General features: G+C 36.0%; 3 protein-coding genes across 13 annotated transcripts; all 3 read right to left on the bottom strand.

Moving 5' to 3' along the window:
• Nucleotides 1-6,099: 6,099 nt before the first annotated feature.
• Nucleotides 6,100-13,768, bottom strand: LOC127876460 (protein C1orf43 homolog). 5 transcript variants are annotated; one of them, XM_052421764.1, is made up of 8 exons: nucleotides 13,619-13,768; nucleotides 12,516-12,604; nucleotides 11,017-11,118; nucleotides 10,258-10,357; nucleotides 9,526-9,579; nucleotides 8,066-8,226; nucleotides 7,160-7,218; nucleotides 6,100-6,969 (listed from the first exon to the last, which is right to left on the bottom strand). In XM_052421764.1, exons 2-8 carry the CDS (start codon nucleotides 12,579-12,581, stop codon nucleotides 6,639-6,641), a joined length of 873 nt encoding a protein of 290 aa, XP_052277724.1. In that variant the 5' UTR covers nucleotides 12,582-12,604; nucleotides 13,619-13,768; the 3' UTR covers nucleotides 6,100-6,638. The 5 variants fall into 5 exon arrangements, with proteins under 5 accessions (XP_052277724.1, XP_052277722.1, XP_052277725.1 ...); XM_052421762.1 differs by having other exon boundaries at nucleotides 13,623-13,751; XM_052421765.1 differs by having other exon boundaries at nucleotides 12,516-12,598; nucleotides 13,619-13,745.
• An 8,634-nt stretch (nucleotides 13,769-22,402) lies between these two features.
• On the bottom strand, nucleotides 22,403-27,402 carry LOC127876465 (uncharacterized protein y4mH-like). The gene is made up of 7 exons (XM_052421771.1): nucleotides 27,261-27,402; nucleotides 26,193-26,428; nucleotides 25,807-25,964; nucleotides 25,588-25,635; nucleotides 25,241-25,354; nucleotides 24,738-24,804; nucleotides 22,403-23,454 (listed from the first exon to the last, which is right to left on the bottom strand). The coding sequence occupies exons 1-7, from the start codon at nucleotides 27,283-27,285 to the stop codon at nucleotides 23,266-23,268; spliced, it is 837 nt and encodes a 278-aa protein (XP_052277731.1). The 5' UTR covers nucleotides 27,286-27,402; the 3' UTR covers nucleotides 22,403-23,265.
• A 2,802-nt stretch (nucleotides 27,403-30,204) lies between these two features.
• Nucleotides 30,205-103,162, bottom strand: LOC127876445 (OTU domain-containing protein 7B-like). Of its 7 annotated transcripts, none has more exons than XR_008047868.1 (11): nucleotides 103,056-103,162; nucleotides 80,009-80,153; nucleotides 60,435-60,784; nucleotides 50,534-50,933; nucleotides 47,120-47,344; nucleotides 44,913-45,011; nucleotides 41,707-41,834; nucleotides 41,107-41,249; nucleotides 38,849-39,159; nucleotides 31,901-37,741; nucleotides 30,205-31,755 (listed from the first exon to the last, which is right to left on the bottom strand). XR_008047868.1 is itself a non-coding variant. In XM_052421736.1 (10 exons), exons 2-10 carry the CDS (start codon nucleotides 80,097-80,099, stop codon nucleotides 36,546-36,548), a joined length of 2,943 nt encoding a protein of 980 aa, XP_052277696.1. In that variant the 5' UTR covers nucleotides 80,100-80,153; nucleotides 103,056-103,162; the 3' UTR covers nucleotides 30,205-36,545. The 7 variants fall into 7 exon arrangements, 4 of the variants coding, with proteins under 4 accessions (XP_052277696.1, XP_052277698.1, XP_052277697.1 ...); XR_008047867.1 differs by having other exon boundaries at nucleotides 30,205-31,900; nucleotides 32,046-37,741; XR_008047869.1 differs by having other exon boundaries at nucleotides 32,046-37,741.
• Nucleotides 103,163-106,770: the final 3,608 nt, after the last annotated feature.

Genomic DNA, 106,770 nt, shown 5'->3' with positions numbered 1-106,770 from the left:
TTGTATCTTGTCTATCTTTTAACGAGAATTCTTGTCTTTAGTTCAGCAGTTTTGCCGAAAAGGTGTACCTCTCGTCTGATCGAGATACTTATCTCATATTCTTATCTTCTGTTGTGTTCCAACCGTTCGTTTTACATATTCTAATAACAGGGTAACTTTATTTATATATACATGTACAAAGAAAACGTCAAAACATCGTATGTTGACGTTTATTGTTAATATTGATTTATACATGATATTTTGCCTTGCACTTTGATAGAAATCGATACGTTACATATTTACATGTACGTTTATTCCATTTGACAACTGAGGAGCTGCGCCATGAGCGCATGATACGCCCGTCGTTCGCCAATGAAGTAGTAAGGTAATAAATAACCCTTTGAATCATTTTTTTACTTCAGTTGGCAGAAGACAGCTGGAATATTTGTCAAAAAAATATGTTCAACTCACCCATTTGAGTATGTGTGTATGGAATTCCAATTTTCCAGTCAAATCTCATCCAGTTGAATATGTGAATACTTGATAATTTAACATTGTAACATGGTAAATCCGATACGGTAGGACAGTCAATGAAATCACGAAATTTTGACGAACAAAGTCGCATAACTCTGGAACGACAATTCAGAATTCCGTCAAAAATGAAAGGGGATCAGGGTTTATGAATATTAAGATTGTGTTAAAATTTGAAAAAAATCCATCGAAGGATATTTGAGCTACGGTAGGACATTCAATGAAATCACGAAATTTTGACGAACAAAGTCCCATAACTCTGGAACAACAATTCAGAATTCCGTCAAAAACGAAAGGGGATCAGGGTTTATCAATATTAAGATTGTGTTGAAATTTGAAAAAAATCCATCGAAGGATATTTGAGCTACGGTAGGACATTCAATGAAATCACGAAATTTTGACGAACAAAGTCCCATAACTCTGGAACAACAATTCAGAATTCCGTCAAAAACGAAAGGGGATCAGGGTTTATCAATATTAAGATTGTGTTGAAATTTGAAAAAAATCCATCGAAGGATATTTGAGCTACGGTAGGACATTCAATGAAATCACGAAATTTTGACGAACAAAGTCCCATAACTCTGGAACGACAATTCAGAATTCCGTCAAAAACGAAAGGGGATCAGGGTTTATCAATATTAAGATTGTGTTGAAATTTGAAAAAAATCCATCGAAGGATATTTGAGCTACAGTAGGACATTCAATGAAATCACGAAATTTTGACGAACAAAGTCCCATAACTCTGGAACGACAATTCAGAATTCCGTCAAAAACGAAAGGGGATCAGGGTTTATCAATATTAAGATTGTGTTAAAATTTGAAGAAAATCTGTCAAAGGATATTTGACGTAGCGTACGACATTAACAGACGGACGGACGGACAGACGGACGGACAGACGCGGGGTATACCATAATACGTCCCGTCATAGACGGGCGTATAAAAACTAAACAAACTATTACAAAACAGTGGTGAGTAAAATCATTTATAACAATTACTTTTTCAAGCCATTTTACCTTGAGGGTAACGCTAGACAAATGGTCAGACTATACACTATAATATATGATATTCAAACAAACCAATTCAAGTAAATACGTAAATGTATAGTATATATATACACTAAGTGTTGTATTATGCAGTTATAATTACAAGTCAACGATATATATTCATAACGACACATATCTTTATATAACATATTTTGTTTTAAAGAACACAACAGACATACGGTTTACTAAGACCTTTGCATCTTTAATGCATACCTAAGAGTCCTAAACAGGACACGTCTAGTGACAGTGGATAAATTTTGCAGCAAATTTTGAAGCGTTTGGAAAACCTTGAAGGTAGGTCGATGAAAATAAGCGGGGAGAAAAGAAGCATGAAAGATGTTGAATGCTACCGCTGCCATGGCAAAGGGCACTTTGCTCGAGAATGCCTAAGTGGTGAAATAAAGAGCGAGGTAGTTCATACAGAGCCAGAGTTTGGGCAAAGCAGTCTTCCTTTAAACGAGAAGAGGGAGAGATAGGCCACACAAGCAAATCTGAAGAGTTCTTGGGTAGAGAGAAAGAGATAATTAGGTAAGAGATACATAGGCAGCTTGCTGATGGGGTGTATATTAAATGGAACGTAAATAATATACCCGTCATCTTTACAACCGACACAGGTGCGACTAGGACAATTGTCTCGAAGAGAGTATTTGATCAATCGGTCCCAGCGAATCGACCTGTGTTACATAAGACGGCCAGTTTGATATGGGCAGGAGGCGCCCCCATCAAAGAAGCAGGTTAGGCAAGTTAGAGCTGTGCTTAGGTCCTGTTAATCTGATCCAGGATGCGATTGTGGCGGATATCGAGGGCGGGGCTCTGTTAGGATACGTTATACTAAGAGGAAAACAGGGCCGACCAGCGATTATGTGGTTGAGCCAACAGAGCACTTCAAAGAGAGATACCCCTTGTAAATGGCCTCAACCCTTGTCAACATTAACCAGTCCCCAACTTGTGTGATAAGGCTGTTAAACCCATTCACAACCGAAGTTAAATTACGTAAGGATGCTGTCATTGGTGACGCTGAAAAGATTGATAGAGTGGTGTCAGTGCTGTCAAGCAAAGAAAACGATAACGAGGAAAGAAATTTCTTTGCGGTACGCAGAGTTGTGACCAGTCAGTCGGATACTTTAACCGAATGCGCCAAGTTGACTAAAACAAAAGAAGTAAGTCAGGTGCCTACTCATCTAAAATCTCTCTTAGAAAGGTATACTAAAGGAAAGACAAAAGCTGAAATAGACGCAGTCGCTGCATTATTGATAAAGTACCTGAATACATGTTCAACAAATGAATGGGACTAACACATCTAACTGAACACCCAATTAACACTGGAGCGGCTGCACCGATAAAACAGAGGCCTCACTGCGTGCCACTCGCATATGCCGCTAAGGAGAAGGGGGCATTAGAGGATCTGCTGAGAAAGGGGGTTAATCAAATGAGCTTCTCCCCGTGGGCCAGGCCTACTACCGCCGCTTCATCAGAGATTTTGCTAAGGTGTCGAAGCGTAAAGATGTGAAGTTTGAGTGGAAGGAGGCGCAGGAATATGCGTTCAGTGCAGTTTATCAAGCCTTGGTCAGTCCCGAGGTGATAGGTTATCCCCGGAAGCAGGAGGGATGTTTTACTTGGATGTAGATGCATCCGGAGTCGGCATCGGCGCGGTTTTGGCACAGCTCCAAGAGAACCGGGAGCGCGTAATTGCGTATACCCGTCGAGCGCTAAGCAGATCTGAAAGGAACTACTGTTTCACTGAGAAGGAGTTACTTGTAGTAGTATACTATGTACAGTACTTCTGCCAGTATCTGGCTGAAGGTTCACTGTCAGGACCGATCACCAAGCTCTTGTCTGGCTATTAAAAATGAAGGAGCAGAGGGACAAAATAGCTAGGTGGACTGCCATATTGGCCACTTATGCTTTCGCAAGTGAGTACCGCTCCGGATTGAAGCAGCCACATTGTGATGCTCTCTCGAGATGTGAAGGGCCGGAATATTGTGACTGTCCTCTAGTTGACACCGGCGAGCCGCTCAAGTGTGGGCCTTGCACCAAATGTAGGAAAAGGGCAGCAGTAATGGTGGCTCAACTTCGAGGCTTACTTAGCAAACCCCAGGATGACGTATCGCATGAAGCAGAGTCAAACAACTTAGCGACAAAGGATGCCATACGAGCGGTGCTACGATCCAAACTCTGGAGTAGCCAGTACACATAAGAACAGAAAGCAACAATGCAGGATGCCGATAGCGATATTGGCGTTATTGCAAGGGCCGTCAACTCTGGCAAAAAACAGACAGTGCTGACATGACCAATCAAAGCCCAGAAACAAGGCATTACTGGGTAATCTGGGATCAGCTATTGTTAAAAGATGGAGTGCTATTTTGCCATAGAAAGGATGATTTGCCAGCCTCTGAAACGTTGCAGCTCATAACGCCAAAGGTTATCAGAGAGGCAGTTGTACACCAATCACGCGACCCAGTTACTACTGGACATCAAGGTGTTAAAAAGACAAGGCGATGTTAGTAAAGTCATTCCACTGGTTCATTTCAAAACTGATATCAGGTTAAATATACAAGCCTGCGATGTCTGCGAGAGAGACCAAACTCCCTACAAGAAACCTACGGCTGCTATGGGGCATCTACAGACAGAAGGTCCATGGGATATGTTAGCAATGGACTTTGTTGGCCCTCTCCCAGTGACTACCGCTGGTAACAGTCAAATCTTGGTGATGACCGATCACTTCACCAAGTATATTGAGGTAATCCTCGTCAAAATGCACACAGCAGAGGAGTGCGCGGAGAAAATTGTAGAAAATTTTGTCTCCCGTTGGGGGACCCCTCTCACTATTCATTCAGACTAGGGTTCATCATTCAAGTTTTTCCGACAAATGTGCTCTCTGTTTGGAATTTAAAAAAGAGCCGCTCAAGCCCACATAACCCAAAAGGGAATGGCCAAGTGGAAAGATTTCATCGTTCCATCTTAAAACTTATTAGGGCCTACATTGCGGATGAGCAAGCAGAATGGGCAGCCTTGCCAGAGCCTACAGAGCAACTCCCCACGAGAGCACTGGCCAGTCACCTAACATGTTGGCAACTTGTCACCTGAACCGGTCTGAGAACCTCTCAATAAACCTAAGAGGTCCCAGGGTGAAACGGCCGACGCAGATCCTGCGCAACCTTCAAAAGATGGCCTCCGAGGTGGAACGCATCACAAGAGAGATGAGCCGCCAGAACCGCCTGCAGGACAAACAAACCGACCTTCTATACAGGATCACTAAAGGGGTTCTCCAGATACGCGACGACCTTAACCAGAAAGAGTCGCAAGGAAAATCAGCCTCCTATAAAAAGTGTGGCAAAATCTGTAAAGAAATGACATTCTCAGAATATAGTTCATATTGACAATCAGTTAATGTACTGTTAATAAATTATTTCAAAATTTAATTTAGATGTTTATTTATAAAAGTTAAAAAAATAAGTATTTAACAAGGGCTGTTTGTAAAACATGCATGCTCCCCATATGGGCTGTCAGTTGTAGTGGCAGCCATTGTGTGAATACGTTTTTTGTCACGATGACCTTGACCTTTGACCTAGTGACCTTAAAATCAATAGGGGTCATCTGCCAGTCATGATCAATGTTCCTATGAAGTTTCATGATCATAGGCGTAGGCATTCTTGAGTTATCATCAGGAAACCATTTTACTGTTTCGAGTCACTGTGACCTTTACCTTTGACCTAGTGACCTGAAAATCAATAGGGGTAATTTGCCAGTCATGATCAATGTACCTATGAAGTTTCATGATTCTAGGCGTAAGCATTTTGTGTTATCATCCGGAAACCATTTTACTATTTCGAGTCACTGTGACCTTGACCTTTGACCTAGTGACCTGAAAATCAATAGGGGTCATCTGCCAGTCATGATCAATGTACCTATAAAGTTTCATGATCCTAGGCCTAAGCATTCTTGAGTTATCATCCAGAAACCATTTTACTATTTCGAGTCACTGTGACCTTGACCTTTGACCTAGTGACCTGAAAATCAATAGGGGTCATCTGCCAGTCATGATCAATGTACCTATGAAGTTTTATGATTCTAGGCCGAAGCGTTCTTGTGTTATCATCTGGAAACCATCTGGTGGACGGACCAACCGACTGACCGACATGAGCAAAACAATATACCCCCTCTTCTTTGAAGGGGGGCATAAATATGAAAACTTTCATTCATGATTAACATACATTGACATTTGTTAATTGACTCAAGAGAGCCAATTTTGTGTGAGGGGGTAATGAAATGCCCCAGCATTTCTGAATGCCTTTGAAGACGTTTGTTTTAATAGTTCTTACCTTTTCAATGTTGTTGTTTTGGTCATCTGTGTGACCAGATTAATGACTAATTTGTATTAATACTGGAATATACCCAGATAGACACTGTAATAAATCAAAATGTACGGCCTTGCTAGGTGGCACCATTCTGCAACATTAAATGAGCTTCAAACACAACATTACAAACTTTGGTTCTCGTCCCATCATATAACTATGTGTAGCAAATTAATGACACGAAAGGCATGTCTTTTTTTCCTGCTGCATACTACAGTATGATAAAGAGGACAATTTATTTTTAGATCTATGTATTCACATACAAGTACATTAAAATAAACAGATATGTACATATATTGCACAAGAACTTATTCATATTAATCGTCCACAACTGCAGCGTTCCCGCAAGGAAGACTGAAAGTCCTGCTGGATTTCAAAATATCACCACGACCCGGTTGTATAAAAGTAAAAGCACAAGTTAAATTACTTTACAGGCAATTTAAGTTAAATACTGCAGAAATGGTCTATAATTTGTGCTTATTTGGGACATTGTCAAATGGACACTGTTGTTCATATGACATACAAAAGCATGTTATTAATATTATACCTGTAATTATTTTCAACTTTACATCACCAAAAACTATCAAATGATAAGCCATAGAAAATAAAAACACAGTTATCATTAACGATTTATATCAACAAATATCTTTCCTAACAAATTAGCCCGAGTTGAACAAATTTGCTCGAGTTGGACAAATTTGCCCGAGTTGAACAACTTTGCCCGAGTTGATCACAATTCTGGCATGGTGTTCATGTTTACTTCAACGAGGCGAATATTCTCCTCGGAGCTGTCTCGCGCTGTGACGAGCCCTTCGATGCTGCTGCGCTGACTAGAGGGTGCGCTCTCCAACAGTCCAGCCTGCTCGCTACTATTAGCCCGTGTCCGGTAGCGTGTCTGCCCGCGACTCATGCTTTTGTCTGACACCATGTGGTTATACGGAATGGAGGTCTTGGACTTGCCCATACCTCGAGATTTTATTTTTACGTCCGTGTCTGCTAGTGGAAAAGCACTGGCATCCTCACGGCCTTCCTCTTTCCTCAGATGGATTCCTCGCTCCAAGCTGAAAAATAACAGGTTTTTATAAAGAAATTACATAATATGCAACACTTTTTGGCTTTCAAATGAACAAAATTTACTTTGAGAAAGAAATCCTTTATCTTGTTTATTATCTTGTGAACAAACACTGCATATTCGAATGTGTACAGGTTATTTAAAGTATAGGGATATCCAGAAAGCAATCTCTGACTTACTGGTTGACTATTTCATTTAAGGCCGATTCGTACTGGTTGAACTGATCCTCTCCAAACATCTGCAAACAGCAGTGGCATAATTCACTTTTAGCAATAGCCATGTGCGTAAACAATTTGGAAAACTAAACTAATATTCAAAATGTTTATAACAAGCCTTTATGTTTTGTTCACCTTACATGAATAATTTTAAATACTTTCCTGGAACTTGAAGCACAAACATTATACAAATTTAACGATTTTACTTTTGAAGATTACTGGGACTGTGTACAGTAGCTTGCTATTGAAATGGATTTGCCCCTTATTTACCAAATGAGACTTTTAATGTTCTCTTGCCAATACTTGATGAAGTTAAATGCCCTCTTGTGGTAGATGCAGTTGCATACTATATAGGGCTTTCTTTAACATTTCAAGAGTGCACATTTTGGCCTTTGAGTTAGGTAATTTTGTTGTGAGTATTTCAAATGAGTAAACACTTTAAACAGATATATATATCACAATATAAAAATATTCACATGGTATCAAGCTATTCTTTACCTATGACTGCATTTTTGAATGAACATGGCTTGAGATTGCACATGGATGATAAAAAACAAGTGTTATTAATGGTTTAAGTTATCAAGGTTTCCATGTCATAATTCAATTATGGAGTTATGGAGGGTAACTTCAATATAAACAAGGACCAAAATATGAATTTGAATTACCCAGTTATAAATACTGGAGTGAAAGGTGATAATTTTCATTTTAATGTATGAATGATTTTTCCATGACAGCGAGATTTGTTCCAGTTACCATAGGTATTCAAATATCTATGTTTAAGTAAAAGAAGTTTTATATAACATTTCTAAGAAACAATTAAAATTTTGCCGCCATTCTATTTTATACCATGTAAGCATGATTGCTACCAACCTCAGGCCTGTGTCGAGCATGTTCGTACATGTTGATGAAGTTGTTCACGAGGTGAGAGGGTGCCGTGGTAAGATACATGGGGTAGATCAAGGTCAGGTAGTCTCGCACACTCTGACTGGGGTGACGACAGGCATTCGACATCTCAAGACGTAAACAATCGTCTGGTATTACAACAGCAACATAACTTAATGTGAAAATAACCATAGCTAAACTTTCATTTTGATATTTAAGAAATCCTTTTGAAGTAATAGAGAACAAGGTACAAAATTGTCACAAAACCAGGTTTCCAATTTGAAAAAAAAGTCTGATAAATGGAGACAAGTCAAACTGAACTTATTGTTTAAAATTAACCCCCTTTGTTTCAAAATAAATCTATTTTTAGTCGTGGCGACCTTGACCTTTGAGATATTGACACAATTCTTTTGTGCGACACACCATCCAATGATGGTGAACAAATGTGCCAAATGATTTCAAACTCTCACAATGAACATCAAAGTTATGGCCCGGACAAGCTTGTTCCGCCCGCCCGCCAGCCCACCAGCCGACATTCGCCAATCTAATAACCAGTTTTTTCTTCCTTCGGAAAACCTGGTTAAAAATTGCAAAATGAACATTTTAACATGGTTCTTGCTGTTGTGGATATAAACGAGCGCACCGCATAACGGATGCCACGCTCGGCTACGGGTGTGGTTTTGAATAAATGAAAGCTTGTCAGATTTTTTTTTTAAGGTCACAGTGACCTTTCCCTTTGACCTAGTGACCAAAAATTGGGTGTGGTTTGTAGGTGCATCAAGGTGCATCTACAAATGAAGTTTCAAAGTTGTAGGTGGAAGCAATTTGATTTTAGAGCCAATGTTCAAAACCTTAACAAAATGTTAAGGTTTTAGCACGACGCGGACGGCAGACGACACGACGAGCTGGCTATGACAATACCTCAGGTTTTCTCCAAAAACGCCGAGCTAAAAAAGAACAAGTTCGCAGTTGATGAATTGTTTAATAAACTATGAAAAACGAAGTAACTACCATAAGTGCAGCATAGTAAAATTAGGCTCTGATTTTAAATTAATTGCAACAAATTAAAAAACAAGCAGATTCGTAAAAATTATATCCCCCGCCAAAAATAAATAATAAATTTTGTGACAAACGGTGGACACCAATGCTATATCCCTTCTCCTTCGGCGGGTGATATAAAGATAAATAAACCATTGAAAAAGTTTGTATTATTGAATTCTTTGTAATGTTGACATGCATTTACTAAACAAACAAGGCTAGTGCTCTTGTCATTATATGAATCAGAACTTCAAACTCACAACTAAAGGCTGTTTAATAACTTTAAATAATATATTATTTCTTAAATATTAAGCATATTTTTAGTATAAAATCGGAGGCAAAAAGACAATGTCGTTATAAATTCTATGAAAAAACAGAAAATGTGATAGCAGAAGCACGAGATTATTTACCGAATCTTGAGAAAGCATCCATGGCCTTCATTCTATAATAGAAATTGTTGTCTCCTGAAATGCAGAATAAAATACAATTCATATGTATCTAGAGTTACCAATAGAGGTAATTACTACCCACACCTACCCTTTTGATGCAGTTCTAAATGTTTTCACATCTTATTGAAATAATTTGGCCTCTGGTCCATTGTCAAACATTAATACTTTTTAAGAAAACAAAGTCTTTAGGACTTGGATATATATAAAAAAAAGATTTGAAAAAGTGTTTTTGAAGACAAGAAATACTATGCAGACCTACCAACATAAAGACAAAAGTATTTCCCCCTTCTGAATTTGTTTGTAGAAATGTTTTTGTTTTTAGTTGGGATTTTTTTGCGTATTCAACAGTATTACACTCATATAACAACAGTAAGTGTAACTAAAAAACTGTTCATGGGTAAACTGGTTTGCCATTACTAAGTGCACATACATAGCAACTGGCCTACTTGAATCAGAGATAGAGGGTTATAATAATGATGCGCTGCCGGTAACAATTGCTGACAAACTAAACTCAATTATAGTGGTGTAGTAAACATGCAGTTGTGTTAACATTTATCACATGTAAATACATATTTATAAACATTATTGTGCAAGTTTATTTTCAAAGGTGGTGTTTGATGAATTGCTTATTGAATGTTAATGTTACAAATGTTTAATGCAACAGTGTTGAAACTATGCTTCAAGTACATGTACCTGATTTTGCTAAAGCTTCGATAGCAGGATTAACCAATTTTGGCTCATGTTTTATATCTGGTACTCTGTTGATGCGTCTAAATATCTCGGTGCGAAGTTCCTAGAAAAATGTGAAAACAACTAGGTACTTGCCAAACAAACATATCATGCTGTTACAGTGTTTACAGCCCAAATGACTTTATAGCCATACTTCTGGACTTTATATGCATATATTACATGCTTGAATTGTAGCATACAATCATGCTTGATTTTGTTTGTACACATGAGTCATGAGACAAATGACAACATAACAATGACTACATAACAACAATTTAGTGGAATTACGTATTCAGCATTTAGGTTCTTCAATATTTTATGCATATCAGTGAGTGTCTGGTTTTTGCTGGAGAGATATTCAAGTAATATTCTTCCTTTAATTGAATTACTGAAAAAACTAAAACGCTAGTCTGATCATACTCGGGGCCCTTATTCACCAAACAATACTTGGACTAAAGTCTAAGAATAAAGAAAATTCTTTAAATCAGAATATTCAAGAATTTCTTTAATTTTGAGTCAAACTCTGCAGTAAACATCTCTATCTATATTATTCTTCATATAGAACATTTTGTTAATGACATAATCACCAGTGGAGGCCTGTATATATTCAAACACTGAACACATTTTTCTTGGTTCCAAGTCTATTCTTTATTCTTAAGTCTAAGAATCGGTTGGTGAATACGGGCTCTGTTCTTGCAGACAAAAAAACAAACCATCATTTACCTTTGGAACATTTGAGCCTATCGAGACGTAAGGGCCCCTGCGGGATTTTAAAGTGAATCTCATTATTTGGCGCTTTGCAAACAGGAAAAGCAGGAGAAAGATCTGAAAATGGTACAGCAAAGGTAATTATAAACATAATTGAATCAGAGTTTAAAGGTACCCAAATAATTAATTTACAGAATGAGAGACTGGAAAAAATAATTTGCAACTTGTAAAATCAATAGAAACCTGAGCATCACTGAACACTCAATTGAGAAACTGTAGCACAGTGGTACCATGCTCGAGACCCCTGATTTGGGGCTACTTTTGACTACAGGGCTTAATTGTAATAAACCGGTAGAAGTGGACCACTAGTCCACACAAAGTTACCTACAATTATTTACACAACTGGGTCTTGTCCTTTTGAGACTTTTCAGTTAACTTTGATACACAAATCTATAAAAAAACAAGACATGTGTTTTTTAGAAACACAATGCCCCCTATTGCGCCGCTTTGAAGCCATATATTTAACCTTTGACCTTGAAGGATGACCTTGACCTTTCACCACTCAAAATGTGCAGCTCCATGAGATACACATGCATGCCAAGTATCAAGTTGACAGGCCAAAAACAATATACCCCCGATCATTCCATCCGGGGGCATAAAAATCATGATACTTTTGAGTTTGATCAAATTTGAAAACAGAGGCACGATTAAACAAACACATGTAGGACCACTGACTATATGATCTTATAAACCTTTGAATATTAAACCTTTAAGCCTTGGGGTTTATCACAATTTTTTTACATTTTTATTTCATTTTTTAATATTCTTAGCTCTGTTGACCTGCAGCAACCTAAGATGATTTCAACATGTGGTTCGCCAATGGATTCTTTGTGGCCTTTCTTAATTTTGTTTGTTAAAATATGGTAAATGGCCTAAACTGGGTTATTCAAAGTTTCATAAGCCTTAATATATATAAAACATTTTTTTAATTTGTTAAATATATTTCATAATTGGGGTCAAACCCGTGACTCCAATAATACATCCACTGATGATCCTAGGGGCATTATTTGATCAAAATTTGTAAAGGACCTCTAGATGATGCTAGATACCAGTACCAAATGTTAAAGCTTCTTGCTTTGTGGTTTAAGACCAGAAGATTTAACGATTTTCCTTACACAAGTTAATATTAAATTGTACTCCAAGCAATGTTACATACCAAATACTTATGATAATCTATACCTCTGGGCCTTACCGATTCTAAGAATAATATTTATAATGTCTGTGTTCATGTTTTAAAACCCTTTTTTGGCCCTGTGACCTCATAAATCAATCAATATGAATGATTCGAAGAATTTCACATAGATTTGTTTTGCCCCATGCTTCAGGTGGCGATGTTGTCTGAAGAAAAAGTTGATGGACTTCTGGAATTACAATGTACAATACAGTTTCACAATAAGCACATTACCGGTACTATAAGGTTAGCTAATAAAAATATTCAATTAAAAAATTCTTACCAGAAAGCCAGCTGCTATAATCCATATAACGCTGACAACGGAGAGTTTGCTCAGAACATCAACCATTTTTGTGGAACATCTAACTGAAACTTATGAAAGAGGACACACATAAAAAATAGCCAGTATTTGTCAATATTTATTGCTATTTTAATTTTTTCACAACAAACCTTTTCCAGGCATGTCTACCGTTCTGTTAAACAGACCCATTCCCAACGCAAAATGTTAAAAATAATTACAAATTTGAAACAGATTCTCAATGTCCAAAAATCAATATATTAATTTAAGAAAGAAGTGTAAAATCATCTCAATTTTATTTGATTAACATCTAGCAAAGTATATAACTATAAGTTATATGATTTTGTTTTTCTAATTTGTACGATTATTAAGAGTAATATTAAGTTAGTTACCGGTATTTCAAAATTTAATTTTTTACTTTTATACCTATGGTGCCACCTGATATCGTGCTATTTAACTTTTGATTTAATGCATATTTATGTAAATTAAATTAAAATACAGCAATTTTAAGTGTTGAATGGTTGGTGAAAAGATCTTCTAAAATTAACCTTTTTGCCCAAAACGATGCAAAATTCCCCCCTATCAGGGCCCCGGCCCTAATCCCCCAACGTGTAGCAAGGGCCCTGCATGAATCGCATTGGGTCAATGTCGACCTTAAATGGCTTGAAGTCACCCGGAGGTGACTAGAAGCAGATTCATGTCACCCTAGGGTGACTTCAAGCCGACGCTAGGGTGACTAGAATCGGCTTGAAGTCACCCTAAGGTGACAAGAATCGGCTTCTAGTCATCCCCGGTGAACTTGTGGGCCATTTCAAGTCGACAATGACCCAATGAGCAAAAATATGTGGTAGTTCTCTTGATTTTTTTTACTATACTCATATTCATCTTCAACAGATATATAAGTATTGAGAGCAGATTCTTGGAACGAGGTAAAAATGTTAGATTCTAGCCATTTACTTACATACTACATAGATCATGATAAATCAGTCCGATTCTTAAATATCCGGATTATAGCCACTTTTCTCACGTCATTAAATCCGTTTTCTACCAACCGTTCATATAAATTCGATGAATATAGCAGTACTTACTTACGCATATATTAATATAATGAATATAAAGTCATTTTTTTAGGAATAATTGGTGACTTTCTAAGTAAAATAAGCGAAAGTTCTCTGCAGCTATTGTTGTTGTTGTAGGTTGAGGGTTACATTACACAAAATAATTGGGTCATGCAGGTCATATACAACGCAGAGATTAAACTGGAACCAGCACAGCCCAATCAAATCCTCTCCGTTAGACAGGGTGCAGCAATCTCCACGCAGAGTTGTCGTTCCTTGCTATCACATACAAATATAATGTGACCGTCGTGCAAGAGATATAGGGTGCAGAAGCAACGGGGTTTTCAGGGGCTTACACTAGGACTGGACAGAATGTAAATACACCGCTAAGAACTTTATTTTTGCAAATATCTCATGTTATTGAAATACATTTGCAAAAATCTTTAGTGCCTAAAAAACAGGGTTTTTTGCAGTTCGTGCGGATATCTCAAGGTATAAGAATATATCATTGAAGTTGAATATGGATGAACTCGGTGACAAAATTTGATGTCGCGTGAAGCATAACCGTATACATCTATGAAGTAAATATATTGTTTTGAACAAGAACATATGCTTATTAAATTAAGTACTTCTGATGTATTTCAAATTGCCATGAGCAGCATATATAATAAAACAGCTGTGATTTATGCACTCGTTGAAATTCTAAAGAAAACTTGTTAAAAAAAGTTATTTAAAAGAAGCATCGATTACCGGTGTGTTTAGATCCATCAACGTTTAATTGGGAACCCCACAAAGGCACGTGATCTGCACTCCGTATAACTAAACACGCAATGATAGCCGAGCCTGTTATTTTACAATAATTTTCCCGTTGTTATTTTTCCCCGTTAGTGTTGGTCAACTGGGTCGTGATAAACAGTGTAATTGTACATGCTGCGTATAATTTTCATAATCTTGTTTGTGATGTCATTATGTCGACGGATCCATTAAACAACTGTCCTATCCTGACATAAAGCGGGGATCGCCAATCAAAGGCCTTTTCGATGAAGATACGCAATGTGTTTCTGGTCTGTATAAGACAGTCCTGGTCTGAAAACTTTTTGTTCTTCTGTCAAGGTGGGGTCCAATGCATCCTGTATTCTTCCTAAAATGATCCGCGTCAGTATTTTGCCTGGTAGGACAATAGCTTAATGGCCCTCCATATTTGGCTGTCGCTCAGATCTCCTTTCTTGGAAAGCGTAACAATGTACCTATTCCTCCATTCCTGTGGCACCCCTTTTTCATCCAAAAACTGACAGCAGAAAATAAAATGTTAAGTCATCCGTTGTTTTCGGTGAAACCTTCAACGCCTCTGGTGCGATTCTGCCTCGATCTGGGGCTTTACCATTCTAAAGTTTTCTTACAGCTTGTTCTATCTCCTGTCTGGTGATGTGTCCAGAGTCTATCACCAGCATGGGTCCTGCTATCGGGGATTGATCTGTAACAGGGGTGAGTATCATCTGTAAGTGTTCTCTTCACCTATTCATCTTGCCGGATTGTTTGGCCCCATCTGTAGCTCATTTTGGCCTGTTTGTATTTCATTTGCGTCCTGTTTGCTGTTTTGTACTGTTGTACAGGGTTCTCATATCGTTACCCTGTGCTGATTGACGTGCTTCCTCTGCAAACTTTCTAAGAGTCGGCATGAAGGAGCGTCGAGTCTCCTCTGTGTTGAGATTTGAAATGTCATACCTTGGACTTCGTTTCATTCCTTTTTTATTTTCACTTGCAATCTTGACTCACGGCTTTGATATAACAAGTTTATGGTCTGAGCTTGCAACAGCTCCCCTGTTTGCTCTTATACATCTGAGTGGGCCTTTCTCCAACTTCGTGATAGCATTGAATGTTAATACTTTTATGCCCCTCAAGCATACTTTATGTTAATGAAAGTATTTAGCTGCACATATTAAATGAGCACTCATTTCTTGATCTTTCAGGATGCCTCGTACGAAAAAATGTGGGTGTAGTACACAGAAATACAGATGGTAAAAGCTAGATTCAAAATCTGCAAGGCTGAATAATATCCGAAGTATCGGAATCTTTACATGACATGTGTAATGACAAATCTCCAAAGTTCGGTTATACATGTGTCTGAAAATTTCACGAAGAAAGTGATCGTGTTTTATGTGTTCGTTTTGATGAACAATCTGACGATGATTAATTGTCGCTGAATACGGGGATTATTGAGAATGGTCCAGATATACTGACCATGGGTTTAATCGAAGATGAGGCTGACATACTGAATCATGGGCCCATGTAAGACTTGGAACAACATGCAAATGTTAGAAAGACTCTAAACAATCATCAGGAATGTGACATTGGGGTGTTGGAATAATATGGTTCGTAAAGACATATGTAAATTGTCGTTACTGGTGATGTTTCATGGGTGACATTGTTTTCCAGATAAATACGACACAAATAACAGATACCAAATAGATATTACTATCTATTTCACATCAATTAACCCCTAACTCTTACCATTGCCCTAACCCTAACCCTTACTCATGACCCTAACCCTTCGTGAGCGGAGTTAACACCGCACTTTTAAGTGTGCAATTTCTCTTTGGGTGTGAATCTATTTGGCGTAGAACTGTCTATAGAGTTGAATTGTGACTTCAAATGCAATTTGTGAATAAAAGACAGCACCTCATAGTTTTGCAATATGGGCCAATTTGCAATTGTTATTTGACATAGTGTCTGTGATAATGGAACTTTGTAGGATACTTGGCTTGCATGAAATTTGTACATGAAATCCGGATAGGGACTTTGTTGATTAAGTATCGGAACAGAACAGATATTTTATTTGATGTGTACATAGTACATCATCATATACATATATTATTATATGACAATTTATAACATCAAGTATATCAGTATAACATATAAACACGAATTAATGGACATTTCAATATAACATAACACAGCATGTAAAGAGGATGATCAGTTTGCGTTAACATTTATAATTTCGTTTCTTATTTCCAAGCTTTCTTTAATATATTTTGCAAATTTAATCAATACAGATTTGTTTTTAGTTTGCAATAGCTCAATAAATTTGGACATTGATGGTCGTACATAATAATGTTTCTTAATATATTTGTATACGAATATTGCTAAAACAAGGACAAATAAGAGTGAAATGGTACTCGTCTTCAATATCAAGGGAATTACAACATTTACAGCATCGCTCATTTCTTGGTATTCTCTTTCTACCGAATCTACCAGTTTGAACTCTTAAAGAATGCGCAGATAATCTTATTCTAGTGACAAAGAACCTTAAGGACATATCACTCTCTGAAATGGTCAGAAGGGTAATGTCAAATAATAATTCCTCATATAAGCATTCTATATTAAGTTTGGGACACTATGCAGAACTAAAATAACATATACTTCAGTGATACATGAACCTATTCTGATGAAATCTTTCAAAAAGAGTAAATAATCACATGTTTTCGCCCTATAAACCACTTTCTTCTCGGGTGTTGTAGGTCATTATTTTCTTTTTTGTTCATAAATTCATTGACACCAGATGAAACCTGCACTACTGTAGAAGATAATGTTAGAGTATTATTAAATATAACACACCAGAAACACTGAAAAGGGATCCTTTCTTGTAAGACAAAATGTAAACAACTTGATATTCGTGTTTGTATCTTGATCAAACTTATTGTATACCGTGTTGCCAGTGCATTGAACTAACCATTTTCACAATGATAAGCATTCTTATAGATGTATCTACTGCACATTTGCTTTAATTGTATGAGTAAAGTTGTTTTAATGATTATATTGTGTTGAGATTTTAGCTGTAACATATTTTTAGATAAATGAAAAATATTAATAGTATTTAAAGTAGGCTAGACAAATGTAAAAAACCTGCTTATCATATTCAACATTTTATTTAAAAGTTATATTTTTATACTATTTTTCATAAATTTGGTTAACAACAATTTGTTTCACTTATAATTCATAAATATGTTTTAGTAAATGAACTAGAAATTTGGTATTGCAAGTATGTTATTATGTGAAAAACGTGACAAAATGACATGTTTTCTATGGAAATATTTTATTATATCTTTCTTACGCGCAGCAAGCGTTTGCCAACATTGTATATATGCCTTAAATATGGTCAGATGACCATTGCATTACTGCTTTTACATAAGGGTGTATAGTTTATTTAGTGTTCGACATTTACTTAAATGTTACACGTAAACTTGAATATGACTGCGTCATGTTTTCGTTCTTTTGTTTCTTAATTTGTTGACTATATATTTCTCTTTTGCATGGCCGCTAACTCTTACCTAAAATGTCTTCAATTACTTTATATGTACATGTTTCTTGCTCTTCAGTTACAGTTTATAGAATGCAGAAAATGACTTTTCCTTGTAATGTCATGTCAGCCACCGTTTCTTCGGCGACCAGACATAAAACGCTGAAGTGTTTATTTTTCGTATCACTACTTATGGTAGTGTCATTAAAATCCTTTCCAGTCGGACAGTTCTATACTACCACAGCTGATGGAGCGAACATTTAATTTTATTGAGATTTTAACATTGTGAATAATTGCGATTCTTTAAACTGCTAACTACTGTCTGCATTACTAATTAGGCATAGAGAGCTAAGGTATTCATAAAGAATGTCATAAAGAATGAGGCACGACGAAATTCGTAGACTGGAAAGACGAATTTTCCACTTCAGTTTATTGAACAAGAGGGTCATGATGGCCCTGAATCGCTCACCTGACTCATTAAGATCAGATGAAAACTATGACCTCTATTGTCTACACAATGTTTTTCTATGATTTGACCTAGTGACCTAGTTCCTGACTCTAGATGACCCAAATACAATCCCAATCCAGATTTCATCAAGATAAACATTCTGACCACAGTTCATAAATATTGGATGAAAACTGTGACCTCTATTGTCAACACAAGGTTTTTCTATTTATTTGACCTAGATTTTTACCCCAGATGACCCAAATACAATCCCACCCAGATTTCATCAAGAATTCTGACCAAATTTCATAAAGGTTGGATGAAAACTGTGATCTCTAATGTCTACACAAGGTTTTTCTATTATTTGACCTAGTGACCTAGTTTTTGACCCCAGATGACCCAAATAAAATCCCAACCCAGATTTCATCAAGATAAACATTCTGACCAAATTTCATAAAGATTGGATGAAAACTGTGACTTCTATTGTCTACAGAAGGTTGTTCTATTATTTGACCTAGTGACCTTGTTTTTGACCCCAGATGACCCAAATACAATCCCAAACCGGATTTCATCAAGATAAACATTTTGACCAAATTTCATCAAGATTGGATGCAAACTGTGACCTCTACTGTCTACACAAACAAATTGTTGACGGACGGACGCACGGACACACGCAGGCACGCACAACGGACGCCGGACATCACACGATCACATAAGCTCACTGTGTCACTTCATGACAGGTGACCTAAAAATATGTGTCGGAGATAAACATGAACAGTTGTGGTTAAAATCCCATAGAAACAAGGGCTGTTTGTAAAACATGCATGTAGTAGTAGTAGTAGTAGTAGTAGTAGTAGTAGTAGTAGTAGTAGTAGTAGTAGTAGTAGTAGTAGTAGTAGTAGTAGCAGAAGTAGTAGTAGTAGTAGTAGTAGAAGTAGTAGTAGAAGTAGTAGTAGTAGTAGCAGTAGTAGTAGTAGTGGTAGTAGTAGTAGTAGTAGTAGTAGTAGTAGTAGTAGTGGTAAAAGTAGTAGTAGTAGTGGCAGTAGTAGTAGAAGTAGTAATAGTAGACGTGGTGGTGGTGGTGGTGGTTGTGGTAGTAGTAGTAGTAGTAGTAGTAGTAGTAGTAGTAGTAGTAGTGGTAGTAGTAGTAGAAGTAGTAGTAGTAGTAGTAGTAGTAGAAGTAGTAGTAGTAGTAGTAGTAGTAGTAGTAGTAGTAGTAGAAGTAGTAGTAGTAGTAGCAGTAGCAGTAGCAGCATTACAAGACCAATACTTAAGAATGATCAAATGGGAAAAGGTAACATAGCACCAGCAGTAAATATGGGGCTCATTTACAGGTCAGATTTGGAATCTCTGCTGTAAAATGAGATTTTGAATGAATTAAAGGGAGGCAAATCTGTAATAAAAAGAACATGCATAAACCGTAGTTGTTTCCCTTGTTTGAACCATGCTAAATCCTTACAAGTTTGGAAAGAATTGGATGAAAAATTTGGACTTTATTGCATAAACACCATTTTCTCAATTCAAGGGGAGGTAATTCTGTACTTCATGGACCAATAATGCTCATTTTTTGTAGGGTTTGTGTCCTCATTGATATAAAGACACTGCAAATTTGGAAAGGATCGGACAAAAAATGTGGAAGATTTTTGAAAGTTTTCACAAAATAGGCAAAAACGAATAAACATGCAAAGTTCAACGAGCTCCTGCGGCCATGTTTTTTGACGAATCAAATTTCTTTGAACAACTTTTTCAGGGGAGCCCTCAAAGGTCATCCCTGTGAAATTTTTTGAAAATCTGATGAGCGGTTTCTGACAAGAAGATTTTTTAAGGTTTTTACCATATATGGTCATGGCGGCCATCTTGGTTATGTGATCAAATTTTTTTTAACAATTCTTTTGTTCCATGACCTAGGGATGCTCCACATGAAATTTAGTTGAAATTGGCTCAATGGTTTAGTAGAAGAAGATGTTTACAAATTTGTATACGGACGGACGGACGCCGGACGCTGAGTGATCACAATAGCTCACCTCGAGCTATCGCTCAGGTGAGCTAAAAACACAAATCAATCATATACAAAAAGTCTGGAAACAAAAATAACGCAAATGAATGAAAAGTGTGTGTTGATATTTAATAGTTGCTTAGGTTTCTAGATCCGTCGGTGTTACACGTTATATGCGTACATTTATGAATGGTGCAATTGCAACTACTTGATTCTTTACTAGGTACATACTATTACTAGCTAGTATATATAACGTAAATAATTCGGGCCATTGTTTGTACAAACACGCTTTTATGTCCTATAAAAACACTGGAGTCATTCTAGGTTAAAACAATGTCCGTGGGAGGCATTTCATAGACTGCCTCGGCCTAAAATGTGACTTGGGTGACGCCAATAATGTCACTGTAACAGCGGCCATAGTTATACGAACCGACTTGTACAAGCCTTGTACTTCTGTTGTACAATTTAGAGGCCTCCTCAGCTATGACGTTAACGTTTTTAGGAAATGAATATCGAAATGCAGGACTATTTTTTTATATCCATACGCCAGTTGAGAACTTCACACTTAAGTGAAGGATGAAAAACGTGTGAAAAAAAAACAACAATGTTCAAACTATCGAATGTTAATTACTTTACCAATCAGAAAGTACTCAAGATATTTCAACGTTAAAATCGACATGATTATGAGAAATTATTACGGACACTAATCAAACATGCAAACTAACTAGTTAACGAGTTTTGCATCTCTAGCTAGTACGTAACTTTCAGTAACAATCGTTTACGACTTGTTAAGCCGTCAGTTAAAGTTGATTTGAAGCGGACGTTCGCCTACTGAGAATGGCAATACACAGTATTTCAGTAACAATAGGATTGGTTCAAACACAAGGTATGCATAAATAAAACATCATTGATTGGTTTTGCTTTTGTTCTTTTCGGCGTAGCTGTGTGACGCAGGTTGCGACCTTAACCATGCTTAAAGCTTATATAAATATCGATATTTTATTCCGTTCGCATTCGTTTACAACAATTTAGCAAATACAAGCAGACCTTGTTACAAATGTAAAGAAAGCCACCAGACTTTCGCAAGGAATGGACTGGTGGGCAAACATTGCGCGTTCTTGCTTGTGTGAAAACGTTGCTGCAACACAGACCTCGATATCATAACTGACTTCAAGAAATCGTCTCGGGCATTTCGGAACAGTCGATTGAAGATTTTCAAACGGTAACCGCTGGAGAGGAAAAACGACGTCCTTTCGATAGGTATACAAGATATTTTTAGATGAGACGTCGAAAATGTGAGTAGAGTTTTCTTCGAAAAAGAATATATCGATGTATGGCCAATAAACGTTGTTATTGTGATGGGAGGCATAAAATTTCCATTGAAAGTCATTCGGTGCACTTATATCATATCCGGGAACGTGTCCAAGTATTTCAAAGGCTCGGTATTTTTCGGAGACATTCATCATGACGTCAATATCATCGTCCCATGGTATCACACCCCCGTGTCTATACGCACCCAGAAGAGATCCGCCGTAGAGAAAATACGTCAGCCCATTTTCTGTACATGCGTGTATGAATGTGTCAAATATTTTCAAAATCCTTCGGAGCTCCGTTTTATTCATGGCGTTGACATAACGCGAATATCTCCGTTTGTGGGAAACTTTTAATATATCTTGATCACCTTCCGAAATCTTTTGCCTTTTGGTATCACAGAAAGACTGCGATATAGTTGCAATACTTGTATGCTGCGATATTGTCTCCATTTGCTCTTCCGCGCTGCCATTGTGTATCAGATAATGAAGAAAATCGGCAAATTCCCTTGACACGACGGAATATTGATATGCCTTCCTGGACTCCGAGCGGTGATATATTACGGCCAATGCCAAGATCGCCAGAATTGTCCCGCATGCGCCGATGGCAAATAATCCAATAAAGTAGAAATGTTTGACTTTTCCAGATCGAATCTTCATCACTGCTATGGAAACACATTATATTTGTCGCTTATATGAAATATTTTACCGTCGTTAGTTTTTGTGTGTATAGAAAAGCGGTTTAAAAAGACCAACACGTAATCTATTTAGTTTTTACTTTTTTATTTTTTTACAACGTAATCTTTGTGATGATATATTTAAATAGTGTCAACAAGTAATATTTTAAATACCATCAAGTTTGTTTTATATTTTATCCACATGACACAATAATATTCATCCACTTTTTTCGCCTAAGGAGAAAATATATCATTATTATTTTGTAATAAAACATACTATTTTCTGAAACACTCAGTGATAAGAGTTATCCATAACACTAAATTCTATATGAACGAGTTAAACAGAAACACGATATAACTTCGCCAAAACAAAACATCTGCGGATCCATACTTCAGCGTCTCGGAAATGGGAAGTGTGGGCATTCTTCTCCTGGATATATTCAGGCGTCTACACATGTTATTCCCAAGGCGGCCCGCCAGTGGCGTATTCAGACGCATGGACAGCTGTAAGATCGGTTGATCAAGCAACGCTATTTATTAAATTGGAATACCGGTAACCGTTCAATCATATTTGGGTCTCCCTACTGATTCAAGGAGTGAACATAAGCCCTTTCAAGCTCAGAAGCGAATGAACATAGCTACATGCAAACAGCATACAAACACAAAAGCCTGCGAGAAATTCGCAGTTTGTTCAAGCTGTATTCTGTCTGCTGCTCATCTGTATCTTATGATTGGAAATGAAGCCTTTAAAACTTGAATCTAGTAAGAAAGGTCTGAAATTTAATATGATTTTCTAGTTGACTGCACACGCGTCACAGTTTGTATCTGAGTGGTAAAGAGCTAAGTATGTTTCAGCCTTACCGCAATGCATGTGCATAAAGTGTTGTCCCATATTAGACTGTTCAGTCAGCACAGGTTAATCAGTGACAACACTTTTCGATTTTAAAGAGTGTTAAATATTCAGGTTATAAAACATCACGGCGTTGTCCCTGAATATCTTGGCCTGCTCCCCGGCCGGCAGGTGCGCGAGCAGTGCCCGGATGTGATCCAGACTTTCCCGGTAGGTAGCGCCAACAAGCTCGAACACCGGCCAGTCCGACCCGAACACGCACCGCTCTGACCCGAACACGGAGAGCACATGCTGCAAAAGATTGCGCATGATGGTCAATGTGCGAGAGGTTGGATGTCAAGTAATCAATGCAGTTGTACAATAATTGCATTCGCGCTATTAGGACACGTATTACATATGGATTTTCATTTGTGTTTTTCTTACTTTAAAAAAATGGGTACTTTTCGAATGTATGGGTTAACTAAATTCAAAAGCCTTGTTTTAATGAATACATATTACAGTGACATTTTTCAAGGCACGTACATCTGAATGTTTGAATGTCTATGATGACGCAATTGTATTTGGTTGCGTCAGTGCTTTTATTATATATAATTGATTTAGATAAAATAGACACGAATGACGTTGGGATCAAAACACACACATTATAAACACACCACTTTTAATGCCGGTTAAGCTGAATTCCCTAAACACAATTGAGCTTCGTTCTGTGAAAACCGGGTCTGCACAGGCTAAGCATGGAGAAAACTTTTTACCCAGGGTCTGCACAGGCTTATCAGGGAGAACACTTTCCACCCCGGGTCTGCACAGGCTTATCAGGGAGGACACTTTCAACCCAAACCGGGTCTGCACAGGCTTATCAAGGAGGACACTTTCCACCCCGGGTCTGCACAGGCTTATCAGGGAGGACACTTTCAACCCAAACCGGGTCTGCACAGGCTTATCAAGGAGGACACTTTCCACCCCGGGTCTGCACAGGCTTATCAGGGAGGACACTTTCCACCCAAACCGGGTCTTCACAGGCTTATCAGGGAGGACACTTTCCATCCAAACCGGGTCTGCACAGGCTTATCAGGGAGGACACTTTCCACCCAAACCGGGTCTGCACAGGCTTATCAAGGAGGACACTTTCTACCCAGGGTCTGCACAGGCTTATCAGGGAGGACACTTTCCACCCAAACCGGGTCTGCACAGGCTTATTAGGGAGGACACTTTCCACCCAAACCGGGTATGCACAGGCTTATCAAGGAGGACACTTTCCACCCAAACCGTGTTGTGCGCAGGCTAATCAGGGAGGAATTTTTCCACCCGAACCGGGTCTCCTTTGGCATATCAGGGAGGACACTTTCCACCCAAACCGGGTCTGTTTAGGCTTATCAGGGAGGACACTTTCCACCCAAACTGGATTTTAGCATAGAAGAAACTTACTTTTAACGAAAAATACCATAAAAGCGGAAATTGTCGTCCCTGATTAGACTGTACGAACTACACCGGAAAATCTTGAGAAAAAAACTACGCACATGCATGAAGAACCGTTTTCACAGAACGCGGCTCGATTTTGGCCGGTTTCCACTTACCTCAATAAACGGTTTGTAGTCAATGGTTCTCCACGTGTCAGTTCTCTGCTCCGATATTAGACCAGATCTGCAATATGAAAGCGTGCTGAACTACCACGCGGACCATCTACAGATCGAGAAGGGTTCGCAAAGATTCCTCAAACTCGCACAGATCCGAGTGCGCATTTGTTGACGCGTACCCCTATTCATCAAGATTTTGTAAATAATGATAATTTCAGCAAAGGTCATGACAGTGTGATCGGGGTCTTAAGCGCTACGAAAGTTTTGAACATGCTTGGGACAACGTGGGTCATTGTAGCTCCTCCGATTTGTGCCAAAGCGTAGGGTAATTCTAGTGAAGTTCTGTCTTATTAACTGTTGAGGGCGGAAGAAAAAGCTTAGACCTCGGACAACCGGAGCAGTAATAAAATTTTGGGTTACAATAACGTACGTTATTTATTATTGTCGCTTAAAAAAATGCTGTTTCCAACCAATAGACGTGTATAAACCTGGTCAATACCCACATTTTGCAGAACACATTCGGGAATTGTGCGATTTCCGTCATTTCATCTTTCCAGCCGCCCATTTTGCCATCGTGGAAATTAGGCTTAGCAATGTGGTCAATTATGAACCGCAGTCTGCGAAAAAAATGTTATGCGAATTTTACAAACCACAATTAATTGGGTAAGGAAAAGTCGAAATGTACCACATCGCAAGCTTGTTTATAAAATGCAATATTTCCTAGCTGTATTGCATAATTAACTCTACATACAATAATAAGTTAAACACTCTGCACAATTGGTGTGTGTAATTTATGTACCGGTATACACATGTTACAGAAACTTCGATAAAACTTTTTTCACAATCGTACCTAGGATGCTTCGACACAACCTGTGGAATAAACTGTAAATGCCTTGGTCTGAAAATATAGTGACGGTTAGATGTATCATACTATTATCTAGAATGGGTAAAGAGTTACGTCGATTAACACACATCAATATAAAGTAATAATAAAGTAAGAATAATCTTCGCCAAAAAACGCAGACAACACAGAAATCCAAACTAAAACAATCAAATCATGCTAACTTACCGAACCAATAAATCAAACGTAAGGTTATGATTGGCCAGGATTTCAAGACCCCTGCTGACGTCATCACGAGTTATCCAATCATCTGCCTCCATATCCAGGATGTGACGTGCTCCCTTCAGGAACCCCGTAGGCTTCAATCTGTTTATGGTCTCTGCGAGCTTAACACAGATAATATGATAATTGTCTGTTACCCACAGACTTTGCTTAACAAAAGGCGCAAAACATTTGAAGATAATTGTGATAGTCGTGATTTTCAAATCGCGTTGCTATTTTTAACGGATTTATAACAGATTATATTTTCGGTATGTGAAGATGATTTTAGTAAAGACAAATACCGTAACCAAACTTAAAATGTTATTTCACAGTTCTGCCGGGCTTATGTGTACCGCTGTGCTGGTGAGATCTAATCCTGCTACGACGCCCTTAATGATCGGGTGCCTTGTCGCCATGTCCATGACCCATTCGGCCTCCTCGGCGCTGCAGTTCAGGCATTGCACGAATATCGCGTGCTGCACGGGCGTGTCGGCCACGGCGTTCTCCAGGCCGCACGGGTAGTAGTCCTTGTAGATCGACATGTCCGCCGTGGGCCAGGGGTACGGAAACTTGTCCAAGGCCCAGTTGTCTATAAACATTCAAACATAGGCACGGTGTCGACGTCATAACAATCATCGACAATTCAATTAGTATCTTGCTCATAAAATTATTATGGTTTTATAACAGTCCGCCACGAAGAGAACAAATTTAATAAACATGAGCGTGAATGGGCGAGCAAATGTGTGGCCGAAACAGATACATACTACCTCTTGGTTTGCAATTCGAAATGGCAGCATTCATAACTTTTTTTAGTATTGGGTATGTACACTATTGGATTTGTTTAATAGCATAATTTGCACTGATTTGTACAAACTAAGTGCAATACCAGAATCGTCAGTTAGCAGTTATAACTTATTTAATTACAGCTCGACAACCAGTGATTTTTTTTACCTGCGAGTCCTTTTGTCCTGGACTCACAAAAACCTCTGGGGATGCTAAGTTTCGAATTATGTGAGTCCCAAAAATGCATCTAAATTTCTCAACAAATAAAATCGCTTAATATTTGGACTTATTCTTTCAATTCGGGGACTCATAGATTTGCAACTTCAAGTTATCGAGTCCCAGGACTCATATGAGAAAATATGTAAAAATATCACTGGACAACATGACCTGACCTTTATTCGCGAATATGTTTAAATACTTAAGCAATTTTTAATATAAATACTCCGTTCCATCGGCATGTATGATTTGCAAGGCCGGATTTTAAACTTGTGAAACAAGTGCACATACGCTGTAGATATATAAGACACAATTAGTTTTGCAAACAGTCTATCACAGTATCATGTTTATGTTTCTGAGCTTTACATTTAGTGGTTAAATATACTGCGAACGGATATTAGAGCATAAATAAGTGTACTTACGAAAATGTGTATCAACAAAGTCCATTCTGTCTTATGTTACGTGTCTATGAAATGTGTATGCATACAATCATTGTGTACACACCGGTCTAACGCGATAGGAATTGTGGGTAGCACTTCTTTTACGAGTAAAAAGTGAAAGCGAAAGTAGGTCAGGTAATCGTGCTTCTGTTAATCGCTATCAGACTTAATAGAGATTCAAAATCACATTTAAACATACTTGAATAACATTTCTTAAAACAACATTCCGTTTTAAACACACACTAAAAACGGGTTTTCTTTCATTGTTAACATTTTCATGCCTACGCAGAACTATTTTGGCGGAGGCATAATTCCCCAAACCAGGGAAATGTGATGCGTCTTAGTATAGAGGTGACAATAACGTAGTGACGTCACCATCTATGTATAGAATGTACATACAATAATATGAATATGCTACATTTTATGGTAGATAAGTAAGGAGTATGCACTTTATCTACGCGAAAATAGGTCAATAACTACGTGTAAAGGACGAACAAGTGTTTAGATTTAAAGCGATTATAACTGCTGTAATGGTTGAATATACATCCCAATCGTGATACATCGACTATCTCCGGAATCCTCCGTAAGATAGCTTTAAGATAGCTTTAAGACTGTGTACGACGCGCGATGAACTAGCGCCAAACTTTCTATCAAATGTTCATGAAAAACGCAATATCAACGTTATTTTTTGCAGTAAATCGTCTGCTGATCCAGCATGTATCCATCCGCGATATGTAACATGGAAAGGGTTTCATATAGAGCACTCAGATGAACACATGTAAACAGCTGTGTGTTGGACATAACTTGATATAGAGTGAATAGGGGTATGTTGATATAGAGCTGTATTGGTAATTATTGATGTTGATATAGAGATGTAAAGGCGTATGTCGATACAGAGCTGTAATGGCGTGTGTTGATGTGAGCGCTGTAACATCTTTAGTTGGTGTGTGTTGATATAGAGCTGTAAAGGCTATTATGTTGATGTAGAGCTGTAATAGCGTGTGTTAGTATAAAGCTGCATTTGCGAGTGATGATATAGACCTGTTATTTTGTAAATTGATATAGATCTGTGATGGCGGGTGTGCTAATATAGAGCTGTAATAGCATGTGTTAATATAAAGCTGTAATTGCGTGTGTTGATGTAGAGCAGTGATGGCGTATGTTGATGCAGAGCTGTGATGGCATGTGTTCATATAAAGCTGTGATGGTGTGTGTTGATACAGAGCTGTGATGGTGTGTGTTGATATAGAGCTATAATGGTGTTTATTGATATAGATCTGTGATGGTGTGTGTTAATATATAGCTGTAATGGTGTGTGTTGATATAGATATGTGATGGTGTGTGTTGATACAAAGCTGTGATGACATATGTTGATGTAAAGCTTATTGGCGTCTGTTGATATAGAGCTGTGATGGTGTGTGCTGATATAGATCTGTGATGGTGTGTGTTAATATGAATCTGTAGTGGCGTTTGTTGATATAAAGCTGTAATGGCGTATGTTGTTATAGAACTGTAAAGGCGTATGCTCATTGTGTTGTAATGGCATATGTTGATATAGAGCTGTTTTTGTGTGTGTTGATATAGAGCTGTAAAGGCATATGTTGATGTAGAGCTGTAATTGAGTATGTTGATTAGAGCTGTAATGGCTTGTGTTGACATAAAGCTGTGATGGTGTGTGTTGATTTAGAGCTGTTTTGGCATATGTTGATATAAATCTTTATTGCCGTATGTTGATATATTAGTCTATTATTAGAGCTGTAAAGGTGACAGTTGATATAGAGCTGTAAAGTCGAAAATTGAAATAGAGCTGTAAAGGCAAAAATTTATATAGAACTGTAAAGACAAAAGATGATATAGAGCTGTAAAGGCAAAAGTTGATATAGAGCTGTATTGATATAGAGCTGTAAAGGCGAAAGTTGTAATAGAGCTGTTAAGGCAAAAGTTGATATAGAGTTTTAAAGGCAAAAGTTGATATAGAGCTGTAAAGGTATAAGTTGATATAGAGCTGTAAAGGCAAAAGTTGATATAGAGCTGTAAAGGCAAAAATTGATATAGAGCTGTAAAGGTATAAGTTGATATAGAGCCGTAAAGGCAAAAGTTGATATAGAGCTGTAAAGGTATAAGTTGATATAGAGCTGTAAAGGCAAAAGTTGATATATACCCGCAGCTTACTGTTGGTATCCGCTATGTAGTGCTTTTGTATAGTTTCTGAGATAAGGCACTTACAAGTTTTGTGACAGACGGACAGACTGACAGACATCTCCATCTGACTATCTGTTTGTCTGTCTATAATGACTGCATGGGGCTGCACATTTGAGTCTGTATTAACCAACCGATTCTAAGACTTAAGTCTTGAAAAAAAGAATATTCTTCAAACTGCAATTTCCTAAAAGAACTTGGAAGAATAAGTCTTGCAGCACCTTTTTATTCAAACTCATATATTCCAACTTATATATTCAAAAAGTAATTTTTAATGGGTCAAATTATTCAGTCTTTCATTTGAACACAACATAACTTTCCTCTTTCTGCTGTACATGCCAGCATGAACTTGTTCTTTTCATTCCCCATCATGCTTATTGAGACGGTTTTGCAGCCATCGAATCTTATACAACAAAAGATATAAAGTATTCTATGCCAATTCTGTTCATTTGCATCACTTTTTCATTATGAGCTTTAGTAAATATTGAGGCAAAAAAAACAAATATAGCTGTACTGCTAGTATTCATAATATGGTTATGCAAATAATTGCCAGTACTGCATATCATTTAATTAGAACAATACATAATATATATATTTAATATTATCCCCAAAAAATATTGGCAAGAACAACATTTCAAGTTATCATTAAAGTTTGCAAATGTGTCCTATACATATTTTATCCATTTCTAACTGGATTCTCTGTTGAACAAGTCAAAACACAACATAATTCAGCAGCATGGTTTATTAAAATGTAAATTGAAATGTTTGCATATCAACAGAATTCAAAACAATGAAACAACATTGAACAAAACAAAATACATCCGTATCTACAGAATCACAAGAAAGTTCAACAAGAGGGCCATGATGACCCAAAAGAACTCTCCTCACCAATTGTTAAAATCTTGACCTGGTGACATAGTTTTTGACCCCATTTGACATCTATTCAAACTTGGCCTTTATACCCTCAATAAAACAATCTGACCAGGTTTCATTAAGATTGAGTCATACATTTAGCCTTTAGAGTGGTAACAAGATTTTGTGAAGCTTTGACCGAGTTAACTAGATTTTGGACACGTGTGATCCAGCTTAGGTAAAGATGAACATTACCACCTAGTTTTATGAAGATCAAGTCGTATATAAGACAGATAGAGTGGTAACAAGTTTTTCTAAAATTAGACCAGTTTCCCTAATGTTTTAAGCATGTAACCCAGATTAAAACTCAACCTTGATATTGTTAAGATAAACAATCTGACCAATTTTCATCAGACTGAGTCATGACTTTGGCTTCTAGAGAAGGAACGTTTTTCTAAGATTTGACCTTGTGATGTACTTGACCCAAATAGATGATCAGCCTAGATTTTGTCAAGGAAAAATTGTGACCAAGTTTAATTAAGATCAGGTCAAAAACTGTTTTCTTTAGAGCGATAACAAACTGAATGTTGGCAACACACCACATACAAGAATGTACATTTACTGACCACAATAGCAAACCATCAGCAATTCTAAGGTGAGCAAATAATGGACACCAACAAAAGCATCTTTTAAATAAGGTTTACACACATCACTAATTATTTGTGCCAGGATCACTGTGGAAAAAATACTCAGAATTAAGCTTTGCACAAAACGATGCCATCCATGATAAACGACCAAAGAAATACTTCTTTTTATAAAGCTACATATAAATGATTAATTTCTATACTAGTTTCAAAACAGGAGGTCATTTATACAATATTATCATAATCATAAAACTAGTTATTTCAAGTAAAAAGGGGGCCACAACTATTTCAGCATTTATTGGTTGTTTGCTAACTTTTTTTTGTCAGTAATTCTCTGGAAACCATGACAACCAACAGACAGGCAAGCTGACTCACACATTAACTTCATTTCCGGGTTACTATAAACACTATTTTTGGTATCTTCTGATGATTTTTTGGAAACTTAAATAAAGCACAAATAACTGAAATCTGCAATAAAATCTCCAAGTGCAATAAAGGCACAACCTGTATGTTTTGAGTTGTATACATGTACAACCAGTGTAGACATGCAGAAAAATAAAACATGTAAAAACAAGGGCTGTTTGTAAAACATGCATGCCCCCCCCCCATATGGGCTGTCTGTTGTAGTGGCAGCCATTGTGTGAATACGATTTTTGTCACTGTGACCTTGACCTTTGACCTAGTGAAGTTTCATGATCCTAGGTGTATGCGTTCTTGAGTTATCATCCGAAAACCATTTTACTATTTCGGGTCACCGTGACCTTGACCTTTGACCTAGTGACCTCAAAATCAATAGGGGTCATCTGCGAGTCATGATCAATCTACCCATGAAGTTTCATGATCCTAGGCATATGCGTTCTTGAGTTATCATCCAGAAACCATTTTACTATTTCGGGTCACCGTGACCTTGACCTTTGACCTAGTGACCTCAAAATCAATAGGGATCGTCTGCAAGTCATGATCAATCTTCCCATGAAGTTTCATGACCCTAGGCGTATGCGTTCTTGAGTTATCATTCAAAAACCATTTTACTATTTCTGGTCACCGTGACCTTGAACTTTGACCTAGTGACCTCAAAATCAATAGGGGTCATCTGCGAGTCATGATCAATGTACCTATGAAGTTTCATGATCCTAGGCCCAAGCGTTCTTGAGTAATCGTCTGACAACCACCTGGTGGACGGACCGACAGACCTACCGACCGACCGACATGAGCAAAGCAATATACCCCCTCTTCTTCGAAGGGGGGCATAATAATATGAAGTAAAATTTAAAATGTTGAGTTAGACACAAAAATAAATGAATTTTTACTAATCAAATACGACACAGTTTTGGTAGCTTTGACAGAAGACATGACGTCAATTAAAGTTTGATGTTGGCGAAGTGCCAAAGTTGGTCTTAGAACATATGCTGCCAGCGTAACTCCAGAACATCCAGCACATTTTCTCAAAATAATGTTCCTGTAGTCATTTAATTCTGTATTCTATATTTATTCATTATATTTAAGGGGTTGAGCTTAAATATACCAAATAAAAACCCTAGCTTTGGTGTAAACAATTCAGATAGGAGTTTATTTGACTAGAAATACATTGCTACATTATGTTTTACCATTATACCATACTTTTGTTAAATTTCATTTGATGTGTAACATTACCAAACCAACCCATGAATTTGGTACAAATAAACATTAAAATATACAAAGAATAATTAAATAGGCTTCACATTCACTTAAAGAGATAACAATTAGCAAGCAAGTATTTTTGGATATAAAGAAGCAAGCAATTAATGAATGGTAACATTATAAATAATGTATTGTGCATATAATGTATTTGTAGTTTAATAAGATTGGAGCTGACATAATGGGAGAGTAAAATGTTATAAAATCAAACACTATTGTCGCTAAAGTTGTTCCTGTTTTCCTATACTTGGTCAAGTCTGTATTAAACATGCATTTATACCACACATTAACTAAGTCAAAATAATAAAGTAAATGCCAGCTGTAGTGTCATGAGGAACACAAGTTGTTGTAAGAAACACAATGTAATATTCAAATAATTTGTGTAGACTAAAATCATAACTGAGGAGCTGCGCCATGAGCGCATGATACGCCCGTCGTTCGCCAATGAAGTAGTAAGGTAATAAATAACCCTTTGAATCATTTTTTTACTTCAGTTGGCAGAAGACAGCTGGAATATTTGTCAAAAAAATATGTTCAACTCACCCATTTGAGTATGTGTGTATGGAATTCCAATGTTCCAGTCAAATCTCATCCAGTTGAATATGTGAATACTTGATAATTTAACATTGTAACATGGTAAATCCGATACGGTAGGACAGTCAATGAAATCACGAAATTTTGACGAACAAAGTCGCATAACTCTGGAACGACAATTCAGAATTCCGTCAAAAATGAAAGGGGATCAGGGTTTATGAATATTAAGATTGTGTTAAAATTTGAAAAAAATCCATCGAAGGATATTTGAGCTACGGTAGGACATTCAATGAAATCACGAAATTTTGACGAACAAAGTCCCATAACTCTGGAACAACAATTCAGAATTCCGTCAAAAACGAAAGGGGATCAGGGTTTATCAATATTAAGATTGTGTTGAAATTTGAAAAAAATCCATCGAAGGATATTTGAGCTACGGTAGGACATTCAATGAAATCACGAAATTTTGACGAACAAAGTCCCATAACTCTGGAACAACAATTCAGAATTCCGTCAAAAACGAAAGGGGATCAGGGTTTATCAATATTAAGATTGTGTTGAAATTTGAAAAAAATCCATCGAAGGATATTTGAGCTACGGTAGGACATTCAATGAAATCACGAAATTTTGACGAACAAAGTCCCATAACTCTGGAACGACAATTCAGAATTCCGTCAAAAACGAAAGGGGATCAGGGTTTATCAATATTAAGATTGTGTTGAAATTTGAAAAAAATCCATCGAAGGATATTTGAGCTACAGTAGGACATTCAATGAAATCACGAAATTTTGACGAACAAAGTCCCATAACTCTGGAACGACAATTCAGAATTCCGTCAAAAACGAAAGGGGATCAGGGTTTATCAATATTAAGATTGTGTTAAAATTTGAAGAAAATCTGTCAAAGGATATTTGACGTAGCGTACGACATTAACAGACGGACGGACGGACAGACGGACGGACAGACGCGGGGTATACCATAATACGTCCCGTCATAGACGGGCGTATAAAAATCACACATATCCATATTTTTCTATGATGAAATGTGGCAAAGTTTTGTTACATGTAGCTGTTCTAATTTAATTTTGTAATAACAGCCTAACCGTAATAAGTTAAGTACGACACTCAAAGTAGTCTCAAGTACATTACCAGATAAAATTATAAATAAATATTCTTAACAGTCGGAATGTACATCGAAGCATAAATTATTTTTTAAGATAACTAGCAGAATATGAATTGTACAACTGATATATAATAAATATCAGCCAAAGTACATATTTGAGTATAATGTCACAACTGGTAGTGTACCAGTTGACCTTAATAGACTGCTATTCATTATTAACAAGAGATGTGTTCGTCATAAACACAATGCCCCCTATTGCGCCGCTTTATTTTTTATTTTTTGACCTTGAAGGATGACCTTGACCTTGAACTTCCACCACTCAAAATGTGCAGCTTCATGATAACGCCGCCGCGATTTTTTTTCACCTTTGACCTTGAAGGATGACCTTGACCTTGAAGGATGACCTTGACCTTGAACTTCCACCACTCAAAATGTGCAGCTTCATGAAAACGCCGGTTTGAAATTATTTTTTTTTGTTGTTGTTGACCTTTGACCTTGAAGGATGACCATGACCTTGAACTTCCACCACTCAAAATGTGCAGCTTCATGAGATACACATGCATGTCAAATATCAAGTTGCTATCTTCAATATTGAAAAAGTTATGGCCAATGTTAAAGTTTTCGGACAGACAGACGCCATATATTTGACATTTGACCTTGAAGGATGACCTTGACCTTCACCTTTCACCACTCAAAATGTTCAGCTCCATGAGATACACATGCATGCCAAATATCAAGTTGCTATCTTCAATAGTGAAAAAGTTATGGCCAATGTTCAAGTTTTTTTTGGACGGACGGACAGACTGACTGACATACTGACGGACAGTTCAGCTGCTATATGCCACCCTACAGGGGGCATAAAAAACAATATGTTTAATTCTTAATTTGTTTAAAAATAATTTTACACAAATTAAATAAAAATGCACACCCCACACAGCTATTATCTAAAAAAAGTAGAGGCTTCGAAATATGAAAAAGGAAAAGACACTGATGATCATCAGCTTGTTTTCACAAGCTAATCTATTGCTACAGGTATTACAAACATTTCATTTCCTGCTTTATAAATTGGACACCTGGTCGGGAAATTAGCAAGTATTCTGTTACAGTGTTGCATCTCAGTAAGATCCTACTAACTGAGTTGAAAAATGTATATGTCATGCTTTAACTGTGCAAATATAAAATAGGTTTCAATTCAAGGCTTTTTTCATTCATGCCAAAATGTTTGCATAATATTTTCTAACACTGTTTCACTTTCAAACCCTTGATATATTTGACATAATACTGTACGGTGATACTGCAGTTAAACAGTAAAGAGGCACATCCTGATAACTGAGCAGAAGGAAACTCCAGTTTTCTATTGCACGTTTGATTGTTCCCTGTGTGAATACATTTACTTCCGAAAATAAAATAAGAAATTGAATTCAACAGGGAGTGCAAATCAAATGATTTTTTTTATAGTTTTTATAGTTTTAGTTTTTTTTATTGATCTCTGGAATTTGTTTTCAAGAAAGTTGAGACTCTTCTAAACAAAATCCAATCTAGGCAGAAAGTGTCGTCCATGATTAGCCTGTGTGGTCTGCACATGCTAATATAGGACAATATTTTGCGCACCTGAATTAAGCCCAATTTTCTCAAAGCACAGCTCATGATAGTGATCAACCCATACTGAAGAACAACAGTTACTTAGATCTAATAAAGCATGTTAATGCCCATATTCATCAAACTAAGCCTGAAGATTAATGACATTTAATTAAAAAACCAATAACATGGTTATGTTCTTTAAAAAGCTGCCATTCGTACTAGATGTTTTTCAATAATTTTTTTATTCTGTATCTTGAATAATTTGTGAAAGAAATTAACACCCATGGGGACTGCATCTTTACAAACGCAAAAGTATTTCTAGACATTCTTAAGTCTTGGAAAATGGGCCCTTATGGAATCTAATTGATAATTGCTCTGGGACTTCTAGCAATAAAAGACAAAACTCTATCCTGATACAAAAAGATTTAAAAACATTTAACACAGGCTGGAATCAAATTAAAGCATGAATTGTAAACAAGCTAGAATTGTAATTTTATAATCATGTTCCTACCAATGTTCTTAAAACCCTGACAATATAATTTTATGAAACTTCTTATTTCATTTAAAACATTGGGAATAAACAATCATATAAGCAGAAGAAATTATTTTAAAATAGATACATGTAACAAACATAACAATAACTTAAAGCATACAATTTTCACACCAGCTTTTGCAGTTTTTGTTTTTCCTTGAAGCATGAAGAGCAAAACCCGTCATATTTGTCGTTACCATAAAATGCACAGTCTTCATTCATACACCGCTGCGCCCCATAGTTGCTAACAGAATGACTTGGGACCATGGAAACACTGGGTTTCACAGTTCCTGCGGACTTGTACTCCACATTGTCATAATCTGGGGACGGCGTTCGGGTCAGGGGTCGGGCTTGAGGGACCCCAGGGGTCGAAATAGGGATCTTGCTTAAGGAACTGGGAACTGGACCCTTCTGTTGAGAGTTTGGGACCGGAACCTTGGACTGGGAGCCAATGTTCACTGCTACGGGGGGCTGAATGCTTTGCGTAGATTTTGCAGACACTTCACTGGTCTGAACTTCACCATTTTTCATGTCATAGAACTTGGACTTACCAATTTTCGTACCATCCACCTCATCTTTGTGTTTATGATGTTTATTGTGTTCAAATTCCTTTAACCTATCTTTTTCCTGATCGATTATTACTTTTTTCTGATCAGCGTAACATTTCGAACATAGATAACTTGTTTCAACAGTTCCAAACAAGCTACAGCCTTGAGTTACACACTGAACTCGATGACCAACATTTGAACTAGACTCCTTGTGTTTAATTTTATTGCCTGCAAGGTCTGCTTTAAACCGTTCACTCGCATCACATAAATAGTTGTCAATCATTTTCTGGTGTGTTACACTCTTCTGTGTGACTAAGCGGCAGCACCATAGCGACTGTTGCTCATTCTCTGCCAGAGCTGATATCGTCAGTGGAATTTTGGAATTCTGAGAACTAGAATTTCGACTGGACTTCTTCTCATCTTTCCCACTTCCACCTTTACCAAGATTTTTCAATTTTTTTCCCACACTTTTACCAAAGCTTCCAAACTGTTTTGAGACAGAATTTCCCCGTTTCTTTTCTTTCTTCCCTTTCTCTGTGAGCCCATCGTCTGACTCATACGAGCCTGTTGAGTTCTTATCGCTGCCACTGTCCAGCAAGCTTCCACTGATTGGCAGCCGCTCTAGGTCCATGTAGCGCTTCAGGATGTTTATCTTCTGTTCCTCAGGCATCATAAACTCTCCCTGGTTCTTCTCCCAGTTGTAGAAGGAGCCAGGGTCGATTGCAAAATGCAGCGGCAGAATCTTCAGTTCTGAACTCACTATTGGAATGGCCACTGAAAAAACAGAACAAAGCCCACATGTTTTTTTCCAACCATTTTGGGAATGGGACAAGGACTCTTTGGATACCAAAAAATTGTGCTGTTTTGATTAAAAGTGGGAAATTGTTGTCTTTTTTTTCCTCACGAATACTTTAAATAAAGAATAAACAAATCAATATATAATTGTCTAATGTTCAACATATAGAGATAGAAAGGGAAATGAATTCAATATCGAAATGTGTGTTGTTGTTTTTTCTGAAACCTTCACTTGGGAATTTTAGACAGTTATTTACTTTTTGAGATTGGAAATGGGGTTGAAGTTTGGCCCCAAATTTGACAAAAAAAAACAAACAAACAAACTGACTGCGGATGATGGATATATATGAAACTTGGTATACAAGGGCAGAATAATATTTAAAACAAAATATTGTTTAAGGGTATGCTAGTCTGTAAATCCATGTTCTAAATCCACATGAATAAGTCACATCAATGCGCACCCATTATAAATCACAAATCTATATATTATAAATCACAAGTCACTTAAACTTCATGCTTAGCCGTTAAAAACTTTAACATCACTCTGCATATGAATGTTAAGCCAATTTTCAAAGAAATCAATGAGCATTAAAAAACAAGAGCTGTCACCATAGGATGACATATGCCCCCTATAAACGCTTGATAGAAGTTATGAGCTTTTTTCGAAGCCTAAACGCAGCTTTCGAAACCTATACGCGGACCCTAACTTCAAGGTCAAGGTCAAAGGGGTCAAAATTTGTGTGCCTATGAAAAGGCCTTGTCCATATACACATGCATGCCAAATATGAAATTGCTATCTGAAGCGAAATAGAAGTTATGAGCATTTTTCGAAACTAGCCGCAAAGTGTGACGGACAGACGGATCAACAGTCCGATCACTATATGCCCTTCTACGGGGGCATAAAAACAATTATTAATTACCTATATAAATCTAATTGTCCAGGGTTTATCAAGATAATACCGAATTAAACAAGAAACACCGGCATTTTATAATTTTGACACCAAACCTCACAAAATTCCCTCATTCTTCTGCCAAATTGATAATAGAAAATCCAAGAAACAGATTCCAATATCCAACACAACTCACCTGGTAAAGCAGAATTCTTGTCCTCCTCCGACCTCTGAGATTCCATGGGCACAAGGGCGGAGAAGTGAGCAGCGTCATATGTGAGCAGCAGTGGAGACCTGTAGCAGTGTGCTGCCTCACACTCCAGGGGCAGGTAAATCCCTCCAAAGGGTATGGGGGCCATAGCCTCCCCACTGGCGTCCCTCAGGATGGTGTCCGCCACCACAATGATGGGGCGCTGTATGACATGTGCGAGGACAAACACGTGGAATTCTTCCAGGCTCTCGTACACGATGGGGGAGTCGGAGTTGGCTTCTGGCATTGTGGAAGAGCTGAAACATAGTGAAGTGATCTGTACACAAATCATGGCATCCAGATCTAGTGCGTAAGGATAAATATTGCAAAAAAATTCACCATTCATATGAGCCGCACTCAAGGAAATGGGGCTTAATGCATGTGCATAAAGTGTCATACCAGATTGTATGCTCAGGCTAATATAGGAAAACATTTTCTGCCTAAACTAGATTTTTGCTTAAGGAAACTGTCCACTTATCTGGGGATCCAATCTAGTATGCGACTATAATTTTGCTTACAATTTCCTTGTTAAGTACATACATAGAAAAGTGATGAATGTAAAATAAACAAGAGATGTGTTTGTCAGAAACACAATGCCCCCTAATCCGCCGCTTTGAAATAAAATTTCTATTTATTATTTGGCAGGCATAGAAATCATCTCCCTTTAAAGCTTATTATTTCCCTCGGATTTTGTCCAATCCAACCGGGGGAGGGGGGAGGGGTCTGTAGACAGTCAAAAATGACCAAGTAAGACATCACTGACAACCAAGGCCTGTGGTTTATCAAAGAGATCATAGCCAGAGTTTATCATGTATCTATGGACATAAGTCCACAGGTATGTAATGAACCCTATCATTCACAAATTAGTACAGGAAAGAAATGATAATTATATCATTAAAAAAAACCTTTGACAAATCAATCATTTGAGTTATAAATAATCAAAATAAAAAATATGTACAGTAACTGTGAAAAGAACTTAAATTCTTGGTAAGGAAATATATAATCTGAGATTTATAATTATATAAATTACTGCCCTTGAAAATAATTGTCTCTAACAAATCTCTATTTTTAGAAGCAATTTAAATTAAAAGCCACTACCGTTAGTTGTAGATTCACCACTCAAAATGTGAAGCTCCATGAGATACGCATGCATGCCAAATATCAAGTTGCTATGTTCAATATTGAATAATTATCTCCCTTTAAAGCTTATTACTTCCCTTGGATTTGTATTTTTGACCTTAGACCTTGAAGGATTTCCTTGACCTTTTACCACGATGTGTTTGTCTGAAACACAATGCCGCCTACTGCCCCGCTTTGATTTATTTAACAAAAATATATAATTTGGCAGGTCAGATAATTATGTCCATTTAAAGCTTATTACTTCCCTTGGATTTGTTTTTTCGACCCCGTGACCTAGTTTTTGACCCAGCATGACTTGACCTAGATATTGTCTAGATACAACTTCTGACCAAGTTTCGTAAAGATCGGATGAAAACTATTTGAATTAGAGAGCGGACACGAAAAGTGTGACAGACGGACAGTGCGAAAACTATATATCCCCTTTTCTTCGAAAATGGGGCATACAAATTCTATTTTTTGGGTGTACTTTCAGAACAAACAACAATTTAGACAACAACTCAGTACATACATAAATTATTTCTCAACTAAATGATACAGTAGCCAAAATAACCAACGATTTCTAAAAGTTACAGATTTTTTAATACATTTAAGGCGTATTTCACATTTAAATTTGTTTGCCACTAAACATACTTAAAACCCTGACAATATCATTGAAGGAGTTAATACAGATACAATGTATATGCAATTACATTACAAGAATGATACATTTACGGCACAACTCCAAAAGCACATTATATAAAAAAGTTTCAATATTTTATATGAAGGGAACAAACAAAACTTAAAGGTTTAAAGTGATGTCAACTGATGATGCATAGTACTGAAAATAACTGTTATGAATTGAATTGTTAATTGACACAAATATATGAAAATTTTATACTAAGAAAAATATTTAAATATACTTTGTCTTAAGGTTAAATACTATATGTTGAAATGGAAATGTGCGTTGCTACACAAGCCTAGTAATATACATTTTACAATGTTACTAGTATACGCTGTACCGCTATACAATGTACCAGTATTCTTTGTACCAGAGTACGTATTACCATTGTATCTTCTAACATTACCTGTTTTGCTGGGTGAGCATGCTGTCACAGCAGCTGTTACTGCGTGGCGCACTGCCGGGCAGCGTGCGTGGGGTCGTGGACGCGAGACGCAGAACATTGTCCCACTCTGTCTTCCACTCCGCCTCAGTGAAGATCAACCCTGCCTGGGGAAAGAGATACAGTGATACACAAGGAGCAAAGAAAAACCCGGACCAGCCTGGGGAAAGAGATACAGTGATAAAAAATGAGCATAGAAAAAAACGGACATCTTAAGATCATTATTAGGACCATACACGTAAGTCAGTGAGCGTTTGACCTCCTTGAGCTAAAAATAACATAAACAGCAATTCGAAATAATACTTTTGAGAAACAGAACAGGATTTATAAAATGAAGAGCCAGAATAAGCAGTCTACACAGGCTTATCAGAGAGGACGCATTCAGCCTTAACTTTATGTTACTTCTTTTTAACAAAAATATCATAAAATCAGAAAGTGTTGTCCCTGATACGCCTATGCAGACTGCACAGGCTATTCTGGGAAGCCAATTTACGCATATGTATTAAGCCCACTTTTCCCAAAGTGAGGCTCTAATACATTTTCAGCCAGACCATACTGGCATACCTGTTTGTGTGTCTGTGTTTGTTGAAGTCTCCAGCGTCTATAGAGGGCGTTGCTGTAAAACTTCTTGGTGAGGGTGTCATACAGGGCCTTGCGTAACATCAGCTGCCTGTCGTGGATCCCCCACATGGCTGTAACACACACACAACACTGAAATCTAGACTTGATACATGTGCATAAAGTGTCATCACAGAATAGCCTGTTTAGTCTGCACAGGCTAAACAGGGAGGACACTTTCCACTTTCATGGAATTTTTTGTCACTTCTTATTGAAAATCCAGCGAAGGCAGAACGTGTAATCCCTGTTTAGCCTGTGTGGACTGCACAGGCTAATCTAAGATGACAATTTCCGCACATGCATTTGGCCCAGATTTCCCAAATTGATAGTTGTAAAGTGCTTTGCGTAGCATCAACTGATGGTTGCGGATCCCCCACATGGCTGCAACACAAACTGCACAAAATAAGCTTATTGCAGCCTTGTTCTGGAAAATCTGGGCTCCAGGTCTGACATACACACACACAGAAAGTCCCTTTTAATTGAAGTCCAGTAAAGGTGGAAGGTGTTGAGCCTAATTAGCCTATATCGACTGCACAGGCTTATCTGACACTTTATGAACATGCATTCAGCCCAGATTTCCCAGAACAAGGCTCTGTTTTTCAATGGTGTTGGTTACTATGGTTACTATAATCCATAAAGGATGTATTACTGTGAAACCATTATTAATCGTCAGGCTTTAATTTTCATAAATTTCGTCAGTCGACCGATCGGCGAATTTAAGATCCTAACGAACAATCATGCTCTATGTTTGAACAAAAACAAACACTAAGTTGAACAATATTTTAAAACTTTACCGTAGACATGAGGCATTAAATTCCAACATAATCCATGCACACATTCACTGCTGTTTCGTAATCAAGATTAATCCGGTTTTGACACAAAAGGGATGTAGATTACACAAGGTACTTAACTGACACGTAACACTTCTTTTAAACGCGTGTGCAGTACAGCTGTATCGAATGCGTTGACTTCGTTTATGTAGAATGGTAATGAATTAGCGCTAATTGTTTATAACTTTATTACCCATTAGGTGCATTGTGTTTTTTCAGGGGTGTTGCATATTAGCAATCACGCAGCAAATGCCGATGAAAGACAATAAACCAAATAAAAGAAGAGGATGTGTGATCAACATGCGTATTTATCACAAATTAATAAAGAATATTTTAATTGCTGTTTGTTGTTTGATTGTTTGCGTTTAACCACACTTATTACTATTTTATATGTATCAATTTATTTATTTTTAAATTATTGACATTATTGATTTATATACCGGTAGTTTACTTTTTAAAGAACAAACACACACATAGAGTTTATAATTTTAAATAAATGTTGATATCAGAATAAAAAAGCATTTTATTTGAAAAAAAACACTTAACAATCTGGAACCTCTTTCGTATAACACAAACAGTTTAAAACGGTATTGACAGCATTTTAATAAAAATCATACCAACTATTATATTATTACTGTATTATAATAATAGAATAAGACTAATTGGCAATTGGCTTCGTTGTTACAAACACTCGTTAACGGTTATTCGATCCCACTTGTCCGCTAATCATAACAATGAACGTGTGAATGGCATACATTAAGAGGGTCCATTACTGTCCATTGATAACAAAAGACTAGTTAATTGGCATGTGACAAACAGGCCCCACCTCCTGCAGTGATTCTCAAGTGTGTTCCCGCATTCGTACCACGATTTTTCGCACCTGCGATTGATCGTGAATATGTATTACACACAAATCGGATATTGACTGACGCATTTTTTAAAAATTTAAAATCAGAAATCGGCGAATTTAAGTGCTGACAAAATCGTCATTTTTATAAAAATGACAAAATTTTGTGCTGTCGAAAATAAATGGTTTCACAGTAGTTGGTTACTATAATCCATAAAGGATGTATTAATTGGTTACTATAATCCATAAAGGATTATTAATTGGTACTATAATCCATAAAGGATGTATTAATTGGTTACTATAATCCATAAAGGATGTATTAATTGGTTACTTTAATCCATAAAGGATGCTTTACTTGGTTACTATAATCCATAAAGTATGTATTAATTGGTTACTATAAATAAAGGATGTATTAATTGGTTACTCTAATCCATAAAGGATGCATTAATTGGTTACTATAATCCATAAAGGATGTATTAATTGGTTACTATAATCCAAAAAGGATGTATTAATTTGTGAAAAAAAATATTGGCATAAAAAATTATAAAGACAAAATATTGTGGTATCATTTATTTTTTGTCTGTGAAAATTTACGCAACTTTAAAAAAGTCAAGGCACTCTAAAGTGCTTTGGCGTTTTGGCTGGTGTTTGTACATGGCTGAGATTTTACACCCACAAAGATGGTGACCAAGTTTGATGATAACACCATTTAAACACAGGCATTTTTATACATTTGACACCAAACCTCACGCAATTCCCTCATTTTTCTGCCCAATTGATTCAGAAGTGTTTGTTGATCTTGCTGCCTTACAAATTTGGCAAAGATATTATGCCCACAAAAATTATCACCAAGTTTCATGATGATCCGAATAAAAAAATTCAAACAGATAGAGGACATTGGCAAGGGCGCCAGCCACCCACCTGCCTCAAGTGTTGCCATTATTTATATGTCCGGCTTTCTGTGAAATCAGGCCTCTAGAGTGCTAACAAGGCAAATGCTGACAATGCAAAACTGACTACAGACAAAAGGTGATCACAAAAGCTCACCAGTCAGCACAATGTGCTAAGGTGAGCTCAAAAAGGGACACATTAACTTAATGCAACTTAAACAATATGCATCACTTTGTGGCCAACAATAAAATCTGACTTTTACTCTCAAAAACTGTAAGTCTTTGGCTTTTTGAGTCTAAGGAAAGCCATGTTTAACCCTTCCCCACTCAGAAGAAAAGTGAAAATGGCTATATGCAACCAGCATAAAACCAGAACAGCCTGCTAACGAGTAACTAATTGCAGGCAGTTCAGCTTTAATGCTGTTACCTGCTCATCAGTACCTTAAGGTTGGAAAAGACGCCTTTATAATTTGAATCAAGTAAGAAAGGTCTTTAATTTAATTTGATTTTCTAAGGGACCACAAACATAAAATGCCTATCTTAGCTGGAAAGTGGTTAAAGTAAGAATAGTATATGTAAAGGTACCCAGAGATGCAGCATGTAGCAAGCAGTTCCCATCCCCTGAGGTTGCCATAGGCATCAGTCTTTGACACACACCGAGCTCTGCCCACCAGTTTAGTCGACCTGAATAACGAGAAACATAAGTACAATATGAACCATTGGGATGAATGCATGTGCGTAAAGTGTAATACCATATTAGCATGTGCAGTCAGGACAGGCTAATCAGGGATGACACTTTCTTCTTTTATTGTAATTAGTGTTTTAAAGGAAGGGGCTTTTTAGGGAAAATCCAGATTAGACCAAAATTGTCATCCCTGTACAGGCTAATCTGGGATAACACTTTAAGCACATGAATTAAGCTCAGTTTTCTCAATTAGTTCTATACAGTAGAAATTGTGTGATTTATAGTTTCTATACCTCATTACACCAGCATTCCGTTAACTAAGCTTTTTTTCCAGTGCTTAAGTTTTCAGGAATTACATTTGCAACATTTTCTTCAAAATATCTACCCTTGACTCATGCATAGGTTAAGGAATCAAGATTGTAAGTATTTTAGAATTAACAGTTGTTCTCTAGTCAATAAATAAGGCTTTGGTGTACTTATGTGTATGTGGAAAAGCACTAGGGATTTAACCTGACTGGTTTAATACTCAAGGATCAGAAGGAGAAAAAGTCGTTAACTTGCCAATAAACAAAGATTACTTATTTAAATGCTAACATTTTATTTTTTGGTTTACAGAAAGAAAATATATTTCACTTAGTGAGTTTTAAAGTCAATTTTCTTTGTCAAATGGCTAATTTTATCCAATTAAATTTCTCTACAGACAGATCTGCAAGTAAAATGTTTGATTTTGAGACTGCTATTGTTAGATATAAAGTAGTAGTAGATGACAATTTAAGTGGACCCAGAAGATAACCAGTCTGCAATAGATTTTCAAAAGACACTAAACAGAAGCAGTAACAATTATTCTTCACTTTATTATTCACGAGGGAAATGCAGAATATGAATTTAAGCATTCAAATTTCTTTTGGAATTTTCTATTGCAATGTTCTGTTGAAACATATTCTACATCTAAATCAAGTACTGGATCGCCCCAAGAAACAGACTTGCAAAATGTCTCAATATTCTGCATGATTTAAACACAAGCATGTTGAAATGAACACATTTTAATTAAGACCAAGTAACACTGTAGGGTATACACAAAACAAACTCTCATGGTGTGCATTGGGACTCATCCCATGGTACACTCAAAAAATCAATCTTGAGCTACCGCATGCAAAAGCATGAAAGTGTGACTAATCTAAACAAGAAACATGGCAATGCCACAAAACCAGATTTTTATCATCAGTGTTTTTTTCACCATTTCGGGAATGGTGTCGGGTCCCTTTGGATTAGGAAAATTTGCGGCGTTTTGACTAAAAATGGGAAATTAGTGTTGTTGTTGTTTTGCTAAAAAATGCTTCAAAATTGAGAATACAAGTGTCGTCAGTATTATATTTACCAAGGTTGAACTTATATGGATCAGAGATCAACAAAATATTGAGATCTAAGAAAAATTTTTTTGGAAAGATTGTTTGATGCAAACTAAAGTTTTGAGCAAAAAGCACATGGTTGCTGTTTAATATATATTTTTTGGTAACAGTGATATTGAGAGTGATAAACCGGCCCCAAATGCAATCACAAAATGTCATTGGAACAATAACATCAAAATTATGGTTACTGAGCAGAAAATGTTTTTTCAATTTTTAATACCACATAATACACACGCCCAAAATAGAATTCCAAGCTAAATATCCCAATTTTCATCAAGATTGGTCAATGCAAACTAAAGTTTTTGACTAGAAACCACATGTCTGCCATAACCAACATCCCCCCCACCTCAAGCCAAGCTGCCATACCCTTTGGCCCTTCTCTTTTTCACAAGGATTTTCAACTTCCTTAAAAAACCTTAACTGAAATGAAGTGAAAATGGCTCTTTGCAACCATCATAAAACCAGAAAATTTTGTGAGTAATGAGTAACTCGCAGTCTGTTAAGATTTTATGTTTGTTGCTGCTTATCAGTATCTATGAGTTTGAAAAAAGTCTTTATTTTATTTTGTTTAAGCTATTAAGAAAGGTCTTTTATTTAATATATGTTTTTTAAGGGAATGCAAAAGGGGTAAAAAGCATATGTGAAGGAAAGGTTATCTACCAATATTTTTTAGTGTGATACTTCAGAATATTGTGTACCGGCTTGCTCCAAGGAAACCAAGGTAGACAACTCAATGAGGTCCTTCTCGAGGAAGTCTCTGAAATCGTCAGAGTATCCGCTGATATCCGGTAACAAGAATGTCTGCACGTACATGTTGTCATGGCAGTCTTCGACAATGTCGTGTAGAACGTTCTGCCTCTCCTGGTCTACCAGGAACGAGTTCTCCGAAATCTTGGAGATCCCACGCTTCAGGATCTTGGGAGCTGTAAATGATTTGCATATCATTTGATTCAAAGAAATTTTAATTAAATGAAACATTCCATTAAAGGAAAGTGTCGTCTCTGATTAGCCTGTGCGCTTAGTGGTCATGTTTTTTAACAAACCTGAAGAACTTTGAACTGGACCATGAAGCCGTTAGAACAATTAAGTGTTCTGACTAAGTTTCTTTTTTTTTATTGCACTTAATATGTGATTTTAAGGGTGTTAAGAAGATTTCACTGTATCAGTATAAAGAACAAGAGCACCGCCTTGCGGGTGCAGACCGCTCATCTATTTTCTTTTTAAAGGTGAAGGGACTCTCATTTTCAATCACAAAGGAGGGAGAGGTGGAGTGAAGTGTGGGGGCGTGGACATTTATTACATTATCTTCCAAAAATGCGAAAAGAAATTGCAAAAAAAAAAAAAAAATTGGTGGGGGGGGGGGGGGGGGGGATTGTTGGGTGCGATGGTTGGACGGTATTTCAAACATAAAATAATAAAAATAAATATTTGTGTTTTTTAACCGTTTCAAAAAAAATAAATTTGGGGGGGGAGATAGGGTGGGGGGGGGGGGGGGGGTATAGTGTGAGGGTGTGGTGGTCATTTGTAAGATGATCTTAACAAATAATAATAAAAAATAGGGGGGGGGGGGGAGGAATTCGGGTAGGTGGGGGGGGTGGGGGGGGAGGGGGGGTGGGGGGAGTATTCTTGGGTGCGATGGTTGGATGGTATTTCAAACATAAAAGAATAAAAATTAATATTTGTGTTTTTTAACCGTTTCAAAAAAAAAATTGGGGGGGGGGGGGGTGGGGTGGGGGGGGGTATAGTATAGTGTGAGGGTGTGGTGGTCATTTGTGAGATGATCTTAAAAAAAAAAAAATAGGGGGGGGGGGAAATTTGGGGGGGGGAGGGCACGGGGGATGGTTTGGGTGGAGTCTATTGTGGTATGTCAGGTAAGAGTAGTTTTGTCAAAGTATCAATCAAATCTAATCATAAATAAAGAAGTTATGGCATTTTTAGCAAAATTTAATAATTTGACCTTGAGAGTCAAGGTCATTCAAAGGTCAAGGTAAAATTCAACTTGCCAGGTACAGTAACCTCATGATAGCATGAAAGTATTTGAAGTTTGAAAGCAATAGCCTTGATACTTTAGAAGTAAAGTGGATCAAAACACAAAATTTAACCATATATTCAAAGTTACTAAGTCAAAAAAGGGCCATAATTCCGTAAAAATGACAACCAGAGTTATGCAACTTGTCCTTTTACTGTACCCTATTGATAGTTAGCAAGTGTTCCAAGTATGAAAGCAATATCTATGATAGTTTAGGGGTAAAGTGGACCAAAACACAAAACTTAACAAAATTTTCAATTTTCTAAGTATAAAGGGCCCATAATTCCGTCCAAATGCCAGTCAGAGTTACATAACTTTGCCATGCACAGTCCCCTTATGATAGTTAATAAGTGTTGCAAGTATGAAAGCAATAGCTTTGATACTGTAGGAATAAAGTAGACCTAAACACAAAACTTAACCAAATTTTCAATTTTCTAAGTATAAAAAGGGCACATAATTCTGTCAAAATGCCAGTCAGAGTTACATTACTTTGCCTGCACAGTCCCCTTATGATTTTTAGTAAGTGTTGCAAGTATGAAAGCAATAGCTTTGATACTTAAGGAATAAAATGGACCTAAACACAAAACTTAACCAAAATTTCAATTTTCTAAGTATAAAAAGGGCACATAATTCTGTCAAAATGCACGCCAGAGTTATCTAACTTTGCCTGCCCAGTCATCTCATGATAGTAAGTAAGTGTACCAAGTTTGAATGCAATAGCATTGATACTTTCTGAGAAAAGTGGACCTAAAAGCAAAACTTAACCGGACGCCGACGCCGACGCCAAGGTGATGACAATAGCTCATATTTTTTTTTCAAAAAATAGATGAGCTAAAAATGCCCCACCCCTTTTGGCCATGTTTTTCTACGAACCAGAACCATTTTGAACTCAGCCAAGCTATCATTAGGACAAAAGTTCTTATCAAGTTTCATAAAGATTGCACTATGAACGTTACTTCTAGATTGTTCACAATGTTTTACTACAGCCAAATAAGGAAAAATGCCCCACCCCCAGACGGACATGTTTTTCAATGGACTGGACCCATTTTCCAACTTATGCCATTGTTTTACTTCTCATAACTTCAGACTTTCTATGCAAGCATATTTATCAATGGAATCCAGATGTAAGAAGTCTTTTATTTCAGAACATGGTTGTAGTAAATTTAATGTTATGGAAATTTAAGGGCCAGCAAAGCTTAAGACCCCCCCCCCCCCCCCCCCCGCCTGCAAAAAACAACAACACAAATACAGTGTTTTTTTCTCTTAATACCTTAAGACTGATAATGGTATCAATCAATTTAACTGTTGGCTGAAGGCTCACAAGAACATAAGTTTTAAACATACTTTTTCCCCATTTATCACTAGCACAAAATACCACAACAGTTCACCAACAATCTGAAGCTTAATCGAGTTTGCATTTGATTTACGTATCATAATAATATATTTCCTCCTGACAGATGAAGTCTTCATGAAATATGAGTTTATGATGACATTTTTTGCATCAATGAAGGAAATAATAATACTGTCTCAGTTCCTAGAATAAATGAAATGGAGAACAACAATACATATACTGTACACCCACAGAATCCAGTCTGGCTAGTAGAAGAACATAAGTTTTCTTATTGAAATATTTATACAGATCTTTACTAAAAGAAATATTTATTTTCTTGAGGTTGATAGGGAAATATTGGTAATTTAAAACACTGAAAATGAATCATTTTTTTAATTACGACATTTCACTTAAAACATCATTTTCAGAATTTATAAAAAATGGAAATCCTTAAATTATCAGGAAATGTGTTGGTTATTTTATCAACAAACAAATAACAAACCTCAATGCACATACCACAAAATTCAAGCACAACTTTAAACTTGTAGTAAATTGTTTCAAACAAATGAGCCTCACTCTGGGAAAATGATGCTCAACGTGTTGTCCCAGATTAGCCTGCGCAGTCCCCACAGGCTGATCTGAGACAACACTTTATGCACATGTATTGAGCCTGTTTTTTTCAGAGTGAGGCTTAATAAGAATACCTGTGGTTTAGATTTTGACAAGCTTGTTGAAGAATACAGCAATACTCACATGTACTTCCAGCAGCAATTTTTGGAGTATTAAGGCAGCCATTATCCAGAGGCTTCACATCCTCTGCTCTAACAAGACTCTGAGCAGGCTTAACATCATCAACTCTCACAAGATTCTGAGAAGTTCTATTTCCACTCTCAGTTAGGATTCTATCTGTGTTCATAAAGCCAGTCTTTGCTGCAGGTGTGTAGCTGTCATTGTAAGCGTCTTTGGGGTCCCAGACTGGGTCATTGCGTGTAGGCACCGGACAAGACTGGGACTTTGGTAAAGCATCTACACGGATGCCACCTGCTGTCCTTGCAGGGTTTACAGGGGCCTGGTAGGGGGGTGGGGATGGGCGGTTTGGCCGTGTCACCATGGAAATGGATGGTCTGTTACTCACTTGAGACTGGTTTTCAATCTACAAAAATTAAATTATGTTATTATATCCAGATAGCAAAATACAAACAAACAAGAGTGCCACTGCCCAAATAGCCACACCAAGGAACTTCATTATTCTGAGCAGGTAGAGTTCACAAGGTTTAAAGACTTATAATTAGAACAAATGTTCAAAGCCAGTTTCATAAAGATTGCACATACAATTGCGACTTCTAGAGTGTGCACAAGCTTTTTTTTAAATTCAACTTAGTGTGCTAGTTTTGACCCCACATGACCCTGGTTTTGACTCATCCGAGTTTCATAAATATAAAAAAAAAAAGTGTGGCATCCACAGTGTTCACATGCTTTTTATTTAATTTCAAAGAGTACCCTTGTTACTGTACCCATATAACCCAGTTCCAAACTGAGATATCATTCAAACAATTGTTCTAACCAAGATCATGAAGATTGACCAATAACAGTGGCCTGTATTGTTTACAATCCTTTACTTTAATTTGACCTAGTGACCTAGTTTTTGACATTTCCAAAAGTGCCGGACCTGACAGATGTTTTTAAGACAGGTTCTATTGAAAATGCTATGTTGCTGGTCCGAATGGCCGGCAAACAATTTATAAGAAAACATTTTTTATGTCATAGAATAAAAACATGAAAATAAAAGAGAGCTCAAATGACCTATGAGCAGTAACAATAACATTGTATTTTTGTTAACATTCCTGAAATATTATAACTGCGCATGAAAACACTTCCTCCTATGCAAGTGCGAATGACAATAGTTTTAAGGTTTAAACAAAAACACGTTCTGCAACTCAGAAGTCAGATAGTTGCAATCGGGGTATTGTAATTTCGTTTGCGATCAAATTTACGCTTAATAGTGCTCTTTTAATTGATTTTTATGTCTTTGTTGACATTTGTAGTTTTCTTGAGTTGTCATAAAATTTTGCCACCAGGAAATATTTGTCATTGAAATTATCTAAATACCGATAACTTATTTGTGCTTTAAAACTTAGTCTGTTAATTTATGTAATTTATATCCCACATGACTTGTGTTCTGTTGTTTTAGGTACTTCACTGATTCCTTACAAATATAAATGTGATTTTTTTTTTGTCACAATAATTTATTTACATTTTTCAGTCACTGTCACACGTAATTATCAGTATATGAAAACATTTGTTCCAACAGCAGTTTGCATACCAGTATACAATTTTTAAATTTTCAATTGAGAAATTGCCTTGTTTTAAACATATTTGTGTGTTAATATTTTTCTTTAGAATGCTGTGAGTGTGTTGTTATTTAAGTGTTCCTTGTTAGGTGTGGGGTTGTTTATTTTCCATTTTATTTTTCCAATTATATTTATTTCAATAAATTTGAGTCCGTGACTGTCCAGTGGACTTTTAACACTTTTGGGAAAGTCCACGTGTCGAACATTTGCCATTTTTATTGTTGTTTTTAATACAAGTTCTCTCTAAAGCAATTTATATAAATAATAAATGAATCATTTTACAAATCTTAAAATGTGCAATTTACAGGTCCTTAACAGCCCTCGAACAAAGCCAGTTAAATTTAACACGCCCAGGAAAAAATACAACCATCATGGCCCTCGAAAAAGTGACCTATTTTCTGACCCCAGATAACCCATCTACAATCCCAACCCAGATTTCATCAAAATAAACATTCTGACCAAATTTCATAAAGATTGGATGAAAAATGTGACCTCTATTGTCTACACAAGGTTTTTATGTTATTTGACCTAGTGACCTAGTTTTTAACCCCAGATGACCCAAATACAATAACAATCAAGATTTTATTAAGATAAACATTCTGACCAAATTTCATAAAGATTTGATGAAAACTGTGACCTCTATTGTCTACGCAAGGTTTTTATGTTATTTGACCTAGTGACCTAGTTTTTGACCCCAGATGACCCAAATACAATCCCAACCCAGATTTCATCAAGATAATCATTCTGACCATATTTCATAAATATTGGATAAAAACTGTGACCTCCACTGTCTACACAAACAAATTGTTGACGGACACACGTACGCACAACGGTCATCACATGGTCACATAAGCTCACCATGTCACTTCGTGACAGGTGAGCTAACAAAAACTAGGTGGTAAAAAAGATCAATTGCTCCCTTGCAGAAGCATTGAAGAAATAAACAGAGGCAAATATGTATTCATGTAAAAAAACAAGACAACAGTTACCTAGCATTGCATTTATATAGACAAACCAATTAGTGTATATGTACTTAACCACTTGGATATCAGGAAGGCTTGCTTATAACCAATTTACAAAAGATAACAAAAACGATTGTTTCCTGATAGTGAAACAAACAATACATGCAAACCATTTCACATTGGTAATTAGCAATACGCCCATGCATAATCTTTGATGAAGTAAACGCCTTAAATAGGGGAAAAAATGACTCAGATGTAGTGAAATAACAGACCAGCTTTGCATGACTTCCTTGGACAAGCCCAAAGTTACAGTATAATATGGTAGACATATTGCTGATATTTGTCTGATTAGAGACATATCACTAGAGAGTCAGAACATTCATGTTTCCAATTGAAAATATGTTATTTGCTTCCTTTCCAGTCATGTTATTTAGAATAATCAGGTGGAAATCAAACACTTTCTATTAACCCATTTATGCCTAGCGTCTAAAACAATAGCTTTCAGAGGACAGCGCGCTCTACTATTCGAGTGCTTGACAGAATAATGTAAGCCATCATGGGGAAATTGTTCATATTCAATCATTTATTAGACGATCTTTAAAAAAAAAATAAAAAATATATATATATATATTTTTTTTTTGGGGGGGGGGGGGGGGGGGGGGGTTGAGAGGGGGTATAATGAGGGGTGTGGTCATTTATTAGACAATTTTTCAAAAATAAAAAAAGTGAAAAAAAAAATTGGGGGGGGGGGGGGGGGGGTAGAGGGGGGTGAGAGGGGGGTATAATTTGGGGTGTGGTAATATTAGATGTTTAAAAAAATGGGGGGGGATAGGGGGGATGAGAGGGGGGTATAATGGGTATAATGTGGGGTGTGAAAATTTTATAAGATGATGTATAAAAAAAATAATTGGGGGGGGGGGAGGTTGGGGGGGGGGAGGTTGCGGGGGGGGGGGGAGGGGGGGGGGGGGCTGGGGGGATGAAGGGATTCTGGATAGGGGCGTGGGGTATTGTTTGGGTGGAATCCATTGTGGTATTCAGGTAAGTGTTGTTTTGTCAAAGTAATAAGAAAATGTGATCATAAATAAAGAAGGGGCCATAATTATGTCAAAATGCTTGATACAGTGGTCTGCTCTTGTTTACAGGTTGGGGTCATGTTTGTTAACAAGTATGCAACGTATAAAAGCAATATGTCAAAGGATATAGAAAATATTTGAGGTAGTACGCAAACTTTAACATTGATTTATCAATAATATGCATTTTCTAAGTATAAAAGGGGCAATAATTATGACAAAATGCTTGATAGAGTTGTCTGCTCTTGTTTATAGGTTGGGGTGATGTTGGTAAACAAGTATGCAAAATATGAAAGCCATATGTCAAGGGACAATGAAAATAAATGGGGTAGTACTAAAACTTTAACATTTGATGCATATTCTAAGTGGAAAAGAGGCCATAATTATAACAAAATGCTTGAAAGAGTTGTCTGCACTTGTTTATAGGTTGGGGTCATGTTGGTAAACAAGTATGCAAAATATGAAAGCAATATGTCAAGGGACAATGAAAATAATTGGGGTAGTACGAAAACTTAACATTTGCACGCTAACGCCGGGGTGAGTAGGATAGCTCCACTATATATATTTCATATATAATAGTCGAGCTAAAAAGGCCTTTGCAAACAGTGTAGACCCAGATGAGACGCCGCATGATGCGGCGTCTCATCAGGGTCTGCGCTGTTTGCTTAAAGGAATTTCTGTAAGAAATATTATAAATATAGAAATAAATATACTAGACATCCCTAATTTTGGAAATAAATTGATCCAATTTAGAAGGATGGGAGAGTCCGCTAGGCTTAAATGGGTTAATGATAATAAGTAATATCACAAGATAATGTCTCAACATGGACCCCCACACAACACATGCTTGGACACAGACACAGTACATGTCACCCACACTAAATGTCAAAATACATTACTTTTTTCGGCGTAAGCTGCATAAGCCAGCTTTTCACCTTAGCCTGACCTTTGTAAGTGTCCAATAAAATTCCAATAAAATTTCCCGCGGCTAGGTACGAATGAATACACTTCATTTATTCCATTGGCTGATTTGAGTATACCACCAGAACATTGGAAACATATCCGCGTCTTTGTAACACTGTTTTACTGTATGAAACAATTTTATCTCGAATGAAAAGGCTTAATAGATAGAACAGTTTTACACTCAATTCTCGACATCAATACAGTTTGTGCGTACACCTTTTATTTTCAGAGTATTACCAGCGCAAGAGCGTTTATACTTAAAAGGCTATGTTTTCATATTTAGTACTTACTTCCTTATTCCTGTCAACATGTTAACATGTAAAAGTATAAAGAGCAATGGAAGCGAGGCCTCACTTTAAAGCATTGCATTTCAACCCGCGAGGTATATCGGGTCAATTCGCGGACATTCAGAGTTTATATACAGGTCATCACCGGAGTTGGCGGCCAGTAAAATAATCGTTATATAATAAAGACGCTATCCGTGAACTAGGTGACCTGGAATTTTCTTTAGACCAGAAATATGTTAAATGAAGATATTCAGCAATATAATTATGGTATGTAAATAATAGATTCTTAATGTGTTTTCAACAATACAATGATAAATATTATTGTTGATAAATTTAACAATAATTATTCGTCCATATTGCCTAATGTACTAAAGTGATATTATGAGCATGTAACAGTTTATAGGTGTCTATCGCAACCGTTGATTATTTTTGATGTTTCTACTTCATATACACTTATATTAATTAATGCAGCATCATCATACTAAAACAATATACCAGAAAGAGAAAAATAATGCATTTGAATATCAACCGTACTTTCGTTTGACAACTGATCATGCGTTTACGAGTTGAACCTAAATTTAGTTTTAGTGCAGATTTGTTCAAACGACACAAAGACACGAAATTGTTTTACGGATCATTTCAGCTTACAGGACTGGGTCGGTCACGTAAGAATATCGAATATAAAATATATTTTTATAAACAACTGGTAGCAAGGTGAGTTGCAGATAATTAATCAGTAACCACATTTTAACTAACTATTTTGACCTGTTAATTCTTTTCAGCTCAATTCAACAGTGCAAAATGCCCATAATATCACTTTAAGCATTAGCACGATGATAATTGATACTGTTAATAATCGAATCAAATAGCAATGCCCGACAAACCACTAAAACAGGTTTGTTCGAAGAACACGCCTATAAATACGGATACTTCTCGTGTGGCCGGTTGACTCATATGTTTAAATTTCACTTCCATTCTTCTTTTGGTTTTCTGTTTTGTATCTATAGGTTTATGACCAGCAATATGTTATAATGTAAAATAAGCCGCGAAAACTCCCCGTAACATCCCGTACTGCGTGTGATGCAGCTAAGAACTGCACAGAAAAAGACATTCGCTATACTTGATCTCATTCATTAAACTATTTACGCCGTATATCTTTTTTAAAGATATTTCTTGTTACTATTATAATATGAAAACTGTCAGTGAATTTTTTTGCCAGAAATTACAGCCGATATTCGGCTGCTTCCCAATTGCAAAAAATGACGTTTTTTCCCAAAAATTTGATTAAAATTTCCCAAAAAAAGACAAAATTTTCCCAATAAAGCCAATAAGATTACAATGTAATTTAGCAATAATTTCGAACGAATGCCGATCGAGTTGCTGAGTCGTCGCCGAACAACAACTGACTTACGTATTTTTCGCGAATTTAGCCGAATACGATTTTACGTTGCTATCCACATCTCTCTCTATATTGCGGAGGATACCGACGATAGTCGATGTATCCCGATTGTAAACGCCTTTTTTTACACACGCCCAAGATGGCGGCAGGCAGACGAGAAATTTGCAATGCGCGTCGAAAATGATAAATAACATTCAAATAAACAACGGATATCATATGGTTATTACGGAATAATTTAATGCGTGTGTCAATTAACGCAAAATATAACGTTTGAGATAAAAACAACAAATATTTATTACAAATCTTCACAGTGAATGTGCATCACGGAAATCAGTGTTGGGAAATTGGAGTTAGTCTACCGTTACTCACAAAGTTAATGCATTTAAGATGAGTATCGTTCGAAAATGGAAAGAGACAAACATGATATGATTTATATGTTAGTGGATCTGTGTAAAATCAGATTCATATGCATATTCTGCTTTATTATGTTTGTAACGCTTTACAGTTTACTGAAATAGCATTGAAGTGCAAGATGTTGAAAGGTAAAGAAATGAAATAAATTATTTTAACTCCATATAATACATCATTAACATAGCAAGACCACTAAAGCGTTTTTTTTATAAATATGTGTTAATGTTTTCACCATATCATATTTAATTTAAAAGAATACTGAATTAAATTCTTACTGTTAAAGAGGTTATGATTAAATGATATATTTAAGAATCTATATAGATTATTGCAAGTTCAATATGAATGTGGAAGGATATTAACTAAACACTGTTTTCATTGTAAGAACACATTAAATTAGTACTTTATAATATAAAAATGCTGTCAAACATACTTAAATAATTTTAATTCTGTTCTTATAATCATATTTATAATGTTTCCCAATTTCATGGTTTATCGCGCTATTTTTCCCAATTTCATGGTTTATCGCGCTAATTTTCCCAATCCAAAAGGCACAGGCTGTAAGACAAAAAAGCAAAAAAAATCACTGACTGTATTTATAATGCGCATTATCTCAACAGCAACTGTGACCTCGACCTTTGATCAAGGGACACAGTAGTGATAATTAGTTGCCAGTTATGTTAACATTGCCTCATAAATTATGAAATTTCAGTTCAGACTAATGGTCTCAAGTTTAGATCTTTGGTAAACATTTGATTGATTGAATGTTATCAATCAAAACAGCTAAAACATAACATCCATATTTAAATGGGCTTTGAAAAGTTTATATGAACAAATAGTCTAAAATTAGAAAGCGAATAGGTTTTTTCATATAAACTTCACTAGTACCTATGTCTTGCGTAATAACATAACTACATGGACAATGGCAGACAACGGATCATATCTGCACTACTGAGGTAATATATTGTTGGAATATCAAGGAAATTCAAACTCTTCGACCAAGCGCTATTGATTATAACAAAGTGAACATTCCTAAAAATAAATCTTGCTATTTAAATCACGACCAGTTATCTGTAAATATTGACAACATGCTTTTTTGTTAAATTGCTTACAGAAAAACTGGGACCTGGCCCCTAAATTGATAACAACTATCAGAAGTTCAATATTAGTTTTAAACAAATAACCAATAAAGGTACAAATGAGAGATCAACAAGGGCTGTTTGTAAAACATGCATGCCCCCCATATGGGCTGTCAGTTGTAGTGGCAGCCATTGTGTGAATATGTTTTTTGTCACTGTGACCTTGACCTTTGACCTACTGACCTGAACATTAATAGGGGTCATCTGCCAGTCATGATCTATGTACCTATGAAGTTTCATAATCCTAGGCGCAAGCATTCTTGAGTTATCATCCGGAAACCATTTTACTGTTTCGAGTCAATGTGACCTTGACCTTTGACCTAGTGACCTGAAAATCAATAGGGGTCATCTGCCAGTCATGATCAATGTACCTATGAAGTTTCATGATCCTAGGCTTAAGCATTATTGAGTTATCATCCGGAAACCATTTTACTGTTTCGAGTCACTGTGACCTTGACCTTTGACCTAGTGACCTGAAAATCAATAGGGGTCATCTGCCAGTCATGATCAATGTTCCTATGAAGTTTCATGATCCTAGGCGTAAGCGTTCTTGAGTAATCATCCGGAAACCATTTTACTGTTTCGAGTCACTGTGACCTTGACCTTTGACCTAGTGACCTGAAAATCAATAGACGTCATCTGCCAGTCATGATCAATGTACCTATGAAGTTTCATGATCCTAGGCCTAAGCATTCTTGAGTTATCATCCGGAAACCATTTTACTATTTCAAGTCACTGTGACCTTGACCTTTGACCTAGTGACCTGAAAATCAATAGGGGTCATCTGCCAGTTATGATCAATGTACCTATGAAGTTTCATGATCCTAGGCCTAAGCATTCTTAAGTTATAATCTGGAAACCATTTTACTATTTCGATTCACTGTGACCTTGACCTTTGACCAAGTGACCTGAAAATAAATAGGGGTCATCTGCCAGTCATGATCAATGTACATATGAAGTTTTATGATCCTAGGCATAAGCATTATTGAGTTATCATCCGGAAACCATTTTACTGTTTCGAGTCACTGTGACCTTGACCTTTGACCTAGTGACCTGAAAATCAATAGGGGTCATCTGCCAGTCATGATCAATGTTCCTATGAAGTTTCATGATCCTAGGCATAAGCGTTCTTGAGTAATCATCCGGAAACTATTTTACTGTTTCGAGTCACTGTGACCTTGACCTTTGACCTAGTGACCTGAAAATCAATAGACGTCATCTGCCAGTCATGATCAATGTACCTATGAAGTTTCATGATCCTAGGCCTAAGCATTCTTGAGTTATCATCCGGAAACCATTTTACTATTTCAAGTCACTGTGACCTTGACCTTTGACCTAGTGACCTGAAAATCAATAGGGGTCATCTGCCAGTCATGATCAATGTACCTATGAAGTTTCATGATCCTATGCCTAAGCTTTCTTGAGTTATCATCTGGAAACCATCTGGTGGACGGACGGACTGACAGACAGACCGACGGACCGACATGTGCAAAACAATATACCCCCTCTTCTTCCAAGGGGGGCATAAATATTAAGATATTTATTGGTCAATTCTTAAAATCAAGTCTATGTGTGAGATACACAACTTTCGCACTCGTATGTAAGGTCCAACAATTATTATTGCTCTAAGTCTTAATATCAAACTCATCAATTAGAATGCTTGTAACCTGTGTTAACTTCCATTTGTTAAAATAAATTTAAATTTCATGAGATGAGTGCAAAATAGTTATAACTGCTTAACAATTCTTTATGTGATAAAACAGTTTAAACATTCAAAATATAACTGTTTTCCGCTCAAATGCAAAGTAACAATGAATATGCGCAATCAGCATAAAACCTGAACAACCTGCGAGTTACTCGCAGACTCTTCATGTTTATGATGTTTGCTGCACATCATTATCTTAATGTTGGAGATGAAGCCTTTTATATTTGAATCGAGTTAGAGAGGTCTTTTAGTTGATATCATTTTCTAAGGGACTTCAAAATGGTCAAAATGGGTTTCTGATTGGTAAAAGGTTAAGAAAAGAAGTCTAAGACATGAATGTTCAAAGTCATGGGCCCTGGTGATATCTCACCTGTATGGGTATGATCCTCTCACTTGCCTTCTCCACAGGGAACTTAGGCACATACTGCTGCTGCAAGAACGCTGGGTGGGTGTCACCCACTGCGGGCCCCATCCCAGTCACTACAGTACCCAGCCCCTCCCCCTGCGGCATCATGCGATAACTCGTGGGGCGAGCAAACCCAACAGGCGGGCCATGGGTCACCATGGTGACAGGGGTGGTCCCGGGGACCGGGTAGCGCTGAGTGATGCCAGCGGTGGAGTATGTGTTGCTGCTCATAGGTGTCGGGGGTATAAACCCACTGGAAGCCATCTTGGTCTTTTTGTACATTGTGTAGGCGTTTTGTACATTCCAGTGGCAGCCTGAAACAAGTATTTATGTTGCTTGTAATTCAAATTATATCAGAACATGTAATCCAAAATGCTCAACTAGCTCAAAAACAAGGCTATACTTGAAAAAGCATCAATTCAACTATTTCCTCATTGGACAGTGAGGCCAAAGTACAAGACCAGCATCTTATGCTTATGTCTTTTCTAAATTAAACAAGAGGGCCAAGATGGCCCTAGTTCGCCCACCTGAGAGGAGTCGCTATATTCAATCTTTACCAAAAGTCAAATTTGACCTAGATATTGTCCAGACAAACATCCTGGTCAAGTTTCATCATAATTGAACCAAAACTCTGGCATATGGAGTGTTTTTGTTTTTGTAAGATTTGACCTGGTGACCTATATTTTGAGTTGACCCCCCCTTACCAAACATCAAACTTTGCTTACAAAAATAAATATTATGACCAAGATTAATAAAATCTGAAACAAAATTGTCAGACCTCTAGAGTGTTTACAAGGATTTTGTATAATATAATGAAAATTGGGACAATCTAAGGGCGATAATTATGTGATATATATAAAACCAATCTTTGTACCAAGTTTCATGATTGGGCAAAAATGTGATTTTTAGAGTGTTCACCAGCTTTTTTTACTATATAAATATAAGAAAACTGCCCCGTCCCAGCAGTCATGTTATTCAACTGACCGGAACCATTTTCGAACTCAACTCTCATATCAAGGAAACAAATGTTCTGACCAAATTTCATGAAAATTGGGCCAAAAACGTGACTTCTAGAGTGTACACATGTTTTCACTAGATACATATAGAGAAAAATGCCCCGCCCACTGGCGGCCATGTTTTTTCACCGATCTGGACCATTTTCGAACTCGTCCGAGATATCAAGAAAACCAATGTTTTGACCAACTTTCATGATGATTGGGCAAAAATTGTGACTTCTAGAGTGTTAACAAGGTTTCTATATAGCCAAATAAGGAAAACTGCCCCCCCCCCCGACAGCGATGTTATTGACAACTGACCCGAACCATTTTCAAACTCAACTCTCATATCAAGGAAACAAATGTTCTGACCAAATTTTATGAAAATTTGGCCAAAAATGTGACTGCTAGTAGAGCGTTCACATGTTTTCATTATCTACATATAGAGAAAAATGCCCCACCCACTGGCGGCCATGTTTTTTCACCAATCTGGACCATTTTTGAACTCGTCTGAGATATCAATAAAACCAATGTTTTGACTAACTTTCATGATGATTGGGTAAAAATTGTGACTTCTAGAGTGTTAAAAGGTTTCTATATAGCCAAATAAGGAAAACTCCCCCCCCCCTGGCAGCCATGTTTGTCAACTAACCGGAACCATTTTCGAACTCAACTCTCATATCAAGGAAACAAATGTTCTGACCAAATTTCATGAAAATTGGGCCAAAAATGTGACTTCTAGAGTGTACACATGTTTTCACTATATACATACAGAGAAAAATGCCCCGCCACTGGCGGCCATGTTTTTTCACCGATCTGGACCATTTTTGAACTCGTCCTAGATATCAATAATACCAATGTTTTGACCAATTTTCATGATGATTGGGCAAAAATTGTGACTTCTAGAGTGTTTACAAGGTTTCTCTATAGCCAAATAAGGAAAACTGCCCCCCCCCCCCCCCCCCCCCCCCCCCCCCGGCAGCCATGTAATTCAACTCACTGGAACCATTTTCAAACTCAACTCTCATATCAAAGAAACAAATGTTCTGACCAAATTTCATGAAAATTGGGCCAAAAATGTGACTTCTAGCGTATTCATATGTTTTCACTATATACATATAGAGAAAAATGCCCCGCCCACTGGCGGCCATGTTTTTTCACCGACCTGGACCATTTTCGAACTCGTCCGAGATATCAATAAAACCAATGTTTTGAACAACTTTCATGATGATTGGGCAAAAATTGTGACTTCTAGAGTGTTTACAAGGTTTCTCTATAGCCAAATAAGGAAAACTGCCCCGCCCACTGGCGGCCATGTTTTTCAAAGGACCGGAACCACTTAAGAACTCAACCAACATATCATTAAGGCAAACATTTTGACAAAGTTACAAGAAGATTGGGCATGAAATGTGACTTCTACAGTGTTTACAAGGTTTTTCTTTTTTTTAACCTAGTGACCTAGTTTTGGACCCAGCATGACCCAGTTTCGATCTTGATCGAGATATCATTGGGACAAATCTTCTGACCAAGTTTCATAAAGATCGGACATGAAATGTGGCCTCTAGAGTGTTTACAAACCAAATGTGGACGACGGACGGACGGAAAATGGACAAAGATCAGTCACAAAAGCTCACCTGAGCAATCAGGTGAGCTAAAAAAATTAAAGTGTCAATTGCGTTTGGATTTATTTTTTTATTATAGGTTTCAGTTTTATTTCTGACAATTTAAACTGAATGTCATTAAATGAAAAATGTTCACATAACCATATAAACAATTATTAAAGTCATTTTTATGCTGCAGATTTGAATTAATTAAACACAATGTATAATTTCAAAACAACATATAACAGACATTGCATTTCTATAGAGTGCAGACCTGACTTGCAGCAGTGCTATTGCTGGACTGTCTAGACGCTTGGAATCAAAACAATATTATGCCTTAAGATTCTTAATAATGACGGGAATGACAGAAAAATAAACTGACATTAAAAGTGAAATTCGGTCTAAATTGTTTTTATCTAACCAATGTTCTTAGGCAGACCACAGATGGTTGTGTTTTTATTACAACGGTATAACTCTTTAAAAAAGATTGTGTTATAATTATAGTCAAGTTTCCCCTCACATTACAAAGGCATAATTTTCCCTTAGACATGTTTAAAGGATCAGCATAAACAAATTGTTTAATTTTCTGGACAAAATTTTCATTATTATCATTATGTCCAGATTTTTATCTATGCAAACAAGTATATAAAAAATAATGTAACAAGGGCTGTTTGTAAAACATGCATGCCCCCCATATGGGCTGTCCGTTGTAGTGGCAGCCATTGTGTGAATACGATTTTTGTCACTGTGACCTTGACCTTTGACCTAGTGACCTGAAAATCAATAGGGGTCATCTGCGAGTCACGATCAATGTACCTATGAAGTGCCATGATCCTAGGCAAAACCGTTCTTGAGTTATCATCCGAAAATCATTTAACTATTTCCGATCACCGTGACCTTGACCTTTGACCTTGTGACCTCAAAATCAATAGGGATCATCTGCAAGTCATGATCAATCTACCTATGAAGTTTCATGATCCTAGGCGTATGCGTTCTTGAGTTATCATCCGAAAACCATTTTACTATTTCGGGTCACCGTGACCTTGACCTTTGACCTTGTGACCTCAAAATCAATAGGGGTCATCTGCGAGTCATGATCAATCTACCTATGAAGTTTCATGATCCTAGGCGTATGCGTTCTTGAGTTATCATCCGGAAACCATTTTACTATTTCGGGTCACCGTGACCTTGACCTTTGACCTAGTGACCTCAAAATCAATAGGGGTCATCTGCAAGTCATGATCAATCTACCCATGAAGTTTCATGATCCTAGGCGTATGCGTTCTTGAGTTATCATTCAAAAACCATTTTACTATTTCTGGTCACCGTGACCTTGACCTTTGACCTAGTGACCTCAAAATCAATAGGGGTCATCCGCAAGTCATGATCAATGTACCTATGAAGTTTCATGATCCTAGGCCCAAGCGTTCTTGAGTTATCGTCTGACAACCACCTGGTGGACGGACGGACCGACAGACCGACCGACAGACCGACATGAGCAAAGCAATATACCCCCTCTTCTTCGAAGGGGGGCATAATAAAATAATACAATAATCAGCAGTTTTACTCAAACAAACACAAAATATCAACAGACTATTTAACAAGAATAAAAGCATACTGATAAAAATACTTAAAATACTATACCTCCATGGAAAAAATTCTTATTGAAATAATAGATATTGGTACAAATAATTAGATCAGTGAAACAAATGTTTACAAGACAGCATTATGAATTAAAAGGTTTACACAAATCTAATATTTCCTTATCACTTTTTAGTTTTGACAATGCACCTTATTTTGTAGTTATTATTGATTCAATCTACACAGCAGAAAATACACGCTTATGTGTTTGCCATATATTACAAGGAAGGAATTCATTCAGATAACACTAGGGAAATCACATGTAGCATACTGGTGAAACCCCATGGCCAGGACTCACACTGAACCACAATTTTCTTTGAGAAAACCAGTTTTAGTTTGTTGGCTTGTGAATACCATTAATTGAATAAAAATATTAACTGATAATACAGTTAATATAGTGAATCACCACATAGTTACATTCAAAGTTAAAGACATTATTTTATATATGGAAGCACAACTATCATTGCAATAGTTCATGTCACTACTGGCATATCAAATGGATAAATGTTTTGACAACATGTTTCTATGGAATGTAATATAGGAGCACATTTCATTCACCACATACAGTACACACAAATCCTATTTATTATACACAAACTTAATCTTTCTTAAAAAAATTACTAAAACCTAAGACTACTAGAAACATCTGTGCAGAATTCTTTCACTTCAAGAATTCAAAATCTAACTTAGTCTGTAGGATTCAGGCTGAAGGCCAATGCAGTTAATCATTCAGATTGAAATTTTACAACAGCTTAAGTGGCATTGGTAAAACATCTTAGAAAATCCCTTCCCCATCCACTATACTTGCCAAATTAAATAATTATGCATTGGAGTGCAGAAATTATCAAATGATCAAACAAGCAGTATGCCAAAAACATCCCCTGGTCTAAAAAGGAAGATCTAAAGAAATCATAAACCTTATCTAAAAGAATTTAGATAAAGAAATGTTTAGCAAAAGTGCAAGCAACTACAACAGTCATTTAAGATGACAAATTCCCTCTTCCCAACCCCCCTTAAGTTTTATTTTTAGCATATGCAAAACTTCAGTATTTACTATTAGTTAAATTAATGTCAAATAATTGTGTTCGCTTCTTCACATTGATTTAAAGAATCATTTACATGTACAATTATTGAAGTATAAAAAGTTTGCTGAAGTTTATGGGCACATAATTCAGCAAAACATCTAGCGGCATACACTTTGGGAGCATAAAACAAACATTATCTTTTTACAACATTGATCATATTGAAGCGCTTTTAAATTACCAGAATCATGAATATTAATTTATGTACACAAAATAAAGAGGCACACAGCATCGATAAAATACAAAGGCACAGAAAAAGTCCTCATTTTATTAGAGCAGTATTAATTTACCTGTAGAATAAGCTTTGTATTCCAGCTGTAATGAATGCCACAAATTGATCCTGTTTCACAGTGAACAGTGTTCATGCCTTCACACAATGAGGCCTAGACAGACAACAACAGTAGATTTACATCTTGTTATTTGTATCACATAGCAAAACCTAACACAACAACCTGTGAGTCATTCGCCTGTCTTGGCAGAAAAACTATCTGTTTATACCACTTGATCCACAAAAATATGTGCAATTAAACAATGCACTGAATAATTACCAAGAATCATCAAGTGTTTTTATTTTTCAATTTAAGGTTCAGCTGTTGGTATCGGAGCCCAAATACTATCATGTAATATATTTTATTGGACAATAACTACATTAAATTTGAGAAGGAATTTATTATTTAGCAAACAACAGTTCATTTTTCTTTGAAAGAGTATTGCTTACTGGTAATTAAGTAAAATGGTTATTATAAAACACTGTTTCCCAGAAATGTACACAAATGAACATCCTATGTAGGTTTAATTCCATAAAATGGATTTCTTCAAACCATCATGCAGTATTCATGGAAAAAACATGAGAAGTCCATGCCTTGTCATAAATATTAAATCAAGGAGTCTTACACTGTTGATACACAACCATTATCTGCAATACACTACAGTTCCATTATATCGCGATTGACGGGGTCCAAAGATCGCGATATATCCGGAGCGCGATATAAATCCAGACATGTCTGACTTAGTTGTTAAGCAGTTGATGTGCAGTTAATGTGTCAAATTTCATCGGTGTTTTCATTTTATGTACGGTGCTGCTTTATCTTTGTATCGTAATAATTGCAAACCAATTATACATGTACTTTTGTACAACAACAACAAAATATTTATTTGTATAAAAGTAATATCGTAATTTAAGTTTTGATTACCGTGGAAATTGTAATGCCATTATTAATTTTTATTTTCAGGTACGATCAGCGTAATATACACCTACATTTGTGTAGTGTATAAAAGATATACACCTACATTTGTGTAGTGTAGAAACCTAGATTTACGCTACTTTCCTAGTTATTATTTTCACGTTTTAATAAGCGATATGGCAAGTAATGCGCTTCAACAAATTATCGTTGCATTAATTACGCACAATGTTAATGTTTCGTTTGATTCTCAAATGAGCTTTACTAAATTTGGAATCCGAAACACGCTTCCGAATTTTAATGCTAATGCGACAATAACAAATTCAAGCGTCAAATAAACAGTGCTAAAATATCCTTTGTCTCCATAAAAAGTGCGGGAAAATTATGCAGACATGTAGAACGTCGCATGGAAAGTGAGGGTGTATTTTGTGTTGTATAAAAACATGAACATCACGTCAGGCGATTTACGCGTGTTCAGTGGGAAAAAAACGCCCCAATTGGACGTTATTTCATCACATCTTTAAATAGTAACAATTGCCAAAATGTATTTGATATTAAGAATAATTGCGAATGTGTGTGTGTACTGAGCACTTTTATAGTAAATATTTACCGGAGTTTGCTTTAAAACTGGAATATACGGGATTATCAGGTAATGATGAGCGATATCAACTGTATAATATAAACAAAATGAAACGACTTTATATACGCATAGTCAAACAATAGTTATAATAAGCTGAGAATTAACAAAACGACAATTAAGTATTGATTATTGATGTGGCTTCAAACTGCTAATTGTCTCAGCTAAAATATAATAGCAAAAACAACAAACTGACATTATTATTGAGAATGAGACACTAATAACTCAAGTGCTTCAAACAACTCAATCTGTGTTAAAACAACACTGTCACTTACGGACTGTTTTCACGCTTTACTGCGTGTCAAGTATAAGCCGCGAAATAACTGGTGATCAATTACTAGCCAAAACCAGTTGTTATCGCAGCTTGCATATTGTCAGATTATAACTTGTCAACGAATTTTTTATTTTTTTTAAATGTGTTTTTGTGATCATTCTTGCCGGATTTTTTGGGAGCCATGGCCGACTCGCGAAATAATGGACAGCGCGATATAACGGATCGCGATGTAACAGAGTTGCAGTGTACTTGATCATTCAGAAATACATCTGTCAGTGGCTCTCCAGACAAGCTGCCATCAACATGAGCACTAATTAAAGCCTTACACTCACAATACGCATTTGCATATATGACTTCACTCAAACTTAGCACAGGTGAATATGCAGTACACTAAAAATAAGCACAGGCTCATAAGCTTTGGACTGGCAACTTTTTTCAGACTTGCTGAAATGCTCAGAATTAATCACATACGCCGGCTTTCTAAATTTCTTACTTTCAAGCTATTATATAAGTTTCTTCAGGTCGGATATCAAAAGGACAGGGTGCTCTATTGTCAAAACGACATGCTAAAGCCATCAATGTCTCTGTTCATATTATTCCTATGGCATACATATTTTCAATACAGCATGTATTATATCAAATCACATGAATATTCATTAAACAAATTGTTTCAATAGTAATAATACACAAGAGCTGTGTTTGTGAAACACAATGCCCCCTACTGCGCTTTGAAGCCATATATTTGACCTTTGACCTTGAAGGATGACCTTGACCTTACCACTCAAAATGTGCAGCTCCATGAGATACTCATGCATGCCAAAAATCAAGTTGCTATCTTCAATATTGCAAAAGTTATGACCAAGGTTAAAGTTTTGGACAGACACACATATACAATGAAAGACAGACTGTGAGGCCAAAAACACTATACCCCCGATCATTCGATCCAGGGGCATAAAAAGCTTCTTTCACTGTGAAAATTAAAGGGGCCTTTTCACGTTTTGGTGCATTGACAAAATTTATTATAGTTGTTTCAGATTCGCAAATTTTCGATTTTAAGTTATGATATTTGTGAGAAACAGTAATACTAAACATTTACCATGCTCTAATATAGCCATTATATGCATGTTTTGACAATTTAAAAACCTGAAAATGATAAAGCGTTGCAACGTGAAAGGATTGAATAATTTGGAGAGTTCTGTTGTTGCCGCTATATTTTGTGAAACTACCATGATTGCTTATATATAGTATAAAATACATCTGACATTGTATGCGGAAGAATGTTCGAGAGGTCTAAGTCGGAGACTTTTTACGCCAGGATTCCAGGGGTTAATGGTTTGAGCCCTGTTGAAAGTTACTTTTTTTTCTTTTAATTTTTTTTTTATTCTTGATTTTTTACTAGAGCTTTTTAGAGCAAAAGTTTACATTTATCAATAGAAAGCATTTAATGACAAACTTCAAAACATGCCAAAATCTGTGAAAAGGCCCCTTTAAGTTAACAAATGGAAACATAACGAGGGCTGTTTGTAAAACACGCATGCCCCCCATATGGGTTGTCAGTTGTAGTGGCAGCCATTGTTATAAACCATTTTACTGCTCCAGGTCACTGTGACCTTGACCTTTGACATACATGTAGTGACCTGAAAATCAATAGGGGTCATCTGCAAGTCATGATCAATGTACCTATGAAGTTTCATGATCCTAGGCGTAAGCTTTCTTGAGGTATCATCCGGAAACCATTTAACTGTGTCAAGTCACCGTGACCTTTGACCTAGTGACCTGAAAGTCAATAGGGGTCATCTGCCAGTAATGATCAATGTACCTATGAAGTTTCATGATCCTTGGCCTTATCGTTCTTGAAATATCATCCGGAAACCATTTTACTGTTTCAAGTCACTGTGACCTTTGACCTCATGACCTGAAAATCAATAGAGGTCATCTGCCAGTCATGATCAATGTACCTATGAAGTTTCATTATCCTAGGCCTAAGCTTTCATGAGTTATCATCCAGAAACTTTTTTACTGTTTTGAGTCACTGTGACCTTGACCTTTGACCTGAAAATCAATAGGGGTCATCTGCCAGTCATGATCAATGTACCTATGAAGTTTCATGATCCTAGGCTTAAGCATTCTTGAGTTATCATCTCGAAACCAATTTACTGTTTCATGTCACTGTGACCTTGACCTTTGACCTAGTGAACTGAAAATCAATAGGGGTCATCTGCCCGTCATGATCAATGTACATATGAAGTTTCATGATCCTAGGCGTAAGCATTCTTGAGTTATCAACCAGAAACCATTTTACTGTTTCGAGTCACTTTGACCTTGACCTTTGACCTAGTGACCTGAAAATCAATAGGGATCATCTGCCAGTAATGATCAATGCACCTATGAAGTTTCATGATCCTAGGCCTAAGCGTTCTTGAGTTATCATCCGGTAACCATTTTACTGTTTTGAGTCACTGTGACCTTGACCTTTGACTTAGTGACCTGAAAATCAATAGGGGTCATCTGCCAGTCATGATCAATGTACCTATGAAGTTTCATGATCCTAGGCCTAAGCGTTCTAGAGTTATCATCAGGAAACCATTTGGTGGACGGACCGTCATGTGCAAAACAATATACCCCTTCTTCTTCGAAGGTGGGCATAAATATAGGATCTTGCATGAGTTGTCATATCATATTATATTTTATTAAACAAGTTCAGGACTTTTGTTAGTAAGCGAGCCCTAAGACAACAAACAGCTTGCCATTACTTGTTAATAAGGACTGTTATTATTATAATTAAACAAACTAAATTTAAACAAAGGTTAATTTTATTTTTGTTTTGTATGTATGATTTAAAATACAGTCAATCTTGTATTAAGAGACCACTTAAGGGAGTATTAAAAGTGGTCTCTTAATAAAATGGTCTTTAAATAAAAAAAGGCCATTCTGGAAGAATGCTTACCCTCAATTTTAATCTATATGAAGGATAATCTCTTTTGTCAACAATGATTTTAACTTTTATAACAAGGGACAAAATTGTCACAAAACCAGGTTTTCATTGTGAAAAAAAAATCTGATAAAGGGAGAAAACTCAAACTGAACTTTTGAAATGAACAAACAAAATTAACCCCCTTTGTAAGTTTGTTTAAAAAAAAAAAAATCTATTATTAGTCGTGGCGACCTTGACATTGGAGATATTGACGTGATTCTTTCGTGCGACACACCGTACCATGATGGTGAACAAATGTGCCAAATGATTTTAAAATCTCACAATGAATGACATAGTTATGGCCAGGACAAGCTCATTTATGGCCATTTTTGACCTTTGAACTCAAAGTGTGACCTTGACCTTGGAGATATCGACGTAATTATTTCGCGCGACACACCGTCCAATGATGGTGAACAAATGTGCCAAATGATTTTAAAATCTGACAATGAACGACATAGTTATGGCCCGGACAAGCTTGTTCCGCCAGCCCGCCAGCCAGCCCGCCAGCCAGCCAGCCCGCCCGCATTCGCCAATCTAATAACCAGTTTTTTCCTTTGGAAAACCTGGTTAATAAAATGAATATAAACACAATACATAAACAATATTTTACTTATAATGTGTTTTATTTTTTCACTTATTATAAAAATCATTTATTATAAATAAATTGTGTGTACATATTTATTTGCAAAAACAACATAGACAAGGAAATATTTTTCGCGTTTTTTTCACCTGACACATTATTTTCCACGTCTTCAAGCACCTCGGCTTTACGCTTAAGAATGTTCTGAATTTGAGTTTTACCGACTCCAATTAACTCATCTGCGATTTCACGTCCAAAACCCGAATTTTCTCGTTCAACGTTAACACTTTTCGTTTTGACATTTTAATTTCTGCATGTACGCTTAAGGAAATCTGACTCGATTATGATACATAATGAGCTGAAAAAATTAAAACACGTCAATTGAAAACAAACAAACAGACCTGATTGGAAAATTTATTAAGTAAATAACAATGTGATTGGCTAACAAATATCTTCTAATTAGCATAATTACAAATTGGTAATGTACGGATTTTGACAGATGTTGCCGATTAATAGTTTATTTTACCCACTTCTCAGGAAATGTTTGTCGCATACAGTGCATTGTTTCTGCACCTGTTATCTATTATACTCGAGAAAAATCGGGGCTGTCTCTTAACGTTCCACATAGTAAACTATTTAAGCTGTAGACTGTGCGTAATACGTTCCTCTATTATTCAATTCAATAAATTGATATGCTGTCTACAACAATACCGGTCAGAACCGGTCAACGAGACAAAGCATAACATAATGGTTGGTGTGAAAACAAAGCAGAGGTGTAACAGTACATCTTATCGGCTTACATAAACAATTAACACGGAATTGTCCCTGAAAGATCAATAGATTAACCACTTTTACCTCCTAGTGGTTGCTTAATTCAAGATTCGGACATCAAAATACTAAAAAATCAGCGGTCCCTGGTCGCGTAAGACAAAAGTCGCTTAATACAATATCATTATATAGCGAAAAAGCTCCGTGGGATTTCAAAATGGTCTCATAAGACAAAGGTCGCTTAATACAAGTGGTCGCATCCACAAGATTGACTGCATTAGAAACATGAAATTTTATCATTATACAAACTTGTTAATTATCAATAAATACCAAAATCGTAAAAAGTTTTTTTTACAAATGCCAACCCAAATGTCAACATTACAAATCTCTTAATAAATAGTACATGAAATAAAAACATATTTATTAACACAATAAATAAACAACATTGAAGTCTCTATCAGGGTTTTTTTGGCCCGATTTTATAGCCGAAATTCGGCTATGTTCCCAATCCCAAAAAGTATACTTATTTCCCAAAATGTGGCAAAAAATTCCCAATTTCCAAAAAAAAAAGTCTAATGCGTATTTTATCTCAATTTAAATTCAATTACATCTAACAAAGTTTTATATGATTTTGTTCTTTTAATTTGAATGATTATAAAGAGTTATATCAAATTTAGTATTTCCCTAATCAGTGGACTTTTCAGGTCTTTTCATGTGGAAAAAAGGCTAATGAATTTATTTTCCCAATTTCATGAAAATGCCGATAAAATTCCCAATTCCAAAGCCATGGGCTATCTTCCCAAAAAGTGGAGAAAAAAAACCTGTCTATGTTCAAATATTGTTTCAGTAGTACATTAATATAATATTCTAAACCAAATTCTATCTGCATAAAAATTAGGTAACACTTACTTGATTATATTAAGTTTTACAATTTCATTCAAACATCCCTATCTGCATTAACTATAATGTCGTTTTCCTGGCACAGAAAACACTCATTTTAAGGATTTTGAGAGCTGCAAATTGTTCAGCAATCCCAACTATTAACAATCTTACATTTCATTATGCATGTACTAGGCCATCTACTAATTTTTCAATTTTGCATTATTTGAAATGAGTAACTCTTAATTACACATTCACTTTTGGAAATAAATAGCTCTTTAAACCTGGCCACTCTGTGAAAATTGATGATTAAGTTGTAGACACTTTAAATGGTCCAAGTAGATTTCATTATTAATATATATTGGACTTAAACCATGAGTTGGTTCTAAAAATAGAACATGACTAGCAGTAGAAGTACAGATAAATATAAGGATTTGACATAAACATATTGAATAAGATCATGTGCAATGTTCAAAGTCATGAATCATTTTTATGTATTTGTTTGTGTTGTTGTGCTGTTTATAGGTGGATGTCAGTGAAACAGTGAACTGGTAACTGGGGAATACTTTTGTATAAATGTTTATGCTAATACATTTGAATGTTTTGCATTAGCCCCAACGAAGACGTTCATTATGAATGTCATTTGCATCCATTACACGTCACCAACATATCTGATCAAACTTTATTTGTGCACAGCGTGTTATACTGGACCAAGTGGATATGAGTCAGATAATTTTTTCCTTAATTACCTTACAATTTGTATTTTAACATGGCTACTTATACTTTAAAATATATTTGTTATCGTTCATTTTTACTGTTTTCAACAATATTTCAGTCATATCAGAGCCTTCAGTTAACCTTAGTTAACACTTTTGTTTGTATTTCATTTTTAAAGTATTTATTTAGATTTTCAGTGAGGCATGAAATAATTCACTATAATAAATCTGAATTTTATGAAATCTACAGATCCGATAGCACTATACTCATGAACACTTTTGTTCACAGAACAATTTTATAAAAACTTCACATCAGAAATTGCCAAAAACAGGCCATTCATTACAACCTAATTACAACCTTAAAAATGAGTCAATGCTTAGTAATGCTGTAGAATGATAGAGTTTTCATAAGTAGAGGCATGACGTCACAAGCCTTTTCATCCAGCAGTTCCCTGTAGATAGGTAACAGTTGGTCAGCTGTCACTATGATATATGTAACCTGCAATCAAACTAGCTTTCCGCCCACATCTTCATTTACAAAGGGAGACAACTCATCCATATGACACTATTAATAATAGGAGTTTACTTCCATACCCATGCAAAATATATTGACAATCAGCCAACTCCTTGCAGCAATTACTTCCCTTCTGGTAATAGTTATACTCCAGATACAAGCAGGGCCCATAGGGCCAAGCAGTGATATTTTTACAAATTTACTCATCTGAGTGCTGGAACTCCTTAACTTGCAAATCTTTGGGTCCCCAAATTGAAAGAATGAGTCCAAATATTACACAATAGTATTTTTTAAGAAATGTCAATTCGTTTTCTGGACTCGAAAAATTCCAAACTTTGCATCCCCAGAGGTTTTTGTGAGTCCAGGAGGCAGGACTCACAGGTAAAACAAGAGCATCCCATAACGGATGCCAACGCTCAGCTGCGGGTGCAGTTTTGAATAAATGAAAGCTTGTCAGATTAATTTTTTTTAGAGGTCACAGTGACCTTGACCTTTGAACTAGTGACCCAAAAATATGTGTGGCGTGTAACTCATCAAGGTGCATCTACATATAACAGTCTATTATGTAAAGTTGGAATACAACATTAATTCTAGAATGGACTGTTTCAGCTTCATTTGCTTGGTTTTGACCATGCAAATGTCAGTGGTCATAAAAACAAAGATTAAAGTCATAAATTATAGAGTTATCAATTAAAATTAGATGGACCTTTGCTCATGCACCGCATGGTCAAACCCCATTTGCTCATACACCGCATGGGCAAACCCCCTTTGCTCATGCACCGCATGGACAAACCCCCTTTGCTCATGCACCGCATGGGAAAACCCCCTTTGCTCATACACATGCGGTGCATGAGCAAAGGAGGTTTGCCCATGCGGTGTATGAGCAAAGGGGGCTTGCCCATACGGTGCTGAAACAGTCCATTCTAGAATTAATGTCTTATTCGTACTTTACATAATATACTGTTTTGTGAAGTTTCAAAAGTGTAGGTGGAAGCACTTTGATTTTAGAGCAAAATGTCAAGGTTTTAGCACGACACTGGCGGACGGCAGACGACACGACAAGCTTGCTATGACAATACCTCGGTTTCCTGGAAAACAGCCCTAAAAATCACTTGGGTCAAGGGGTCAAAATATTTTGTTTAGGTGGGGACAGTGGTCTAGTGGTAGGATGCTGGTCTAAGGATCGGAAGGTCCCTGGTTCGAATCTCCCTCGGGGTACTGGATTTTTCTGAGCAAAAAATTAATCCCACACTTGCTCCTTTCCACCCAGGTGTATAAATGGGTACCTGTGAGGGAAATAAGTCAATGTGCCGTGGATGCCTTCGGCGCCATATGTAAACGGATGACTTAAATCCCAGTGATCAGGGGGTTAATGTCGAAGTCAGCTGAAGATGCATACGTAATCGAAGCAGACTATAAACCGCACCTTTAACCTTTAGCCAGGTTTTTAAAAAAAATCATGAAATTACAGTCTGGCTGGTTCAGAATTTGAATAAGTTAATACTGAAACCTTATTTAGTAACACATTTTCTTAAGTGTTTCACATATTTTACTGATTCCTATGTCATCAGAAAGATGAATTGTTAATCTGTTAAAATTAAAAGTATCAAAATTCCAAATATGCTCATAGCTACCATGTGTGTAAGTTTCAAGGTTCTAGTGCTTATAGTGTAGGAGGAGATAGTGACCAGGACGGACGGACAGACAGTGGAGATAACCGCAATATCCCCACTCTTTTCAAAAAATGTGGGGATAATCATGTAACTAGATGTATTTACACATGTAAGTTTTCACAAAATTGTTTGATCAAAATGCTTGTTTCGATTGTCTTTAAAATATAATTAACTAAGAACATTACAAGACACGGGTATTGTTTCACAAATGTGCAATATGCTTGTCCAAAATAGTTCTTCCATTTTCAGAAGACCACACATAGACTTATATAAATTTGGTGCAACTATTCACTTCATTCTCCATGAACACAATGCTCAAAGTGAGGAAAAAGACAAGAGCACCGCATAAAGGGTGCCACGCTCAGCTGCGAAAACTTGTCTGAATTTTTTTTTTTTTGTAGAGGTCACAGTGACCTTGACCTTTGACCTAGTGATCCAAAATGGGTGTGGCGTGTAGAACTCATCAAGGTGCATCTACATATGAAGTTTCAAAGTTGTAGGTGGAAGCACTTTGATTTTAGAGCCATTGTAAAGGTTTTAGCACGACGCAAGACGGCTGAGGGAGGACGATGAGCAGGCTATGACAATACCTTGAGTTTTCTCCGAAAACAGCCTCGCAAAAAATCTTTAACTCAATTGAGCTCAGTATCTTGCTTTGTAAACAAGCGACCCCTACCAGTCTCATTGACAAAAGCTTGTTCAGAATCATCTGGTATTTCTCACTGCGCAAATCAAGTTCCTTGTTTCAGATACTTGTCAATGCCCTTATTAGAAGTAACCATTAGAGTAAATATCAGGGCCCCTGCTGCCTAGGTGCCAAATAAATGTTTTCAAAATGTGACAGTACAATATTATTATTTGCAAAAAACATGTGGCAAAAATGTTAGTTCTACAACTTTTCGGTAAATAAATTGTAAACTCTGGACCTGAAAAAAACTTGTGTGTGAGCATATTGAATTACTGGGAACGATATTACTTTTGTGACAAAAGCAGCTCTAATGAGATGGCAGTTTGTGACAGGTAACTTACAGGAGCAGATTAAGCCAGTGCAAACATGACCGACGGTATTGCTTGTTAACAGATTAAAGCAATTTTTAGGACTTATTGGGTAAAATGCCTGTACTATTGAAAATAATACGCATAAACAACCATGAAATTGGGAAAATTCATGTCATAAAATCATCAAAATCAGAATTTTAGACCTTTATAATAGCTTGGTGCTGAATTGCATAAATCCATTTAAATGTGTTTTCATATGCCTATTTTGGTGGAATTTTCAGTTACAGTACTCATTTGGGACTGACACTGATTTCATCGAAGACACGTAAATGTTTATTACTTGAGAGCATGACTCTTGGGCCTTGTTCGTCACTGTCTCAGATAGGCCATCATCAACAGTTTAAATTTTCTTAAAGCCATACATGTAATTTAGAATTCACATCATCACTGTTCCACTTGATCAGGCACAAACACACTCAATTGAAATCTAACTTCACAATAACGTTTCTTAATTTTCTACTATTTATTATTTTGAAATAATTTGTTTGCAACAAGTAAAGATTCAACTCAACAAGACACATAATAGGGCAAACATTTAATATTTTCAAGCAGATCTATAGATTATAATTATATAAGGTATTTTATGATTTCCACATTTATAATGAGAAAATCCATTATGACAAGAAATATTACCTTCTATAACTCTCAAATGTAAGTCAGAAACAGAAACATGCATCACAGGAAATAAAGTTAATACGCAAATATATGCATCTCAAATCCATAGAAAATGCCAATGAAAGCTAATGGAATCCATTCATTCACTACAGCTAACTGGCTCCACATATGATTAAAACTTTTCAAAGCCTGTCTCAAGGTAGAAACCAACTCACTTAACTATTCATCCACAGGAAAGCTTTATGATACAAGTCCATTAAAGTCTATTAAGAAGAACAAATGTTCTATATCCTTAAAAAACTGCAATCAGTTCATTAATAGTTAGCAATTATCATAACTGTCAAGCCATGCCAGCTGGTGCACATAATTATGTATCTGTTAATATTGTACCTTGTGTAATCGAATCAATCAGGTCTCAAATAACCCGTAATTACCGGTAGGCCAATCTGTTTCAAGTGCACTCAATCGCTGTTAAGTGCATTAGTAAGCATTATTTTGTTCATCAACATGATCATTTTAAATATCTTTGTTGTTTTATAATATATTTTACAAAAAAAACTAACAATTATGCTACAAAACTCTGATGTTAAAACTCTGTAAAGGCTTTCTATCCTGAAAGCTGATGAAATCAAATATATAGACAAGACAGTGCTGTCCCTGTAAGTGTGGAAGGCCCATAAAGTATCGTTTTGACCCCATTATATAGGTTTATCTTGACCTTTAAAGTACAGGTAAGCGGAAAGTTGTATATATTTACTTTAAAACAGAAAACTAGCAAAAAACAATCTTATGTAGTGGAGAAAGAGTTATGATTTTTGTACTCTAAAAGTTTCTTATCATTGCAAGATTGTTTGTTAGATTCCCAACAATACTAATAGAGTAATACTCCACAAAAGAAAAAAATCAAATGAATCAATCTCTTTAATGTTTAAAACAAATATTATCTTCCAGACATGACAAAAAACAACAAGAGTTTTATTCCTTGTACACTATATTTATCTTAACGAAATCTACAATTGTTATCCCCACGCTTTTTGAAAAGCGTGGGGATATTGTGGTTGTCTCCGCTGTCCGTCCGTCTGTCCGTCCTGGCCACTATCTCCTCCTACACTATTAGCACTAAAACCTTGAAACTAACACACATCGTAGCTATAAGCATATGAGCGACCCTGCACTATTTGGAATTTTGATCTGACCCCTGAGTCAAAAGTTATGGGGAATGGGGTGGGGCTGGGTCAAAGATTTTTACTCATTTTTTTATAGGTTATTTTACTATAATTTCTTCATTTCTACACAAATTGTCTTCAAATTGATACTGAATCTCTCTTATGACAATACGGTCAATCTCAACTATGCATGGCCCCATTACCAACCCTGGGGCGCCCCGCCCACATAGGCCACGCCCACCCAAAATTTGCCTTTTACTATAATTTCTTCATTTCTACACGGACTCACTTCAAATTGATACTGAACCTCTCTTATGACAATACGGTCAATCTCAGCTATGCATTGCCCCATTACCAACCCTGGGGCGCCCGCCCACATAGGCCACGCCCACCCAAAATTGCCTTTTACTATAATTTCTTGATTTCTACACCGATTCACTTCAAATTGATACTGAACCTCTCTTATGACAATACGGTTAATCACAACTATGCATGACCCCATTACCAACCCTGGGGCGCCCCGCCCAAATAGGGCACGCCCACCCAAAATTGCCTTTTACTATAATTTCTTCTTTTCTACACCGATTCACTTTAAATTGATACTGAACCTCTCTTATGACAATACAGTCAATCTCAACTATGCATGGCCCATTACCAACCCTGGGGCGCCCCGCCCACATAGGCCACGCTCACCCAAAATTGCCTTTTACTATAATTTCTTCATTTCTACACCGATTCACTTCTAATTGATACTGAACCTCTCTTATGACAATACGGTTAATCTCAACTATGCATGGCCCCATTACCAACCCTGGGGCGCCCCTGGGTCAAACATGCGGCGTGGGGATACCTGTCGGCCTTTGCCGCCATTTCTAGTTTAAAGATAAATTTTAATGCCTTGAAAACTTGCAGGAGAAACAGACACTTTACAACAAGACATGTGACATATTAGATTCATTCTAGGAATTATAAGTCACAGAACTGACATTGAAGTTATTGATCTTGGTCAACTGATATATGACTTTGACTTTTCACAGAGGAGCCATAAACATTTTACACAAGTTATCATTTAGTAATGGGAATTATTCAAGCAAAGTTATATTGAAATCTTCAAAGACATTACAAACTTACAGAAATAATAATTTATAAAAGATCAGAATTATCAATAAATAAATGGACTCACGCTCTAAATAGTCCTTTGCTTTGGCACGCTCCAACCCTGAATATCCAATGAGCTTTTCTATAGCATCTAGCTTGTCAACACTGTTCATCATTACAGTTTCTTTTGCTATGTCATTCCAATCATAACTGAAGGGTAGCCACAATCACTGAAGAAAATGAAAGACATGACAAACATAAACAAAAATGGCAAGCAGTATTAGAAGCCATTCAAGAAAATAGTCATCAGCAATACATGAAGAGGCAGACTAACTGAACTATGCATACATGAGCAAAAATGCACATTAAAGTTGATTATCAGTCTGCACAAAAATGTAAGAGAAAAATCTAGGGTAAAAAGGTACAAAGACATTAAAGTGCACAAATGTAGTTGGTATGGTGGTGTGGAGGGGGGAAGGGGGATTTTTTGTGTAATTTCAAATTTTCCAATTTTGCAAGATAAATCATTTTTTTATTAGAATGGTATCTTTTCTTCAAGTTTGTTTTTGTCAAACTACATGAATATTTTCATGAACTGTATTTCAATACTAGCAAAAAGATTATATACTTTACAAGAGCTGTCAGAGGACAGCTCGCTCCACTATTCAAGTGCTTGACAGTATAACGTAAGCCATCATGGAGAGGGGGGGGGGTATAATGTGGGTGTGTGGTTATTTAATAGATGATCTTTCAAAAATAAGAAAAAAAAACATTATTTTTTTTTTTTTTGGGGGGGGGGTATTCTGGGGTAAGGCATGGGTGATGGAAAATATTTGAGGTGGTAAGCAAACTTGAACATAGATTTATCAATAATATGCATATTTTAAGTCTAAAAGGGGCCATAATTCTGTCAAAATGCTTGATACAGTTGTCTGCTCTTGTTTATAGATTGGGGTCATGTTGGTAAAGAAGTATGCAAAATATAAAAGCAAGATGTCAAAGGACATAGGAAATATTTGGGGTAGTACCAGGGCCGCATTCCCCCCCACCCCCCCCCCCCCCTAAAAGTATACTTTTTTCCCCTTTTTGGGGGAAAAATTCCCCCTAAAAAAAAATAAAAATTTTTTATAGATAGATGTCTCATGATTATTATATCTCAATTCTATTTTAATTTAATCTTGTCAAACATACTAAATTATGAAATAAGCAATGAATATAGTGCAAACATGTACAAATGTAATAATTAGATAGTAAGTAAAAAATCCCCCCTAAAATGGATTGAGGGCCCTGAGTACTAGTGATTGGAATAGGTTCCCCAAAACGGAGTCGATTAATCGGAGGCCATAATCAGCGATTATTAATCGATTAATCAGCTTTTTTAACAAAAAATTAAGTTTGTAATATCTAAGCAATGTTTTTGTTGATATTAACATTATATTACTATATTTTATAAAAAAGAACTTTATCATGACTATTCCTTATGTGTTTTGTGATTTAATAATGAATACATGCTTAAAAATCTTGCTTTGTGTTTGAAATATTGTGGCTGCAATGTTACGTACTGTGTGAAATAGGCGTTAAACCCTAATAGCTACAACAAATCTTGTACAGAGTGAAGAGTAATACAGATTATTAAATAAAAACAGACCTTTAAAAAGTAATTTTATTTCAAAAGAACAACTTGTATGATCATTATCAGAAGAATATGAAAATATCTACTTAAATATGGACCTTATGACAATAGTTTCTTGACAAGGAAAGGGAACAAATTCTTCTCTGACCAACATCTTGAATGAATTGGCTATAGCCCCTATACACATCCATATTACGATCCCTGATAGGTTTAAAGGGGTTGTTTTATAATGTTATTAATTAGTTGAATTCATATTGGCTTTGTTATTGAGCTGAAGACAGCCGTATTGGCCTGAGGCCGCAGGCTCAATAACAAAGCCAATATGAATTCAACTAACTTATGACAATTTTATTAATAAACTTTATATTATTCAGCAAGAAAAGCTTGAATTTCACTTTCGAATTACAAATTTACAGTTTTTTGCTATTTAATTAAGAATGAAGTTTTGAAAAATAGGAAAATTTCTGTTCTATGCAACTTATTGTTGAACAGAAACAATAGCATTTAAACTAAGTATATGACGAAAGATGATTCCTAGACCTTACATGATGCAGGAGCACAATTTGACAGGTCGCGAAATTATGTAAAACTTACCTGAATAACCATGATAACATTTCAGCCACACTGGATCCACTACCGTTGTTTTTGATACAACTCAGTAAGACAATAAGGATTGAAAACTTACTTATTGCCATTAGGAATTGACCAGTCGCCAAATTATCGATCGCTCCGCCCACATAGTCACATGGTCAGGTGATTAGAAAACTCCGACAACCAGATCGCAATTATAGCGGATTACGTGAGGGAAAATCTTTATTTGTAATGATGTATTATGCTCTTTTCTATAAAATTAATTATTAAAGCCGCACACTAACCTAAACTGCTTTGTAAAACGTTAATACAATCATAAAAACTTTAGAGAGAAATGGCGTAATTAAAATAAATGAGTTAACGGCAGACTGACTATCAGAAACGTTTCTTATACATATTATATAGGGAGGTGATGAAAAATACGTTGTAAAAATGAGCATTTATTTCATATTGATTTTGAACTTGTATTCAACCGTCTGACAGTGAACCCGGTGGCTATTCATATATAATTTTGAAAATATTTTTATTAAATGCAAATGACATATCCATATCATGATGGTTTTTTTGTTTATTAAAAATGTTGAGATCTTTGTTTTATTGAGTTATTTTTAAAAAGACACAGATTTTTTTTATTTGGATATAAATTAAATTTTGATTGTAACCATAATTTAATACAGGCCTAATTTCGTGGTTTCATTAACAGATAGTCTAATATGCATTTTATTTCATTTATGTTTAATGCGAACCTGTTACATTTCACTATCAAAAAATGAAATGTTGGTATTATGGTGCTGTTCACGAACATTCGAATTGAATAATTTAGCATATTATGCATTTGCTTATTTATAACAAGATGACCCTTATATTTTAATTGCAATTTTCACATTTCTCCCCGTATCAATAAATGTTGTTTTAGAAATGTTGTTGTTGTATTATAAGCCGTACATTTTACACTTGAAGTCGCTTTAAGCTGGCTAAGCCGCGTTGAAATCACCTTTTTGTTGTTTTTACTTTAGTTAAAACAATATTTAAGTTAACAATTTATAATGATTTCCCTTGTTTATGATCCACAGAAAATAAATATATAATTGGAAATCATTTAAGTAATTAAATAGTTTTCTTTTCTTGTGTACAGTACCTAACAATGCCTTAATGTTCCTCCATTCTGAGATCCACGCAACATACTGTTATTTATTAATCATAGACAATTACGCTGAGATTAATAAGCACGTGTGGCAATTATTATGTTGCCCAAACTGCTTAATAATATTGTGCATCAATACGGTATAACACGTTTTATAGAACACACACCTGGTGTGGTTAAACTATTTATTGTGTTTGTTTTCTCATTACTCGTTCATATGTTCAAGAAATAAAGATAAAATAATAACCTTTTATGAAGTATGTATAGCACCTACAATTTTGAATAATGATCGAACAGTAATGATCATGCATTTTTATATAAAATCTGTGTAAACTCTTAAAAATTACGTCCATTCCATATGTACAACACGCTTTGTTTGTCGGACAAAATGGCGGCCAGATAAGCGTTGCTGAGGGGTGTGTGAAAAATCGATATCTGATTGGCTGATCGACAAAATGTGGGCGGAGTTGGCGACTGGTCAATTGCATTTGTAATGTGTAAATCCTCCATGATTTCAAATTAATTTTGCTGTCTGATTTCGTTGTACTTGTACTTGTAGCTCATTGAAAACATTGAAAGTTGTTATTTATGTACGCTGAAATATTGAACCTTACTGTTGTGGTTACACTGCACTATTGTTATTGTCAAAAAATGGAGCTGAATATGCTAGGGGCTGAGTGCTTTAAGTATATTTTGAAAGATTTAAACTTTTGCACAAAAAAAATATATATTGAATGATCCGTGCGGTAAAAAAAAATCGTCAATTTTTCGTCGACTCAAAATTTTCATCGTCATCGTCACGTCAGCAGCAATTCGTCGATGACGCGTCGACGATCTGATTAATCAACTCACCACTAGGTAGTACGCAAACTTTAACATTTGCAAGCTAACGCTAACGGGAACGGAAAAGTCGACGCGGGGGTGAGTAGGATAGCTCCATTATATATATTTCATATATAATAGTCAAGCTAAAAACCTATACTCCTATTATGTTGCATGTCTAGACCAGAGGGCAGCTAGAGGAAGCAAACCAATGCAAGGTGCAGCATCATGCTATATTTTGTCCTCTAGATTTTTCCCAAATATTAACCACTAAAAGTTTTTATTGTCAGCTGTTGTAATAAGCATGCAAATCTATCATTTCTTCTGAAAATAATATAGCACTATAAATGTTCATTTTTGGGATTATGGAATTTTCCATGATTGGTAATGTGCTGTTTATACCAGACCTTTATAAATAACTCTTTCCCACTCAGAAGCAAAGTGAAAATGGCTATGTGCAAACTCGCAGTCTGTTTAGGTTTTATGCTGTTTTCTGCTCATCAGTATCTAAGGTTTGGAAATGAAGCCTTTAAAGCTTGAATATAGTAAGAAAAATCTTTAATTAAATGTAACTTTCTAGGGGACTACAAATGCGTCAAAATACATATCTAAGTGGTAAAGGGATAATAATGAATGAAAAAATTGCAAATCAGCACACTCAACTACATGTACAAGAGGGCCATGGGACCTAAGGCGCTCACCTGTGACCTCAAGGAACTTAACTATTCTGAGGAAGTTGATATATGCAATAACTTAGCCCGAGACTTATTAACTTGGCACTTGAATTACATAAAGGAGAAGTGCCTTTTAATCCATTTTATGCTTCTTATGCCAGACATTGACCAATTAAAATCTATTAGCTGGTGGAATGGCCAGATAAAGAAGATCTCTGCAATTATTGGCGCCATTAACAGGTTGTGCGTTGAACATTGAAATGGACAGTCAGGAGCCATTAGACAGCTTGATATTTTCAAAGATGATGCCTGATAAATATCCTTGTGCTATTTAACTATACTTCTTCAAAGTTAAATGGCTCATTAAAACAACACTCAAGTATGAGAAAATGGGAAGACATAACCTCTGCTGAAATAACAGTTTTCCTGGCACTGGTGATAAATATGGGGCTCCCCTACAGGTTAGATTCGGAATCTCTGCTGTTAAATGAGATTTCCAATGAACTTTTAGTTCAACTTACAGTTTTAACAAAATATAAAAATATAATATCAATTTGATTCAATTTCAAATTGCTTACAATTTACAAGGAAGTAAAAAGTTACTGAACATTACTGGTTTTGATACAATAGTTGTAAATTACAACACCTGTACAGGTATACAAATAAATAAGAGTACAATCAAAATCTACAATGAATTACAAATAAAATAATAAAGGTTATCCACTGTAACTCCAATATAACGCGGATGACGGGGTCCAAGCAATAGAACAGCGTTATAAACGGACAGCGTTATAAGTTTTGAACTCATTTATTGCAGGGGGCTATAAAAAAAGGCATAGTATAGCCTACATATATAGGTCCTGTTTATTGCCATGCTGTGTTGTCATTCGTCAATACATGCATATAAACCGAATTGTATCAATAACAGAATACATACCGCTTTTCCAATGTGCCAATTTATCCGATAATCCAATAAAATTACAACATCACTTACAAAAAATTAATCTTCAACATTTATAACAATAAATATGTTTAAGATTTTCATTAACACAACCATAAGCATACGCCATTTTTCAGAAGTGTAAAGAGTACAGTGCATTATGGGGCAGAGTTTTCATTGGACAAGTAAATTTAAATTGAATGCAATACGATAAATGTTTAAAGAAATGTTTTATTGCGTCATACGCGTCGTGTAAAAAAACGTGCTTGCCGGGGACTTTTTGATACCAGGCAAAAATGAATATGAATCTCTGTTAACAATTACACTGCGTTAGCATGTAAATAAATTGTTTTGATTATTTAATTAATTTCTCGTACACGTTCTTTAAAATAAAATGCCTTAATGCTAAAATGATAATGAAATGTCAGGAAACTTGTTTTGTACTGTGCGCAGTATATTTAACGGCCGCTCCTTTAATATAGACAAAATGCAATCATTTCAAAGTAAGAAAGTTTTAATTGTTTTGAATAACTATGATTTGATAATTATTCCGCTTGCACTTACGTTAAATGGAATTTGAGCACCGAACCGCTCTTATAGGGAATATATGTTATAAAGACTAACACGCATTAATTTTTCACACTTTTATTGACATTGCAAAACAGATTAACACCAATAAGCTGCCGGTGTCGTTTAACCTCTAGGCGATTAAAATCAGTTAAAAGGGCAGTTGAATAAAGCGGTCAAGATGTAATCTCCAACATCTTTGAATTTTCTGAAAATACATTAAGTTGCATAACATGGATGTGAATCAGAAATGGAAGGTTGGAGAAAAAACGGTCTTCAAGCAACCCCCACGTTATATTAGACACAGCGTTATAACGGAGCGCATTATATTAGAATTACAGTGTATGCACTTATGTCTTATAATACATAAAATGCAGCCTTTAGAAATCAACCATCCATTTCAACCTCTTTCATAGAAATGAATTCAGTAGTAATGAGGCTCATCAGTTATATAATGCATTACAAGTTAAGGGTTACATACATTTATTAAACTCAGTTCAATACATCAATAACACAACATTTATACTTAAGAGTGTTTGTTTATATTTGTTATTGTTAACCTCCAAACTGCCGAAATTAATGAGAGTTGTTTCTGATTATACATGATGGGCATGGTATAATGAAGGGTATACAAAAACTGAAGATTTAATTAAACACTGAACAGAAACCAATTCTCCTTTAAGTTGTCTCACTTCTTCCTAATTTCAGCTGAGGAAGAAGTCACTTCTCTCACAAATTTGAACATACCAGGTATGCTGGGCCCTGAGTAATTTATTAACTCGTTCCATACTACAGCCTTATCTCTAGGCAGCCCCGACTTTTAGTGGTGTGAAATGGTATTATAGTGTTTTTAAGTATTGTTTCTTTGTTGACGGTTTATGTGACAGATGTTTTATTATTATATTTAAAATTTAAAAATGAATATAGTAATATATGAAAATTTCGAAATCTTGCATAACTTATCAAATAAAAAAAAACATTGAATTATATCCAAATAATTTATCCAATACCATTATTACCTATGTATACACTTTTTACAAATAGAAACTGTTATAATGAATAAAAACAATCTTTTAAAATTATTTTAAATTCTAACACGGCATGCGACTTGTTTTCTATAGACAAAGAAGGAAATCAAGTGTGGGTTATTCTGCAATAACTTATGGGCGGATCTTAATGTTTCGAAAATAGTTCCGAATAAATAAAGAAAATATTGCAGTAAAATGCACGTGCTAAACCCCGCTCTAAAAGAAATGTAATAAATGTAGCATGTATATAAATGTAATGAAACAACACATTGTATATTTGGTGATAAGTGGCATAACCACACCTACAAAGAATGTTATTTGTTAGGAAACGTAATTCAGAAAACATTTATAGCGTGTCAGCTTTTCAGTAGCATCAATATACGGTACGTCATTAGGTAGGATTGTTGTTTTCAATGAAAGTGACGTCATTTGCAAAATATTTATGAATGAAAATGACGTCATACAGTACAGCCAAAGCGGAACAAACGTATTTCGCGATCCGCGGCGGCAAGGCGAAACGAGTCGATGCCGCGTCAGTCGTTGAAGCCGCGTCAGTATGCGGCGGCAAGTCGCATTTCGCCGCGAAACTTCGCATCTGTCCGCCGAGGCATGCCGCGGTCCGCGACATGATGCCGAGTCGATGCGATCATGAAATATTTTTTTTTTTTAATTATTAGTTACATGTAGTTAACAAATTTTGAAAGAACAATTATAATAATAATTAAAATCATAATAAATTTATTGTGCGCGGATTGTATTAGCATATACATGTAAGCATGGTTAATGTCTGGCCAATTATTAAGTTTGTTTCCCGCCCGTAGCGTATGTATTTCACACATAAACAAGGTCACGTAATTATGTTTTCGCACATACAAGTGGTCAAGGCTCCAGCATATGGTGGATTTATAAATTAATTGCATGTTGATTCCGCTATTATATTTTAGCTGAGAAAATTAGCAGTTTGAAGCCACATCAATAATCAAGACGGTGACGACGTATTTGTAGTTTTGTTAATTATCAGCTTATTATAACTATTGTTTGAATATGCGTATATAAACACGTTTTATTTTGTTCCTTTATACAGTTAATATCGCTACTAATTACCCGATAATCCCGTATATTCCAGTTTTAAAGCAAATGCTGGTTAATATTTACGATACACAAACATTCTCGATATTTCCTTATGTATCAAATACATTTTGGCATTTGTTACTATTTATAGAGATGATGAAATAACGTCTAATCGGGGCGTTTTTTTTCTCCACTGAACACGCGATTTACGCCTGACGTGATGTTCATGTATTTATACAACACAAAATACACCCAATTTTCCAAACGACGTTCTACATGTCTGCATAATTTTCGCGCGCTTTTTATGAAACAAAGGATATTTTAGCACTGTTTATTTGACGCTAGAATTTGCCAAAGGACGCGTTAGCATTAAAATTCGGAAGTGTGTTTCGGATTACAAATTTAATAATGATAATCGAACGAAACATAAACAGTTGCGCGTAATTAATTCTACGCTACACATACATGTATGTACATGTAGGTGGATATCTTTTCACTCGATCCGCCGCGTACGTATGCGGCGGATTTACTCCGCGAAAGTACGCGTGGTTAATACAGACTCGGCGTCGTTGCGCGGATCGATGCCGAGTGCCACGGCGATACGCCGCGTGAACACACGATTCGGCCGCCGCGGACTAATAATCTGGCCGTGGCGTAGCCGCGGATTATGTTTGTGCCGCTTTGGCTGTACTGTATGTTTGTTCAATTCAATGACGTCAATATTAAATAGTGAACTGTGTACTAAGAAGGGCTGAGTATTGAAAAATATAGTTCACGTCCTAAAGCTTGAACTAAATCAATCAGAATAGTGTTAGAATCAAAATAATATTTTTCTATGATGGTTTGTTGTCGAATAACCCACAGTAAGTTGAATAGATGCGTGTTATCAAATCACTCGTGCTTCGCACTCGTGATTTAATTCCTACGCATCTTTACTCCTAACTGTGGGTTATTCAACAACAAACCATGATAGAAAAGTATTATTTCTTAAATAAAATAAAATTAATAATTAAATGACATATAAACAATAATAAGATAATGCTAATAATAAAAACAAACATCAATAAGCACAGTTATGTTTCAATTGCAAGTAATTTTATGAAAATAAAAATAAAATATGAGAACATCTTAATATGCTTATATTAAAACTTAATTAAAATGTAGAATAAAATAAAATACAAAAATAGAATACAAATAACTATCCAAAAAAAAACATGAGTTACCATTACTTAGTTTATTTATTTTTATCTTTTTTTTTCACAGGGTTTTGACCAGAAACAATAAAACAAAATCATTTTCCAAATTAAGAAAGTATTTGTAACAAGAATTTTCTTAGGTTGAAAAACTTACTGCAAATAAATAGCTGTTTCTTTAAATGCCAATTTGAACAAACGTATTTTTAAGTCATTAGGCATTCAGAGCTACATCTAAGTTGTCGTATATTTACGACGCTAGGAATTCACACTGTAGGTTATTGGACGCATATATTTGACGCTAGGAACTCCACTGTATATTATTTGGACGCATATTTACGACACTTGGGCTGAATGGGTTAAACACAATATTGAATATCTAGGCACATTATTATGACAAAATTTACAAATATATATACGAGCACATTTAAACCTTACATCAATTTATGGGGGACCAGTGCTTTCCAACGGCCATTGAATGATAATCACAAGGGCGCTTGATTTTTTTAATCAGTCAGCGAGGCGCTTGAAATTTACTGAAAATTGTATTTGGTCAGTTACTGCAAGTAGCCATTCTTAAAATCAAAGAGCTATCGACTTCCCAAAATATTTTGAGAACCAATTTACAATCCGATTCAAAACATTTATTCCACGCATAAAGCGTTTTAACGCATAAAGCGTTTTAACAAGTTATTTAAGAAATAATCGACGGATAACCGTTGGTTATTACCGCAATATGGAGTTCCAATGCGTAGGAATAAAACCATGAGGGCGTAACCCAAGTGGTTTGATAAAAAGCATCGGAACGACATACCGTTGGTTATTACTACAATAACCAACGGTTACCTGTCGATTGTTTCGATTCTAACACGATTTCATTAATAAATTACCCGCAATTTAATTAAAGGTTATAAATGAGAATTATATTAACCGAATGTCCTCCACTTTTCCGGGAAAACGTGACGTCACCACAACAATGAAAATCAAATGACGTCGTCTTCGTTCATAAACAGTGCGCGGACAATCAAAAGTGATGTCATACTAACAACCGTTGGTATATCGGGGTAATAACCCACAGTAGATTTCCTTCTTTGTATATAAAAAACAAGTCTTGTGCCGTGGTAGAATGTTGAATTAATTACATACAACTATAAATATTTTATTGAATTCTCAAATGAGCATAATTAAATTTGAAATCCGAAACACTTTTAATATTTACGCATCATTAACAAATTCTAGATTCAAATAAACAGTGCTTAATGTATTTCATGTAAATTGGTATAGTTCATTAAACTCAATAAAAAGCATGCACAAATTAAACAGACATGTACAAAGTCACTGGAAAGTGTGTGTGTTTCAATGTTGTTAAAACATCAGAAAAGCATTTCAGGCAATTTATGTATCTTCAGTGCGAAAACCCCTGTCCAAATAGGACAATATTTCGTCAAATCTTTTTATAGTCACATATGCCAATATGCATTTGGTACTTAAGAAAAATGGCAAATGTTTGTGTTAATAAAATTCTTAATCCACAATATTTACCAGAATTTGCTTGAAAAATGGAAAAGACGGGATTTTCTGGTAATGAATAGCGAAGGGAAAAGAAATAAGTATGCAGGTAATTGATAGAGTTGGGTTGATAAGGATGATTTGGGGAATCAATAAAGTCAGGATTAGGCATATCTATCCGTGAAAGGGCTAAACCTGTTAAAAATGTTGTTACCAACAACTTTATAGCTGGGGATTTTTCTTACCGTAAAACCAAACAATGTCATAATAAATGTCTAAAATATTATCTTATTTAGGGGGCTGCCCTCGCTAACCAACCCTTATCATCACCAGGAAAATGAGGTAATGAAGTTATTTAAAAGAGAATGTCCATTAACAGAAGCACTGGTCAGGCCCTTATTTTGTGCAGCTGTTTTTGTCTTTTTTCAGCATTATTGTTCAACCATTTTTCAGCGTTTTTCCTCTATATAAAGTTAGTACCGTAAATCGGCACCATTCCCAATGCAACCATTTTTCCAAATTTCAAAATGAAAATTCCCAATTCAAATAAAAAAATTCCCAATTTGCAGGTAAAAAAATCTGCGATGTTTACTCTTTTGTTTTACCGCGAAAATCGAGTTAAACTAAAATCAGTGCTTGTAAACCAACAGCGGAAGTAACCGCAGCAAGTGTTGATGACGATATATCGATTGGTTCCCGTTGTCTGAATACTACTGTACTCGATAAGGGGAACCTTAATCAAAACGCAACACATTTTCGCGAATTACTAGCAACGATGGGGTCGCATAATTTGAAGTTTTATCGCAAGAAAATAAACAAAAAAAGCAGTCCATAAGTGCCTCTAACTAGGTACGGCTTAACAGGTGAAGATTCACATCCATGTACGTCAACATCACAAGTACTAGAGTGTGATGTTTCAAATATTTTACTTTCCGATAAATTGAGCAAGCAAACCATGTTTGAACAAGAGAATTCCTGTGTTCTCTGCAGTTAAAAGTTCAATGATTAATGATTCTCAAATCTGGTAATTCCTTTTGAAAGGTTTGTGATACTGAACTTTTGCAAGACACATGTATGTGAAGTAAAATAGCTGTTGTTCCAAATAGAGATTATTATCAAGCATAGTTTGGTAGATAGTTGAAATTTAAAATGTGATTTTAATTTCATTTGTTGCAGACATCACTTGGATGAATAATTTTGCTGTTATTACATGTCTTGATTATTCAATATAATACATGTATGCCATTGATGTCACATAACATGCACAATCGTTGATTGTTCAGATGTTTTTAAATGTCTATTAAACATGATATAAGATACAATTCAGATATTACAATTAAAGGTGTTAATCATTGCTACATAGCAGTGTTTACTTTTGATTTCTAAATTCTAAGTATGAATTCAAATACAGGAATGTCATATGTGACTGGGTGGCAAATGCAAGTATTTTATTCTGTCCATATATTATTCTTCAATGATAAATATAAAATAAACCAGAAATCACACAGTTTTTTAAGTTTAGTATATGATTTATTAAGATTTGAGCTTAATTAATAAATTTCCCAATTTTGATAAAAACAACGCTAATTTTCCCAATTTGACCGGTACTGTCACCAGTCCCAAAGTGTTGAGGAAAAACGCTGATTTTTATTATTTCACTAAAATAACAATTTGCAATTATGTAAGATACCTGCGTACCATATCATATCGTACGATTACCTTATTATAAGCTTAGCTTGATTTTGATCAAATTGTTTACATTAAGAACGCGGCTCTCGTGATGACGTCACAAACATGCGCTCGGAGTATTTTGTTTCAATCACTAACATTACTACGCTTGAAAATAAATACAGACATGACTAAAATGAAGAAAAGCAAGTATAATTGCATTTTAAAATCTTACTTCAAATGAAATAATAAAAATGTATCCCTCTTCCATTCAATTTGTTTGTTCATTAAATTATCACATAAATTGCAAAGTGAGGTGGATGACTGCCCTATTGTTAGCACAACACTTTCATGGTTTTGATAATTTTTTAAAGGAAATTCGTTTACATTTTCCCTTATTCTCAGAAAATGTTGCATGGACAATCTGTGTGCGCACAGTGTGAAAATAGGTGATATGACGATAAACACTTGTTCTGTGGGTATATTCTGTCCAGATGGAATTGCTAATGTTATAAAATCTTATTGACCGATAAAACAGAAACTTATTAAATTGTACATAGAAGTTATAAAAAGTTAAATTACTGTTCAGTTTGTATAAAAGCGCTCAGTGAATCGCTTTTTTGAAGTTTTGTTGGCCTAATGCCTATTGCAACTGATGTCTAGATACCAGGTAAACAAAGTGAGTATCCCTTACTTTCATAGTATCAGCCCTCCTCATAGTATCGTCCACTTAAAGAAAACCATAAGAAAGTGCTGGAAAGTTAATGTTTTTCAATTTTTAGACGTTGTAATTTATTTGATGGTTATCCATGACTATTATTACGATGATTTTCATGATTTCCAGTATTAATTGGAAAGTAGGTCATGTTGATCCAGGGTGATGCTATAATTTTTAAACAAGAGTTCCGCGGTCGGAGATGACCGCATTGAAGCCGGATTTTTGATTTAAATGACAGGAAAGTACCTTTCGTGTTTTTGTCAATGCAATACTTAAATTACTGAAATATTGTTCAAAGGTCAAAATGAAATGTAAGTACTTTTCAAGGCATGAGCAAACCTTGTGTTATGTTTTGAATGCATGCATATACATGAACAACAATAACATTTAAGGTCACAAATATGAACTTGAATTGACATTTAACATTTTTACCTACCAAAGTTATAAGAACTTTAACATTTTTACATTCAAGGTCACAGTGACCTTGACCTTAGAATGAATGACCTTGAAATGACCAGTGGTCATCTAAGTGTGCTTGCAAACCTTCATGTCAAGTTTGAAGACTCTATGTCCAAGCATACCAAAGTTATAACAATTTTAACATTTTAACATTTAAGGTCACAGTGACCTTGACCTTCAAATGAATGACATTGAAATGACCAGTGGTCATCTTCTAGTACTGGCCAATCTTTATTTCAAGTTTGAAGACTCTAGGTACAAGCATACCAAAGTTATAACATGAAATAAGAACTTTAACATTTTTACATTCAAGGTCACAGTGACCTTGACCTTCAAATGAATGACCTTGAAATGTCCAGTGGTTACTTACTAGTTCTGGCCAACCTTCATGTCAAGTTTCAAGACTCTAGGTCCAAGCATACCAAAGTTATAACAACTTTAACATTTTTACATTCAAGGTCACAGTGACCTTGACCTTCAAATGAATGACCTTGAAATGTCCAGTGGTTACTTACTAGTTCTGGCCAACCTTCATGTCAAGTTTCAAGACTCTAGGTCCAAGCATACCAAAGTTATAACAACTTTAACATTTTTATATTGAAGGTCACAGTGACCTTCACCTTCAAATGAATGACCTTGAAATGACCAGTGGTCATCTGTTAATCCTGGCCAACCTTCATGTCAAGTTTGAAGACTCTAGGTCCAAGCATACCAAAGTTATACCATGAAATAAGAACTTTAACATTTTTACATTCAAGGTCACAGTGACCTTGACCTTCAAATGAATGACCTTGAAATGACCAGTGGTTACTAACTAGTTATGGCCAACCTTCATGTCAAGTTTCAAGACTCTAGGTCCAAGCATACCAAAGTTATAACAACTTTAACATTTTTTATATTGAAGGTCACAGTGACCTTGACCTTCAAATGAATGACCTTGAAATGACCAGTGGTCATCTGTTAATCCTGGCCAACCTTCATGTCAAGTTTGAAGACTCTAGGTCCAAGCATACCAAAGTTATACCATGAAATAAGAACTTTAACATTTTCGAGCACGCCGCCACCCCGCCCGCCCGCCCGCCCGCCCCCCCGCCCGCCCGACAACATCAATCTATAAGCCGAGATTTTTTCGAAAAAAATCCGGCTAATTACGTAACTCAAAAGTAAGTAGTTTGTTAATTGATTAATAGTAGCTTTATCAAATGTGTTATATGCCGCTTATTTTTCAATAAAGTGTTAAACTATTTAAAAAACAAAATGAGCAAGAGTTTCGATTTTCCATTAAGTTACTATTTTTAGAACAAGCATGTGCACATAATAACAAATCCTTACAACCAATCAGAAGTGACGATACTATGAGACAATGAGTAGATGAAACAGATTACTAAAGGGAGCTAAGTCTAACCAGTATTTTGTCAAAACATGTCCGACTTAAATGCAGTTTTCGTTGTTAAGTCAAAGAAAACACATTTAAATATATATTGACATATAACACATGTGTGTTTTTGTATTTGTTCACTTCAAAAATTCGTATGTATTTTTTAAGAGGGCCGATACCACAGAAAGACATGCTAGTGGATGTTATTATCCCTTTCTCTCATCGTATCGCCCCTCCTCATCGTATCGTCACGTAATGAAAATCGATAAGAATCAAGGCTCGCGCTTATCCGAAGTTGTCCGAATACGGTTCGTTTATTGCAAGCAGACGTATTTTGCCTTTCAACATTGAAATCATGCGAAAAAAACAGGTATAACAATGTAATCTAAATAAAAACACTTGAGTTATAAAAAATATTTCGCAATTATCACTCAAAAATGTTTTAATTCCCAATATTTACTTTCTACTTCTGCGAATCTTTTTGCATCCTAGGCTAACCTTGACATTGTCTGTTCACTGCATGCATATGCTTTACATGTATGTATACGATAGTTCAGTAGCTTTAATCTACCGGTTCAAATACACCACAGTCACGTCAAAAAATTAACACGCAAATTGTCTGTGTCATTTTACTCTCATTTATTATGATGTGACCATAAATCCAAAAATATCTAAATTGTTTTTGAGAAAAGTGTGTGCATGAGTAGGGTTAGTAACTAAACTTTTGTGAGTTAGGGAGTGACTGGGCGAGTGAGTGAGTGACTGGGCGAGTGAGTGATTGACTGGGCAAGTGAGTGAGTGACTGGGAGAGTGAGTGAGTGACTGAGTGAATACAAAAATACACATTTTAAAGATAATATTTTCCTTTCAGGGAAAGCCCAATAGGTTTTTAATAAATAAAATAAAGAGGCGTCAATATGATATGGAGTCATTGAATCTCGCGTATAAAGCAGTCCACGAGAAAGGCGTTAAAGTTAAAACGGCAACCAGAATGTTTGGTGTTCCCTGTACAACGCTCGAAGATAGGGTGTCTGGCCATGTGAATCACGATAAAGCGGTAGTTGGTGGGGCCCCTAATTTGAGTCTGGATGAGGAGCGGGTACTTGTTGATTACGTGGAAACACTAGCGCAGCTTGGGTACGGACTCACCAATGAGAGGGTAAAAACACCGGCAGGCGACCTGGTCTTCTCGTTTGGAAGAAAAAAGAACAACAAACCTATGCCCACAAATTGGCTCTACGGATTTCTTCACAGATGGGAACACCAAATCGCTTCGCTTTCAGCTAAGAGGCTGGAGAGTACACGGGCCAAGTCAGCAACGCCGCAAGCTGTTGACATCTACTTTACAAATCTACTCAACACATTGACAACGTACAATCTCCTAGATAAACCACACTTAATCTTCAATATGGACAAAACCTGCATAACCCCAGAACACAGACCTCCAAACATTATTGCTCTCGTTGGTGTCAAAGCACAGCAGGGTTCAACACTAAGGCACGTCCGACAGACATTGACTAGTAAGATCGGTGGTCAGGCTAGTAAAACTGCGGGCGAGCTTGTCTGACTGGTCGTGCATAAAAAAATCTATACTTATTCATATAACTGTTACTAATTGCTGTGAAAACCTTTATTTTTAATGTGTAAAATTACTCTCGTATCCGTTATTTACATTAAAACAAAACTAGTGTATTTACATAAACGCGGAGCATTCACATGATTCATCGCTATTTTTAGGCGCAAAGGAGAGCTTCCTGTAGAAATTGCTTGTTTCCATTGGTCAAGTTGTCATGCATATTGATGATTTTTTGCAGTGTCGTAAAACTGAAGAGCACGATTTTATGACTTCTATCGAAAATCAGTATCGTCAATGTTAACATTTTTGCGTAGCAGACAGAGAATGTAATTTAAAGAATGGCTTTGTTCAAGTTCGGATTTTCGTTCGAAAAATCAGTTACTAAAAAAGAACCCGACGCTTAAACTGACACGAAACTTTAATATGAAGAAACACGAAAACATAAATTGTATCCTAGATGGAAAATCGAGTAAGTTCCCATGGCTTGACTTTGACGAAGAAAAGCAAAAAAAGAGTTTTATTTTATTGTTTTACTCTATGCATCAAAAAAATTTGTTCACTGATTATTTACTGATAAATCCTGATTAAACAGTTACATGACACAATTGTGTTAATTTACTATGTTATTTATGGTCTAGTAGACATCAGGTTCGGGCTAGTACATTTTAAGAGAAGCTGGTCCGACGGTCTTGCTGTAAAAAAAGTTAATGTCAAACCCTGCACAGACCATAACTTCACCACGTTCCACCACAACGACCATAATTGGATGTGCAAATGCCATTGGAAATGCACTCCCGTCGTTCTTCATATTCAAGGGGAAGCGATACGATCCTGCATTAATGAGCGGCGCATCAGCGGGAGCATACTGCACAATGTCCGAATCCGGCTGGATAAATGGAACAATATTTAAGGAATTTCTCCAAAACCACTTTCTTCCACACGTTGGCAACATGAACGCCAATCCCAATCAACATGTATTGCTGATATACGACAGACATGCTTCGCATGTTTCGATAGACACCATTGAATGGGCCAAGAGTCATAACATAGTTCAATTTGTGCTACCTGCTCATACCTCCCATCTTCTCCAGCCGTTGGATGTAGGCGTTTTTGGACCCTTCAAAACATACTACAATGCGGAATGCGCATCGTTTTTGACCAAAAACATGGGGCAGCAAATTACTATGTATGAACTATGCGCACTTGCTAGCAAAGCCTACCTAAAGTCAATGACACCTGCAAACATTCAGTTGGCTTTTCAAAAGTCGAGCATTTTCCCCTATGCAAATGATGTTGTACCAATTAAAAAACTATTACCTTGTGAAAGCTTTCTCAAAAAGGACCCAATTGGAAAAGTGAAGGCTTTAAAAGGCGGAGAGGAAGCAGTGAAGCTGTTAATGGAACAACACATCAAAACATCACAGGACCTTTGTTCTATCAACAAAGAATGCCCGATGTGTAAATGTTCATGTCGCATGAACAAAAGGATGGGACGCTGAAGAAGCCGTCATCTGGTGGAAAAGAAATAACAAATGACGTGTTTCATTCGCAACTTATACAATATCACAAACAACGGGACAACAAATTAAAAAAAAATAATGAAAGCCAAGACACCTTGAATGCCATACAAACTTGTGAAATTCAGGGGCCATCTGAAATGAATTTCATGATCTGACTGACTCAGATGAAGAATTGGACGATGACATTCCGTGCTGTATTTGCAACCAGATCACACTGCCTACACTACGCAATCAACCTTGTCTGAAGATTGTAAATTGGGCCCAGTGCGACAAGTGCAATGGTTGGGTGCATCTTGCATTCTGCACTTCAGTTCGGGTTGTGAGACGGAATAGTCAATTCTTTTGTCTAAAATGTCAAGTCCATTTGTGAAATTAACCTTTACCGTTGGAAAACATTGACTTCAATAGTTAATTGTTGGTTTAATTGTTCATTTGTTATCTGTTATTATTGTGTATTGAATTGTGTATTTTATATTTGAATACGTTTTCTGTTACAAATTGATTACATATACTTAAAAAAACTACTTCATTTCTTAAACCGAGTTACTTCTTTTAACTTTTTCGTTGCCCCTGTTACGTTCAGAAGTTGTACTTCACTTTGAGAACTGAATTGTAGCATGTGAATTGAAGCATGAACTCTTGCCCATTCCAATAATGAATAGCAACCAATCATGAGTGGCGATACAATGAGACAGCGCTCGAATGACATGGAGCAGCAGAGGGAGGTAAGTCCGGTTAATGTAAACTTACACCGTTAATATTTTTGTTCGGTTTTTCACTTTGAATTTACAGCTTACATGATAATCAACAAAAGAAATACAAAATCAATGTATTATTTATTTATTTTAAACCCACCAAACCCGCTATGAGTAATAAGAGGGTCAATACAACGGATGAACATGCTAGCGGGTATGTATGGAACCAGTGGCTTTGCTTGGTTAAACACGCTGTAAATAAACAATTTTAGCATGGATATTACGGAAATAAATGAATCGTTTATTGCGGCATTGTTTGCATTAATTCAAAAGTTTTCTTCTCGTTTCCTTAACTGATTGATACATGGTAATCAGAGGATATTTTTATCAAATTGAGAATCATTTTTATAAAAAAACTGAAAAATGTGGTGCTTACCTTCCTACCTTATTTTGTTGGCAATGCCGGTTTATGGACGTTTCGTGCCACTACCAGTTCGTGCCACTGATATTTGTGTTGAAAAGGAGTAGACGTTTTGTTCCACTAGGCGGATAGGTGTGAATAATGCCGTATAGGTGTGAATGATATTGGGGTGTATATAAATGTAGAAAATTACATCAATGTTGACAATTATGATTATAAATAACAAACAAATAAAAAGATTTATCGTTAGTATACTAATATTTGTAAATACTAAAATAAATAGTGTATTATATGCGATAAACATAAAGAATAAAGTATTGTTATTTTTATGAATCATGTGTATGCGCTTGTAATAATAAAATAAAATGATTTATTGTTAGTATAAAAACATGTGTGCATAGTTCATTATGTTTAATAAATATAAAATATGAAATGCTGTTATTTTCTATGCTTCAATTGTATGTATTATATACATAAATAATAATGTATAACATCAGGGTTCGCCAAAACCGTCGGTCCGCCAGTCCTGACCGGCAATTTTTTCTAAGGACCGACAAGTGATTTAAGATAATCGGTCCGACTGACCGACACAATCGGATGAAAAATGGTTTCAAAAAGATCACTCAAGTGTATAATATTCTATTGGATTAATAGAAGGTAAATACTTTTTGTTCAACTTCTGTCAAAATCCTTTTTTTCTTACCTTCATTTTGATGTTTTGATGTTTAAAGTTGGATTAGAATTGACTATCACATGCGAGTTCAAAATCAACGGTCTTTGTTAAAAAAGCAACAGAGTGCGTCCGCCATTTTATTTGTTCCATTTAACATTTAATTTCTCCACAACAAAAACCGCATGAAAACTTGTTTCAACAGGCATTTGTGAGCATTTCTGTTAAATAGTTTCATTTTTATATTGTTCTGGGAAGGATATATTTTAATTTACACACCAACAATTTATGAAATCAAAATTAGATTTTTCACCCGATGTACTATATTTCGGATATTTTAAAATTCGGACATATGGATATTTATGTTTTGATTTGTTGTTGATAGTTTGTAGCAATATGTTTTGTGTTATTTCAGACAACAAGAATAGATGGTGGTAATTATCATGGGCCTTTCTATCAAGAAATAGGTGTGAAAGACATTCATTTAATTGAACCTGGAAATCAACAACCTCAGCTAAGAGAAAATATTTTAACAATAGGTGTTGTTTTAGAACTTGTTAAATCGGCTAATAAACAGAAATTAAAGTCATCCAAAGTAGTGTGAATGGGTGTGTGCAATTAAGTCAAACTTGATTGGATGTCACCCTAACTTTTCAAGAACACGGATTTGTAGAGCTGTGCAGGCTAAAAAACAGTTTGACAAAAAGAAGTCTAAAAAGAATACCTTTGGTTTTACTTTATATGTGGTTTATTATTAAAATAATAATTGTTTAATTATATCGACTTTGGACATGTTTATATTTATTTTAATGTGATCAAAACCAATAAACATCAAAAAGTTACTCTCTTTTGTTGTGTTTTGCTGTTATAATTTAGTCGGACAGTGGGACTGACAGAAACTGATTCGGACTGACAAAAAATTCAAGTCTGTCAGTCCAAATGACTGACAGATTTTTCAAGTTTTGGCAAACCCTGATAACATGAATGAACAATAATACAATTTAAAATAAAGTTGGTCTTTTTCTTTTAAGAAAAGCTTATGCTTTACCATCTACTCACAAACTTTCAATTAGCCGTATGTGTCTTTACGTAATTAGCAAACAATTAATTACCGACTCGGGCCTTTAATTTACCGACACGGGCCTTTAATGGCCAATTAGTAACCAATTAGTAAACAACTCACCGCTTTAATTATGATACAAACTGTGTAATTCATTGAAAGAGTAAATAAAGTCAGTTGAACACACAGTATATAATACCGCCAGACGGTATGAACGAATAATGACGTTAAAGGTATTGTTTTTACATATATAGAATAATAAAGCAATATTTTATTTTCAATTGATAGTTATAATTTAAATATTATCTTATAAAAACTAATAAATCATATTTTCATTGGATAGTTATTATTAATTGTATTAATGTATTATATGAAGCATTTAAATTGACTCTTTATCAATCTTGAAAAAAAACAATGTTGTTTTCCAGGGCCCTCACACTACTTTGGGGGAAGGGGTCCGCAGCCCTTAGGAGGGGGAATTTTCGCGGCGTTTCCATTTTTGGGGGATTTTTTACTTACTCTCTCATTATTTCATTTGTACATGTTTGCACTATATTCATTGCATTTTTCATAATTAAGTATGTTTGAAAAGATTAAATTGAAATAGAATTGAGATATAATAATCATGAGACAGATCTTTCTATAAAAAAAAAAAATAATAATTATTTTTTTATTTATTTATTTTTTTTTTAGGGGGAATTTTTCCCCCCAAAAGGGGAAAAAAGTATTCAGGTGGGGGACTGCCGCCGAAATTCGGCGGCAGATTTGATAGATTGAGGGCCCTGTTTTCCCATTGAAAAGATGTTACAATCAAAGGTGCGAAAGTTTCCTGTTATGATTTCACACCTATTCGGTATTATTCACACCTATCCGCCTCTGGGGTTTTTCTGCCTATTTTGGGAAAAGGAGTCTTTCCCCATGAGCCAATTAGTTCCTGCTATAGTTGTGCCATTTTAACACAAAAGTTTACAGTGATATGGTTCTTACAGTTGCAAGATATTGAGAGTGGGATGGTTTTCATGTTGATTTTTCTAAATAAAAACAGAATATGTGCGTTAAGATCATGAAAATGATTTTACACAGGTGGCCGAATTTTTACGTACAGGCCGGAATTACGTACATGACCAGTAGTCACACAAGTTATAAGACACTTCATTCTTAAAAAAAATTAAATTGGGATTTTTTTTTTATAATTTCGGTTTGGGATCAGGTCCGTTTGCTTTGGGAGTGCCTCCGTTTTCCGGAGGCTCAGACAGTGCTGAAAAACCCCTGCGCCTATATTAAGTATTATCAGTAGGACGAAATGTCCAATGCCCTCCTACACAAATATCAGTGGCACGAACTGGTAATGGCACAAAACGTCCAGCACCTGCAATGCCACTGGAAATAAATGATTTGTTTGACTAATCAAAACACTATTGAAAGTATGAGAAGCATATTTATAAAAATAAATGTCTGTAAGATGGGACATAATTTTTAACATGGTTTTTTACTTTATCTGGAACAACTTTGAGCTGTATGAATGTAGCTCATGATACTCATAAAACCTGAAACATTCGTGAACAACCATCCTTCACCCCAATTTATCACTTGCGCCACCTCTTTCAAAATGCCACAATCAAGATCGCAAGAACCGCAATGTTTTAATTTCAAAATTTATAAAACACTGACTCAGTCACCTAGCATCAGAGTTCAGACGTTTCTTGAAAATTAGATAACATGAGTGGCATTTTCCAGATTCAACATTGTCCCATTTTACGAAACAGTCATTAACAAACATTTATTAATTCCTTACATGTAATGACAGCTTATTCTTTTAAAACGACCATTACTTCATCTTTACTCTTTCTCGATTTGTTTTATTTTGACAGTCGTCCATTGATGATTGCGCGCATGCGCAAACGTATATTTTGTAAAACGTTCCAAAGGTAAATCGGTCTTTATTTAGTAGCATGAAATACATTATTTAAAGGGGCCTTTCACAGATTTTGGCATGTTTCGAAGTTTGTCATTAAATGCTTTATATTGATAAATGTAAACATTAAATTTTAAAAGCTCCAGTAAAAAATAAAAAATAATATTAAAAAAGGGGAAAAAAGTAGCCCTCAGCAGGGCTCGAACCACTGACCCCCGGAATCCTGGAGTAAAAACGCATTAGCCAACTAAGCTATCCTGCAAGCATACATAGCATGCGTATTTTATACGTTATATAAGAAAATCTTCGTAGTTTCACAAATTTAATAGACAACAACAGAAATCTCCAAATTATTCAATCGTTTCGCGTTGCAACGCTTTATAATGTTTAGGTTTTTAAATCGTCAAAAGATGCTTATAATGGCTATATTAGACTATGGCAAATGTTCAGTAATACTGTTTCCTCACAAATATCATAACTAAACCGAAAATTTGCGATTCTGAAACAACTTTTTTCAATTTTGTCAATTTACCAAATCGTGAAAAGATCCCTTTAAAACTATCCACAGTTTTTGATTTAATGGCAATTTCAGGTAATGAGTTCCAGTCTTTGATGGTTCTAGGAAAAAATGAGTTCTTCTATTTGTCAGTATTTGTGAAAATGATTTTAATTTGTTGACTATGTCCTGTTCTGGATGGTCGTTTGTTGAAAGCTATGTGATCATTGACGGGGATAGCCACCAGACCTTGTATGATCTTGAAGAGCAGTGTTAACCGTTGTTCTCTTCTCCGTTTGTAAGTGGTTTCCATCCGAGTTCGTTCATCATTGATGTAACACTACTTATTTGACGGCAGTCCTTTTTAACAAACCTCCCTCCCCTATGCTGTATGTTTTCGATTCTGTCTATATCCCTCTGTAGATACGGATCCCAAACACTTGCAGAGTAGTCTAAAACGGAACGCACTAGTGAGATATAGGCTGTTTCTTTAAATATTTCGTTACAATGTTTCAGATTTCTTCGTATGAATCCCAATGTAGAATTTGCTTTGTTACATATCTTATTGATCTGGGATTCCCATTTTAAATTTTCACAGATATTTAGTCAAAGATATGGATTTTCAATTACTTGTTCAATGATATGATTGTTAAAGGAGTATCTGAAGGTGAACGGGATCTTTGCTCTGTGTAACGGCATTATATAACACTTGGTGGCATTAAATTGCATGCCGCATTTGAAAGCCCATTTTTCTAAGGATTTCAGATCTGTTTGCAGTTTGATTTGGTCTTGGATGGATTTGACAGATGTATATAGTAAACAATCGTCGGCGAAAAGTCTGACTTTATATTTTACACAGTCAGGTAGATCTTTGATATGACATAAAAAGAGCAGGGGGCCTAAGACTGTTCCTTGTGGCACACCCGAGTCAACAGAGCAGGAATCAGAACTTTCCCCTTCTACGATGACTTGTTGTTTTCTTTGTGTTAAGAATGATCGGATCCAATTATATTTTTTTCCATCTATTCCATAGTGTTTTAATATATGAAGTAATTTTTTATGTGACAATGTGTCGAACGCTTTGCCAAAATCTAAGATGGCAAGATCAGTTTGTTGTTTGGAGTCGAATTTTTCCATGATTGCATTTAGAGTGATTATCAGTTGTGATTCGCAAGAGTGTCCGCTTTTCAAATTTTTCCATGATTGCATTTAGAGTGATTATCAGTTGTGATTCGAAAGAGTGTCCGCTGCGGAATCCATGTTGTTGCGTTGTTAAGATGTTGTGTTGTTCAATGTGGTTCATTATGTGACGGCAGACTATATGTTCAAGTAGCTTACAGCACACACAAGTTAATGACACTGGTCTATATATAGTTGACTGCAGTACGTCTATCTCCTTTCTCAAATATAGGACTGATATTAGCATTTCTCCAGTCCTCTGTAAGGATGCCATTGTCAAGGCTCAGTTGGAAGATGTGGCTAAGGATAGGGGGCAAGTTCTTTGGAGCACTCTTTTAAAACAATATTTGAAATTTTATCTGGTCCAATCGCTTTTTTGTGTATAGATTTTATAGTAATTGTTCAACACCTATGCGATCAACTTTGATGTCACTGATGGTTGGGGATTTTATGGTGTTCATTTCTGGCATTTTTTCATTCATTTTTTTTTTGGTAAATACAGATTTTAATTCATCATTTAGTATGTTGGCTTTATCTTTACTTTACTGATACAAAGTACCGCCCTTTTTAAGGCCCGAGACGCCAATATTGTCATTTCTTTTAGATTTAACCTAGGTCCAGAATGGTTTACTATTTCCGCTTTCTAGGGATGAATTTAAGACTGTGTTTACCACAACCATAATAAAGAAAATATAGTACATACTATCAGATTCCAAAATTAAATGGCAGTGTAATGAAACTATGTAACCCTCTGACATACTATGGCTCGATTGGTCATTGTCGGCTCGGGTACTACTTTCATGTACCCCGGTACTCATAAGTATACTTACATGTACCCCGGATACGGTAAATATACTTAAACTTACCCGTTCGATATTAGACTGTACCCGAGTTGTATTTTCGCCCGAAATTCGATGTCGTAAAACGGTATTGTTTATCTTAAAAAATTTACTTCTCTTAAAAAATCTGCATCAATATACTTTTTTGAGAATGAGTTCCGATAATTATAATTAATAAATATATATAGGCCATTTTTAACAGAAAATTGAAATAAATGTGAACATAATTAATTTCGAAAAAAAAAAAGCCGACAACGACCGATTTATGGTTCAAATTTCCGCGTACGTTTTAGTTTACATGTATTTACTGTACCCGGGGTACATGTAAGTATACTTAAGAAAACCCGGGGTACATGTAAGTAGTACCCGAGCCAAAAATGACCAATCGAGCAGTATGCATACTATGTATTACTGACTCGCATGACAATTCATACAATTTTGTTTATGAGAGAAAGGAGCGAATGATAACTCTTTATAGGCGATTTAATTCGAAAGTTGTTCGAATTATAAGTTTATAACATGAAAAATTTGCAGAGTATGTTATTATGATGCATAGTATGTAAATATAAACACGCACAGACAAAAAAGAGGACCAGTTTAGTGTGATTCAGCTTCCAATCACATTCTTTACAGTACACCTCATATATCAAAACAATAATAAGATTAAATTAAATTAAGCTATTAAGCATTTGACTTGTGTATATATAATGATGGTATTAACAAGTAAATTTCCAGTTGTCAAGAATCAATCTCTTTTTGTCATTAAAAATGGTTGTATGTATAGACATGTTTTGTAGATACCGTTATTTTGCAAGTCTTTTTTATCCCCACGCTTTTCGGAGAAAAAAGTGGGGATATTGTGGTTATCTCTGTCTTCCGTCCGTCCGTCCGTCCGTCCTGGCCACTATCTCCTCTTACACTATAAGCACTAGAACCTTGAAACTTACACACATGGTAGCTATAAGCATATGTGCGACCCTGCACTATTTGGAATTTTGATCTGACCCCTGGGTCAAAATTAATGCGGGTTTGGGTGGGGCCGGGTCAGGGATTTTTACTCATTTTTTAAAGTTATTTTGCT

This window comes from Dreissena polymorpha, chromosome 4 (genome assembly GCF_020536995.1).
Source record: "Dreissena polymorpha isolate Duluth1 chromosome 4, UMN_Dpol_1.0, whole genome shotgun sequence".
NCBI lineage: Eukaryota > Metazoa > Mollusca > Bivalvia > Myida > Dreissenidae > Dreissena > Dreissena polymorpha.
This window is presented reverse-complemented; position numbering and strand designations above follow the sequence as displayed.

Bases quoted from the DNA above. Each gene is read 5' to 3' on its own strand.
- LOC127876460 (XM_052421761.1), bottom strand. The intron at 8,227-9,525 runs GTAAATAATCTC...TTGTAATACCAG, and splicing joins GGATGCTTTCTCAAGATTCG to ACGATTGTTTACGTCTTGAG. The intron at 7,219-8,065 runs GTTGGTAGCAAT...TGCTGTTTGCAG, and splicing joins ATGCTCGACACAGGCCTGAG to ATGTTTGGAGAGGATCAGTT.
- LOC127876465 (XM_052421771.1), bottom strand. From the start codon at position 27,285: ATGGACTTTGTTGATACACATTTTC. The intron at 25,355-25,587 runs GTACGATTGTGA...TTTTTTTCGCAG, and splicing joins GTTGTGTCGAAGCATCCTAG to ACTGCGGTTCATAATTGACC. The intron at 23,455-24,737 runs GTAAGTGGAAAC...AATCTTTTGCAG, and splicing joins ACTACAAACCGTTTATTGAG to CATGTGCTCTCCGTGTTCGG.
- LOC127876445 (XM_052421736.1), bottom strand. From the start codon at position 80,099: ATGATGAACAGTGTTGACAAGCTAGATGCTATAGAAAAGCTCATTGGA. The intron at 50,934-60,434 runs GTGAGATATCAC...TAATTTTTGTAG, and splicing joins AGAGGATCATACCCATACAG to ATTGAAAACCAGTCTCAAGT. The intron at 41,250-41,706 runs GTATGCCAGTAT...CTCTTTCCCCAG, and splicing joins AAACACAGACACACAAACAG to GCAGGGTTGATCTTCACTGA.